Raw genomic sequence first — 108,300 nt, 5'->3', positions numbered from 1 at the left:
AGTTTTTCATTTACAAGCTCAACCGGTCCATTTTATACATACAGACTAATTTGATCTAATGGAGCTTGTTTCCAGCCGACAGCAACGATGGTGTGGTTTATAGAATACAGGAAAGGACAAATCACATTGTATGTATCCATCCCAAGTGACCCTTAAACAAATGACACATGATCACATGGTGTCCATTGACTTTAATTTAAAAGTATATTGATGCATATCCCTTTGCCAGCCCATATCATGAACTTCACAGTCCTCAATCCATTATAAAACAGCACCTCACAGCAACTCATACTTCACCCTGTTACCATGTCAACGTAATATGAATGCACTTTGTGATGAAATATGATTAGAAACTAAAAAATGAGATTCTGCAAATGGAAACCTGCTCTGATTTGCTGCATGCATCGGTACAAATGAGACGCAGTCAAGATTCCATGTTCTTTATTTGCTAAGGGCGCAATGCTTTTTTTTTTTGTTATATTTCTGTGCACAAAAAAACCTCACAAAGTGAAAGTTCACATCGCGACTGTAGCTCCAGAATTCAACGTCACACCATGGCCAAAACAAAAGTCGGCAAAAAACAGGGCGCAGAACTCTGTACAGTCAATATCTTCTTTAAAAATAACACAAGGACAAAAATGTTCCTCTTAAATCAAATTCTATTTTTTTTAGTGAAATACAACAAAATAAATTCTATAAAATAAGAGCAAAATATTTAAATATAATACGGTGGGCAGAATATTTTCATTTGCAGGAGTATTTGGTATGTTTTTTGACAAAAAATAATAAAATGAAATCCAAAAAATACACGCATTCAAGTTACCAATTAAATACAGTATTTACTGATGGTTACCTTTTTACTCCTACAGAATTACACGTCAGCTCAAGTTGCAACATGACTAACCAGCCGCTATTCTTATGGTACAACCCTGCTGTGTAACCAATTCTCCATTGAGGGAGAGGGAGTCTCGAGACACTGTAACCCTGGGTTAAAGTTGAGACGCCCTGACTGGCCAGCTCCATGGCAGAATGGAAGACGACGGGCAAGAAGTCTGTCTAAGACTAGGGCCTATGGGAGAGACAGAAAAGCAAACCACACAGTCTATTCATACACCAGGTAGTCTGGTGTAGCAATTCTGTTGCATAATGTGTTTTTCATTTTTCAGAATTCCTATCAATGAAAACGAAGCTGTCTAGCCCACCAAAAACTGACTGCCGAATGTGAAGTTGTAGGATCATAATAATGTGCAATTGAAAAGCCACTTAGTCATACATTGGTTCAAAGTATCGCCCTCAATGTTCAAGGGGTAGATGAATTTAAATAATAATAAAAAAAAAGATTAAGTCCCCTCTGGAGCTGTGGATTAGGAACGACAGCTGTAGGTTGTTATGAACACAAGTCTTCCCTTGGGCTACACTATTCTGGTGAGAAGCCATGCTAAATGTTACAGCATATTAACTAGAGCTTCAAAAGGATTGAATTACCAGAAAAAAAAAAAAAGGAAAAAAAGAGAAAGGCAATGAGTTTCAGAACAATGTTGCATCACCGCTTTTTCACATCAACCAAACACCATAAAAGTTCACCCAACCATTCCACGTCTCACACTAAAACCAACCACAGCGCTGTGAGTTGATTTGGCATGGGTCATAAGGTTGCCAAGGAGTTTAATAATATTATAATTATGATAATAACAATGCGTCCTCCTACAGTTGAATGACCAGTAACCGTCCAATGGCAGACCAAACCTCACTGCTGAGCATGGGTGATAAACAAAAGGGAGTTTTTTGTCTTCTTACATTTTTTTTCTTTTTTGTTTGTTTGTTTATAGTATCCATTTTGTTTTTCCATCAGATCTGCTAGATCTCCCAACAGCAAACCAGACACAGTTATGCTACTGGGGATTTGAATAGTCAAAGACATTAACATACTATGTACACCTTTTCATCATTGTAGACAAGCGCATCAGCATCGTCAGGTCTGGGTAAAATTGTTCTCGTTCGCTCTTATCCACTCCCCCGCCTCTGCAGACACCAACAGGCCCCCAGTCAGAAGGGCTAGGCATCCCCAGGCCAGGGAAGAGCGCCTCCCCAGGTTGACTAGCAGGCTGATGGAGGAGAGACTCCCAGAGGTGGCCTAGAGAGGGGCTGGGAGGCATAGCTCTGCCCTGCCCTGGGGGCCAGCGAGAGAAAGCAAGTGTCCCGATGAGGAGCTCTGTCAACCAGGAGGATAAGGAGGGAGAGCAGGACGATGGAGGCTCGAGGCACAGCAGAGGAGTGGGGGTGGGACAGGGACGTTTACTCCTTAGGTGGGGCAGGCGCTGGGGTGGAGGTGGAGGTGGAGGCAGGGGCAGGGGCGACCTCCTCGGTGCTCTCCCAGTTCTCTTGTGCTCGTGGGCCTGGTCCAGGAGTAGGGCCAGGGCCTGGGGTCTGGGTCTGGGTCGGGCCTGGCGCTGGCGCAGTGGCAGGCCCAGGGCGCTGAGGGTTGTTCATGTGCTGGGCAGCAGGCCCCGTGTAAGGCTGCCCATGGGGGTGGTTGTTCTGCTGAGGAGAATAAAACAAAAACGAAATAAAAATCAGCCAAAGACTAATTTAATTTTTATTCTCATTTATTTATTTTTCGTAATTTTCTGCATCGAACTGGGAACCCAGATTTATCCCATGGCTGTACACTACAAAGAGGCCCATCACACCAATGCAAGCTCTTTAAACATTATTGCTATAGAAATCATCCCTAAAACGGTGAGAGGCGGCGACAGACTGAAACAGTTGCTCCAGAGAGAAACCTTCTGGATTGTAACCCTTAAAGCCACAAACTTCCCAGGTCTCAATGACAAAATAGATTCTTCCTCTTTTTCTCTAAGGGGTTTCCTCTTCCTCACACACTTTTCACTTCTGTGGCGTTACATCTCAGGGGATCTGTCTCTTAAAATTGATTTTCTTTATTTTTTTGTATTGGTATTTTGGTCATGTTTCATGATTTTTTTAATATTGTGTACATAATTATGTTATGATGCATGTATGACATTTGATTGTTCTGACATTGATTGTTCTCCAAGTGCTTTCAATCATGATTGTTAACCTGTGGTCACTATATAATGACGCCAAAACGCGTAGGTCTTTTTGTAATGCTCTTTGCCGAGATTATGCCGTTTAAATAAAGGGTTTTTACTTGACTATAACAGAGTGCCTTGGACTTCTTTGTATTACCATCTGCATCTTTTTTGTAAACTTTGTATAGCACCTTTCATGACATTGACAGCAATGAAGGAAAAATAAAATGTGTTGAGTCTACCTGCTGAAACGGAGTGGTTCCTCCAGGAGAGTGTGGGTAGAGAGAGGTGTCCTCTGGTGGGGAGGAGTCCTGGTCTTCAGGTGCTTCTTGGTCATCAGGCTCCTGGGAGTTGTACGAGATTGGTTATCCACTACATATTATGAAAATCGACTTTACAATCCTTTACACACACAAACAAAAACGACCACTGTGAATGACGTGGACATGTGTCTCTCTCTAGTCTGAAATGCATTGTGACTTTGTGAGTGCTTTCACGTTTTATTTTATTTACCTGTGCAAGTGTAGAGTGAAAAGTCATATCAAATTAACAAGGTATTTTTTTGTGTTTTAATGATGGGAGATGGATATCCACATTGGTTCTACATAGACAGGAACAGTAGAATGCAATACAATGTTCTCTGTTCAAATCAAACATCCTCTACCGACTATGTGGGCTCAGGTCTCAATGTCATATTGCTAAGTCTTTCTGGGTAATACGTATGCTGCTGTCACACATTTCAGTATCTAGTACATGAACACAGTACAACATGGCATAAAGACAAATGGAAAAAGGTTTACCACATTTGACTGGGACAAGCTGACATTACGTTCTGCAAGATGTAATGGTCAACCATTGATTCTAATGACTAAGCACCATCCTTTTTCTGCCTTCTCTGCTGCTTTCTGTTCTAGCTCATTGCAATCAATTGGATATAGTTTGAAGTTCATTGGCAAGGAATTTTCAATTAATATTTAACATTACAAACAAGAAGAACTTAAGCATTAACCAACCAACCTAGTAAAAAGTGGTTCAAATCTTGTCATCTATCTTGAGATCGCTCAAAACTCATACGTGAACATTATTCTTAGGTAGTCAATTTCAAGGTGATCACATCAGCGGTTTACTTGTTGACAGATCGACAAAGAAGCATTTCAAGAGTGTGCAGTATTATAATAAGTGAATGTGAAGATATTAGCTAGCATAAAAGACTCCAGAACAAAACTCCTGCAGTATTTCTAGCTTAAATTTGAAATAAAGATGAATTGATCCTAGCTCATCTTTAGCTATAGCCAAGGCTTCGAGTTTTCGATCAGTTGTGCAGGTTGTTGGCTACACTGGTTTGAGTGTGTTGGGGAGGCAGAACAATCAACATGGATTCTTTGGACCACAATAGGACATGAAATAAACTACAAAGTCTCCTCACTTGTCCCGAGCTAAGAATACTATTATGGCGCTTATAATAAATTGTACATTAGCCATCATGTTTATCAGAGTTAGGGGAACAATGACTGGCTATCTTTCTTTCATGTTGCTATACTAGTGGACAAGGAGAGAGGACGTAGGATGGCAGAACAGTGGCAGAGGAAGCTTGCTGCTGGGGTATATGAGTCTTACAGTGTGATGCTGCTGTCCTGTCCTCTCCCCTGGCAAAAGCTGCTGTGGCAAGGATGATTTCTGCATCGCGGCACCTTCTTCAGACACCACCTCGTGCTTCGTTAAGTGACACTATTTTTGAAATGGCAGTTAATATTGCATATCCACAGGTGTCAATTAGACGCTACAAGACTGTCTGGTTTAGTTATCAAATTCTTACGTCGACCAATATTATGAATAGCGGCAATTATCATACTGTCAATTACGTCAATTACGAGCAGAATCAATCAGGTTACAAACGATATCAGAGCTTTGCAACAAAAAACAAGGTCAACCTAAAATTATAAGACTATGTAAAAATGATCAATTGTACACATCTAGGGGGGCCAATAAACTGTAAATAAAAGTGTCGAAAACTCAAAGCCCTATCTATAGCAAAAAGTACTTAATTTAGGAAATCAACGTTTCTAGACGTAACCTCAACTCATTCATTTTGTTACTTAGCTGTTCAACACTCCAATCACAAGACTCATATGATGATAAAAGACAACACATTAGAGAAAGCGGGGGGAAATAAATAAATCAAAATATGTCTACTCAAAATATGTCGGGACTATATTGGCGAGAAATAAATGCGGAACAAACGCAATTTATTGTTACGCATGCAATAGTGACATGCAAGAATAAAGTACCGTATTGCTTTGAATGCATCTTTATAATCATAATCGGGTTAAAGGTTAATCTTGGATGTCACTGTAAAATAGGTGGCGTGGGAGAGCACACGTGTGTCTGTGTCGATGGTGTGGCCTCAGACAAGACCATTACCTCCTCAGGACAGAGCTCGCAGGCCTTGGCCAGTGTCATGCGCGCGCTGTGGGAACGCTCCAGGAAGTAGCCGTTGGACGTCTCGTTGCTCTGGACGGGAGGGGACCAGTTGTTGTAGGTGTACTGGGGGTTCCCCGTGTATGGCCTCCTCTCCAACTCGTCCCCTAGCCACTCCACGGCCCATGTCCACTTGCGCTTCAGGTCGCCATTACTCTGCGGAACAACAATTACACACACAGACAAGACAGGTTATTGCAAATCCTATCACTTTGGAAAGGCTACACCAGAAAAGTAAGTAAACGTGGTGCTGCTAGCATTGACGGTGCATAAGAAATAAAAAAGGATTGCCAATATTTATTCGCCAAGTATTTATTATACCGAGTGGCGCGCTACAAGCTTGTAGGTCTGCTATTTTTGAAAAATCGTGAAAATATTTATTTCAGAAAACTGGAGGAGTTAGAAGATTTTCTTTTTTAATTTCGAGGTCAGGCCTAAATGGGTCAAGTCATAATCAGGAGTGGAAAACCCCACTCCAGCTCGATGCAAGAGCAATATGGCCGACACGTGAATAATTGCTGCCTCTGTGAGAGTCATGTGCACCTGTAGGATCTGGTAGGCTACAGAACAGTTGCTGAAGAGAGCCACCATGCACTTTATACACTGGTAGGCCCGCTTCTGGTAGTGGTTCTTGGAGCGCTGTATGGTGTCGAAAAGCCCATCTCGGTCATCAGGGATACCCTTGAGGACATTGTGTATTCTGCACAAGCAGAGAGAGAGAGAGAGAGAGAGAAATAATAAATCACAGTCAGGACTGTGGACATTGGACGACGGCACCTGATGAACCACTGATCCACCAAACAAGCACACACGCATATATACACACCTGTGTGTCTGCCAGGAGTCCTCTATGAGCAAAATCTGTAGCAGCAGGTCCAGGTAAGGCCTCAGCTCATAGGTGTAGGAGTATGCCACCTGAACCAAAAACATACCATGTCACAAGATGAAGATGGTATGCACTATGCACTGCACAGGGTCAAAGTTTTACTGTGTATTATATTATTTGTTTGCATACTGTGTCCAATATTTGATTATAATGTCTTCTATTATGTCTAGTATATTTGTATGTGCCTTTTATTTCATTGTTAATGGTACAAGATACCGGGGTTGTGGCTCTTTCAGATCGGGAACTCTGGGGGGAGGGAGGGGTAAAAAAAAAAAAAGTTCAAAAAATGTTGTATGCTATTTTCATATGTGACTTGAAAAATTAATAAATAAACTGATACAAAAAAAAGTTTTACTGTGTAGAATAGAGGCATTCAACATAATGTACTCATATATTTAACCTTTATTTTACATTCCATGTTAAGGTGGCAGAGTAGGACATGGCCAGTGTGGGACATTTACTGTTTTTCTGTGTAAAATACAAGGTCATTTATGAATTTTATATAATTGACAGTAATCTACAGTATTATATATGGTTTTGCTTACAGAACTACTCCGTTTATAATCTCAGTCAAGATGACATCCAGACAGTGTATTACTCGTTTTAAACCAATCGGAACGTCGCACCAGGGATGCGACGTTCCGATTGGTTAAAAAAAAAACACACACACACAGCTTTCCGTTTCAGAGTGAAACGTCAAAATAAAATGCTCCAAAAAAAACCCCCATTGCACCCCGTCTTTTAAAATGTAATAACTCAAGTTGTCACTATACCTGCCAGAGCAGTTCACTGAGAACGGTGGAAGAGAACTGTGGGTTCTCCCAGCAGCTGAAACGCAGCAGCTTGACCGTCTCCTCCGAGTTACTGCAGTCCTCAATGATCTTCTTCACATAGCTGGTCCTCACAAACAGGATCTCTGCTACCAGCTGCTGAACGGGCATCACCGGCGCCGCTAGGTTGGTGTCACCGTATGGATTGGGGAGTGGGGGGTTACCTGGAGAGAGATAGATAAGACAAGACAAGTGCAGAGGAAAGGGAGTAGAGATGAGTGGTTTTCGTGCAGTTTATTCTGACACATAAAAAAAAGTCTTGGTCGACAACTCTGGAAGCCCTCAGCTCCAAGCTCTGCCTACATGGCAGTACAAGCTCAGAGTGGCTGGTTTTGTCAGTCACTTGGATCCTGAGCAAGGATGGAAATCCTCATTGGGCGTTCCTTGATCTATGCACTCCTTTTCCAAAATGTCTAGGGCAGAGATGCCCACACTTTTTTTGTGACTTGAGAGCTACTTTCAAAATGACAAGCCACCCAAAAAATATTATCCAATTGCTGAAAATAGTTAAACAATGTCCCCGAGTGGCTTTGGAATAGTGGCAATGGCATTACATACAGTATAAGACTAATGCAGAAATGCAGAGGGAACATTTTGAATTGGTAGGGTTTTCTCGCATATAACTTTGTAATGCAACTGACGTTTGTGATACAATACTTGAAAACAAAGTATTCCGTTGTGGGTTTGAGCCAACAGGCCCTGTACTTAATACAAGTTGCAGATTACTTATTTATTTTTACATTTAAATAATATATTTTTAGGGCATGTCATGTTGATCTACCTGCACAGCCTTTGTGATCTACTGGTAGATCACGATCTACCTTTTGGGCACCACTGGCCTAGGGCAACTAACATTAGCTCCAGTTTGTGTCAAATTTCATATGGACCAAAAACGGAATTATACCATTGATGGAGGACTGCATGCGCGAGGAGACGTCACAGCAGCGCACTAGCTGGGAGACCACAGTGTAGAGTTTGCCCAGCTCCGCGTACTGGTACTTAATGGGAGGACCGGGGCCCTCGTCCAGAGCCACCAACATGAACGTGGCAGGAACACTCAACTTAAGAAGCTGCGTCTTCTCGGCCAGGCCTGTATGAGGGGAAGATAGTGAAACGCCAAAAACAAAGCAAATCATTGAGGTGGAAAATTATCAATTGTACACATCTAGGGGGGGCCAATAAACTGTAAATAAAAGTGTCGAAAACTCAAAGCCCTATCTATAGCAAAAAGTACTTAATTTAGGAAATCAATGTTTCTAGACGTAACCTCAACTCATGAATTTTGTTACTTAGCTGTTCAACACTCCAATCACAAGACTCATATGATGATAAAAGACAACACATTAGAGAAATCAAAATATGTCTACTCAAATCTGTTCTGGTTCTAACGATTTCTCATACACCGCAAAACAATGAGGGAGAATGAGGCCGACTAAGATGAAGAGCAGATGAGCGTGACAGGCAAGAGTGTGTGCACACGTTCGTGGAGCCCTTACCCAGATTGGCATACATGACAAAGAGGTTGAAGTACTGCTGCAGGTGACGTCCGTGCTCCGACACCTCTCTCCTGAGAAGGTTGAGTACGGCTCTCAACAGGTGGTCACTCAGACTCAGGTTATCGCAGCCCTGGTACACAAACACATGAGAACACATGTCACAACATAGCCCTGACCTCATCACAATTGTGATGACGGCTATGGCCGTTTTTAGCCCAAGGAATGTTTCTTTTGTGCAAAACTAATGCTTGGAATGGATTCAGAATCATGAAAACCCCCTAGTTTGACATGTAATGTGCTATTTAAAGCAGAATGAATTAGGTAATTTTGCCTTAACAGGTTGTTGATGGTGGCCATATGGATTTGGGACTCATGAATTTTGCCCACATTTTTGCGAGGTACATGGGGGCTCAATCTGTTTCTCAGTGGTGGCTCTCCGCGGTCACGGAAGTATCAGATACGACCCCACTAACATGGCATACGAGTAGACATTCAAATGCATATTCTAATTTTATTCCAAGCCATATGAGTCATAATTGCAAGATGCAGCACGGAAACGGCCATACAGCAACAGCTGTAACCAATAAGCTCAAGAGTTATTATTGGTAATGTGACGAATGCCATTCATAGATGATGAAATGTGTGCGTTATGTTAGGTGATGTGCTCTGATCTCAGTCCCATATCCACAAGCGTCATCCAACTGTCAACATTGTAATTAGACATCACCACAGATCAGAGCATGGGGATTTGAGTTTAACCAAACCCGCCATAATAATCTGGGAGCAATCGGAAGGAACCTGGAACAAACCTGAGCCGCAGGTCCGGGCGAGGCAGTGGGGGAGGGACAGGGGCCGTCTTGCAGGGAGAAGTGTGCGATGAAGACGATGAGCTTGGCAAACGCGCCCCGAACCTCAGCACTGGGGCACTCCAGCAGGTACTCTGAGAAGCGGTTGGCGTAGGCAAACAGGACGTTGTGTGCAAACCAGTAGCGTACATTCTTACTGTGTCTCAGCAGGACGCAGAGGGCATCATACCTAGAAGAAGACCACAGATGGGAGTGTCACAAAGACATTTACAACCACGTCTAAAGTATAGTGACAAAAACAACCTCACCGGTTAGATAGAACTCACCAGTCACTGGCGGGACCCCGCACTACTTTCTTGGTGTGAAAGCCGGTGCTGAAGAGGAACCTAGCAGCCAGCTGAACACTTATCATAGCTATCTCCTCTGCCTCTGGCAGAAGATGGTCTTGTCCTGATGAAAACAAGACACCGACAACACACGTTATTCAGCAACACATATAGTGGGATGCTCAAAAGATAAAAATAAAAAAAAGTTTGTTCCCCGGCTCCCCGCTTAATAAACAGTTAAAAATGAAACCATTAGCACCACGTTCAATGCCATACAGGATCTCTGGCCTGACGGCGCGTTGCATGCTCAAGTCCCGTTCATGACGACCTTTGCTGCATGTCTCCCCCCAACCCCCGTCTCTCTCGCTCTCCCCTGTCATTCGTCACCATCAGTATCAATGAAGGCAGAAGAGCCAAAAAACAAATCTTAAGAAAATAAATCTTGTGTTTTTACTTTACAGTTTATATCCAGCATAATTCTAGCACTGTAATTATCATTTCACACTATTTCTGTGGCCACATTCAAAAGCCCATTTCAGCCTTTTCCAAGACACAGTCCTCAACGCTTGTGATGTCCTACCAAAACATTTTTTTGTAGGGAATAAACTGGGCTAAATTAAAGCGGAAAACACAATGCACTTCACAGCAATATTTTAACTAGCACAAATCTAAAGTAAGGAAATTAAGGAATGTCTCCTTTCCGAAATGCAACCAAGCCAAACTCCTATAACAGCTCCATAGACATTTCTCTGTTTTCTACATTAACCAGTGAATCTCTACAAGGATGAAGCTCCCTTCTAATTTGACTCGGAGAAAGATGAATCGGTTGGCTCTGGAGGGAAACACATCCACATCTTCAAATGTAATATTTCAGACATGCAGTGGAACAGGGTTTTATAATCTCATCCTCTGGGAAAGGTGGAACATTTTTACTTAATTTCGCTGCTTCTAAATGAAGAGGCATTTGTATACGCTACATACTGGAGAGAGAGAGAGAATAAAAATAAATGCGGGCAGATTGTATATTTCTCACGATCCACAGATTGTTCAGAATTACTCACACTTCCAGGGGTAGATTTTAGAGTTCTGAAACGATGCCCGAACCTGACCAGACCTTTTCGGGCCGGGCCAGTCCTAAAATCCATGGTAATTAATTAGGGCCGGGCCTTCATTTTCAGGCCTGTTGAGAATTTTCCTTGTACATTTATACTATATTTACAATACCCATTAATGCCACCGTTGATATACGTTTAATGCACTTTGAATATATTTATAACTAACACCCGTTAATAGTTCACCTACCACACAAATCCTAGACAGTCTACCTCAATCTCCTTTCTGGTACGTTATTCCATGCATTGCTACCTGCCAACTCTTCATTGTTCTTTACATGCAGCTGTATTATTTGCGTTTCAGAACCGCGTTTCAGAACCGTGGCAAATTAATCTCTTGTGGGAACAATAAAGGTCTTTCTATCTAGGCGTTTACAGGAGCACCATGTTTGTCTATAAGGCCCTTGATAACAGGCTTTTTCCACACACTACATTTTTGATGAGCTTATACATTTAATCCCAACCCGAGAGCTTTTACACGATTACAGGGCCTCATCGTTTATTTCCCTGTGAAGCACCGTAGGTCCGTGGCTCCATTAATAATGTACGGGCACATATTAACGATAAACGCAGATGTAGGGGAAAAGTGCAGTGCACAGAAGCTTGTGTTTACCATGGCTCTCTTCCAGGTCCCTGCCTAAGCAGGTTACTTCGGCTAGCAACTCTATGAAACATTACTCCGTCACCCAGGCAAATAACAGCGGTCCCAGATTGACAACACAATGATGAATTGATGAATTGACGTTGGGGCTGCTGAAATATCTATCAAATAATCCCATAAATTCAAGAAGGGTCTGTTGGTTATCTGATAAGAGGTATAAATGAGTGTGAATGGGTCATATATGCACACACACACACACACACACACACACACACGCACACACACAGCTCTATGTACCTGGAGGGGGGTTTAAATAGACACTGTTACAGGTCAGGAGTTTCTTAATGAACTGGAAATATTCCAGGCTGTATTGCATTCGGTTGTGCATGAACTGGACGTTCTGCTTGCGCACGCTGCACTCGATGACACACGGCATCTTGACTTGGTGCGGCTTGCTGGACGAGATGGTCAGCTCCTTGATGTACTTGATCATTTCGATGTCCAGGGAGTCCATTCGCTCATAGAACAGGATGTAAGCGTTCCACCAGCGCTTCTGGCGGCGGTACGACATGCGCTTCATCATGTGGTCGAACACCTCGCCCATGTACTCGCCGCCGAAGCACTGGTTCTTCATCTCCTCCTCGTCGTCCATCTTGCACTCCGTCACGTCGCCGTCGTCGAACTTGTACCAGCGGTTGCGCTCGCCGTCGCCGCCGTTGCGCTGGATGATGTACGAGTAGTAGTGGCCGCCGCTGGCCTGGCCCGAGTGCACCAGCACACCCACCAGGCGGTACTTGGAGCTGCCGGGCGGCGTGGGCTCCGACGGCTCGTTCTGCTGGATCACCTGGTTCTCCGGGTGAACGTCGTCGCCCTCCAGCTTGGCCACGCCGGCCACCGTGTACGGCTCCATGTCCAGCTCGCGCGGGAACTCGAAATAGTCGTTGAACTTGATGGCGCACTCTCGCTCCCAGTCGTAGTCGAAGCGCTTGAGCTGGATGGCCAGCACGGGCGGAAGCTTCTTGATCAGCAGTCGCTTCACCGTGTCCACCTTGAGGAAAAGAAAAACAAAACAAAACAAAAAAAACATTATATTCCAGACAAGACATTGCAGTGTGTCCCCATGAATAAATCACCTAAAACAAGTTGACTGAAACATGGGATAGTGCTTAATGGCTTTTCTACCCTTTATTAGTTTTCCTTTGTGGCAGTTTGTTTGTCAATTTTCTCCCACTGCGCTTTATGGCTATACCTAATGTTTTATGCATTGTCAATTTTTTATTATAAACTCGAATGATATGTCACCTAGCCATAAAGTGTGACATATCTGTTCTTCCTTTAATCACCAGACTACAGGATAAAACAGCACGGACAAGAAATGCAGTCGAGGTTTCTATCCTGGTCTCAGGAGGACTGGCGCTGGGTGGGACCCAGAGAGGACGTGGTGCTTTGAGTTCTCACCTTCTTGTTGCACTTCTCACAGTGGTAAGCATTGGCTCCCTCCAGAAGGTCACCTTTGACGTACTGCTCCATAGAGTCCAGCAGATTCTGGTGGTTTCTGATGTCTACATTCAGAGTGGTGAATGACTCTTCACACTCGTACCTGGGCAAAACAAATATTTGAGTTATCCGTTTACCTTTTAAGCTGTCTGGGTCTGACATAATGGTTAAAGATGGAGTGCCACAATTTTTGTATTTTTCCAGTTTTTCATGTGTCTATGAGGTGACAGTACAGACTTTGTATTTAGGTTTTCTTCCTGGAGGCTGAACCCTTGACAGTCAAACGGGCCAATGAAGTAAACAGTAATATAGTGACACCACACTATCAGCCCCTCCCCTAACCCCTCCCCCTTTATCATATAACTAAAGCTGTGGGTTTGGCTTCAGTTCAGATAGATCACCACACATCACCACCCACCAGGCAAACCAGACATACTTAATGAACTGGTGGGCGTGTCCACATAAAAGCATGATTTTAACAAATACTGTACACTTTTTGGAAAAAGTTCTTCCACCTTATATTGTAATAATACCTGATGATCATGTTTTAGGGTGGAAAAAAATGGTGGCATTCCATCTTTAAAATATTAACTCTGAATGTGAGACGGTGACTGGCAGTGTGGTGTTCGGGGCTCTCTCACCTATGGGGGCAACCCTGACAGATCTTCTGGTCAGCGAAGGAGCCTCCCAGGACCTTGCTGAGCATGGCGGGGTGACCCAGGGCCTTCAGAGCCTCGTCCAGACTGTCCACCAGGGAGTTGAAGAACTCCAGGGCGTCGTGCTGCTCCCTCAGGTTCACCGGCTCACCCCATAACCTGGAGGGGCAAAGAGTGGGAAAATATAGCATTGCTGTGTGCAGTGTTGTTTTTGGCAGCAAATTTCTATTTTAGTCATAGTCTCTTGAATAGTTTTCACTTAGTTTTAGTCACATTTTAGTCACCTGGAATGTTCTAGTTTAGTCTAGTTTTAGTCGACTAAATGTCATACGATTTTAGTCGACTAAATCTACAGTTTAGTCGACTAAAATGTGTTTTGACAGGCCTTGATGTCGTTGTAATGACATATTTTACACTTTGGTTGCATGCTGAAAATAGTAGATATACAATCTCACAACGCGTCGCAGCAACCCAGCATAAAACTGGATCTCTTGTCCACTAGTCCCTTCCTAGCCTGAGCTAACCTGTTAAGTTTCTGGTCTATAGGGGTGGGTCGCGGCTGAGATTTGCGCACGCCCTGATTGGATCTCACCGATCTGTCCGTCAGCCCTGGCCACTCCTCTCCCACCTAGTGAAGCGCTACGTCACATAATTTGGAGCGACACCCACCCGGAAGCGTTGACTCCCACTTCTAGACCAAGGCAGCCAATGCGTTCCTACAGGCTTTCATTTTTCGCGCAGACGAAATGAAAGCCTGGGTATCGAGGCTAGTCCCTTCCTAACATTTTAGTCTAGTTTTTATTTGTTGACGAAATTGTATATTTAGTCTTAGTTTTAGTTAATAAAGATTCGTTTTTATTTAGTTTTAGTCAGTGAAAAAAGGTAGTCGACGAAAACAACACTGGCTGTGTGCCGTAATCTAATAAAGTATTTTAAAAAACAGTGACCCAATTCAGAACAGATCCCAGAGTAGTCCCCTCAAATACCTGAACTGTTTCCAGAATCCTCTCGGGACATAGTACTGCAGCCTGGAGGCAGCTAGGTGGCCAAAGATGACCTGTAGGTGTCGCAGGACGCCAATGTTGTACTCCTTTCTGTCCTCCGACTTGCCGGAGGGTTTGTCGTCAAACTGATGGTGGTAGCTGAACACCTCGTCGCGGGGGTCCACGTTGCTCTGTGGAGGTAAACGCGCATGGAGAGATGAAGTCGAGCTGCGGTTACCTAATAGACCATTATCTATTTCATAATCATGTAGCTCTAAGTGGGGAATTTAGCCAAAGAATGGTAATGGTTCTTGGCAAACACAGCTGGAGTCAGTCTGAAAATGGATGATTGTCTTAACCACATGTATGAATTCCTACACACACAAACTCTACCTCATTCTCCTGCTTCTCGTCACCAGACATCTCATCGTCCACATCGGTGCCCGTGCCCTCGATGGCCAGGATGCCATTGCGGATGGGAGGGATCATGTACAGCTGCTGGATGACAGAGTTCATGTAGCACGTGGCCCCGGCGTTCTTCAGACCTACAAAGCCTTTGTTGGGCCGCGGCCCCACCGGGGGCAAGTACTCCCACTCCGTTAGTGTCTCACAGCCTGCAAGCAGGGCAGAGGGAAAAGGAAGGAAACAAAGGTAAGATGCAGAGGCGTGAAAATCACTGCAGTGTGACCTTTTTTAAATCACAGCACTCACGTAGCAACACAGTTGACATGTAGCTTATAGCCAGGGAGATTAACGTCAGCTACCAGACAAATTCCTACTCACTAGTGGTCTACTCAACCAGCTGGCTTTGGCAGGTAACTAAACACCGTTCAAAAGCCATGCTTCCTTTTTTTAAGTCCCATTTGGACTTGTGAAAACCAGCCACTAGTGAATTAAGTGCCTGTTGTAATGGGAAATATGAAATTGTGCATTCACACCACTAATTGTAAATTACTTATCCTGATGTCTAGTCAAACTGGGTGTGGTTCACACTGAGTATACTACATAGGCCTCTCCTACTCTTAATCAACCGTTTTCCCATATCAATAGGCTTTTGTTATGACCAAAGTGTCAGTGAGACAGTTTCCTGGACTCCAGCTGTTTAGCAACAGCAGCCCAGCCTCTTTTGTGTGGTCATGCTCATTCATCACAGTTTATTCATACCCATTCAAGTTTACTAGATTTCGACCACTTCTAATTAGATTTGTCCCATTGTCTAATGTGGAGGCTACCTGTCTGGTCATGTGACCAACAGGTCCTCCTCCTCCTTTGAGTAAGACTGTATAAAATTGACATGCATGTATTGTTCTGGAGGTGAGTGATCCGACATGCTGGAAGATGGAGATGTACACACTGCCAATCCTTGTGCACATGATAAACTTATGAGCTGGAGGGAAATAGAGCTGGAAGAGTTTGTCTTGAAGTGAGTTTGTACTCACAGTATGCAAATGAGTGCATGTCTGTGACTGAGTGAGAGGAGACACAGCATGAGTGTGTCACAGTGTGACTGTGTGAAAGTTTAGTGTCTAGTGTCTAGATTATTTACTATTTAGTAGATATGATGGACGCAGGGATAATCCCAGTGGACATTGTCCAAGAGAAATATTCAGTTTCATGCAAGGATATTTTGAAGATTTCAAAGAAATTTAACGAGCGTTGGCCGGACATTGACAGACCATGGCCTCTGGAGGGTACTTTTGATGCAGAAGTCATCAATGCCATAAGGGTTCTTGTGCATGGATACAGAGCAGATCAGAAAACGAATGAGCGGAAACGCAAACGCAAGACTGAATTATCAGTATTAGATATGTTCTGTAAGGAAGGCCCCAATGTCAGTGATCCAGTAGCCGAATGGTTACAGTCGATGTTTCCTGAGGCTGAGGTGAAAGTTCATGACAGTGGAGACATGAGGACATCAGAGCAACGGCCAGACGACAGCGACACTCGACGCTCTGTTAAGAGGGAGCTGGAACAGGTACGTTGCCTGAAAAATGATTTGACCAGTCAATTAAGGACACAAAGACAATCTATGCGTGCTATAGAAACACAATTGAGTGAAATTCTGATGAAGGAGGCACATCTGATCCTCGACTTGGGTGACCTGCAGGACAAGGCAGAGGCTGCGCACAGCCACAGAGACAGTTTACATGGAGGTGACAGACGAACAGCAAGCCCCGATCGGGCAGTGAGCACCTTTTCTGTTGGTGGCAGTGACAATAGCGACAGCCAGTCACAGGAGGAAGAGGAGGAGGACAGTGGAGCCCGTACACAGCACGGCTACCATTCCGACACCTACAGGGGCCCTGCAGACTGCCAGGCGAGCTCTCCACGACACTCCAGGGGGGAGATCAAACGACAAGCAGACAGTGCCAGTCCGGTACTGCCAGCAGCCCAGCCAGCAGCCCAGCCACCGGCAGTGCGACTCGATCAAGTGACGGCACTGTATGAAGCAGCTTTGCAGTTAGCAACTTTGCAGTTAGCAACAGCAGCGGTCTTCCCCATCACAGATGGCAACGCAAAGCAGGGAACAGTCGACGTCGGTCACCTTATCCATGACAACCCTCAGGTGGAGCCTTCGCACCAAACCAACCACAAGATTGTGACACGCAGCCAAGCTGGGCCACATCAGACATTTCCATTATTGTCGTATCCTGCAAATCCTGCTGAAGCTGCAGAGGAAATCTGTGATGCTTACTCTGAAACAGTCCAGGTCCGACACAACTGGACCCCAGAAAAATTAAGTCGAATTGCGAAGGATCTTCCATGTCCGACCGAAAATGTGGAACGCTGGTGTACATCCGTGTTGGATTTAATATCGATGTATCAGCCATCCGCAACAGAGTTGGAAACAGTGTTTCGCGAAGTTTTCAAACTGAAATGGCTACACCTGAAAGGCGATTTTGATGTAAATAGGCCAAGGAAGGAAATTGTCACAGGACAGTTACAGAATGCACATGGCCTCTTCTCGAGAATAAGGGAGGCCTACCCAGTCCGTACAGATTGGAAAAAAATCCATTCCATTAAGCAGGAACATAATGAAAGCTGTGACATCTACAGAACGAGGATGGAGCAATGTTTCAACAGGCATGCTGGCCTGACCCACGATACTGCAGCATACAACCACCTATTAAAATTTGTTTTGGTACATGGATTGTCGCCATCAATTCATGACAGAGTCGTGACATCATGCATAGGCTGGGAGAGTATGGAGTTGGACCCTGTCTGGTCACATGCGGAACATGCAGAAAGGTGTGTGATCACACAGGAAAACACGCAGAAGAAGAAGCTGGAAACGGCACAACTGATGTACTATGAGGGGCATGCTATGACAACACCACAGACGCTAGTCTACAAGGAGCTGGTTCAACAAGAGCAGGTTCCAGCACGACAGATGCATTTCCAGCAACAACAACAGTGCAGGAATCACGGAAGGCAAGATGGATGGCGTTTTCATCAAAGGCAAAAGCAAGACCAAGAGAGAAGACGGTGGAAACTTTGCTACAACTGTGGTAGCGGGGATCATATCCGTCACAACTGCCCACACAAGCAGTCAGGAAATAAATCCAAGGGAGGTAAATGCCAACAGTTTTGTTGTTTTCCATTCTAATACAACAACAATACTAGACCAGTACATTTCAACCTGTCTAGCGCCCTCACTTCAAGCAAGTTTGATGACAAGTGACTTTATTCAAAATGTCCAGAAATGATAGTCCCTGTTGCATTTGTTTTGTCAGGGGACAACGAAATCTTGCTGATTCAACCTCCAGTTTTTCCAACCAGTAACGTACTACTGTCACTAAAGTTATTTAGCTGGACTCTGAGACGAATAACACAAATTGTTTGTATACATTTATTTTGTGACAATGTGCAAGAACACATTGACTCAATCACATTTTAAACATCCTGACTCCTGAGATGACATTTTGACAAAAGGATGTGTGTGCCACGGATTCAAGCCTTTATTAAGCATTGTCAAAATTTTTCTTGTGAAGCTAAAGCATTCAAAATATGTTTTGTAGGCATATAGTTTATCGAACGTTCCTTAAAATTATTATTATTTTTTTTTTTTTAATGTTAGTGTTAATAGTACAAAGGCAGTCAAATGGATTTTAATTGTTTTGTCTTTATGACTTATTGCAGGGATCTTCTGTGTTTTAAACGGTGCATGCAACTTGACAGGAGCCTTTCAAAACTAGCTCACCATAATTAAGCTGATTAATGTTATTGATCATTAAGACATCTGAGACTAGCGTGGAAATATTCCACAAGTGTTTTGTTTTAAGTAACTCGTTTCCAAGTGACGTCGCAGTATTGAATTTGATAGATTTGTTTCACAGTACTAGCATAATATGTTGGATTAATGTTAATCTGTATTTTCAGGCTATAATTAATTATGTCACATTACAATTAGGAGGAAATAGCTTACAAAGTAAACATGTAAAAATAAATGATGTCACAAATAGTTTTATGTTTAAATATAGGCAAGTCAAGTTTCCAAAAGAAACAAAAGTAGATAATGGAACCTTGAGGGGGGTCTCACCTGTGGCTATTGTGTCTAATCAAATTCAACCGGCAGCCGTGGTCTTTTGACCAGGCTGTATTTCAAAGGACTGGGCCTATAGTGTAGGTGTAGGGTAAGCTAAATTAAAATCTCAATATATGAACTGCTATTTTCGATATGTTGGAAATATACTCTCACTCACAGACACTTGTGTATGTAAGTGAGAGTGGGGGGAACAGAGAATAAAATTACATTGAAATTGTAAGGTAGATAATAAATAATTTGTGTGTCACATGAGTGAATTTTCTGGACCATGTTGAATGAACAAACTGCAGATGTTCATTTGTCATGTCCAGAACCCTTTCTTGTGCACATACTGTAGGCTTTTGACCTTTTGAGGGAATTGATTCTATTTAGCATTTTGAATATTTAATAGAGTAGCCTATTGGATGATTGTATTTAAGTTTTGAGTGAGCATTTGCATGTATTTGATCCTTTTTGGTTGACATATATTATATTAACTTATGGGTTGATTTATGTCAAAGGATCCATGTTTTGTGAATATACAGTATATGGCCATTGTCTATTTAGAAAGGAGAACATAAGAGTTAACTTGGAGTGACAGTCGCAGTAAAAGGACAGTGTCAATGCATAGACATGGGAAATGGCTGCTTTTAAAAATTATAACCTATAGAGGTGTATGGAATTGTGGACTTTCAAGCCGTTTATCAGTGTCTGTTATCTTTGTGATTAGGTATATATGGAATATACCAATTCAAAAATAAACCTGCGGGATGCCTGTCCATATATGTTACATGTTCTACTTGCATGGTCAGACGCTAATGTTGTATGTATTCACATAGGTGATCAAATGTAAACTTAAGGTACATTTAATAGAGTAATTATGTTTTTCAGGTGAATCGTTCCATAACTGTATTGTGAGAATAAGAATGAATTCATTAATGTTTTATCTTTGTGCTTCTTATCATAGTCCAAATTGTTGGACTGTTGTATTATTATTATGACCTACATTGATTTCAGGGTTTTCGACAGTCAAATATGTGGCCAATATTTGATATGTTCCCTTTAGAAAATGAATGTTAATTTTATGTTTTATTTTGTCCATATTCAATTATGTATTCTCGTGAACTTAATTTTGAATTATGATTTTAGGCATGTATTTGTTTGTATGTAATCTTAATGCCTGTATGTAACTCGTTTTATTTCATATTTCTGTAATGTCGACAAGATTGTCAAAATATATTTCTGTCGACAAAATTGTCGAAATGGGGGAATGTAATGGGAAATATGAAATTGTGCATTCACACCACTAATTGTAAATTACTTATCCTGATGTCTAGTCAAACTGGGTGTGGTTCACACTGAGTATACTACATAGGCCTCTCCTACTCTTAATCAACCGTTTTCCCATATCAATAGGCTTTTGTTATGACCAAAGTGTCAGTGAGACAGTTTCCTGGACTCCAGCTGTTTAGCAACAGCAGCCCAGCCTCTTTTGTGTGGTCATGCTCATTCATCACAGTTTATTCATACCCATTCAAGTTTACTAGATTTCGACCACTTCTAATTAGATTTGTCCCATTGTCTAATGTGGAGGCTACCTGTCTGGTCATGTGACCAACAGGTCCTCCTCCTCCTTTGAGTAAGACTGTATAAAATTGACATGCATGTATTGTTCTGGAGGTGAGTGATCCGACATGCTGGAAGATGGTTGTGCTCTAGAGACTGGTGGGAGCAAGACCACGAGAGAGAGATGGAACTGAGAGATGTTGTTTGCTTGTTGCTGTTCTTCTGAATAAACTTCTAAGATATACATTCACCCGGATGGACATTATATTGATTTCCATAACACTGTGCAAACGGTTATAAAAAAATAATAATAGTCAAAGCAATCTAGGGAAATAAATGGATAAGTGGCACAATGCCCAAATACCTAATTATTAAATTAAAAACCATACCTAAGTAGTACATGTCTGTGAGGGTGTCGACAATCTGCTTGAGGTTGCGGACGCAGCCTACAGCCAGGGCCACCAGCAGCTCGAAGCCAGCGTTGATGGAGGCGGGACTGCTGCACACGGGTATGGCCTGCTCAGTAGGGAACTCGCCACTCTTCATGTACTGAAGGTAGACGTTAGACGCTGGGAAGATGAAGTCATCAATCAGCTCCTGGAAAGAGGGAAAGACACAAGACCCACAGGATGAGTCTAAACGTAAAAGGAGTCATAGGTGCCGTCACAATATTTGACATTACATTTTTATCCATAGTCACGTTGGGCCCTTCTCTGCCCCACCTCTCTTCCTGTGTTTTAGGATCCAAGATGGCCGCAGCAACAGGGCGGGGTCGACATATGACCTTACTGGGCTGCATTCAAGACACTTGCCTTGTGTCTGACACCTGACTTGTGTCTGAACACAGTTTTGATGGATGTGTTCTGCCCCCCTCCACGCCATCAAACTAAATGTTTGGTCAAACCATATGGGGTTCCATTGGAAATGCATTGGAGCGGCCATTAAACACAGACACAAGACAAACGCAAGACAGGTGTCTTGAATTTGTGAACGCAGCCCAGTAAGGCCGCCCCCTCCTGGTGCTGCGGCCATCTTGGATCCCAAAACACAGGGAGAGAGGTGGGGCCGAGAAAGGGCCTCAATATACACCTAATGTTTTATGCATTGTCAATTTGTATTATAAACTTGAATGCTATATAACCTAGCCATAAAATTTTCTTCCTTTAATAACCAGACTACTGGATGAAACGGTACGGACAAGAAATGCAGTTTAGGTCTCAGGAGGATTTGTTACTACTTGTGCAGTACCTTGATGAGGTTAGCTCCTCCCTTCTCACACCCGATGTAGTACTTCTTCTCTGGGGTCTGGAAGGCCAGCAGCTCCTTGGTGACGCCGATGTGGCCCTCCAGAATGGTGTCCTCCACGCCCGTCTCCCCTGTCCTTTTCACCTCATCCTGTGTGACATTAATCAACGTCAATATCCGTCACCGCCGGTCACCACAGAGTGGCATTAGCCAAAATCATTGTCGGCGTGATCCGGAGAAACATCGTTAGAGATTAGGAGAGGTATTGACCGTGGCCCATCCAGGGTTCTTGCACCATTTTGAAAGTAAAATGTAAGACTTTTTAAGACCTCAGAAAATGTCATTTAAGACGCAAATAAATGACGCAACTCGCAACAATGTCTTCCTATATTGAAATTGGCTAATGGGTGGGTGGGCCGGCGAAAAGAAAGCAGGGGCTCGCAACTCACTTTATGATGCGTGTGGGCCGGCGAGCCAGTGGGGAGGCCAGAGACCACCGTGGCCCATGGCCATCACCGTTACTCAGAATTGGATGCACAATAGTTTTATTTTTTTAACCTATATTAATAACGTCCTGCTTCTCAACGATACCTGATAATAATACAAATATATACGTATACATAAATCTGTATGAGCACACCTGAAGGTAACAAATACTAGTAGTGGGAAAAGATGGATTTAACATAGCTTTGACCTCAGTACTGTATATCATGACATTAATTGAAGTCCTATGACACTGTTTTTCCATGAGCAGAACTAAAAGTCCTATGGGTGCTTTGTCACTTGTCAAGAAAAGAAAATACAAATATAATATAGCCTACGGATATAAAGTAATAGGAATGCCCTAATACTATACTAGGGACTTTCTGAGAAGGGCACTTCTCATTGAGTGAGGTTTTTAGTGTGTAAAAAGTTAAAAACCTCAGAGTTAAATTAACTACTGAGGTAGCCATGGTTCACATGACGCTCGTACTTTTGATTATTCATGAATCATGACAAAGCAAAGCAAAGTTCTTTGTTTACCCAGGGAAGTGGACTAAGCCAAGGACTTGTTCGCAGCCACACCCTGCTCATAGAACATTTCATGGTAGGGGTTCAATGCCTTGCTCAAGGGCACTTCAGCGGTGGTAATTTTAACGTGCCGGTCCTGGTATGCGAACTGGCGACCTTCCGGTATCAAGACCGCTCCGCAAACCGTTCGGCCACCGCTGCCCCAGAATCATGACAGTCATGTTTCAGGGCTACTACTGAGGTTGCCGAGTGTACGGGACGCGAGTATTGTTTTACTACGGAGAGGAGAGGGGTGGCAGTGTGCACCGTGCGCAGACGCTGTTGTAAATCACAAATGAAGAGACTCTACGCTTTGAAAATGTTTTTACGACATAATGACTTTATGACTCTCAGCCGTTCACAGTCACTCGATCAGTCCCAGACAGTCGCTACCAGTCAGGGGGCAGAAAAAGGCAAGGAAGGCAACAGTCTGTTATGATGCGTTAGCATGAAGCTAACGGCTACCGCATCATAACCAGAGCCTTATATATAGCATAACAGACTGTTGCAACATTTCTTCAGAGGAAAATCAAGTGTCTTCATCTAAAACTTTAAAATAAAAGTCCACGAGTAGGGCTACACCACACCCTGAACAGACACCACTGTGTCCATGTCTGTTTACCGGTACTTACTGTGCGCGCTGCTGCATGCAGGGCAGTGCAGCGCAGCGCAGACGCACATCACGGGCAGGAGCAGGGAGCGCTTGATTTGTTCATAAACTATTCTTTTGCCCACCCACCCACAGCATACCCAATACCCATAGTATGGGCTTTATAGCCTACTGACAAAACGGGCAGAGCCGAGAACAAAACAAACAAATGCCCATCCTTCTAATGCTGCTCGCTGCGGGAACTCTGCCATCTTACCCGGATTCGCTTGAGCCAGTCGATCTCGTTGTTGAGCAGCACCTCTGCATTAGGCAGGTTGATGTTGCTGTTGTAGGCGTAGTTCAGAAGGTGTCGGAGCAAGGTGAAGTAGTCACCTGCGTGCTTGGCACGCTCCTTTGCTGTGCTCTAGACAGACAGAGACACGCACACACACAGAGAAGACAAAAATACATTCAGTTGTGTAGTGCTGGAAGCAGTGGAAACTTTCAATGTTGAGAGGATGTTTAGAGGACATGTCTCCATGCCTAAGACGACTAAAAGAGTGTGGAAATGCAGTACCCTAAAAAAACACAGGCAAAAGCCCCAGCAGCTCTACAGCAACTCACCCCTAGCACAGTGAAGAGGAGTGTGATGAAGAAAAGGAGGGGTCGGTGTCCCATACAACACCTGGTGGCCATGAGGAAGAACTGTTCCTGGGCCATCTGACGCACAGACCTGGTGGTGAATGCACACACGGTACCAAAACGTCACTCAAAGCTCCGAGCTAAGTGGGTCTTACACGAGGACGAGGAATTCATTTTGCCTGTTGGGACTAGGAAAAATAAATAAACGCGCCGCTATTCTGTACATACTTGCTGTGGCAGTGCAGCAGCAGGTCGATGATGAAGGTCTGCCAGGCCTTCTCCTTGCTGAGCGTGTCCAGAGCCGTGGGCATGAGGGCGAAGCAGAGCGTCATCACCTCCAGGGCCTCGCAACACACCTGCTCGTCCTCGCCATCTGGCTCCTTAGCCGCGTTCGTCTGAAAAGGGACGACGCACAAGAGACTCTTAACCCATTCTGAACGGGAACCCATTTTGGTGTTTAGCATCATGTTATGCTTTAGCTATTGAAAAATAGCAGATCTACAAGCTCATAGCGCGCCACCGAGTGGCGCGCTACGAGCTTGTAGGTCTGCTATTTTTGAAAAATCGGAGAACGATTGACATTTTTAGAATCTGATCTCAGGTCAGAATGGGTTAATCGGACCAGTGTGTGTCCAGTGGAAACCTCGTATGAATCTGATCTCAGGTCAGAATGGGTTAATAACAAGTTGTTGCCAATCAATCTGCAGAACCCAGGGTGACGAGAGGAACAGGAGCAGCATGTTCCATTTTGTTGCCTTTCATCCAGTGAATGGCGGTAAATGAAAATCACAGGTCAACACATTAAAACCACGTGTGATTCCACTGGCTCAGGTGCTAATTAGTCATCTCGGCATGCTTAAAATCAAAGCCCTTTATTCTGCACACATAATTACCACTTCAGAATGAGCCGATGGCAGGCAACAAAACAGATATGGAAAGTGTATCATGCCACAATGTTCTTAAATGTAATTTGCACGTCTAATTCTATCACTTATAATAACAGTAATAATACACGTTTGTGTCATCTGTATATAGGTACCGAGTTGGTTTCATTGGCAGATGAAAAGCAATAATAGACGCGTTTGAATTCTTACCTTCTCATAGATTTTGCTGATTTCTTCATTGGAGCTGAATACAAGTTGTACTGTACCACAGCCCGACGCCCATACAATCTTCTGTACCGCCCGGATCACACAGATGTCTGGGATGTACTTCGACGCCTGGAAGAAGTTCTAGAGGACAGAACGGCCACATGAAAGCTATGCCATTGTACATCTATGTACAATCTTACATCTTAACCACTAAAGCCCAAGGGAATCCTGGGTAGCAACTCTGCTCTACACAAATACGTTTTCATGAACTCATATTGTACTTTCCTTACCAATACTCAAGCATTGCCATGTTCCTATTCTGATATGAAAGCATTTTACATGAATTTATGTTGACATACTGTTTCTATATATATGAAATTGATTCTGAACCCTAACCAGGCTTCGAGTCCTCATCCACTTATTTTCACTCTGGGCTCTTAGACTGATATTAAGTGCTGAGCATGTAAGTGGCTCTAAAGTGGCTTCTCCCACTTGTGCAGTTTCGCAACATTACAAAGTCGTTTTCCATTTCATCCATGTATGAAAGAAGCCATTTAGCTCACATATTTACTTACAGGATACACACATTATCCTACATAAGGTTTATCCTTCTAGAATAACTTGCCAATGCTATCAGCGCTTGATATGCTAGGTTAAGCTCTACAATAACCGTGGCTTCCAGATTGCTCTTTATAAAACACATCGGGTACTACCCTCTCTCTCGTCTCACCTCGTCAGAGATCTGTTGGGCTAGGCGGATGGCTACGTTGCGTAGCATGCATTCTGAGGCGGGATTGGGGATGTTCTGGAGGGCACTCTGGAGGACCAGGGCCTGGTCGTGAGTGGCCTGGTTAATCTAGACGTCACATAGGAGATAATAGGAGAGAGCATGCAAACTTGTCAACAAGAAGTCTGTCTAAAAGATCCATCTCAAACAACATATCTCAAGGAGGCTGGATTGTCATGGAACCACCGTGGAAGACCCATTAGGCCAACAGTTTCATTTTGCCCAAGACTTCTCAAAAGGTAATGGCCCGATTGCCACGAAAAGTACTGTGAGTGCACTTTGCACAGTCGATGACCCCATGATGTAGCATCCAGTGTCTGTGGCCAAAATATCAAATGAACAATTTGGAGTCATTTTCCATGTAGCCCCACAACAGAGAGCACAGCACAGTAGGTTTAAGATGGTTCAACCTGAGTTCGGGGTGAGGAGCCTCTAGAGCAGTGGTTCCCAAGCTGACACGTGCACCGGTTGTGGTGCGCGGACGCCTTCTAGGGGTGCGCGACATGAAAAGGCTAAATGGTGGTGTTATGGTTTTATTTTAAATATATTAACATATTATGCCAATATGTGGCAAGCATAATGCAGAATAGAGCCTATGCTGCGATATATGCCATATATGTGGATGAATAGGAAATGTATGTCTCTATATAGCTTATGCAATCTATGTTTCCATGTGTGGGGGTACGTACGTCAGCTAGGTCAGGAGGTAACAGGGGGTGCATGGCCAAACCATGTATTTGTACCACCCGCCCATACGCCTTTAGCCAAAATATGTAATATTTTGTATATGTATGTAATATATGGTTCCGGAATGTCTTGATCCAGCTCTCGATTGCATCTTTGGCCACCGACCGTGGTGTTTTTCTCCATCACGGTAGCCGTTGTTAACTGGTCTGGTTGTCCGTCCGTGACAATGATCTTCCCCGCTACGAGTGAGCTGCTCGGTAAGGTTACATCGCAATCTAAATTTAACTAAAATTTTACAGATGGAAGTCATGGAACCAAATGGACCTGTGGTCCATGTATTTGTACCACCCGCTCGTAGTGTACCATTAAAGTAAACCGTTTATGAACAGGCAGAACAGCTCAAATCAGTTTGTGTGCCTCAGCCTCTGCATGCAAGGGCTTGTGTGAATATATGTGTTGTCTTGTACTGCTGCTTGTTGGAGGCGGACCTGTCAGCTTTGTGTGTGTGCGTGTGTGTGTGTGAGAGAGAGTGTAATGGCGGTCCTCTTCACGTTGGTCGCGACAACCTCACTTTTTATTTTTCTTGGTTGCCAATGTGTGACTCCAATGGCACCTTCCCACATTGGGTCGCGACCCATAGTTTGAGAACCGCTGCTCTAGAGGCTGCCACCTCCTTTTTGTTTTACATTTCAGATAACAACAACATGATTTATGAGGGACTCAAACCGGTTCTACAAGGTACGCGTCTGCTACGAATAGTGTATGTGGTCTAACCGGTGAGACGGGGACGTTGCCCTCAGCGTTGGGCTGGCAGGCCTCGGCCACGGCCTTCACGTGACCGAAGCCGACGGCGGTGAGCAGCAGCTTGGCGATCTTCAGCGCGTTGAGGTAGGCGCCGCGCCGCGTCTCCATGTCTGCAGACGGCAGGAAGTTGTTCCTGGTGAGCATGCTCAGCACCAGGGGCAGCCCGCCGCTCTTCAGGAAGTTGTACTGGAAGTCGCTGGCCTCCTCGCCCAGCGTGGAGCTGGCAGGCATCAGCAGGGCATACACAACCTACGGGACAAACAGTAGTTGGGGGGGGAGGGGTTATTGAGAAGTCCATTTTCAGGACATAAACGACACAGGAGGTTGATAGTTGAATTGCGTAACCTGCATTTTAATCAAATATCCTAAGCTGCCGAGATTGTTGTATCACCTTTATAGCATAAGCTGAATTATTTGGGCTTTTGATCCGTGAAAAACCCGGCGAAAAAAGGTTCCTTCGTTTGTTATGATCGCACCAGGATCGCAGCACAAGACCCTCCTCCATGAGGAGTTGTAGTCCATTAATTTGCATTGGCCTCAATTTCCCAGAAGCCCTAAGCAGCCCACAGCATGTGTTGATTTCCGGTTTCGTCATCAAAACGAAACCATCTAGTCTCTAGCTCCGCGGCAAAGACAGTTTCTTTATATTTATTACAATACGGCGGATTAAACACATAAAACAAAAATGTCGTAAAAATCACGCATCGTACCCTGGATTAAGCAATTTGCGGCAGTCAAACTGTTAAGGAAGTTTAGAAAGGCAGAACCAACCTGACAATCAATATTGATGTTTTTGGGCCACAAATGTTCTTTTTGGTTCTTTATTTTCTTTTTGACATATTGTTTAATGAACTACACTGAATGAGCATAAATACAGCAGAGTTGCAAGCAAGAACCCACGCCTATCGTTATAATTACAAAAATACTTTTACAAATAAAGCTATAAAAAGTTAAACATGCTCAGTTGTAGAAGTACCAGGAGAGCAGGCTAAACTGACGTGAAGACACCACTGAGACCCACCTCGATGAGGTAGAGCACTTGTGAGGGCGAGGGGCCAAAAAAGCGGGAGTCCAGTGTTGGGCTGAGGCTGTTCTCTCCCAGCTTGGCATGATCCAGACACACTGCACGCAGGTTCTCCACTGTAGTATTATCTGTACATGCATACATACACATAATAATAATGAATTGCATTTTTATAGCGCTTTTCCAAGTGCTCAAAGCGCTTTACAACGGTTAATTGATTCACACATTGGGAGGTGAAGCGGCGAACAGTCGACGCCAGCCAAGCGTCCTCACTTCCCCACATTCACACACCGACGGTGGCGAGCTCACACCGACCGACTCATTGGAGGCAATGTGGGGTTCAGAGTCTTGCCCAAGGACACTTCGACATGTGGACAGGAGGAGCCGGGATACGAACCGCCGACCCAGGGATCAATGGACGACCTGCTCTACCTCCTGAGCCACAGCCGCCGCCCGGCCAACATACATAGATAAGTGAGCTTCACACAAGTATTTGTGTGTGCGGTGGTGCTTAGTATAACCGTGAGTGCGTACCAGGGGGCATGAGCTTCATGAGGACCCGAGCTCCGTCTCGGAGCAGAGGCATGTTGAGGTTACAGCCCAGGTCAGCCACCTGCCACAGGAAGGAGATGTAGCGCAGGTGCAGCGACATGATCTGGAAGATATGGCAAGAGTTATGCCACTGCTGTTCACACCCCACCCCCCTCCCCGAACCCAGACAAAAGCGCTACTAACACACTGCTAACTCAGATACGCGTTTATCCGCATGTGTGTTTAACACATTCGGAAACCCCTTTGTGTTTTGAGGATTATGTTTTACCTCTTGAAAAATAGAAGATCTACAAGCTCAAAGCATGGCACCGAGTGCCGCACTACGAGCTTGTAGGTCTGCTATTTTTTTTTAATCGTGAAAATGTGGCGCAAATCTTTGAATATATATTCTTTCACAGCGAACGTTTTTTAACTCAAATCTTTGCTTCCGGGTGGGTCACTGGAACAACATATTTTCAGATGGGGGTCGGTGGGCAATTACATATACATTTCTGGGGTCCTTGACATGAAATATTGAGCACCACCGATATGTAGAAACATAGGTATTTCAGAAAACTGTCAGGATTTAGATTTCTATTAATTTCGACGCCAGGGCGAGGCCTGAATGTGTTTAAACTTACCACACCGGGCAGGCAGCTCTCGACCTCGGGGTTGGGTCCATCGCTGTAGTGGTTGCCGTGGTTGCCAGGAGAGCCAGTGGAGGAATCGGAGGAGCTGTCCGGGCTGGAGGGCATGTTGGCGCTCACCTGGGTCAGCTTGGCTGTGATCAACTACACACAAACAGGACTACTATCACTCTGTGTGTCAACTTGCATTAGAGCTGGATCAAGTATGTGCATTTTCTAAGAGTCTTCTGCATTATTTATGTGCAGCGACCAGGATAAGTCTGTAAACCCTCAAACATCACTGTGTTTGCGATCACTTTTCACCCGTTTCTAGCCATCATCATGTATTTACAAAATACGATACAAAACGTAACTCTTACAATCAAGTCACCTTCCTTTGTTCCTTCACACACACACACACACACACACACACACACACACACACACAGTTAAAATGTGTAGAGAACGGCGTGTCATTCCATCAAGTCTCACCGTTTTATCCTTCAAATTGAGCTGTCCAATCAACTTCCTGTCGTCGGCTGGATCAACCACCTCCCCGCCAATGAAGAGCTCTATCTTGGTGTGCGTGGCGTTGGCCTTGATCCGGGTGAGGATGCCGCGTCTCACAGAGCCAATGGTGTCGTTGGTGTGAGACCAGATGTCCAGGTCGTCCACCTGACGTCCCTGGTTGGGGAAACGCACGATCAATGTGATGTGCTTCCCCCGGAAAGCCCTGGAAGAAGAGAGAGGGGACAGAAAACAGTGGGATTAATGTTTGTTTGGAGAGGAATCGCATGAATTTACCAACTACAATATATGAACAACAGTTGTTGTCTTGGTGCTATTGGCAGAAAGTAGTGATGCACCGAATATTCGGCCGCAGAAAATATTTGTCCGAAAATGGCTAAAAAAAAAAGCATTTTCGGCCTATTCGGTTTCGGCCCAAATAGGCAGAAAATATATCACCGAATAGTGTACGCAATTAATATAGTCAAAAGAGCTGAATAAATGTTTTATGGACCCATAATAGTGATTATTATTTAAGTAAGTTTAAGTTTTACCATTACCATTTGTTTTTCCATAAATCAGGTAGCTTTAAGGTATGGCCATGACAGCAATGGTAGGAAAAAAGATATAGAATATTAATCATATTCGGTATTCGGTTTTAGGCCAACTGTTTCCTATATTCGGTATTCGGTTTCGGCCAAGAATTTCCCTTTCGGTACATCCCTAGCAGAAAGGCATACATATTTGCATGAAAAACAAATCAATAATTAGTATGTCACATAAAGTTGGGGTGGTAAAATATTGTTTTTGAGTAAAATGGCATCAGTCTTGCCCTCATACCTGGACATGGGCAGTATTGTCCTCTCCTCGTGGTAGTCGCTGTCACACTCGTTGATGTACTCCTTGAGCACGGTGAGCACTCGGACCATGCGGATGGCCTCCTGCCGTGCGCAGTTGATGCTGTCCTTGTCCCCGTCCAGAACACACAGGGTGTCATAGGACGCCTTCAGACGGTCAAAACACGACTGGATGAAATCCTCATGGATCTCCACCTGCAGCGGCAAATGCATCATTCGAGACAGGAATTATTTCATTATGTCAAATGAGTGGAGACATCTTTTTTTATCTGCCTAATTTTGAACTCAGTGAACGCGGTTTAATTAAAAAAAACAGAGAAAAACGTCCTGGTCAGACGACAGACAGAAACCCAAGTGGATAACAGAGCAAGAGGACAAAAAAGGGAAGAAGCTGATTATCTAAAAGAGACAAATTAGTCTCTCCCACCTGATTGACTTGTAGTTTTGGTCCCAGGTTGGTGTAGATCTCTTTCAGCAGGTCTATGGCTCGGCTGGCGATGTCGTCGCTTCCTTGAATTACCACCTGGGGGTGCAGATGGAATAACAGTAGACATTAATAATGGTCCTTTGGCCCTAGTCTGCATTATCGTCTGCCTGTGAGTGTGTATGCGTGTGGCTCTGGAGCAATGACTCATCATCCATATCCTTATTATAAGCCACTCAGGAACACAAGAGAGAGAACACCGAGGCAGAAGACAATGTGTTTCACAATATATAGGCCAGCAACAACACAGGCCTCGGCATAGTGAGAGAGCACCGAGGAACTGAACAGCTTAATAGATTATGGAATATATCACTGAAATTAATGATAGCTAAAGCTAAACTTGCACTTTAGGATGTTAAAAGGAGGAGTTCACAATATTTGCAGACCAAACCTTCAATGTAATGCTAACCAACTGTCATACGCATATTTCGACAACTGAGACTTTGGGTCCGGGGTAGCTCAGTAGATAAAGCACTTGCCTTTGGACCACAAGTCCCAAACACTGGCAACGCAGTGTACACATTATGTGCCCCTTTCATTTTTTTCAAAATAGCAACATGGGGTGCCCATCCGATTTCGCCAAAAAGAATCCCCAAGACGCGTACAGATGTCCTGGGCACTGCATGGGATCATTCCTAGGACGTCTGTGGACGTCTTGGGCATAAATTGTGTTAAGTACAACTGCGGCGGTGGTTCAGGGGTAGAGTGGCCGGATGGTAACCGCAAGGTTGCCAGTACGAACCCGGGCTCCCCCAGAGTTAGTGTCGAAGTGTCCTTGAGCGAGACACTGAACCCCTAATTACTCCTGATGTGCTGGTTGGTGCCTTGCATGGTTTCCGCCATGTATGAATGTGTGCGTGAATGGGTGAATGTAATGCACAATCTATGTAAAGCGCCTTGGATATAAAGGCGCTATATAAATGCACCATTTACAACTTGGGTAACTAAGACCTGCTGTAAGTAGTGTACTGGGAGCTTATGGTAGGTGAAGTTCTCCACCTCAGCAATCCATCTCCAAGGGGTCTAATGCATTTGCAAAGGGGATAGACACCCTCATTCTAGGCCAATACAGACAAGAAGCCACTCCGACCTACTTACTGATATGACGACTGAGAGCAATTAACATGTATTTACAGCAACGGCAAAAAAAATAAAGAAAACAGTTGCAGGAGATGGAACAGATTCAAAGATACATCTGGAGTAGGCCCTGTATAACCACAGTGTTACATGGTTGGCCACAGTACAGCTCATTTGATTCCGTTCTTTATTCAAGCACATGCACACAAGAGGCGGAGATAATCTCTCATTTTGCTTCCAGCGGAGATCATGATAATTCGGACATATTTGAAAACCCTCAGTCAGTCACTAATACTATGGCACACCAAAAGCCAGGCACCGAGGACAGAAGAGACAACGTTATCGGCCTTGTATTATTTTGTCTTAGGCGTAAAAGGACCACTTCACCACTTTTCAACCCATCTTCATATAATAGGTCCTCACTAATAATCATGAAAAAAAGGCGCAATTTTTTCCTACTCGGTCTGTCTCTCATAGAAACTGCAGGCTTTCTAGTCCTGAAAAGTTGCAATGCGAAAATGGAAGCCATCGTTCTCACAATAATGAAAATCTAAACATTTTTGTAAAAAAAATCTTGTTTAAAAAAGAATCTGCCTAATGATGATGTCACTGGAAGACGGTTTCTAAACTGCCCACAGCCCTCCTATGAGACACAGACAAAAAATCGTGCCATTTTATCATGATTATTAGTGAGGACCTATTATATGAAGATGGGTTGAAAAGTGGTGAAGTGGTCCTTTAAGCGTTAATGTACAGTGACTAGGTAATCAAATCAAGTGTAAAGTACGTCCAAAACCGTTTTTCTGCAACCAGCAGGAGAGGAAATGGCAACATCGGCCATTAAGGAGAACTGCAGGGGAAATGGCTCTTCCTTACTGGCCTCATCATTTAAAAAAACAGATGCTTGCTGCCTGCTTTCTACACGTACGAGAACGGCGCATATGTAGGTCAGAGAGAAACATCAAACAGAAATTCTCAACAAGCATAGCAGCTCTCCTTCTCCGTTGCATAAAGTATATTACAGTACATGCCAAATAAAACCATTACTCCAAGCAGCTCCCGAGATGATGAGGCAGCATGTGATCAGTAGCAGGATGACTCTAAATGCCTCATCTGTGGTGTTAAAGCTTGATCTTTTGGTTGCATGAAAAACGTGAAACATTTCAGTCCCCCTTACCCTCCAGAGATAGTCCAGGCCTATTAGTTCCAGGTCATCCATCATGTAGGCCCTGCGCTTGGCCACCAGCTTGCCCTCCCTGCAGTTGACGGCTTTGAAGAACCTCTCGAAGCACTTCATGCCGTTCTCAGTGAGCAGAGACGGGTCGAGCTGCAGAACGTTGTTCTCAAAGAAGTCCTTGTTGATATCCGGATCCAGGTCTGGCTCGTCGCCCATCAGCTTGGAGTACCTGTCGGGAGAAAAATCGGAAAACCTTACGTCAGGACAGGGATTGACCAACTAGATCAATTGACTGATGTTTTAAAGGGCCTTGCAAACGTGAAGCGAGGAACGCAGGCGTTGCTGCCTGGATCAACACAGGTCTCCTCCAGGTCTGCTGAAGAGAGGCACAACAACGCAAGCATACAAAAAAGCTAAACCGAATCCAGGTCTGGTGAGTCGCGGGCACGTAACAACAAAGCACGCGCGCAAAGAATTCACGGGACCACGCTCACGAAAATACGCTTGCGTCGTCGCACACCACGACTACTCCGAGCAAAAACACAGGTCTCATTGAAAATTAACTATAGGCGCGTTTTATCGCTCCCCGTTTGCAAGGCCCTTTGTGATAGCAATTGAAGTGAGCGTTTGGGAGAAGATGGTAGAAGTCGACGGTACCATTTGAAGCAGGCCTCACGGTCACAGAGATACACAGCGTTTTCAGCCAAACATTTCCAGATCTGTTTGGCCTGCGGGGCACACAGCCACAACTGACCGTCCTTCAGTAGGAACCTGTCGGAAAACATACCAAGAACACACATCAACTCACATTCGCAAAAAGAACTGGATGGAACATTGTGTGTGAACTGTGAAGAGAGTAAAAAAAAATCTTTCTGTACCTCAGGAAGTTTAGGCGCTCCTGTACTTCCTGGACATGGCTGTAGCGGCTCCCAGTCCTCACCGTCTGAGGATCAAACTCCGCCTGTTCTGCTACATTAACATTACATAGACGGGAGACCGTTAGGGCTAATCGGTCCACTTTGGATGTACTGCAAAACCGTAGATATTAGCAATATCTGTGGTGTGTGCCTGGTGATCTTTTTTCAACCCAGTTTTTTCACCCAGTGCCAATTATCTAATGTAATCCTGGGCGCTACACTTCCTCTGCCAACCTGGGGGGGGGGGGGGGGGGGCAGCGGACTGACCTCATGCCTCCTTCTATGCATGAGGAGTCTAAGCTGCTTCTTTTCACCTGACGGGGGGGGAATTTCCCTGGCCGGATGTAGCGCGTGGAAGGAACACGTTATACCGACCAGTTCCTTTCCCCTCCATCAGGTTGCCCCGGCTGGCCAGGGGGAGGTAGTTTTAGAGACCAGGATTACTGCATGTTTTTGTGCGCCCCCCCAGCACCCACAGCGTCTCCAGCGGGAATCGAACCCAGGACCTTCTAGCTGTGAGGCGACAGCACTACCGACTGTGCCACCGTGCCCCCAGTGCCTGGTGATCTTTGTCGTGCCATGGCGCGGCCTTACCTTTGGAGAATTGCCTCATGGTCTCCATGTAGGCAGAGAGGTTCTCCGCCACCAGGGTGACCAGAGCGTGGTTATGCTGCAGTTGGTTGATCAGGTCGTGGCGGTAGAAGACGTGAGGACTCCTCTGGGTTTGGCTAGAGAGAGAGAGAGAGAAGAATGGTTGAAGGTGAAAGAAATATGTAGAGGGGAAGTGAGAATCTGTGATGGGGTCAAGGCATCTTGCCATTATGTCATATTTTTTTATACAGTTTATGTTTAAATTTAAACCAGAGTGGGATTTCTTGTTCTGAATCTGACAAAGCATGAAGAAAGCAGCTTTGGTATTCCGCGTGTGTGTGTGTGTGTGCGCGTGTGTGTGTGTGTGTGAATATATATGTTGTGTGGAGCATGATGTCTAACAAAGATTTTTTTGTTAATCATGAAAGGACATTTCCTGTTTTATTCCATGTGATATTCATAAAGTATGTTTGGCCTTAGAGTAGTCCAAGAAACAAGACACGTCTCATGACTCATCACTATCAATAAGTGAGAGTCATACCGGGAACAGCTGTTTCAAATGACCCGTGACGATTAGTTTGGTTACTAAATAATGTATTTGTCCTGTTCTTCGAGGGGCGCTAGCCCCTCCTATGATCAGCTTTTGGTGTGTGTGTGTGCGCACACAGACTTTGTACTACACAAACATTAAATGCCATTGACAATGAATTTTAAGTGTTTGTGTAAACACAAACATTTATGACAAAGGTGAGGACGCAAATTGTGATTGGCCGGAATGAGATGATGTATGTACGCGCCCCTCACTTCACACGGGTGTGATTTCTTTATTATTATCGACAATGGCTACATTGTGCTCCTCAGAAGAGTACTACAAAACACTGAATATCATATGGGAAAAAGTGAAATATCCTTTAAGCTGCCGAATTAGCAAAATGTCAGTAAGCGTGCTCGAGTAACATTCCCCCAGATTTTGCCCTCAGTGATTGGAGCTGAAAGGAGCTGGCATCAAGGAAAATCAGGCTCCATCTCAAAGAGACCATTATACCATGCAGCGTGGACTGGTAGATCAAATAATCTTGTATGTGCGCTGAACGAGGAGTCAGTGTCATCTGAGATTAAGCCCGAAAGAGGATTGCTAAAGCAGATTCATGATAAAAGGTGGCATGAACACGTTGTGTAAATAGAGTAGACCCCTGAATTAGCTTACAACTTACCCCACTAAGATCGTTTGTATGTTAATTGGCATTTTCTTTCTGAAAAAACAACAAGTATGTATGCTACATATTTTTGCTATATCGACTAGAAAATCACCAAATCAGTCAAACAAATTTGTAACAGCTGTAACACTGATCAGTCAAAGCCGTTAATTGCTGTTATTTTTGCATTGGCGTGAATATGGTAAACGTAGGTCACTAGACCAGACTATTGACAACAACGCTTATTTATCACGAGTTGACATGCCTCAGCGCCACTCAAAATGTGACTAAAATGGCAGTGATGTCAGTTGGTCAAATATGTGAAAAATGAAGGCCGAGCTGTATTTTTGTTTTCTTTAGGGACGTACAAGCTCCTATGTGCAAAAAACATGCCATGCTGAGCTAAATACAATGGTAGTATTATCCTGAACTGTATATACTGTAATGATTATCCCCCCCACCAACACAGTTTATACATCAGAACCCACCTTTCAATGTCTGCTTAAGCAGTCCCCCCTCTCTGCTTTATTCAACCAACTCGCTTCTACATACTGAATGAAGTAGGTTTCCACTCTAGGACATTTACCTAAGGTTCTGCGGAGCTTCTCCAAACAGGCTGCAGATCTCCCTGATCTGCTTGAGAGCAGGGATCACCCACTTGTCGTTGGTGCGCAACTCCTCTATGAAGCGGTCGATCCATTGGATCTTCTGGGTGTCTCTGTCCTGTTAAGTGAAATTAATAATATTAACACCTGGAATTGTCCATATTACCTCCCTGCTGCCTCTGTGATCCAGTCGTTTTGAAGAAATAATCCAGCATTTAAGGTGAGAACATTCTCTGTTACCAATGAAGACATTTCAACACAAATGTTTGGCTGAAAATCCAATACGCGTAACGCGTACTACATGTCATGTATGTTATGGTTGAAGGGGGAGCTGGTCAGTTGTGTGTTTTTGACCGGCTCCGACTTGTGCTGGAGTGGCATCATAATTATTTATTCAGTATTACTCCTTTGGCACACTGACATGTAATTAATAATTGGGAGCAGGTGAGTAGATTTCAATATAATACACATTTTAAATTGATTTATTTAGTCTTAATATACTCTTCATGTGGGATTTGGCCATTTATTATTGTCAATACATTTTAATGAATGCATTTTTTTGTGCATTTTTGTCTATTCGAATAAACGTTTTAATTAAATAAATAAAACAGAAACCATACACTGTACACAGATGTACCTGTGAGCAGCTGTAGTCCAGAATCTTAATGTGGGCACTGAGAGCCTGGTCCATGATGTCCACAGGCACGTCATCGCTGTGTGCCAGGTTCCAGAGCAGGTTGAGAACCTTGTGGGCCATCACGCCGTCCTTATCGTCCTCAGCAAGGCGCCGGATCAGCTCCAGTAGCTTCTCGCGCTGCTTTTTGCTGGCGTTGGTCCAGCTTGCCTGCAACCAGAACGAAGGTCAGGGCAACATAATATGGGAATTGTGTTCTATGAAAGATAGTCTGAGATTATGTTGTAATCTAGAATAATCACTGTTCATTACAGTGTCTCCTCACCTTGAAGCAGTCAAAGAGGTGGTCGAGTTGCTCAGGAGCGAAATCCCAAGCGAGCTTGGCCAAGAGGTCATGGACATTTTTCACAATGGCCTCATGCTTGCCAGCCTGGTGAACAGGATATCTTGGTCAATAACATCTTCATCACTTTTCAACCTACCTTCATATAATTGGTCCTCACTAATGTTCATGATAAAATGCCACAATCTTTTCCTACTCGGTCTGTGTCTCATAGGAGGGATGTGGGCAGTTCAGAAACTCGTCCACCAGTGACATCATTGCTTTGCTTTTTACTCAACGTACTGCATTTCCCCTCCAAATTATACTTTTATGTCGCACAGAGTAAATGTTAGGCGCATTAGCGATCAAAGCGGTAGCAATTTTGAGATGCCAGAAGGGGGGGGGAGCAGTTAGGGGTTAAGTGTTGCACCTTGACACATTACGGGACCAGGAATCGGTTTTCTTAAAGTTTTTGAGACCACCGCTCCTGTAGTCAAGTTTGGGGAAAAAGGACGAAGAAAGGCGCAACAGTGTTCTCAGTGCTTCCTTCTACTTCCCAGGCAGGCTCTCTACCCATTCAGCTATGTCCTACCCTTTGTAGGCCATAGCCGTGGGTGAAAAATACAACAATTACCATTTAAAGAGAGATAACTGCGATATATGCATCATGATGCTTAGGCATATTGACCAACTGTGTGGGACGGTGTGCCTAAACACGACGTACCTGTGCAGCCCAGATGTTATCAAGGTCCTGCATGGTAAGAGCTTTCTCTTTGATGACGAAGCGAAGGATCTTCTCCAGTTTCTCCACATACTGTGGCTGGTGCAGACTGTCCCTCAGAACAATGGACAAGATGTGGTTCTGTTGGATCCACTCCTGAGACAGTTGAGATGGATAATTAAATGAGGGAATACAAGATACATTTTAGTGACATAATAGTGACTCCAATATTTTCAGTTGATAACATCAGAAAATACTTCGGCGTGGCCCATTATGAATCAATTTACAATGTCAAGAATTTAAATATACATTTATGGTAATATCGACGGACGGAGTAAAAAGGCGGAGACAATTAAACTGAGGCCACGGTGGCATCAGATGAGAGGCAAAAAGTTGGTGAAACTCACCGCCATGCGCTCTGCTGTGAGCCACTCCTCCTCCTCAGGGTTATGTCGGTGAGTGTAGTAGGACACACTAGAGATCACCTTGTTTACTTCATTTAGTGCATTCATTTTGCCATTAAAAGAGGAAATTTGCAATAACCTGGGGGGATGAAAAGATGTGCACAACAAAGACAAGTAATCAGCTACTTATCATGGTCAAACATGACAACGTTCATCGCTGTGTTTTGGGATAAAGACCGTAACCTTATGCCGAGGTCAGAAATGGCTCACCTAAGAATCATTTTTAACCTAAAAATCTCTAAATTCTTCACAGTCTCTTCCTGGCCTGGGACTCGTGAAGCCAGGTTCTTCAGAGACTTGATTATCATGGACAGTGCGTCGTTTTTGGCTTCGTTCTTGGCCTCTTTTTTCAGCTCCTCGTCCGTGAGGCTCTCCAGAAACTGGGGGACCATCTCGATGACCGGGAGGAAGTACTTCTTCACTGTGTGCAATGTGAGGAACTCGTAACACTGGCCAAAAGGCCTGTAAAAGAGACAAAAACACACAGTCAGGACTTGGAAAGACGAAACCCAGTAGGTTACAGTTGGCCCAAAAACGTCTATCCGTAATGTAGCACATGAACATTGTGTACAATGTTGTCCACGTTGTAATTCACTGAGGCAAACTCACTTGATAAGTGCGGCGATGATCTGGACGTTCAGTGCTTGTCCACTCATGAAGCGATCGTGCAGCATTTGAAACCCGTTTAACGTGCCAAATTTGTTTATTAAGTCCACCAACCAGCCCTGATAAAAGAAAGAGCAGAAGATTTAGAAAAAAAGACACTGTTAACCCATTTAGAACTGAGGACGATTCTACAAATATCTTCTAAATCCTGACAGTTTTCTGAAAAACCTATGTTTCTATGTCAGTGGTGCTCAACCTTTTTCATGTCAAGGACCCCCAGAATTATCTGTATTTGGCCATGGACTCCCATCTGAAAATATGTAGTTCCAGGCACCCCACAGAAGCAAAGATTTGAGTTAGAAATGTTCGTTGTGAAAGAATATTATATATATATTTATATATTCAAAGATTTGTCCACATTTTCAAGATTTTTCAAAAATAGCAAACCTCCAAGCTCGTAGCATGGCACTCTGTACCGCACTATGAGCTTGTAGATCTGCTATTTTACAATAGATAAAGTATAACATAATGCTTAAAAACACCAAAAGGGGTTCCCGTTCAGAATGGGTTAAACGGCATCTGTTTTTCCAAAATGCCATCAGAGATTGCCAAAATGTGTTTCTGGTTTTGCCATTCAGTGTATTCTTGTCTAGGGATCCATGATTTCAGAGATGCGGAAAACACAAGAGATAACCGGGACATAAAAATGCCATATAATAAGATTTGGACACTTGCGGGTATGGCAGCACAAATGTTGAAAATCACAATCTCGGTTCAAACATCTGTGTGATCCAATTTCTAAATAACAATGATTCCATTGACGTCACGCCAATCTATTCTAGTTGCCATTGTCAATCATATTTCATCACTTATGGACGCAATATAGAAACTATCAAAAGATCTACAAGTCCACCTTGTTTTGCATCGCAACACATTGTGAGCTTGTAGATACAATACTTTCGGCGAGCAACACTGTCGTGCGACAAAATATAAGCTACAAGCTCACAGCGTGTCACAAGCGCAAATGAGCTTGTAGATATATTGTTTTTAAAGATTTATTTTTGAGCTTTTTCCACCTTTATTATTGACAGGACAGTAGGCCGACAGGAAAATGGTGAGAAAGAGATGGGGAGTGACACGCAGCAAAAGGCTGTCGGGATCAGGACTCGAACCCGCAACACGATGTCAGGCTATCGTGGATCGTTTACGTTAGGCGCACATCACTGCTGTACGAGGGAGCATAAACTCTACAGTATCTACAGTCTGCAGTACAGTAGTACCTTACTGAGATACGGTACATCTAGTGCAGTAGCAGACGACTGTATTTTAATAGTCCTAGGCGGCTTTTAATCATTCTTAATTTATATTCCCTCTCACAGAAGGATTCTCTGTTTGCCCAAAGCCCAACGCCAGGCTACAGTTCCTGTATACCAGGGGTGCCCAAAAGGTAGATTTCAATCTACCAGTAGGCAAAGGCTGTGCAATTACCAAGTAGACACAGAGATTAAAGCCACCAATGCGGCCTTCATCAGGCTATCTTTACCTTTAACGATAAAGATAGCCTGATGAATAGGCCGAAACGTTGCCGTTTCCCCATTCAAAGTTGGTTCACTGCATTTGAAGACAGTGTGTGGGTCGTTAGTTCCTTTTTCCATTGTCGGGCCCTGTACCCTCTCCTACGCACCTGTCGCCTGTAGGTGTGCAAAAGCTTTGCTTTTTTTGTATGTTTAATCGTAAAATCATTTAAAAAATGTTTTAAACAACTAGAATCGGCCGATACCGATGTGTTTACCGATTAATCTCCCATCACTAATTTACATGCCTACTCTGAACCGTGCTCTGTGAGTCTGTGTGCTTCTCTCTCAGAGGGAGGAGGAGGGGCGAGCGGGCCACAGCTGCTCTTAAAGAGACAGGCAGACTACCAAGCCTGCATGCGTTTTGACGGCTTCGGCCGTCGTTACACACCGCCTTAGTATTTTTTGTTTTTGCATATCTGCACTGGTCTCATACATGCCCTTTATGAAAGACGGAAAACTTTTGAATCCATGTAGACCACATGACGTATTTATGTTTAAATATATATATGTTGGCATCTGCCACTTGAATTTAGGTGACTTGATTGACATAAAAAAAGGGACCGTCAGCTCAAACTAGGAATGCAACACGTTTTCAATGATGTTGTGCACAAATGTCAATAGCAATACAACTAAGTTATATACAACAACAAAAAAACATCAATTCCATTTCACCCTCTATTTCCCATTAAAAATGAGTTTGTCTTGCATGCAACGCCAGCGCTGCTATTCCAAAGCCGCCTCATTAAACTACTTTCAGCAATGGGATCATCATTTTTTTGGTGAGTAGATCTGGTCATCTTGAAAGTAGCTCTCAAGTCAAAAAAGTGTGAGCACCCCTTGCTGTATACTCTATATGGATTCATTCCAAGAAGAAGAACTACAGATCAATTATTGATTTGTAAGATGCAGAAACTGCCCATTGTCCAGAAAGCGGTCCCTATGGCAATATCTCAGGAGAACGCTGGACAATCCAGAAATGCCACTTAATCTTACATAAGCCTAAAGAAAACCATGTTACATGTTGGATTGTGTCTTAATAAGATTCGCCTGAGATGGATGGCAGACATTTGCAAAGCAATTTCAGCTAATACCCAGAATTCTACGTTATTGAAGACCTATTTCAAGCCTTTCTCCCATTTGAAAAATAAAGCCATTAAAGAGTAAGACCAAAAGCAAACAAATCTATCAACCACGTTCCAAGCAAAAGGTTGTCTTTAATCAAAGCAAATATGACGCCGAATTTGGAATGCTTTAAATATAACCATTTAGAATATGCTGACATTTCAGGGATAGTGAACAAACAAAATAATAATAATGATCTTAAAAGTTTGGGGGAGAGGCGTGTACTTTAATGCTTGATTATTATTTTATTATTATCATCATCACCATTAGTAGTATTAAGTGCAGATGCTACTGGTATTTGATGTAGTGTTTTGAGTGGATTGGAGAGCCTCTGTTTTTGTAAGTGTATTGTTGTGTGTTGACATGTACCGTTTTGTCTATATACTGTATTCATTGTGTTGTGCCCGAGGACCCCCTCTAAAACCAGATGATGCATCACAAGGGGCTTTCCTGTAACCCATTTTGACCTGGGAACGGTTCTACAAATGCCTTCTAAATCCTAACAGTTTTCTGAAAACGTTTCTATGTCAGTCGTTCTTCGATTTTTCTAAAATAGCAGACCTACAAGCTTGAGCTATGAGCTCGTAGATCTGCTATTTTTCAATAGCTAAAGCATAACATAATGCTAAAGGGGTTCCTGCCCCAAAATGGGTTAAATACATTTTAAATAATAAATGTGTCAAAGCTCTGTTGTCTAAGTGTCTGCCTGTAGTTCCCGTATAACAAGAACCATCTGGCTGACACGAATGGTTGTCCAGAACCGCCGATTCAACCGATAAGGCCATATATATATATATATATATATATATATATATATATATATTCATATATATAGTGGACATCCGGTTGTCCTGAGACGCAGATCCAACCACTATTATGGTCATGCGCACGACATGTACACTATGGGACCGACCCGACTCCATGCTCAGTGTGCTTATCGGCAAGGACCCCGAGGACGTGATGTGCCAAGTGGAAAGTCGGTCGAAATCAGCGGATCTCAAAAATATAGATAAATCTGCAAATCCCCATATGTACGTATATCCCCATATATGGAGTACACGGACGTCATCGTCACAGGTGGCCTAGACTCCATATATGGAGCATGCCTGACACGGAACTCCATATATGGGCAATTGGGCATAAAAGGGACACAGACGGATACACAGACAAACAGACAGGTACAACAGGTAGTCCGACAACGTGTACAACGGAGTATAAATAGGTGAGCGAAAGCATTTTCTACTTGAATCTTTCCCCAAGTATAAGAACGCAATAATTGGGGGATTGTGCTGAGACCCCCGAAAACCCAAATGACATTTCTGAACAAAGCAAAGTTCTTTGTTTACCCAGGGAAGTGGACTAAGCCAAGGACTTGTTTACAGCCACACCCTTCTCATAGAACATTTCATGGTAGGGGTTTGCTCAAGGGCACTTCAGCGGTGGTAATTTGAACGTGCCGGTCCGGGGATGCGAACTGGCGACCTTCCGGTATCAAGAACGCTCCGCAAACCGTTCGGCCACAGCTGCCCAACAACAGTTATTGCAGGATATCTTTGGTTTGAATGTGGGTAAAAATCAAGTGCCTATAGCGTTACGTCTGTGTGGCAGCATCTCACCTTGGGTGAGCGAGGGTCTGGGGGACGGGCAAAGAGCTCATCGTCAGCCAGCTGGGCCCCGGCGGGGACAGTCTCCGAGGGCCGCGTGCCGTTATAGATGTGGAACTTGCAGTGGGGGTTGGTGGCCATGGCCAACAGCTCCAATAGAGGGAACCAGTCCTGAGAGAGCTTGGCCACACACAGCTCCACCAGCCGGTGTGTGTTGTTGATGATACACCTCTATGGGGAGAAAAAGGGGGGCATTAGCCATGACACCAAATGACCACCTGATAACATCACTTCAAACACACGAAACATCAGTCGAGACTAAAAGAAGACTCTCTTTACACGAAGAGAGCACATAAGTTGCCATCCTTTGTCCTAGTCGCCAAGCAACCTAGTACTAGTCTTCAACAATCATATTCAACTGAAGAACTAAAATACTCTTTACAGCCCATGTGTATCCAGTGTTTCCTTTCGCTATGTGTAGGACTAGAACACAGCTCTGGAGGAACCAGATAGGTGAAATCAATATGGCAATGACTCAACATAGCTGTCTGGGGGGCTGGGAAGGCTTCAAACATATAGCTTACTGCATTTTATTGTTTGGGCGTACTAATGAGAACAACTAGAGAAGATATGGTGCACTAAATGAGAGTGTAGTCGTAGGTACAATGTCATGGTTCACATTTGATCAATTACAACCTATTCAAAACAATGGTTTTTGGAGTTTTGTGTGTCCACAGTCCGACAGTCTGCGTCACTGCTCAAGTTTTGGCAGGTCAATCTCATGAAGTTAACGGAATAACTCCAGCCATGCCTAAATTACTTTTAACAAAAAGATCATTGATCACCCATGGCTATGCCGGGCATCCTTCAGCTCTGAGAAAGGCCAAACAGAAAACCCAATTTGCAGACTCAAGCTGGAGAACCAAATACAATACAACCACTGAGATAACAAAGAAAGGGGGATGAATCATCCCAGAGAAAGCAATTAAGTCTGCCAGAAAGTTCTTATTTCCATAATGAACGTCTTTCTTCTTTTCTTTTTTGCCAAGTCATGTTTATGTATAAACAAACAAAAACAACAACTCCCAAGACCCTTTGCTCTTTTACGCAGAGGAAACATGGTTATCTATAGGCAGGATCAAAGTCTAACGACTCCAGTCAGTTGCTGTTTTGTATAACCCCACCTACATAACATTTGCAACAGTAATCATTGAAACAATCTTTTCTGCTAAATGTATTCAACAGCTGGCTTTAATTATGCCATGAAATTACAAATAAATATGATTGTAAAGCCGATATTCATGAAATTGAATCATTCTCCAATAAAAGGTAGATACGAGTATAGCTCAAAGTACCAGGGCATGGAGTTGAACCGAGAACACTCACATGAATCTCAAACTTCCAACCACTGACTGCCTCATCCGTCAGGATCTTAGTGAAGGAGATGGTCAGACCATCCCGGAAAAACCTCTGGCATGCCTCACACTTTACATCCAGTCCTGCAAGAGAAAAAGAAACCATTCAGAGATGCACTCATTAACTGAGGAGCGCTGTACAAAGTGATCTAATAAACATGGACAACATTTGGAAACTTGCTCTAAAGTAACATTAAATAAAACATGCCACATGGTATAAGATTTGTTACGGTTTCCTTTATTTAGCTCTTGGCCATATGAATTGATGATCTATTCTACATAAAAGGGGGATCTGTCCATCAATCTGTAACGTTATCCGACCCGTACCTTTTTTACAAAGATCTATAGCAGCTTCCAGGAGGACTTCCAGCTCTCCCTTTGGCAGAACTGGAACAACCCAGCGGGGCCTGCGATAAAAAGCAAAAATGTGAATGTCCATGTGAATTCATAGGACGACAGACTCACAACTTAACCCATTCGGGGCGGGAACCCCTTTTGGTCTTAGCATTACGTTATGCTTTAGCTTTTGAAAAAATCGAAGACACTTTTAGAATCTGATCTCAGGTCAGAATGGGTTAATAATGAAACTGTCAGGATGTAGAAGACATTTTTAGAATCTGATCTCAGGTCAGAATGGGTTAAGCAAAGGACACTTTCTAAAGTGCACGTGTGTGCGTTTACCTGTTAATCATGTCATCCAGCTTGGCCAGGTCCGTGTGAGGGAAGGCTGGCTCCTCCTCCTCCAGCTGAGGGGGAGCATCCCCCTGGCCCGCCTGGTCATCTGGAGGGCTCACTGGAGAGTTCTCATTGGACGAGTTTGGAGACGACGTCTGGAGCATTCAGATACAAGACAATAAAGGCAATATATAAATGTGGTGTAGACCTGGTTATTTTCCATTGCATTGTCCCAGCTTTACACACGAGCCTTTGCCTTTCCATTAGAACAAAGTACCTGGTACCAGTTTCTTCCCGGCTCTTTTTAGTACCCCGGACATCCAGGTTCCAAGCGAGCTGAGGCTATATTGACACATTAACACAAGTCCAAATGTTATTCTGACCCCTCCACGAAAAGACCTAGTTGTCCTGACCCCTTATCCATCATGGATAATTAGTGTGGACTAAAACAGTTTTTCGTCTGTAGTACTCAATTGAGCACTGAATCTATAATCTATGAAAGTTAAACTTTTTGAATGGAATTATGGAATAAATCAACTTTTCCATGATATTAATTCTTTTTGGAAAGGTGCTTTTGGAAAGGTGCTACAATAGTGCATGTTGGGTTACAGGTGCATGATGGGACACACATCTATTTCCGCCTTTTTGGGCGCATTTCCGCATTTGGGCACCAAATTTTGGTGCCCAAATGTGGAAGTGCAACCGAGCGCTCAATGTTAATGCCCAGCTGCACAGGGTTTCCTCGTCATGAATCCACGGGTCCGCCTGCAGTCCCTCCTCTTACCGCTAGGGACCAGTCCTTCAACGTTGGAAAGCCTCACTGGCCCCTTGGTGTAACACCAATGTCTTGTCTTTCCATCTTTTTTTTGCGTTTCACCCAGAGGTCGACAATTATAGTAAGTCAACAACTGTGCTTGACTCCCAAGCCACCGCTCACTTCACATTATTTCTTAGGTATAATGATGAGTCTTTATTTTTAATGTTAAATTATACCTGCGCTGTAATTTGTGATTATAAATCTTAATAATCTGCAAAATAATAAATCCGCCTGCATGGCGGCCAGGAGCGCAGCACACACAAGGTGTCAGGTTTCAAGTGAATGGGGGCAGGGGGGTGGAGCGTCATTACATGCTATTCCAGCATGCATCATAGCTATGGTCACAGCTATGGAAAAAAACATGAAAATGACTCAAGTGCGCCCTCAAGTGGTCAAAAACCTGGTTTTATGGTCACATCCTTACCCCCTAGCACCTCCTCCTTCACCTTCAGTAGATCCTGTGATCTTTTGTCACCAGATGTAATTTCCTGGGGTCTAGTAGAACTAAGTAAATAACAATTAAGGAATCGCCGTAAAAGTTTGTAAAAAAAAGAAATACATATTTTAGCCACTTGTTCGAATACCCCCAACCCCCTGTCAAAAATAGCTAAAAATCACTAAAACGAAAGAAAGCAGCGAATGAAAACAAATAACCTAAGGCCGTTTTCACACCCAAAGTTCGCTTAGAAGGTCCGGATCAGAGCACTGTTGGAAAAATATTATTAGATATTTTAAGACCCCATACCAGGAAAAATACAAAGGGGACGATAGGCTGTGCTGGAGGCAGTGTGGGGCAAAGAAAGCCAACCACTTCCACATTTTCTGGGGGTGCCCCAAATTGGGGGTGTTTTGGAACAATATTCACAAATCACTGTGCTCAGTATTTAATACTCCAATACCTTTCAACTTCACAACCATGTACCTGGGCCACATTGAATGTCTTAACCAGTCGAGATACACAAAGCTACTGCAGGTTCTATTGGCAGCCAGCAAAAAGTCAATAACAAGAAGATGGCTATCCCCAATCACACCCACAATGGACGATTGGCATGGAATAGTCCTAGATATCTTCAAAATGGAAAAATTAACATACATGTTAAGAACTAGATTAGACAATTTCTACCAAATTTGGAACAATTGGATTGTGCATATTGCCCCCCTGAGAGCGGACTTCGTGTAATCTCACTGGTTCATTGCCTGCTGTATGATTGTATAAATATAAAATGTATAAGACACCTCTCCTCCTCTCGTGGTCGAAGACCAAAGCTATATTGTTTTTGTCCCCCTCAGCATAAATGTATATACTTTAGTTATTGTTGTTTTTTGTTTCTTATGTCTTTTTCCGCCCACTCTTTCTTTTTTCTTTGTCCTCCTGAAATGTACCACCTGAAGTGTTACTGCCGTGCCTGTCTCTGTTTGAGTGTGGACTCGATGTCTTATATAGGAAAAAGGACTATACTATACAGAGACATTGGAGATGTTGCCACATGGAGGGGGGATGAGGGAGGGAAGAGGGGTGGGGAAAAAAAAGAAAAGAAGAAAATCTTGGGAACTGCTCTTATATCGTTTGTAGAATGTTATGTACAATTATACTGCACTTTCCGAATAAAACAAATATTATAAAAAAAAAAGAAGGTCCGGATCAAGGACCAAATATTTGCATTTAGATTTTGGTCCGTTTGGTTGTTCACACTGGACTTTGTAAAGCGTACCAAATATGTAAACAAATGACACGTGGACATGTTAAGCAAACCAAATAGTGAGAGGTCGCATCGCAGGCTTCGTCATAACTTTGCGTGGTGGCGGCGGCGCATGCTTAAAATAAAACAGATCTACAAGCGTGCATCGTGTACCATACCGTACATACCATTCCGTGTCGATAACTTGTACATCTGTTATTTTTTGCACATGTGAACTTTGTACGCTTCCATTAAATTTGCGCTGCGCCTCGACATATATGCGTCTACTATTAAAATCAGACAGCTATAGCTGTCATATCAATAGTGATCCCCGTAAAAAAAAAGACATGCTTTTAGAACTAATTATTAATGCAGCCTCACAACTGCCGACGCCCGACGGCTGTTGGTCCTCTATAAAATCCGAATGCATTCACACCAGTAACGAACCGCACCGTGGTTCGTTTGGAAGCGAACCGAGTCCGGCCTTTTTTTTAGCGGACCATGGTTCGTTTCTTTGATCCGCACCAGAGTTGGGATGCACGTTCATTATTCAGGCTGCCGCGTTAATATTCATTTAATCCCCAATCTCCCTATAGAGAAGCTCTGGACTGCACAAAGCCAAACATGTGTGTGGGCTACCATGCTTGTGTTAGTAATAAGTATACATGTGGTGGTCTGTGGGACCATGTTGAGGTGTTTAAGAGAAGACGGTGTGAGGTACTGTATGTGTGCGAGGATGTGCATTTAACCCATTCTGACCTGAGATCAGATTCATACGAGGTTTCCACTGGACACACACTGGTCTGATTAACCCATTCTGACCTGAGATCAGATTCTAAAAATGTCAGTCGTTCTTCGATTCTTCAAAAATAGCAGACCTGCAAGCTCGTAGCGCGCCACTCGGTGGCGCGCTATGAGCTTGTAGATCTGCTGTTTTTCACTAGCTAAAGAATAACATAATGCCAACAGCAAAATGGGTTCCCGTTCAGAATGGGTTAACCGTCAGTCCTCGATTCCTTTGGTGGTTGGGTTTACTCATCTTCCGTGAGCAACGATGGTGGCATCAGCAGCTGTGCAACGCACAAGCTAAAGAGACACCCGGAGAGTGAGCTGCATATTACTGGTAAATGTGGGGGTGTGGAGAAGGCTCCTTCTGCTTGCCTGACCTATATAGGCACGCCTGCCTCTCACGTCTCGACACTGCTCATCTCTAACCGACGGCGGCCGTGCACACGCGCAGAGGATGTGCACCGCATGAACACTAACACACGTCCTCTATCTATCACTCAGGAGCCTCTTGTTCATTGATGAACAGAGGTCATTGATTGGGCTTTGATTGTTCATTGATTGACTTCTCACCCTTTTCCGCTCCATCCCTCTTTATTCCTTTCCTTGCGGGCATCTGTGTGTTTTAGGTATGAGCACTAGCTGTTGGGAGGAAGAATTAAAAATCTGTGCTGCAGTGTCTGCAGTCATAGGGAGCCAGATGGGACAAAAACCATTCCTTCTCCTCCCTTTGCAGTTTAATTTAATGACATGTCTGTAGTGCTGCTGACATTGTTCTGCGGTGCAGTGACACACAGCCATGTGAAAATCTAGATGGTGAGAAAAGAGCCGGACAAGAGTAGCGACTGGCAGAGGGGGAAAAAAACGATAAAAAATAAATAAATATGAGAAACAAAAGTGGGGGGAAGATCTACACAAAGGAGATGAGATGGTAGACATTAAAAGAGAAATGACTTCTTGGAAAACAGAACATGAGTTCTTAAAGATAGTATAAGTGATGGACAGGTGACTAAAAGGCAAGTAAGGTAACGTTAATTAGCGTCGACTGTCGAGGATCACACTGACCTGGTTCTGTGGCAGTGGGGGCTGGCTCTGGGCGTCGGGCGCCTGGCCCTGACCCTGACTGTCATTGCCTCCCACTGGAGAGCCACGCGTGGTGGCCGTCATGCTCGCCACGGGGCAGATTTTGGCAATCTTGGCCTCTTACGGAGCACTGGCCAGGAGGGAAATCACAGCCGCCTCAGCCGCAGAGCGGAGGGATGGGAGCCCGAACACGAGAGAGAGGGACACAAGCACCTGGAGGTCTGGATCGGCCGCTGAGACCATTGCATAACCTGGAGAGCAGGGGAGGAAGGGCAAAGGTCAGTGCGCAGGCTGGTTTATGTGAAATTCACAAGGCAAGTAAACAAACAGATGGTCAGAAATGTCTCTCAGTCTTCAAAGCTGGATTCCAAATCAAATGTATTTCTAACAGCTGGCCTGGGATTAGGCTATTTGCCATCTTCCCTCCCCAACTACCTGCCAAGTGACCTGTGTGCAGTTGGGGGTGGAACCGATCAGTTATGAATTTCATACAGAAGTGGGAGTGATAAGATTTACAAAAGGTGACCAGATAGCCAGCCTAAAAAACCTGTTCCACTAACTCCAGATAGCAGACTATATGGGTCTATTCCCGTCAGATCAGCTGGGAACTTGGCACAGCTTGGCTAAATGTGAGTATAACGATCAGTGAAAGGGTACTGCCACTTTTCCATAATCGGACAAAAAAGAATCATGTGTCTTCCCCTCCCAGTCATATTGTGACAGGGGCCGCTTAGCTTTACCGCCAAAGCTAAGCGGCTAAACGTCTCGGATATATCGTGTAGGGGAGACGATTATTTATCCCTATTGGAAACGAAACCCGACTTAAGGGTACTTCCCAACATTCGGTACGGCGACGCACGCGCTTTAGCCTCTTGCTGCTCAAGTCCACTGCATTCGTCATGACTAAGGAAACACTCCTGGTAGGCCCCGGAGGCCGGGGAGACACAGATGAGTCCCATAGCAATAATCTTAACCTTTTTTTTCTTTTAATTCAGAATGACGTTTGAATCCATTTTCGGACCACTTTGAAGGGAGGCAACGTTCCTTCTAGCGTAGCTGCTAGGGCTAAATGTGTTTGTTGGCAGTCAGCTGTGAGCAGAGCATTCGCTTCCTACAAGCAGCACTGGGACATCAAAGACTCCCGCGCTTGCTCCGCCTCGGGACTTAAAGGAGCGCACCTCCGCTCTGACTGATTCTCCTCTCGGACTGTGACATATTCTAGCCTCACGTAGCCAGCCTTCATCTGCCTTTGCAATGCATATCGCCCCAGGCAGATTAAGTCTGGCCCCTCGCAATTGTGGGAGGGCTTCACGGCCGAAATGGTTTACGGTCAATCAGATTCGTCTGGAACCAGGCTATAACCAACCAGGGCGCAGTATTCAAATATGGGGCGAGACATTGCTAAAACACTAAACACTGAGGCGGACGAGAGTAATATCCACGTAGTGATATTATCGCTACGCAAGACATATACAGTAACATACATGCTGTATAGGAGTGAATATTTTAGTAAACGACAAAATTACTTTGATTCAGATTCATTATTCGATTCAAAATAGCTTATACCAGAACCGCCCCAAAAAAGCCTCTGCCTGGGCTCTGGACAGGGCCTCTGCCTATGGTCCATAATAGTCTCTGTACGTGTCTAATACACATTAACTCGAGAACCGTTCGCCCCACCGACTTCAAATTCGACACACGTGTTCCACACCACCACCGTGCAGTGCCCGGTGTCGAGTCGGTCGGACCCACGGTTGTCCAGAACCACCCCAAAAAGTCCTCCGCCCGGGCCTCTGGACATGGGCCCATATGGGTCTGCATAGACTCCATATTTGGGCGTGCCTGACAAACTCCATATTTGGGCATGCCTGCCAAATCTGACATTGCATGTTCTGATTCTCGCATTGTGATGTCATAACGACATAACGGGCCATATATGGAGCTTGCCTGTTCTGACATTCCATATTTGAAATAAAGGGACACAGAGCAAGTTGCGACACTAGTGTTGAGTCCCATTGTAACAATGGAATGCGGAAGTGCTCATTCTATCTCAATGGGATAGTTCCAATGTTTGGAACTATAGCTTATAGAGGCACCCACTCACTTTCCCGCGAGATCAAAGCGTTTCGACACTCTCTTACTATTCCATTCGGCACAGAACGACAGATACAGAAATCTCCATATATGGGCATAAAAGGGACAGATGGGTGGAACACGGGTACAACTTCATCCAACTTCCATCGTTACCGACTCGGTGCTCTACAGCTGGGCACCGGTCTAGTAGAGAGAGAAAATCGGAAACAAATCTGTATAATGGTAAGTCAGACTTAGAAAACTAAATTAAATCACCAGGAATATTCTAAATTAATCTGTACATTTTACAATCTCTGTACATACGCGTGTACGTCTGTAATCCATGTAACTTGAGAACCGTTTGCCCGACCGCCTTCAAATACAGTACGATACAAGGTTATACTGTAGGTGCTTTTCCATTAAGCCTAAGTAATGTCCTCACGTTCTATTTAAGAAACATTCAACTTAAGCTCATAGGTCTACTCGTGAAAGTTAGAACTACATGAAACAGGCTATTGGATTGCATAAACATCACTTAGTAAATCAAAATAAATAATGAATATATAGACCTATTACTATTATAGATAAATTATATAGGCCTAGTAGTAATAGTATACACAGAAAGTTAATCCAAAGAGGCCAATAGCAAGAGGTCCCATCTTTGCGTATCTGCGTGACGTGGGCACACGCCTTTTTAGGAGACGGTAAGCAGGTCGGAGTCTATTCATTTCCAATGGGAGAATGAACATGAACACAGCTTATGAACCATTCCTTAACTCCATGCGGTCACTGAACTAAATACTGGACGCAATCACCACAAGGCACACAATATTTCCAATATATTCATACTAAATTGGCTTTTTTTTTTTTTTTGAAAATCAGGAGAAAATCTTTGTTATCGACCTCTCTTTTTCCCAGCAACAAACTCTCGTGAGATTTGAGAGAATATAATAACGTGAAATGAAAGTGTGTGTTCCAATGCTTAATATTATAATTATCCATAAGCGTCTTAGACTGTTGGTTGATTTGAGAAATGGGAATCATGAAATTTGCCATAATGCTCTCAATGCTCATCCACATGGTGTTGTTGTCAGCCTGGGAGAGGCGAGGGGCAGCCGAACGGTTTGCGGAGCGGTCTTGATATTGGAAGGTCGCTAGTTCGTATCCCCGGACCGGCACGTTACAATTACCACCGTTGAAGTGCCCTTGAACAAGGCATTGAACCCCTACCATGAAATGTTCTATGAGCAGGGCCTGGCTGTAAACAAGTTCTTGAGCTTAGTCCAGTTACCCTGGGTAAACATAGTAACTTTCTTTGTTTCTTTCTTTGGTGGGGAGGTCGGGGAGGAGCAAACCATGGTCCATGCCATTGCCTACAGTACTTAGTAGACCATTTGTAGATTTGTAGTAGGAATTGCTCCTCTAGTGGCTCCAATGAAGTTTGTGCATCTTCATATATAGACAATCTTTGAGTTAATCAATCACGCATTGATAGACAGCCTAGAATCAAGGAAGCTCTGAGAAGGAAGAGAAGTGGTCACGTGACTGGGCTGCGCCATGACACTTTCATGGACACTTTAATGGGAGCCAAACTACCCGGAAGTTTGGCAGAATGCATTGGAGTCAATGAGAGCTCAGTGACCAGCTCATGAACAAACATTATTTATGAACAATTGAGACCTTTTGTAAAGTAATCACTTCTGGAAAATAACAGAAGGCATGTAACACATTATTGTCTGCTGTGTTGTTATTCGATGTGTACACAGTGTAATTTTTATAGATTTTTATCTCTATAAAAATAGAGATACCATAAAGTACAAAGTACACTTCTGAACGCAGTAACGCACCAAGTATCGCGAGACTTCCCACCGTTTCCTGTCTGGCAGCCAAATATCGATATAGATACTTCGGAGCCAGAAACGATACCTGCTGCTGTTTAGATCCTCAGATAAAATGATATACTGTGCACTCTGTGCACATCGAAAAGTAAGTGATTAGAAAACAACCTGTGATATGTCTTCTGTTATTTTCCAGAAGTGATTACTTTACAAATGGTCTCAATTGTTCATGAATAATGTTTGTTATGAGCTGGTCCAGCCGGCTCCATTCACTGCCATGTATTCATTGCACTTCCTGTGTGAGTTATCTACTATTGTGGGTAGGTGTGCCTACTATTGGTGTGCAAACCAGTGTTATTGAATTGTAGATTGGCTCAAACTACATCTTGTTAACTCGCTGTGTGCATTAGGCTAGGCTGTCTTGTCAATTATTTTTTGATGTGTTCTCCAAATATGCTTATTCACTGCACCAAAAGATTTGATCACCTCCCAGTCCAAAGAAGAGCCAACATGCTCCAACATGAGCAAATATTCCAAATAAACCAATATTCCAAATTCCAAGTAAACCATTGAATTCTTGCCTTGAATGCTAGCAGAAGTTAATTTCACAAAAATAATGATTGGGAAGTGAAGCAGCGAACAGTCGACGCCAGTCAATGGTGGCGAGCTCACACCAACCAACACATTGGAGGCAATGTAGGGTTCAGTGTCTTGATACTTCGACATGCGGACAAAAGGAGCCGGAATTCGAACCGCCGACCCAGGGATGATTGGACGACCTGCTCTACCTCCTGAGTCACAGCCGCCCGGACAATAACGGTTGTTGTATGAAAAAGTACATTTGTAAGATGGCTTTCCTCTTCCTTCACTGTTATGGCAGTGCTGTTTGTTGCTTGAGTGTCTGGTTTCAGTGTCATCACCACAGCTTGATGAATCGCACTGCTTGCTCCTCCCATGTGTTCCCAGAGATAATATTTGTAAATCCTTACAAATAAAGAGATTAAAACCAAAAACTAGTTTTATTGTAAGTGACTTGCGGTTAGTTTTTTCCTTTGAATGAAAGGCAAAGTAATATTCCGTTAATTTCTCCCCTTGAAAATAATGAAAGGCAGAGAATGTTGTCTTACTGGAATGAAAACTATTGCTAACACGGTAAGCAAAATAAGAGAATTATGGAAATATTTGCAAAATTGTCTGCACTACCTTGCACAGAGTCCATTCCAGGCAGCTAGCTACTGTGACTATTGTTAAAACAATGCTTTTAGAGAAAATGAAGTTGTCATACAAGGAAGTGAGCCATTTTGCCATACTGCACAACTAAGCAAAGCGTTCTCAAAACCAAACCATGTACACAAGCTCAGAATAGCTGCCCATTTTTACCCTCCATGTTTCAAACACTCACAAGGTGTTGTCATTGAGTTCAGACAAAGCATACCGACAGAACACTAAACTTGGGCATCACACAGACTACCAAGCGAAACAAAACAGGCATCTATAGATGTGCTGCCATGTGATTGATATGTAATTCACCATTAACTTCTGATAAAGGGTAGCTAGAGTAGCTAGCTACATTCTCGTGTTCAAACAGTAGCCAGGAATAAGAACGAATGATTTAATATTGAACGAATGATTTAGTATTGGCCCACCACACATTAGCAAGAAATTCTAATTCAATGTCACAAGAGGAGGGTAATCAATAAATTGATCAGCAGCGTATCATTATGTTCCACTGTCACCGGCAATTGGCGACACAATGATCCTTTTGGTCTTTTAATCACTTAAGTCAAAACACCCTGTTTAGGATGTATACAATACCTCTACTGTTTATCTGTAGTCAATATTACCTATTGCTTACGTATTGCTCTCATATCGTATTGCAAACTAATTTAACTTCCAATTAATTTGAACTTAATTCAAATTATTAATTTAACAAAAACCTATGTTTTATGTTGCTGCAATGTAATGCGTAAGAAATGAGCAATGGGATACATACAAAAATTGATATATTCAAAATAGAACTAAACTAGAAAATAACGATATGACTTTTAGTGTGGTCCTTATCCCAGTGGTGATGGGAAGTTGAGGGTGGGGGGCTGCGGTGTAATAATGAACTTACACCCAATAAAACTCCTAGACAGTCCAATGACCACAACCAGTGAAGTACAGGACACCACAAAGTGAAAACACCATGACTTTGTGAGTTTCAGGCAAGATGGGGGTTTTCCAGCAAGAACCATGGAAATGTTGGCAGAGAAGCCGGACAGTCATTTGTCATCCTTTTAATTTTATATTACATACGAGCCTGTGCACTTAAGAACAGGCTAGTCATGCAGATTGACTATAGTTGATGTCAATTTCAATCTTGTTTGTGAAGTAGCCTTTAACCCAAAAAAATAAATACAAAAGAAGCATTGCTTAAACATACCATGGTCTCGCCAAACGTAACAAGCTCAACAAACATCAAGGTTCAATGTAGTTGACAATCATAATATGCAAGCTGACCCCTTATAAAGTCAAGCCCCAGAGGACACATAAGGCCATGAGCAGCCATAATGATGAGCATTGTTTACTCTTCCTCTCACTGTGCACAGCTAAAAGCCTCACTGTTGTCAGTCCTCTGCTGCACAGAAATACCCGTTGCTTCCCTACCGTTACACCATATCAATAAATTACTGGAAATAGGCCTACACAACAGAAGCGAGCAACCATGTTTCATAGACTACTAGAGGAAATAAACGTCAGATTGTAAGGAATGAAAGGTTTCACATTTGAGAGTGAGACCTAACGAATTATGACTGTCAAAATAAGAAATAACATTAAAAACCACAGCAGCTGCAAGGCTGGTCTCCTACAGGGCAATAACTGGTTGGGGAAGGCCGAGCTGTGTCAAGTATGAAGTATGGATAATACTGGATAATTAGCTAGTTAGTGTTAGCCATAAAAAGTTAGATAGATCTTTGTTGATCTCATGGGGAAATGCAGGTGTCATAGCAGCACCACAGTAGCTAGGCATAAATCACAGGGCAGGCACAGAGAGTATGGTTGGGTGATCCGATGGTAAAACTGAATACAGTAGGGACAATTTCTTTAACAGCAACGATTTAATTAAAAAACCATCATAATATTGAATACAATACAAACAGCATGTGTTTCCCCCTTATTAGGTTATTTACAATAGGGTCCCACAAGTCAGGAGCTATGGCTTCAGTTTCAGTCTGTAACAGCTGCAAAGCATCAATTATCAACATCATCATTGCTGAGATACAGGTTGTCTCGTCGATGATGCATATTCATGTCAGTTGTATTTTAAATACAACTGACATATTCATGTCAGTTGTATTGTACATGGTTCAACCTGTTGTTCAACCATCAAGTTGTTAAATACAGCAAGTCTGAAGGAAGAAAACAGGCATATAACCCTGACATATTATGCATCCATATCTAATGTTTTCTTCTATGGAATCAACACTAGAGTAATTCACTCGTCAACAAGGTTGTTAACAGTCATCTGTTGCAACAGGTACTGTATTTTGTTTCATATAAATGCTGTTCAGTAATTTAGTACTGTGCACTGCACAATCTGAATCTACCGCTACACATGGGCATACAGGTACATCTATAATCCGAGAATGGAGTTGTCATTTATATCCTGTGGTGAGACCTTAGAGTGAGACCAACAGTTAAGAGTTTTTGTTATCGTTTGGTGTGTATTACTAAATATTACTTTACAATTTAGTGTTGGAGGTATCCAATGATAGCTGATATCAGCAATCTGAACCTAGTCAATACATGACATAAAACCATAACATCTTAGGCATACCATCTCAAGGAGGACAACTGGAACACGTGAGCTGAGATATTTAGCTAGCCAAAATTAAGCATCCCACCTAGCCACTTGTTTGTTATATGAAGGGGGCAGGTTAAACCCAAAGTAAACCGTATGTATTTAATTAATCACTAATGTGCAATTAACAGGACATGACCTATATCAGCACCAATGATAAGTATGGTTGCTGTTAGAACGAACAGGCATGTGAAGGGGGTAAAATGGAATAAAACCCCAGCCATCTACATTATGTTAGCTTACAATGCCTTCTGAACAGATAACTGACCTAAAGAGCATAACGTTAAAAAAAAATATATAACGTAATATTACATAATAAGCTTGCTAAACTAGCAGCTGGCAATTGAGTTAGTTAACGCCTGCTCTTGGATGCGGTAGCCGATGTTGTGCTTGGATTTATAGTTAGTTGCGCGCCGGTGCCGCGCGCCTAAAATAGCAGATCTACAAGCCCACATCGCGCCGCGATCCGACCCGCTGTGAGCTTGTAGGTCGGCTATTTTGGGCTTGCAAGGCGATCCGCCCAGACAGACAGCAGAGGAGAGAAGGCCTCGTCCAAAGCCTGTTCCATTGACACAGACACAGGCCACGGTCTGACAGGCCTGACATTACACTTCGTCCAAATGCTGCACAATGATGAATGGCTAACGAGTTGATGGACACACACTTATTGCTTAATGACCGTGAACACCTTATATATATGCGCCAACGTTTGAGCTTATGTCATTGTTAACCAACTGTGGCGTTGTTAACACCATTTTATAACGGGCAACGACCCTGCTGGGTTGGAACCGTCGGGCTTTTAATTTCTCCTCCTTCGCGCGAGCCTCGACAAAATCGACATGTTTTCCACTAAAACAAAGTGTCGACGCGACGTTTTTCATATGAAAATACGTCATTTTTATCGAGCGACACGGTCGCGCGACGAAGTACAAGTTATAAGCCTCAACGTTAGCTAAGATTAGCGTTAGCTTACTAGCGAAACAAAACGTCATAAACCGAACCAAGTAATTATTTCATCAGTATTGGCGTAACATTGGCCAGCTAATGCTGCACCTCTAATAGTGTGCCATCATATAAAACACTGCTAACTATCACCAATGCGGTTCAATTCAACGCAACTACTACTTGATGCCGTTTTGTCAAGTTATCAAACCAGTTAGCCACATAGCTAACGTCAAATAACCATTGCTATTGACAGACAGGGGGCTTCGTCTACTTCCCGAAATTGAATTGGAAAGTGTTATTCTGTGCGGCAGCAATATTTTTTTGTAATATAAAACAAATAAAGACACAACCATGAAATTAATCATAATTCAATGATCGGGACAAAAAGAGTACAACTTGTATTAAACCTTTCACGGACAAAATGCAAACCACACTGACTGCAAGATTGCGTGAGACAATTATAAATGTAGACAACTTGTAAACATGGAATTGTCAGTTTGTAGACAGTCCCAGGGTCCATTTACCAGCTAACACAGCTATAGCTAACATACTAGTCTGGCTAGTTCAGATTGTCATCGGGGGAAGCTATAGCCAGCTAACTGAGTCCGACTGGGTTGCGATGTTAAAACAGCACATTACAGTTTCATATCATCGATTCTGACATACTATTGTACATACAATTGCAACATATGTTACCTAATGGAGGAAATGCTGTCATCGACTGGCTGATAACAGTCGGGTCAGTTCTTGCCGTAACGTTTTGCCTTTGCATCCACTACTACCAGCTGACGCTAATATTAGAGCTGTGTGTGAGGGAGCTAGCAACACTAGCCTGCTACAGAGGTTAGGATAAAGATACTAACGGATGACACAGTGACATCACAAACAATCGGAAGTGTGTAGCCGGGGCCCTTGCGGAATTTGTTTTTCGGTAAGGACTTCCGCGTATCGTCGGTGACATATATAACAAATCCTTGGTATTCAACATTATAGCTACGCGAGGCTAGTTAGGGCTAATTTATATTTCGCCGCGCCGAGCCTATCACTCGGTAGAAAATGACGTAATATTTCAGAGAAAAAAGTGTCGACGCTTGTCGCGTCGACACTTTCTTCGGTGAATTGTTGTTATCGTGCATCTGCTGAGTGACATGCCCGTGCGATGAAAGGGCTATCGCAGCTAGTAAAGCTAACAACTCACCATGAATTCGATAGGACTTCCCCCTCTTTATTCACGGGCTATGTTCCAGCCTTGAGCGATGATGGTTTCGTCGTAATATTACATAAAACGTGGCCTATATCATCGGCTGTTTCCTTCTGAGACACAAACGGGTTGCTGGGACGATAATGATTCCTACTGTGTTCCTTTTTTCCTCCTATTTTTTCGGGTGTTTTTCCTGCGTCACCCGGCGCGCTAGCAAGCAAGGCAAGCCCCCCCGACTGTATCTAGTCCGATCTCTGATGGGGCTCCTTGTCACTTCTGTCCCAGGCAGCCAGCAGTCACTACTCAGTCGGTCACACAACTTGAATCACTTCAACATGGCGGAAGCGCAGTGTGATACAAATAGTTAACAAACCCAGACGACTCTCGGATCTCCAATCGTCAACACTGTCAGTGAGCCAGTTTGCACTGCAACCGAAAACAGTCCTGCAAATGGAACGGAACACGGGCTGGGTGGATTGGACAAAAAAAAATCATAGAATTACGACGACTGACTGACTCCGGGTCCAGCAAGGAGTATCGTCTCCACTGTTTAATTCAAACCTTGAAAGCTTCCCAGACTATTTTGACTTTGCCGCCTCCTATCGTAGGGAATAGGCATTGCAATTGATTTGACTCGACGGTTGATAAAAAAGTGCCCTCCTTTATGTACACTATTAGTCAGGTCAGTTTTCATTTCATTTTCAAGACCAAATCAATGGAAATTATGGAATCATCACATCGCCACAACCAAAACTTTATTGTTACTCTATTTCGTGAATAACAGCACAGGATGATGTTTTCGACCATCATAATTATATTACATATTATATTACCTTGTTCTAAATATCCACAGCCTGACATTGATTGATTGATTCATTCATTGATTCATTTATAGATTTGTTTTATTTCACAGTATGTAATATGGGTACATTTCAAACGAAACATTACAAAAACTGTTGTGGAAGAACCATGATAAAGCATTACACTTGGGTCCACCATTTTCAATTCATCAGAACATTTATATGATGATTTCCTGTTTTTTATAGATTTTTATTTACTTCTAATTTATAACACTTTAATTTATATAATTATATTGTGAAAATGTCCACATCCATTTGTTTACAAACATTCAAACAGTGGTGATAGTTACACTCACCCAGTCAGCATTAACTAAAATATAATACAATATTTCAATCACTCAGCGATTTGCTTGCACCATATTTGGCCGTTCATACATTTGTTGTAAATATGTTTTCAAATACATGCAAATTGGGAATGGGAAAAGCATGGGAATACATCACATAAAAACATTTATCATGAAACATGCGTAAGCTAAGAAAGTAACAGTGGAATATCTATAATGAAGATACATATAAGCTATACATCTATACTACTATGCTATACATATGTACTATGACGTGCTATGACTACATACAATGCACTTATGCTGTCTACATAACATGCTATAAGTCTGTATCAAATGCTATCTAATACTTCTGGGTTCATGGAAATTCCAATAGACTATAAAGCCTGTCATGCACAGCGACTTGTCTGTCTGTCTGTCTGTCTCTCTCTCTCTCGGGGGGCTGGGTACCCCAAAATTACACCAAAATACCCTCAATATTTTGCTGTAAAACTGGCAACTGCATTCGTGCACGATTAGTGGCTGTATACTTTCTTTATTGCTCATCTCTCTTACTGTGATTTTATAGACCACATTGTGAAATATGTTTTACTGTAAAACTGCATTAGTGCACTACATGGCTACAGTGGCTGCATTAATTCAGTACCCCAAAATGACAGCAAAATTAAAACAAAATACCCCCATTTTATTTTGCGCCGCACAGCCCAGGGAGGGTTAATCTGGCCCTGTGTTCAGCTGTACTGTAGGTAGCCCGGGCCTAGAATGTCTGTGATTGTACAGGTAGGCCTATACATTACATGTATTCCCAAATGCATCACTGAGAGTTTATCAGTTAGTGGCTGGATGAACTTGTTGAAACACAGGTGGAGCAGCCAGGAGTTCGCACCTGTACCCCTCCCCCCCCCCCCCCCCCCCCCTTAAATCTGTTTGTCCTTGGCTGCCCCCAACTCGTTCTTAAACTTCTCAGAGGAAAAACAAATGCATCTTAAATTAATAGATCTGACTCACATGAATGATATATGATCAGTATAAGAGGTAGCTTTTACCACACATTTCCTGCTATAAAATGTGGAGTTACAAATCATATCCATACATATTAATACAATACGAGATCTCAAAAACAATGAATAGGGGATATAAAAATGTCATAGTGAGGGTGGTAATAATAGCATTTGAGATTAACCGGACAGATTTTGTCTATCATGCGTTATTATGACCTATAATGACGTCTACCTCTACGACCATGCTAAAGTCAGTCAGACTCACTGACAACCCCAGAGAAGAGCAGAGGAGAGAGAGGCAGCGCGTCAGGGAAAGGGACAGGAAGGAGTTGACTTGCAATCGTTCCATGTCCGGGTTTTCCCTTCCACCAGAATTGTGATCATTCTCGGCAGCAAAGATGGCGGCTGGACAGCGTTTTTCGTAATGAGTTACTGAATAGGGTGAATTTAGGTCGTTTTCTATCGAACAAGAAAACAAAAACCAGCGAAACTTATTCAGAATAAGAAATGTGTTAGAATACGTGAAATCTGTTTTCACTGGAAGTTATTACGAGTCGCTAGTTTTCTTTTTTTTATGTGTGCATCGCTTTAGCTCCGTATTGTCATTGTAAAATGGCTCCAGTGCAGATTGGATCAGATGGGCAACTGGTCCCGCTTGGGGGACCAACCTCTGGTCCCCAACCTCCTCAACCCGGTGCCCCGGCCACACAGGGAGTCCGATTGAGCCTGTTGATTGAGTTTCTACTTCAGAGGACCTACCACGAAATTACCCTGCTGGCTGAACTGTAAGTAGCCTAGGCCTAAACGTAAAAGCTAAGATGGGTAACTAAGCTAACCAGCCAACTAACACTTTCTGCTAATCTGTAAAACGTTGTGTTTGCTCTTCCACTAGCACTCTTCTACTACTGCCAGTGTCTCCCCCATGCAGTCACTGTTTTTTTGTTGGGTTATTTTCCCATCCAAGAGTTTGGAATTGGAAGATACATTCTGTATGTATGTATACGTATATACAGTTAAGCACAGCAGACTTTCTTACACAGAGCAACTTCAGTAAATGGCATGAACCCTAGTCAACAAACGACAGGGTAAGTCACATAAGTAGAGAGAGAGAGAGAGAGAGAGAGAGGACAAGTAGAGCTTCAAATAAACTATGATCCCAGGTAAACCAAGCATCTTATCTGTCTACTCTCTAAAAACATCTAAATAACATTCTTAACATTTGTGGTTATTGTTAAGCAATACGAATAACATGTGTGAAGAAGTAGTAAAGTACCCTAACCAGTAACCAACTAGCCCCATCGCTGACTAGCTTGAGTCCTAGAGCTGCAACAAAAGGGGAGATCACAACCAATGAGCTAGCTAAAATAACGACTATTATAACTTGATGAGATCATGGAATGTGTTGTAATCAATGATCAGGGATTTACCGATCCAACATTTAAATTTGTGTTACTGTGGCTGGTAAATGAGTTCTTCTAGAGAAAATGTCGTGATATGAATGAAACGGTTGACATAACAGGAGCTCGCCATCTGCTACTTCTCAGGCCGTTTACTGGAAATCCCTTTAAATATAATTTGTGGTCAACAAGACCGTAGACACCTTTAGGCTGTTACTAAACTTGGCTGAGCATGATGTGATAGTAATGATGATTTGGTGTCCTTACAGACTTCCCAGAAAAACGGACATGGAGAGGTAAGCCTTCTCTACGAACCAAAACACACATTACATTATTGATGACATATTCTGATAAACTATATATTTTTTCGTCATCTAAACCTCCTTTTCCTTGCAGGAAAATTGAGATTGTCCAGTTTGCCAGCCGTACCAGGCAGCTTTTTGTGCGCCTCTTAGCCTTGGTGAAATGGGCAAGCAATGCTGGGAAAGTTGAGAAATGTGCGGTACGTAGCGTAACAATACTTGCCACAGAATATTGTTTCAAATGTGTTACAAATTACAATTACATTAAGTTAAAACGTTATTTGCCACACACAGCTCTTAAAAACTACTGGTAGTGTAATAACCATCCATCCATCTTCAACCGCTTATCCGTAGTTGGGTCGCGGGGACAGCGTTACAGCTCCACCAGAGTGTAATATATTTTGATCAACTCCATGGATAGTAAACAAATAAAACAAGACTAAGACTAAAGAGCATAAGGGCATGGTACATATACAGTATGTGTTAATAAAAGATCAGAACCACCTTTTTAGCATTAAAGACAAGTCGCCTGTTACAATGAGTACAGGGTTGTTGTTTTTTGTCCATTTAAGCTGTTCTAATAAAGTTACATTAATGTGGTCTATGTTCACCTGCGGTATGTAGGTGGCATTTTATTATGAAGCATTTTTATTACAATTTCTGTTTTTAGAACCATATTCCACTCAATCACTTAATTTATTAAATAAAAAAACCTCATTTACAATAACAATACCATACAGAAATAATAAATAAAACATGAACAAAAAATAATAATATATATATATATTACTCTGTCAAAGAAATAGCATTGTAACTGCATTCACTGTGACACAATAAAGTTATACAACATACAGCTATCACCTTTGACGTCTCACACCCCCAACAGTAGGGTGATTTCACATTATATCAGACACAATGCTAAATCTGTTAATGGTAGGGATGCTAATTATCGCTTAAATCGTTAAGCAATAGTTGATGCACCTTATCAATCTATTCATTGATAAGCAGTGATTTGATTTTTTTTACAAGCATGGCCACCGGCACCACCTCCCTTGTGAGAGTGGTTGCTTACAAAAAACAACATTAAGATGGATTTGATTGGTTCTGGCCACACTTAAAAAATGGTCTCCTCGGTCCTCGTTTACAAGCATTCAGATCTGTAGTTTAATGATTCAAAATGATCCCGTCCCATTTCCAATCTCCCAGATTTTTGTTGGAGCCTGCAATGTACAATTTCTAACTGGTATCCATGTGTTGGTAACAGATGATCTCCAGCTTCCTGGACCAGCAGGCCTTCCTCTTTGTGGACACAGCTGATAGGCTTGCATCGCTGGCCAGAGATGCTCTGGTACATGCCCGATTGCCCAGCTTTGCCATACCCTTCGCCATTGACGTTCTCACCACAGGATCCTATCCTAGGCTGCCCACGTGCATAAGGGTACGTTTCTACCTCTTTAGGATTCCCCATACAATTCACTACTAATAGTTAGAGAAAATGAGCGAGGTGGCTACTATAACATATACATTTGTTCCAACTTCCAACCCAACTCCCTTGTGAAACTTTGTGACAGCTGCTGAAAGTTGGGGTACCATTAATAACCAATATAAGGCAAAATGTCATTATGCTTTAAGTAGCAGGTGACATGTCAAACTAGGGGGTTTTCATGATGCTGAATCCATTCCAAGCATTAGTTTTGCACGAAAACACTCATTGGGCTAAATTCGGCCATAGCCACTTGCCCAAATGTACTGACCTCATCACATTTGTGATGACGGCTATGGCCAATTTTAGGTGAAGGAGTGTTTTTTGTGCAAAACTAATGCTTGCAATGGATTCAGAATCATGAAAACCCCTAGTTTGACATGTCACATGCAACTTAAAGTATAATGAAATTTGGAAAATGTTGCCTTATATTGGTTGTTCAATGGTACCCCAACTTTCAGCAGCTGTCACAAAGTTTCCCAAGGGAGTTGGGTTGGAACAAATCTTTGCAGATTTGCCACACATTTAGCTAATTATCTCTGGAAATGGAAAGAACGGGATGGAACACACAGTTCTCACCAGACCAGGAAGAAGGCAATATGCTAAAACTGCCAGAATTGGAACTATACCGCAAAGAATGACTGGAAAATGTGTTAATATCGGGTCTGTAGAAGATCAGAAGAACAGTCAGGAGTCAATAACCAGACTTCATGTACGTTGTTGTTATGGCAAACTATTATACGTACTGTAACTAGCTTATACTAGTGGTCTAATTGTCAGCTTATTGTGTTTTGTGTGCATTTCAATATAGGATAAGATCATTCCTCCAGACCCCATTACTAAGGTTGAGAAACAGACTACACTGAATCAGCTCAATCAGATTCTACGACACCGCCTTGTCACCACAGACCTGCCTCCTCAGCTAGCCAACCTCACAGTGGGTAAGTCGTTTTTGTACACACGACCATCCCCATGATGGTTAATATCGATATTGTGTGCTAGAATAGATCATTTGGGCGATCACATTTTTAGAACTAACTTCACTGTTCTAGTATTTACTTTTGCCCACTTAGTAATTGTGCCATGATAAAAGTGCTATGATTATTTAGAAATGAATCTCATTGTTTAAATATATTGTGAAAGCATCAATATTGTGCTTTTTAGAGACGGTTAGTTGGCAAGATGGCAAGTCTGGTTAGTCGGCACACATTTAGGTTAAAACTATGACGAGAACCTCTAATTGCCTCTGTGTTGCGTCTCCAGCTAACGGCCGTGTAAAGTTCCGTGTGGAGGGGGAGTTTGAGGCCACCCTGACAGTAATGGGAGATGACCCAGATATTCCCTGGCGGCTGCTGAAGCTTGAGATCCTGGTGGAGGACAAAGAGACTGGAGGTGAGATGGATACAACTGCTGCACACAACCCAGAGAGCCGAGGAGAGACTAGTGGGAACGCGGCGTGTGTTTGCGGTGTCTAGACACACCATGGCAAACAAACTTGAACTACCTTCTGTTTGCTAATTTCTTGACTCTCCCACACTTCTCTGATGTTTTCTTAACCAGATTAACCCTAGCGTCCCTATTTTGTGCATGTCATCATATGGACACGTATCCAGAAGAATTCCCACATTTAAAAAAAAATATTCAAACATTTCTAAAAATGCAGCTCCAGAAGCACGCATTGTGAGCTTAAATGTAGATCAGGTATGTTTTTCTATTCATCATACGACTAAATTCACAGGGCCTATGTGGTTAAAAATGTCTGTAATTTCTTCAACCCCTCCATTTCTTCCAAACCCTGTCCCTCTCTACCTCCCTCTTTGCTGACAGATGGCCGAGCCTTGGTGCACAGCATGCAGGTGAACTTCATCCACGAGTTGGTGCAAGCGCGACTATTTGCAGATGAGAAGCCCCTACAGGACATGTACAACTGCTTACGTATCCTCCTCACAGTGTATGGAGCAATGTTTCCGTTAGCCAGTATAGACGAATCCGTGGAGCGGTGCCTTGTAGGCCACATGTAGGCAATCAGTACTGCGTTGTCACCCTGCTCTTAATGTGACACCGCAACTATATAAACATCATGGGCCACCATGGCTCACCAGGAAAATGCTCTTATTAGATTATTTTACAATTGAAGCATACTATTATTATTTGGATAAAAGTAACACGACCATAACAACCTGTGGTTTAAGTACCAGCAGGCTGCTGTGCACGGCAGTTATCTGATCGATCAGCCAGTCGGTACGATGGTGTTGCACATCGAAACTATCAGACCTACAAACGTGTCGCATCGCACTGCATTGCGAGCTTGTTTATGTCTGCTATATTTCATTATATTACTGTTCACTATAAAAACAGGAACGGTGATAAGGAACGGGAACAGTGATGACGTGGAAAGAATCGCAGCACTAAAATAACAAGGTGTAATGATCAGTTGGTTGCATGTATCTGCAAACATTAATTATGTTAATTATATTATGGCAGACTAATTTATTCGTTGTCTGGAAAAATGTAATCCTGTAGGTCAAGGTGGCCCGATCCAAAAATTGCCTAGCGGAAACCCTGGTATGGTGTATGTGCGCGTGTGTGTGCATGTGCTTTTGTGCCTGTGGTGTTCGTGTGTATCTTATGCGCTCGGTCACACCCACATGCACAGCTACACACAGTTTCTTTGTACCCCGCAGCCTCTTGGATTTGGGCCTAATGTGAACTGCTGCAGTAAGGCCACCCTGTGTATGTCGGAGCTTATAGAGTATCGACTGGTCAAGCACTAACACACGCAGCATCCTAATGAGCCACACAGCTGCAGAGTTCCTTCTGAATTCTCATTTCCATCATTTATAGCCCATCAACACGAGTGATTTCTGTTTGATGGCAACTTCAGGAAAATCACAGATGGGAATGTACTTGTGCTGCAAAGTACTGCTACCGCCATGGCAACACAGCGCTCATATTATCACAACAATAGTGACGTTTGTCATACTGACATGGCCAGTCATTTTACAGTGTGTAGTGTAGTTTCTGCGTGAGACAGTCTCAGTGGCTGGCCTCGCAAGTCGGTCTTGTTTTTCACTATTGCTTCATTCAACAGAGCTGGCTGAATGCCACGGCGTTCTTGGCATATCGGGAATAAACGGAACAAAAGAATGGATGCTCTCTTCCAGCAGCAGGCATGGCTCCTCCCCCTTTACCCCGGAAAGTACATGCTTGCATTCAAACTGTGCAGGGCCTTACTAGACCCTCAGGTGCAGGGGCAAACAACAGCTTGTTAGCTTTCATGCTAACATCAAAGTCCTTAATCAAGCATGCAGCAGAGCATGGCCATGCTAATCCCAATACTAATCAGAGCATCTCTGCTCTGCCTCCCCTTCACCAAAGCTAGTCATGCAGCTTACCCTCTCAAAGAGTTTCCTGTGTTCAGCACAAATAGCCCTTTTAATGGGTAGTGTTTATTTATTTAGTAAACAGGGTATTTGTGTGTTTAGGAAATGTGTTTGTCCGTGTTCTGAATATAGAGGGTGCGATGTGTGTGTGGTACTATCTTCAGTCCTCTGCTATTGGTGTTTTCCCCTCTGCCGTATATCTTCCTTAACCATGTGTTAAGACTCATTCTGCCTATCTCTTCAACTGGAAGTTCTCCACTCCCAGACCCTAATGTTGGTCAGAGAGCGATGGGGAGACCTGGTGCAGGTGGAAAGATACCTGCCCGCCAAATACCTCACACTCGCCGTCTGGAAGTAAGATAACTACATTATATTGGGGGGAGGGGGGGTGAGACTATTCTGTTGGTTGTAGTCAATACCGTTTCCATCTCATCTTCCTGTCTTAACACCCTCTCTTACTCTCTTCTTCAACCTTCCAGCCAACAAGTCTTGGGTAGGAAAACAGGCACTGCTTCAGTGCACAAAGTCACCATCAAGATCGACGAATCGGATGTCTCCAAGCCGCTACAGATATCCCATGAGCCTCCTCTTCCTGCCTGTGACTCCAAGCTCATGGAGAGAGCCATGAAGGTGCATTGAACAGTGATAAAGATGCGTTTCTCATTGAACATTAAAGGGCCACTTCACCCCTTATGTGGGTAATATGCGTTTGTAGATATTTTATTATCTGTACGTGTCTGTGATGTCACAGACACTGGTCTCACTTCCTTCCTGGACTATGTATCCCACCACCGTTCTAGGAAAGCTGTGATTGACAGTTCTTGTTTTTTGCAACTATGCCTAAACCTAACCTCAGTAAAACTATACCTAAACCTAACCTTGACCCTCAGTAAAACTATGCCTGCCCGGGAGCCAGTCCGATACATGGTAAGGCGGGTCTATCCTAGAACGTTGGTGGGATTCATAATCACGAATCTCAGTAAGACAGCCCTCCCCCTCTCCACAAGGTGGGGTGAGTCCACCAAAGCATTATGGTCATTGTAGTAATCCAGTCAAACACACAGACTACAGTATTCTTCTGGCCACAGTGCAAATTTCAAATTGTGCTACTGTTGTCTACTACAAATAACATATATGTTTTGCTTGACTGTCATTTCTTGTCCTGCTCCTGTAGATTGATCACCTGTCCGTTGAGAAGCTATTGATCGACAGTGTACATGCCCGCTCTCATCAGAAGCTGCAGGAACTGAAGGCTATTCTAAAGACCAGCAATCCGAGTGATAACTGTAAGAGTCTACAGTAAACGCCTGTCATTTCTATAGTAAACTCTTGTCCCCCCTTGTCTGTGACAACACATTTACATATCTAATTGTAACAGATTTGTAATACATTGCTTGGCATAAACTCAACTTAAATTCCAAGATTTTCTATATGCAGGATTGTTCAGATATTTGCTACACTGCCCCTTCCTCCATAGGCCAGTCAGTATTATCTTGTCAACAGAATATTGCATTGCCAAGACATTTGGGACCTTAATTTCCCAGATATAATTTATGAATGCACATGGGACACAGAGAGTTGAATGCATGTATATGTTTTCTTTATTGTTTGTCTGTTTTTAAAATGTGTTATTCAGCTTTTATTGAGACCGCATTACCGACTCTGGTCATTCCTATTCTGGAGCCCTGCGGTCGCTCGGAGTGCCTGCATATCTTCGTAGACCTTCATTCAGGGATGTTCCAGCCCATGCTGTATGGAATAGGTAGGTAAAGGGCAAATGCAAAAAGAAGTTAAGGAACAACTTATAAGCTTTAGCATTGGCCTGTGTGTGTTTTACATCTCTAAACCTAGCAATCCCTACTCAACAGAACAGTCCATGCTGGATGACATCGAGAAGACCATCAACGATGACATGAAACGTGTTATAACTTGGCTACAGCAGCTTAAGTATGTATTGTCCACCCCCTGAAATTATACAAGGAATTTGAAATGTGAAATTATTTTAGAATCGTAATCTCTTTCTCTCTCTCTCTGTCCAGGTTGTGGTTGGGCGAGCAGCGCTGTCGACAGTCAGTGAAGCACCTCCCCACCGTGTGCACCGATGTCCTCCACCTCGCCAACAGCACGTCTCATCCTGTGGGCAACCTATCCAAACACAAGCTCTTCATCAAGCTCACGCGACTACCACAGTACTACATTGTGAGTTCCTCGTGCGCGATTCATGAAACCAACGGCGGTCCTTTTACAAGGATTATTCCTTTACCGTCTCTGTCTTCCTTGGTTAAATTATCACGTCTTATTTTCTTTGCCTCTCTTCTTCCCACTCGTCATCTCTCCTTATACCCATAGGTTGTGGAGATGTTGGATGTGCCTGGTTGTCCCACAGACCTACAGTACAAGTATTACTTCCTCTACGTGTCGCTGGTGGATGGCGACGATGGACAATTGCCATGTGCCCAGCTCCTACAGCTATTCAAACCCAACGTCGAGCAACTCGTCCAAGACACCATGTCGGGGAAAGGGGCCCGCCCCGGAACAAAGAGGAAGGTAGATATGTGTAGAAGTCGAGTCTAGGATAAAAGTCAGCTTACTGGTATTCTGATTTGTCGGTTGCTTTAGTACGAAGTAGATTCTTTTGATATGTCGTGTATGTTGAGATTGCATTTCTCTGTGGCGTGCATTAGATGTCTGGACTAGACCAGGGGGCTCTGGAGCCAAAGAAGCCCAAGCGGTCTGGAGAGATGTGTGCCTTCAACAAGGAGCTTGCTCACCTAGTGGCCATGTGTGACACCAACATGCCCTTCATTGGCCTCAGAGCAGAGGTACGGATAATGTCCCCATATGTTAGGGGTTAACCCATTCTGACCTGAGATCAGATTCATATGAGGTTTCCACTGGACACACACTGGTCTGATTACCTGACCTGAGATCAGATTCTAAAAACTCTAATGAGAAATAAGGTTATTCTCTAACCACCTAAAAGAGTGAGGACACTGTCGTCTTCCTATGAACAATTATTACTGTTATTTTCTGTTCTTGCGTCTAATTTTCCCTCCTCACGGATCACAGGACTAATGTGTGTGTGTGTGTGTGTGTGTGTGTCTCTAGCTGTCAAGCATGGAGATCCCCAACCAAGGAGTCCAGGTGGAGGGAGACGGATGCAGTCACGCTATACGCCTTCTCAAGTTAATACACACTCGAGCACAACCATCAAACTATTTAAAGAAATGTTGCTGAAAATATGCTGACCTGCAAAATGGTTTTCCATATCTCTCCCTCTCCCTAGAATCCCTCCCAGTAAAGAGGTCGGAGAGGAGACCCGGAGAGCTCTAGAGCGCTCCCTGCTGGACTGCACCTTCCGCCTGCAGGGCAGGAACAACCGCACCTGGGTGGCTGAACTGGTGCTGGCCAACTGCCCACTAAACAGCACACACAGCAAGGAGCAAGGTTTATACATACACACACACGCATACAAAGCTATCACCTCTGACTATCGGGACCGGCTGAGTTTCTCTAGTTACCGGTACTTTTCTTTTCTTGTCCACCACATTGTTTCAGCCTCTAAATGTGTCCTCCCTCTTTTCGTCCAATCAGCCTCGACGCGGCACGTATACCTGACCTATGAGAACCCTCTGTCGGAGCCAGTAGGCGGGAGAAAGGTGGTGGAGATGTTCCTCAACGATTGGAGCTCTATCAGCCAGCTCTACCAGTGTGTCCTTGACTTTTCACGAGCGCTACCAGGTGTGTGTCCTCTGTGGAATAGATCACTAACTTTTGCTCATTAAATTAAGTTCCTGTTGATTTCATTGGTCATCTGACCAGTTTCATTGGCTTTCATTGGATCAAATCGACAGGAACTGGAGCACATACAGCCCAGGAAAAGTGTGGATATATATAGATCAAAACATTATGCAACGTTTCCGATTATTCCCAGACATGCCGTCGTACCTGAGCCTGTTCTCTGAGATCCGGCTCTACAACTACAGGAAGCTGGTGCTGTCCTACGGCAGCACCAAAGGCAGCTCGGTCACCGTCCAGTGGAACTCCGGCACCCACCGCTTCCACCTGGCCCTGGGCACGGTGGGGCCCAACTCCGGCTGCTCCAACTGTCACAACATCATCCTGCACCAGCTGCAGGAGATGTTCAACAAGTGTCCCAATGTGGTGCAGCTGCTGCAGGTAAATACAGGGGTGTTGGTTCTGCTGCTGCTGCTGCTGCTTTCCCCATTTTCCCCCCATGTTTCCCCATCAGGCTAAATTCCCCACATTGTGTCATATCCCGGCCTACTATTATTCAGTAATTTACACACGTACAGTACACTTTGACAGGAAAAGACTCGCTCACCGTATAAACAAAGAAGTAAAACTCCTTAGACTTGAGACTTAATAATTAAATTAAAGACTTAAATAATTTTATTTTATTTTAAGATGCTGTGCTCATGGTGCTCTGTGCTCATGGTGAGATTAAAAAGCAAAACGTTTTCGGTCCTCAGACCTTCGTCAGTGCTATCCGTACAGTACATACATGCAGAGTTAGTTAGTTAGTCCGTTTGAGTTCTCTATTCAGAAATGCCAATGCCATGATCAAAGATTAACCCAATTCTGACCTGAGATCAGATTCTACAAACTGTCTTCTACATCCTGACAGTTTTCTGGAAAAAGCTATGTTTCTATGTCAGTGGTTCTTCGATTTTTTTTGCACAATGATAGTCAACGGACCAGCGCGTTCATGTATTTGGGGCCTTCATTCGGCCACTATGTCCATTTCGCCTCAGGGTTTCCTCTGGGTGCCTTCTCTATTCATATATATACTCTAAGGTCTAGCCCCCCCATACCTTTTGTCCGACGTTGCTAGTGGTCTTGACCTTAACCTTCCACTGCGTTCCCCCCAGGTTCTGTCCGACACACAGGCCCCTCTGAATGCCATCAACAAGCTGCCCACGGTGCCCATGCTGGGTCTGACCCAGCGCACCAACACGGCCTACCAGTGTTTCTCCATCCTGCCCCAGTCGCCCACGCACATCCGCCTGGCCTTCCGCAACATGTACTGCATCGACATCTACTGCCGGAGCCGAGGGGTGGTGGCCATTCGAGACGGCGCCTACAGCCTCTTCGACAACACCAAGATCGTGGAGGGCTTCTACCCGGCCCCGGGACTCAAGGTATTAATGGCATAGTGACGAGGCAGAGTTATGGGAGTTGCTGCATCTTCTTATCTAGGATAGACGATGACTCTGCCGAAGCTATACCTGGAGATAAATGCCTGTACATACTGGGCCACATGGAGCCTTTATGATGCTCAGCGTCTGTTCCTGTTAACCCATTCTGACCTGAGATCAGATTCATACCAGGTTTCCACTGGGACACACACTGGTCTGATGAACCCATTCTGACCTGAGATCAGATTCTAAAAATGTCAGTCGTTCTTCGAATTTAAAAAAAATAGCAGACCTACAAGCTCGTATCGCGCCACTCGGTGGCGCGATATGAGCTTGTAGATCTGCTATTTTTCAATAGGTAAAGCATAACATGATGCTAACACCAAAATGGGTGCCCGGTCAGAATGGGTTAAACTTTGTCCTTTGTCATCATGTTCTTCATTTTCCTCTATACTCTTGTTTGTCTTGCTTTCCATCGCAGACATTCCTCAACATGTTTGTGGACAGCAACCAGGACGCTCGCAGGCGCTCTGTCAATGAAGACGACAATCCGCCCTCGCCGGTGGGCGCCGACATGATGGACACCCTGGTGAACCAGCTGCAGGCCCAGCAGCAGCAAATGAGAAGTGGTGCCGCGGGGGTGTACCCGCCACTCACGTCGCCACCGACACCGTACCACACCAACGTAGCCCCATCACCCTCCATGATGCCCACCCAGTCGCCAGGTAAAGATACCATGTGGAGCCCAGCTTTTGCTATGTTTTTTATGGACTTGTGTGTGTGTGTGTGTGTGTGTGTGTGTGTGTGTAAATGCATTTCATGTATGTATTTATTGCTGCATGAGCTTGTCAGCACACCATAAATCAAACCATTGTTTTTCAGTCCTTCAGTTCACACTCATCGGCCACCCTGTCTTGCTTAAAGGATAAGGCAGGCATAGGTTTTTTTTCTTATTGTCAACACAACCGACAAAATAAAATGAAAAAGTAACAATGCAGTTCTATGATTTGCAGGATATATTTGTTTTAGCAAGATGGGCTGTACTTGAGGAAATACATTTTTCATTTTGATTATAAGAAAGAAATGTAGTCACTCTGTCCCAATTATGTGTATACATGTCAAAGCAAAACGTGTGCTTATATATATTAGATATTATACATATTAGAGATAATGCATGAGAGTGTGTGTGTGTGCCCTTTTTTGATTGTGACATGAGAATCCCTTTTTGTTTGTGTCATAAACATTGGAGACACGCCTCATTGCCTAGCAGGTAGAAAGCATGCAGCCAGTCCTGATCCTTCCATCCTGCACGGTCTCAGTCCCCCCCCCCCCCAGCAAAAGCCACCGCCCGCTGCCCAGCTTTAGTGCGTACATGATTTTGTGTACATGTTTGCGAGGAACTTGTCAACTTCTACCAGTAGTCTGACGAGCCCCTTTGGTGTGCTGTGCATGTTGTACAGGGACCATCCATACCTCTGGCTCCCCTAGTGGAGCACTGAGGGCACCCTCTCCCTTTGGTCCTACCCCGTCTCCTTCCTCTTTGGGGATAGCCATGGGCCAGACAAGCTTTGCCAGCCCCCACGGTAAGTGGCAGGGTTGCAAGAAAGAGCTGACATGGGGTTAATTACTTGCGCAAGGGTTAATTACTTGCAGCTGGGCTGGGCAAGGACTGGCTAAACTAGTGATATTTTTGTCTAGTCACTGCTTGGCCTTTTTATTGGCAGTGCCACACAGAAGTTAGCTAGCCCATTAGTAATGGGTCTTATCAAGTGGATCGACAGTGGGGCACACTGTAGTTGCATTGTATTTGGATTTTGGGTTGAGTGAAGTCCCATGTGGCCTGCTGATGACGGTGTGTCTTCCCCCCCCAGGTGCTCTAGATCCCAGTTCTCCATACGCCATGGTGTCTCCAAGCCAGAGGGGGCAGTGGCCAGGCTCTCCCCAGGTCCCAGGGCCTTCCCCACGTATGCATGGAATGTCCCCTGGAAACCCGTCTCTCCACTCGCCCATCCCTGACCCTCACTCTCCACGTACTGTGACCAGTAAGCATTGCTCTCTCCTTTGTAGACAAAATTCTGAGATTTACCAGCAGCATTTTTTACAGTATACTTTATTTTACTTTGAAGGGAATGGATCATAATGAAATCTAACGTTAATGTTTGTGTCGATTGCCCCAGATCCCCAGGTCATGCCCAGTAGCATGCCTCCACCCCGTAAGCTACCTCAGCGTCCATGGGCTGCTTCTATCCCCACCATCCTCACCCACAATGCCTTGCACGTGCTCTTGCTCCCCTCGCCCACGCCCTGCCTGGTGCCGGGCCTGGCAGGGAGCTACCTCTGCTCTCCACTGGAGCGCTTCCTGGGCTCTGTCATCATGAGACGCCACCTGCAGAGGATTATCCAGCAAGAGCCCAATGTGAGTGTTGCACAGATCAACAGTGCTTTCACGTACTGTCTTTCTCCTTCTATTCAGCCACTTTCTTCCCCTTCCATTTACAGTAATTCCTCCGAAAACGTTCCATTGTTTATTTTCTAATTCATACCTCGGTTCCCTCCCCTCCCCGCAGCTGTCCATCGTGAACTCCAACGAACCGGGTGTCATTATGTTCAAGACGGAGGTGCTCAAGTGTCGCGTGGCTCTGAACCCAAAGAACTACCAGACGCTGCAGCTCAAAGTCACCCCGGAGAACGCTGGCCCCTGGTCACAGGAGGAACTGCAGGTGCTGGAGAAGTTCTTTGAGACACGGGTAGGTGCTGCTGTTTTCTCCACACCACATGACCAAACACAAAGGAAACAAGTCCCCAGGACCTTCTTGTGTTATCCTTTTTAGCCTAAATGTTTTACTTCTTTTGTGCCGTTTGCATTTGTTTGACAAAGCATTCATTCTATCAATCAATGTACAGATACAGTAAACAAGTTGCTGCAATATAGTAAAAGGTTAAAACCGCACGGGCACATTGCTCGAACAGCAGTTTGATTCCTCATACTGCACATGCAAGTCGCACATGACCTCTGTGCTTAACCCTGTGCGCAAGCTCGTCAGTTGAGCCCCATGGTCAAAACCGTTTACGCTCATTCATGTATCTATCTATCTGGCCCCCGCTGTGGTACGTTTTAGTACTAGAATCGGCCACCATGACTTTCGCGCTTCACTTCTCCCTCTTGGTTTCAGAGGCTTTGGTATTATACTGGGAACAGAAACCATTAACAAAAAGGTACTGGGAACATAAAGCATGTCCAGTACCTTTCTGCAAAAATAAAAACACATATTGTAGCCTAGGTATAAGGGAAGCGGACGAAGAATAGCCTTGAAGGTCTATTGGTGGCCAGAGCAGATCCTCCTATCTGAGCATATAAGACACAGCAGTGAGTGAGTAGTTAGCAGTTTGTAATGAATGAACCTCAGAGAAGCATAATAAGCTTTGTCTGTCTAACATATGAAGACACTAAAGAAAAGTCTCTTGCTTCTATTAATGCATTCGTTCTCTTGTGTCTTCTGCTGCAGGTGGCTGGTCCTCCTTTCAAGTACAACACACTGAATGCCTTCACCAAGCTACTAGGGGCTCCCATTAACATTCTGAGGGACTGTGTGCGCATCATGAAGCTTGAGCTGGTCAGTGACGCTATGTGCGATTGTTGCCATGTATGGTCACAACATTTTTTTCTTTCTTTTTGTAGATATTTTGTGTGTATAATTCTCTGCTTACCCCCCCCCTTGCCATCCCTGTCCGTCCCTGCAGTTCCCAGACCAGGCAAGCCAACTGAAGTGGAACGTCCAGTTCTGTCTGACTATCCCACCCAGTGCACCTCCCATCGCCCCTCCTGGAACCATCGCTGTGGTGCTCAAATCCAAGATGCTCTTCTTCGTACGTTTCACAACCATTATATTATACATTATAATGATTAATTTAATTTTGTATTTTATGTTTTACCCGGAAAGATAAAAGCTGCATCTACCCAGATTTTGTTTAACCCATTTTGACCTGAGATCAGATTCTAAAAATGTCCTCTACATGTCCGTCGTTCTTGGGTTTTCAAAAACAGCAGACCTACAAGCTCATAGCGCGCCACCGAGTGGCGCGCTATGAGCTTGTAGATCTGTTATTTTTCAATAGCTAAAGCATAGCATAATGCTAACACCAAAAGGGGTTCTCGCCCAAAATCGGTTAAAGAAGATATTGTACACGTATCATCTTGCATATTGTAATGAGTGAAGAATACAGTGTGCCTTCATATCCAGCTGTGAAATTAAATCGGCAATGAGAATTACATTTAATTGTCTAAATGTAAAGGGTGTACGTTTTACACCATAAACCCCTCTGTGTTCATTTATCAATTTGTATATTTGTACACTCACAGTTAAATTAAAACCAGAACTGCTTTTCCACCTGTGTTCCAATCCCAGAAAGGACATAAATACCGGACTGCAGCCACTGTGTGGGCGGGAACCCCTTTTGGTGTTTTAAAGCATTATGTTATACTTTAGCTATTGAAAAATAGCAGATCATTATTGTGAAATGTGGCGCAAATCTTTGAATATATATTATTTCAGAGCCAACGTTTTTAATACCAATCTTTACTTCTGAGGGGTTCCTGCAACAACATATTGGCCAATTGCATGTAGTTTTTGTGGTCCTCGACATTAAATATTGAGCACCACTGATATAGAATCATAGGTATTTCAGAAAACTGTCATGATTTTAGAAGACATTTTTTAATGTAAATCTAAATGGGTTAAGAGCTATTTTCTAAATGTGTTCACCCTGTGTCCTCTGCTGTGTGTGTCCCCCTCAGCTCCAGCTGACCCAGCGGAGCCCCGTGCCCCAGGAGCCCGTCAGTATCATCGTACCCATCGTGTACGACATGGCCACCGGCCTGACTCAGCAGGCCGACATCCCCAGACAGCATAGCTCCTCTGGGGCCGCAGCACTTATGGTGTCCAACATCCTCCGGAGGTTCAACGAGCTGCACCCGGCCAGACAGGGTAAGGCCTCTCACACACACAGTGAAGAGAGGAGAGTCCGCACACAGGTTTGCTCCAAGGTGTTTGCTTTTTATTCAATACACCATAAATAAGACGCAACGTTTCGGCCGTGAACGGCCTTCATCAGGTGATAATCGGCAGTATGTGACAACTCCCTTTTTAAACCCAGTCGTCGCATCACGTGACTGATGACCACTGCATGGGCAGGTGATTCACTAACACCAATAAGTGACATGACAATAAATATAACAATAAATATGAACATGAATGACCACCACAGCAAGCAAGTTTACAATAAGGCAACACAGTTTCAAAAGAACAGTTTCAATCAAACTTGCTGGGTTTTTTTCTTGTTACAGACTGTTTTAGTATTTTTTAAATACATATTTTTTATATTTGAGATTTTGCTTTTTTTTTGTTAAGATTCTCACACACACACACACACACACACACACACACTGGCATGTGCACAATTTCCTCGCTACAATGCAATTTGCAAAGAGAGAAGAAAGAAGAGCCCCTTTAAAACACTAGCATGACTGAAGTAAAATCAGACGGTAGTAGCATGTGCTTAAATTCATATTTAGAAAATGTTTCAGATGTCAAAGATGAGATGAGATGATGGAATGGTGATGGAACCTTCTGAAAGCTTCATGGGCAAAGAAAATAAACTTCAAAATCTCAAAAAGAAAACTGTCAAAATGACCTCAGACATGCTAGTGTTAAAACCCCCCAACTGCTCCCCGGATGCTGTATTAATGGAACGTGCCCATGGCTCCTAGTAGGTAGGATAGCTTAAATACAGAGGACAAATTTCACATAATAAATGTAGTCCATAATGTACTAATTATTATTATAAACGAGAGGATAATCTGAGAAGAAGGATGCTGTTCTATATCATACCTCCTGGCCGTCAGAGGGCGGTGTTTTCAACACCTCGATATACATCACGTGCATAGGTCGAACGTTAATACCAAACCAACATTGTCACTCGTGACCTCGTGGGTGCGAGCTACCAATATAGGTTCCCCACACACACACAGAACACCCTCATGAAATATTTTCATCAGGATTCCGAGTGACAATAAACTCTGGCGGTCATCCAGTATTCATAGAACCTTAAGGTGCATATAACTAATTAGTTTTATGCATAACTCTCGTTTTGCACTGACACAACACAAACGTTACTGTTACTCTGATGTCTTGTAGAACAAATCTCTCTCTCTCTCTCTATATATATATATTTATATATAATTTGTTTGTTTTTTCTCAGGTGAATGTACAATATTCGCCTCTGTTCAAGAGCTGATGGCCAACCTCATACTTCCCCCTGGTGGTCGCCAGTAGCAAGAACACACGAGCCCAGTGGGACAGTCTGCTCCCTCAGACCTCATACAGGGAGATTTCCATTCCCAGGGTCAGATGGAGTAGACGAGGACACAAATAACTGGAGTTCCAAGATGTCATAATGCAACATATCCCCCCCCCCCCTCTCTGCTTCAACCAATGTACAGTTCTTCCTATAATAAAAGCCAGTGAATTATGCAGAATTGTAAAACACATTTATTCTTGATAAAAGCCAACATGTCATTCAAAGAAACAACTGTTGCTACAGAGGTGTATCTTAAAATGAAACTGATGCAAAAGAATATTCAAAAAAAGAAAGTGTTTTTGTTCCCAGAGAGGATTATATTATTGAAAATATGGTTGTTAACCAAAATATGTATATTGTTGTATATTTGAGTGTTGAACAGAATCCTACGCAGTTGAGTTAGATTTTTGATAGAAATTGTCTTCACATTCTTTTTTTTATAATGCCAGATCAATACCATTGTGGTATTGGATATATTCTTTGGTAGCACACTATTTAAATGTCATCTTCCCTTTACTATGTCAAGACCTCAACCTTTTCAGTTGAAGCTGTCACTTTGAATACTGTAAAACTGTGACAAACTTTATAAACCAGCTGTATTTTATTATGACTGCGTTTGAGTCCTGGATGAATAATCGGAGACTTCTTGTCTTGTCTTTGATTACTATTTAATAAACCATGCCTAAAACTGACTTTTGCCTTCAGTGCTTCTGAAATATTTGATGGATGTGAGTGAAAGGTTGTGAGTTGTGACAGCAACAATAACTTTCTTCGCAACAATATCTCTGCGAATCCACTCCACGGTAAAGAGTCTAATGACAAATCAGATTCAGGTGCCTTCCAGCATGCTGTGGTCCAAAACATGACATCATTCTGAATGCCGGGTGGTCTTCTATCAGGGAGGCGTTCAAGACAGCGAATCGGTTGCAATCAGGTTGCAATGGGTGTGGACATGTGGAGTCGCCAAGCGATTGAATACCTACATGAATATAGGCTACTTTTATTGGATTTTAAGCATTTTCTTCTGTGAGAGCTACGTTTGCCTGCACTTGATGCATTTTTGCATTGTGTGCGCTACAGTGCGCGAAAACCTTTTTTTATTGGCATTCGCTTCGCCCATTCTGAACGAGCTCCTTTGAATGCAGCCCTTGCGTTAGACAAATAGTTACAATCAGATTCGACAAAAGAAAATTGTGTCATATTTTTCAATACCGAACAATATAGGTAGTGTTACAGTCACAGACGCAACCGCTTATGCATATAGGATCTAATTTCTATGTTTTGTTTTAATAGTTTCATCAGAATAGGCTATAGGCTACTGCGATTATCAAACACTGCAGCCGGTCAGATGATGGCAGTAAGCATCTCTGAACCGCTCTGCCATCCCTGTGTTTATCACGAGAAATTTAAAGGTAAGTCTCATCTTCACCGTCTGAATTTAAGCATGTGTTGTTTCACTTTAAGACTAATGGTGCCATGCAATTTATTTATTATATTGAATGAGTAGGCTACATGACATCACATTATTCATTCTGGTCTGGTCTGGTCTCCGATCAGAGCCTATACTCTCCAAAGAAAAGGGCTGCACCTTATTTCAATTCGGTCCATATAGCAGGCTACTCCTCTCTGTCCTCATTCGTTCACTCTCCATTCATCTGATGCCAGAAATTAGTAACGCTGAATTCTACTGATCATGCGAAGAGTCAAGAGGACCGTGGGAATGTGTGAGGCAGGAAAGGGGATTGTCAGTGCCGTTCGGTTCATATGCGCTTGACGACATGTCCTTCTGTTTTGTATCACCCATGTGGTCAGTTGAACTGCAGGTGAAGAGACCACTGATGCCCATTCAGTTAAGTCCTGAACAGGTGGGTCTGGAGATGTTGTGTCTGTGTGGACAACTAGACCTCCTCATCAGGGCACAGGTAAACCAGGTATGACAGGTATTTAAAATACCAGAATACTGTGTGTGTGTGTGTGTGTGTGTGTGTGTGTGTGTGTGTGTGTGTGTGTGTGTGTGAGAGAGAGAGAGAGAGAGAGAGAGAGAGAGACTGTATGTGAGTATACTGTAGGTAGCCGCTGGCTACAGTATAGGTTACTCACCAACTTTAATGTTGAAGTTCCAGGAGCAGTTGAGCCAGGACTGCAGTCCAGAGGAGTCAGACACTTTCCAGGTTCAAGGTCAACATTTTATTTTATGTTTTTGTTATTTTGGGGGGCTTTCTTTGTGGCCCCCCTTGTTTTAATACCTGGGGTTGATCTGGTTCCTTTCTTTTCCAGTTTTCCACCCGCCTAATTCAGTTCAGTAGTGTTTCTGCTGAAAATTAATTGGTTCAGAACCCTAAATAAAAGATTTGTTTGGAACTGGAACCACTTTTCCACCGGTTTGGAACTGGTTCCGTTCTTTACTTCTCAGTCCATGAGCCTCCAAAATTGGAACGTTAATTATGAATTTAGTGGTCAAAACCATACCAATATTAAATTGTTTATAGGGTCAATATAACTAAATTAATGTATGATAACTCTTCCACAGGAGTAGCTTTTTCATATTTGTCACACATTTTGTAATTTTCACCTATACAGTAGGCCTATACGTGATGGGTGAATAGGTAAAAATATTAATTAATTATGTTAATTAAATAGTTATCACCATGAAACTTTCCCTGCAGTTGATTACTTACACGACGACAATGATTTATTGTATTACAAATCTTCTGAAATTGTACATTTAAATATGCAAATTATGCATTATATAGGAAAATATGCAAAAAATTGAAAATGTGAAAAATCTATTATCATATATATTAATTTACTTATATTGATCCTACAAACAATTTAACATAGGTATGGTTTTTCCCACTCAATTCATCAGTAATGTTCCAATTTTGGAGGTCTGGCTCATGGACTAAGAACCAAAAAGAACTGTACCGGTTCCCAACCGGTGGAAAAGGGGCCTTAGAGATATTGGACAAATTGCAAGCCAAGCCTGCATGGAATCGAACCTAGGGGGGCAACTGGGGACTCAGTGTTAGGGTGCATTTGCTATACCCATCCAAACCCTTCATTTGCAATGGTATTGTTGAGCAGAACTTGAAAGGGACCATATGAATAACAATATCTGTGCTTCGACCACACAGGAGCAGAAATCCTTGACCAAATGCTGCAGTGCCTTGAACATCTACCAAAGCCTATGCCACAACTAGAGGTATTACCTATATCTAAAAGTATTACAGTCCAACGGTTTTAATGCCATGTCATGTTATTACCGAAGCATTACAAATTTGTAAATGAAATAAGATAATTAATTACAGGTTAGGTTACTGTCTACGCAGCGTGATGAAATGATTAGCCTGTTTATAAATGTGTCTCATGCAGGACTACTTGGATATAGTTGGTCTGTCGGCCATGTTTCCCCGTGTGGAAGTGTTCCTCATCCAAGGTAGCCCAGTGGACATGTTGGAGCGACCACCCATGGATGGTGAGGGGTCCATATGCAGATCTCATTTTAACCTTTGTCTCCAGATTGTCAGGTATTCAGCAGCATAAAACAATGAACCTCGACAAAACCTTCATTACTGAACTATAGGAACACAACTCACCCAGAGGGTTGACATAATAATAATAAAGAATGGCATAAAGACTGAAACGGTATAGAGCGTCGCAGTCCCGCCCCCTACCATGGCCCAGGAAATTATTCTCCGTTCATTTTCCTCATAGACATTTCAGAAAGTATTTATTTAAAGACATTTACGCCGCGAACAAAGCCAACTCTTGTCGTGACAAATCATGACAACAAACACCATTTTTCGGGCCAAACAAAGAATTAGAAAGTAGGAAAAAAAACGGCAGGTTACAACACTTTTGTTGTTGTTTTTCTTCTATGTAATTATTTGTTTTGTCCAAAATAATGTGTGTTGTCATGATTTGTCACGACTCGAGTTGGCTTCGTACGACGCTTAAAAGGGCTTTAAATAAATACTTTTTGAAATGTCTATGGGAAAAATGCATTGTGATTAATTTCCTCGGCCAGGCGTCGTCATGTAAGGGGGCGGGACTGCGACGATCTATAGTGAATTCATAGCACTAAAAAAACCAAAAAAAACTGCTAAATTAACTGACAACCATTCACATTTAAAGAAAAAAGACAAATCAATAATGTAATAAAGACCAAGTTCACAAAGGAATAAAGGATGCAATAATGTGTTGAATTGGATATACCATCTGTGTTCTAGAATACTTCTCCCACATTGCCAAACTCAATCAGCTCCTAGTCCTATGCCAACAGCTAGAGGAGGACGTGAGGCACCTTGGAAGCCACAAATACATTGCCCACCAGCTCTCGGTCATCTATGTGAGAAAAGTAGTCACTCATGTCGCATTATATTGAGCTATAATCTTTTCTATATCTGTATTAAAGTTCCTTTCACTGTCGGTCACCATGTATTTCTAAATTAAACTGTCTCGCAGCACATCATCTGCTCGTTTAGAGGAATCCGGTGTTTGTCTGAAATGAAGAAAGACATTGAGGCCAACTTCAAAGAGATGAAACAATCTCTGGTGACAGAGGAAGGCTCCAGGCAGGAACCACAGTTGGCAGCACCCTACATAAGCTGGTAACAGAAAATCAAAATATTTTATGTAGAAAAAACATACAATAATAACTGTGCTGATATCTTGGATATGAATGATTGAGCTTATTAACTGTTTATTTGAAACGGGCGAAATAATAAAAAGAGGCCACGAGGTGGCATGATACTTAAATGAAATAATTCATTCATTCATTCATTCATACAATATTTTGGTAATGTCTTGGTAGCCTATAGTTCTGCCTAGTGTATTTCATGCTACTTTAAACTGATTTGTGTCTGTGTGTCCCTTAAAGGATATTGGAAATAACTCACACCATAACGTCACTTGTGTCCTCGCTACCAGAGGAGCTGACAGAAGACCTTAGCCTGCCCATGGCTTTTGTGTCCCAGTTCTTGTCCTGACTTATCCTATAGGACAACCCATCTAACCATGCAGCTTGGAAGCACCCTGGGTACAATATGCGCTGTAGAGTGCATAGCTGAAATTTGGCGGAAGTAGCGGGATTTTGGCGGAAGCACCGCTCAAGGAAATGACGTTGACACTTTACAAATCTGTTTACATTCTCCGTGAATGAAACAAGTGTTGTGATTGGTCAAAAGCATATTGTATCCGGGGGAAATACATCTGACGGATGTTCCGTCCCAACATTTCCGCCTATATGCACTCTCTGCCTTATATTGTGGCCAGGCTTTTCTCTTCGCAGATGAGTATAAGGCTGGGACCGAGGCTAGTTTGGAAGTGGTTTTGTTTGTCTCCTGGATATATGCATTCTAAATGAAGGAATGTGCTATTTAACTGACTGCAAACAAGACATGGGGTCTAATAACGATGTGTCTTCCATGTGGATCTTGGACGTCAAATGGCCAGTCTATGATGTCAGTCATCTACATAATTGAGAAAAGTTTCAGTCCAATCTGACCTCCGTTGACTGCCAGTAGGCTACAAAGTTAAAGTTCTAAAGAGAACTATGTCCTTGACCTGCTGGCAGCAACGTGTACAAGACATTTGGCACTGGTCGCCCCAGTGTCGCACACAAAAAAACACACAGTCACACACACACACACACACACACACACACACACACACACACACACACACACACACACACACACACACACACTCTCTCTCTCTCTCTCTCTTCTTGACAGCTTGCCCCATATAGGAGCCATGTCATAAAAAGGTGCTAAATAATGTAATTATTACTGATCAATTACGGTTTGTATACTGGCTTTAAATTACACAATCTGAATTCTGAACTGTGTGAATATTGATGTAGGTCAATATTAATAATATTAGTAATTCCCTGCAATGTTACTTATATGTCATATTTCTGCATTTTTACCAAAATGACAATAAAAGTTGTATGCAATAGAGATCTATATTTCATGCAATTGACATGATTGAACATGAACAATGCTTGACTGACTGAACGTTTGCATTTGAATTATTCAATAGGCCTACTCACTAAAATGCATGATCCTGCCTTTTGTTCGACTCTCACTTGGCTTTAGAATCACATATTTTTAGTTGCTTGCATGCATACAATGATGTTTTTGTTGGTGAGATATTATATGGCTACATTTACAAATTTAGTAGCCTGCAGTTCTGGATTGTCACACATTTCAGAAAAGTTGTTCATCATTGCTGTAGCAACAGTGCTCTCTTACATGATGGGTGATGATGGCATTCCCACACAGCAGAGGTGCACGTCTCGATCGTCTCAGACAGGTCCAGACTCCAGACCCTATATGCTCCAGACCAGACATGTTTCTGCCTGGACGTTGCGTCGCACTGTTGGAGGAGCTGAAGGCGTTACAGTCATGGGCACAGTTGCCTGGCTGAGACTGAGTGATAGTCAGACTTATCCAATCATATACTGGGCTTTCAGACCTTAAGAAAATGTCGACCAATAGGCTGCTTGTTCCAAACATACCATGATAGGCTGTCCCAAACTTTATGGACGCTGGAAAAAATGAGAAGAAATCACAAGCTGTCAACAAACACTCGCAGGAAAAACAAATCGCGTCGTATACAAACATTGTTTAATAAGGATAATAAATAATATGAACTGAAGTCAGAGGATACGGACTAAAGATGTCGCTGCATGGGCGTGACTTCATTCCAGACTGTCGACTATGATATGGTTTCCTTGAATCTGCGTGAGTTTGTTTTTATTCTCTTTATAATGTTATCTGTTTCAGTTTTGTGTTGTGTCTGCAGGGTAGTCGTCTACAGGTATGTTTAGCTCTGCTCCACAGCCTCCACTAGGCTATGATCGAGCGTGTGTCAATCAAATAACTAATGTCAAAAACGTTTCATTATAGAGTTGTATTAAATATTTATTCTCCATCCAGTCCAGTCATATACGTCAGTATACAAAATAATCACAATAAAATAAACATAAACGGCCAAAGCCATACAGATGTATGATACATCTGTATGGCTATGGTGGTGGTCCACCAGCCTAACATAACAAACATAGTCGAAACACTATAGTTTGCCTCCCATCAGCAACACCCGCGCTTCATATCAGGGACAACAGTCAGATACAACCTTGGCCTTGATTGACAAGCCCAGTAGTGACGTCATCAAATAGACACACGGCTCAAATGGCTCTTTTAATTACAGCATTGATCCTGCAGCCTGAATTTGTTTGATTGATTGAATACTTTATAGCAGTTTTCAAAATGGGATAATCATACCGGTATGGTAAAAAAAAGTCTGAAGGGCTTGTTTCCATTCTTGTCCTGTGTATTCAATTGTGATACATCATACAATAAATCAGCAACAATAATAGTAGCAATGAACTTATTTGTATAGAAACAGGCTTAGAAGACTTTTCTAGGACCATGTGCAAATTGCAGACAGGTGCTCTCTTATGGCGGTTTTAAAGGAGGGTAAGGAGGAGTCACAGTTTTTATGGCTGTATGCCATTCCACAGATCTTGAGATACCGCAACAAGTCCTGTAGGATGATCTGAGACAAGAGATGATACAAGAGGCTGCAGCTAAGGCATCCTCTGAGCAGAAGTAAGGATATACATCCCCCCTTTTTGTTGTTGTTGTTGTTGCCATGTTTAGGTCAGAATAATTGTTCTGTTCATCAATTTCTGTCTGCGTGTTTCATTGAAGTTCATATTAATTAGGGAAAATTAGCTAAATGTGTGGCAAATCTGCAAAAGAAATGCTTACCACTAGATTTCTTCACAAATGTGTTCATAAAGGTGTCTACCGTCACAGAAAAAAATGGTTCCAACCCAACTCCCCAAATTTCATTATACTTTAAGTTGCATGTGACGTGTCAAACTAGGGGGGTTTCATGATTCTGAATCCATTGCAAGCATTAGTTTTGCACAAAAAACACAAAATGTGATGAGGTCAGCACATTTGGGCACATTTGGGCAAGTGGCTATGGCCGAATTTAGCCCGAATTCTCATGCAAAACTAATGCTTGGAATGGATTCAGCATGATGAAAACCCCTATAGTTTGACATGTCACATGCTACTTAAAGCATAATGACATTTTGGGATGTTTATATTGGATGTTTATGGTAGGCCTACCCCAACTTTCAGCAGCTGTCACAAAGTTTCCCAAGGGAGTTGGGTTGGAACAAATGTATATGTCATTGTAGACACCTTTATGAACACATTTGTGAAGAAAGCTAGTGGTAAGCATTTTCTTTGCAGATTTGCCACACATTTAGCAATTTTTCTCTAACTATATGTTTGGTTTTCCAGTGAGAATCCTGGTGTGGAGAGGAACCCCTCTGGAACTGTCAACCATTCAGGAGATGAGTGTGGGAATGAGAACAGGCAGAAGAGTGTGGTGGGTGTCGTCTGATGACGATTGACTGACTAGAAACGGGTGTTTTATCACACTTCCATAGGGAGTAGATGGTCGATATGGTTACCGTTAATAATGTATTTTTGGAATGTGCATTGGTGAGGCAAAGGGGTCTCCTACAGGAAGCAATAAAGAACACATTTGTTTATGTTTTTTTTCTACCAAATTCTTATTTGGTTATGGGGATTCAGTAATGTGTTCTTAATTTTGCTCTTCGTAAGAGTGAGCAGTTGTGAGATAAGATAATAAATAATGGGGCCATGACAAAATGGAGGAGGATGCAGGCAGTGTAACACTTTTAACAATAATTTATCAGTGTGATCAGTGTTGTGTGGGGTGTTGTATGGTGTGTAAAAGTAAATCAAGGCATAAAGTCAAAGGAGCTGAAAGGTGCTGTCATCAGGAGAGGAACACAGAGAATGGCTGGCAAGCCCTCTTTTTATTAGCCTCGGTCCCAGGCTTACTTATCTGCAAATCTTTTTTATAGGGTTCCAGGAGCACTGGCCAGGTGCTCCCAATATACCCAATTGGGAAGATCTGTGGGGGGGGGAAGACACTAGAGATAAACACAGACAACACAGACCCTGCAGGTCAGGCTAAAGGGGATGTGACAATAAACAAACGTGTTTTCTCCCCCTGTCCAGCCGGGGCGCCTGATGGAGGGGAAAGGAACTGGTTGTAATAACGTGTTCCTTCCACGCGCTACGTCCAACCAGGGAAACTCCCCCCTGTCAGGTGTAAAGGAGCAACTTGGACACTCAGGCATGAAGGAAGCATGAGTTCAACTCTCCCCTAATTGTCCCCCATATATGGGGACTAGGTTGGTGGAGGGTGTGTAGAGCCCAGGATCACATTAGATGATTGACACAGGGGTGAAAAATGGGTTACAAAATCGTGGGATAAAAAATATAATATATAAAACAAACGTGTTTTCAGTCTACCAATTTTGTTTGTCTAATGCCAGGAAACATAAGTTCAGTATGAATTCATATTATTTAATTATTTCATTGATTTGTTTAAGGGTTGGATTAAATGCATGGGCTAAACTAAATCATTAGTATACTGGGGTCCATACATCCCAATGACGACTACCGGTATATAAACCAGATGATATTGCATGCATGCAATATCAACTTCCTTTTCATTTATTGTGTCCCCCACTACTATTAAACAGCATTTACAGCATCACAGAAATGTCTTCTGGGTTCTGGGTTTGTGATTTCCCTATATCCATAGGGATATACGTACCTATACCTATTCTTTACAGAAAAATCTACTATCTATTGTGAGGGGGCGTTACCTATGCTAATTACTATGCTAATTAATGTCCATGCTTCTTCCAATTTATGTTCAAGTGTGATTTATCATTCAGCACACCTGGGCAAACACAATTTGGATGTTAAGAACATTTGGTGCATCTGGAGTTCACTTCACAACTCTGTATAACATATAATCTCAATGTCCCTGTGTAACCCTCAGAGGGGAAAGAAAAGAGCACGGGAGGGCTCTGAAAATGTCAAACATGGTCGTGCCAAGACCGGCCGTGGTGGTGGTGGTGGTGTCAGCAGAGCCAGGAGCGGCCGGGGAAAACAGAGCAATGTTGAGGCGGTCACCCTGTTCGAGGTCGTCACCATGGGCAGAAGTGCCATGCAGGTAAAGGAAGATGTGTATTACTAAACAGTTGGGTATAGTGTACTCTCTTAGTGTACAAATTGATGCTTATGAATGATGGTTTTTGTACAGGATATATCTGTATGAGACGGATCGATGATCAGTGACGTGTGCTTCATCTTAACTTCACCTGTCATATTCATTGTACAGGACAGTCCCACTTATAGGCTATCGTGTCCAAATTGACAGCCCCTAAATCTAGAATCTATCCTTGGGCTGCCTGTTTGCCTAACACTGGCCAAGAACAGCAATAAGTTAATATGAGCCAGTATGTTTTGTATGTTCTATACTGTCAGCTTTGTTGGTGATCAATGTTTGACATCATACAGGCAGTGGTTGATGATTGGATCGAGGCTTATGAGTCCGACCGAGACTCTGCACTACTCGACCTCATCAGCTTCTTCTTTCAGTGCTCTGGCTGCAAAGGTAAGCACTAAGCAGTCACTGTCCGCATGCACTCACACAGGGTCGAACTCCACCTTAGCGCACAGCCGCGGACAGAAGAAGCTGCGTTTTACGTCATTTCTGAGTTTTTAGACAGCTGGTGGATGGAAAAGAAGCTCCACCCCCGCGGCTGACTGCCGCGGAGGAGAGCATTTCCGGGAATCTGTCTGTCGCGTCAGTCAAAAAAAGAATAAGGCAACTTCTGCTGTCCGCGGCTGTGCGCTAAGGTCTGCCCAGAGGGACAGTGTGCGTGTGCATGTGCATGAGAGGGAATACCCACATTCTTAATTATATTATTCTCATTTCCAGGTGTGGTGACTGCAGAGATGTGTCAAAACAGACAGGACAGTGAAGTCATAAGCAAGATGGTGGAGAGCCTGGATGAAGTAAGACCTCTTTCATTCATATATATCAATTATATAGGATACTGAAATGACTAACTGTGGTTATATAATGTATTGTGTATGTATATGTATGTGTTTTAGGATGCTGGTCTACAGTACAAGAAGTTCCTGGCCTTCCCATGGATCCTCACAGTCACATGGCCCATGGACATAGTCAGTACCACAGTCAGGTTTTCTGCACCACGTTTCTTTTTACACCATGGCTCTGTAAGAAGCTAGCCATCTACTTTATTAGACGTTCTCTCTCTGTCTGCCTGTCTGTCTTTATGTCCGGAGGTAATGCCACAAAGCCCTTCTTAATTAAACTGGAACAATTAATTTGAATGTGATAACCCATAATTTTCATTCTAGTTCATTTAACACACTCCCTGTGGGGCATTTATTTCTGTGTTGTAGGACAACGTGGAGTACCCTCTGGTCCAGCCAGGGCCATACGGTCGCTGGTTCCACATAGAGTTCTGTGACTTTGTGTCAGTGCTGGTGTCTCAATGTCAGCACAGCGTCATCTTTGAAAACTACCTGATGAGCATCCTCATCTCCCTGCTCACAGAGCTGTCCGACTCCTGCGTCCGAGCCTTCAGACACACATGTACCCTAGCAGGTATAATAGAATTTACACACACTATATTGGCTATATCGGTCTGATCACTATGGCCCCCTTTTCCACCAAAATAACTTTGGTTCTATTGAACTGGTTCAGTTTTAGATTCTTGGGACCTTGGTGCTTTCACGGAAACCCCAGTGGACAGAGCGGAAATTGTGAATTGTGATATTTATTGACTGAATATCCATGAATAAGTATGGTTGAGCAATACATTCCAATTCCACAATATCATTATTTGAATGAATAATAAATATATCGAGGCACTTGGGTGGCGCAGTGGTAAACTCCCTGCCCTGCACCACCACGGAGGTGGTGGGTTAAGGCTCATACATAGTCTGGATTTTCGGTGGTGAGGGGACCACCGAACTACAACATGACGTCACGAGCCGCGGTGAAGAGCCACCGCTCCAGCCCTTCTCTCTGTTTTTACTCACCACCGCTCAACGTTATTTCAGCTCCGGTGGTCAGCTCACCACCGGAGCGGTGGTCACCTTACCACCGAAAATCCAGACTATGAATAGGCCTTTAGAATCCACTGTGGTGGTGGTGCATCCGGCTTTGTCGGGGGTGTCTGCGTGAACACAATTGGTCCGTGTTCAAGTAAAGCAAGGGAGGCCTGGCGGGGAGGGTCATATTTGTCACTGCATGTGTTTCTACGGGCTGGGGTGGCACGCCAGCACCTGTCAGTCAGTAGGGAGTGTATGTTGGGTGGGAGGAGTAGGACGAAGGCTCCGAGTCCTCACTGGCAGGTTGAGTCAGTAGAACACAACACAGAAATTCAATGTATTGCTCAGCGTACACAAACTATGTGTCTTACCATCATCACTGTCGCGATACAATGACGTTTGGTGTGCTTTCATTATTAATCATCACCTGTAATACAATAAACCTGTAAGTTAATGGTTTGGGTTCCGCTTCATGTCAAAAATGCAGGTCAACTGAGGTGACATGGTAGCCTGGAAACCAGACAAATCTGCCACAGGGAAAATGAATTTCCCTGTGGAGATTGGTCACGACACTCCTCAGTTTGAATTACATTTCGCTCACCCCAGAGTTGTGGGTGACCAATCGGAGATCACTATTCAAAGTGAGACTTTGTAACCGCCCCTTGGAGATAAATCTTCCACACCGAAGTTCCAGACTAATATCTATGCAGTGATATTAGTCTGGCCATGCCAGGCTAGTGACATGGTGCATGACTTGACTTCCTTGGTGGTGGATAAATGTTCATAAAGTTTGGTATAGTAGTACCCTTTCGCAGCGATGTTGGTAGATCGAATGGCTGACTAGAACTGAGAACTGTAAAATGGATCATACAACTCTTTGAATCTCTGCTACCAAAGCGGTGAAGCTGGTGAGCTCTCTAGTGGGCGTGGCACTCAGTCTGAGCGTCGGTGTGGAGAACAGCCAGAAAATGTACGACGTGGAGAAGACCAAGACCACAGGACGCCAACGCACACTTCAGCTAGGCAGAATACAGAAGAAGATCAAAGAGGTAAGACCTTCACTTATAATATGTTCACTTACACCTACACGTCGCTTCGATCGAAAGGGGGATTTAGGGAGCGCTATGTCTCTCTTTATGTGAGTTATCATGGGCGAACCGTAAATTGTGATTGAGATGTGTTGGGTATTTGGTTCTGTGTTTTAGCTCCGGAACAAGAGGGTGGAGATAGAAAACGTGATGGACTCCATCTTCAAAGGTGTTTTCCTGAAGAGATACCGGTAAAGGCCTATTCCTCTGACATGTCAACGGTCAGCCTTTGTTTTCATGTGCTACATGCACACATTATTGTCTGCTTTCTAAGTTTAATGTGTGCTACGGAGAGCGATATATAATAAAACCAGAGGGCAGTGCAGGAGTGGACTGGGACCTTGTTTCTTCGGGTGGTCCAGCCTGGGACATGCCCGTGCCGACTGGTTGTTGGAGGTCTGTTTCAAACTTAGGATGCCTACGCTACTCACATGGAATGCTGGGGGACATGACATGCTTGTTGTATCATGACTGAGGAGGAGGACATGCATGCCTTGATTTTGTGGATGTAACTTTGCTGCACCTGAACTATTTACTGTATGTCCTTGTATGCAATTCCCTTTGTGTGGACCTAAATAAATTGTTAAAATGTGTGTGTGTGTGTGTGTGTGTGTGTGTGTGTGTGTGTGTGTGTGTGTGTGTGTGTGTGTGTGTGTGTGTGTGTGTGCACGCGCGCGCCTGCACAGTGATGTATTGCCAGATATCCGCTCCATATGTATGGAGGAGCTGGGCGTGTGGATGAAACTCTACAGCACAGCATTTCTCAATGACAGTTACCTCAAATACATGGGCTGGATGTTGAACGACAGGGTAAAGAGGAGTCACACAGTGAAATGTTGCGTCAGTGGCATTTTGAACATTGCAATCTAAGCCCCCCCCCAGACTCTACTATTATTGTACTGTAGTTTAAAGTGTATGTGATCCTTCACTGATAGAAGTATATTATGTTTTCTTTCAGCAACCAGAAGTACGTTTGAAATGTGTGCTAGGCCTACAGGGCTTATATGGAGATCCTGTGCTCTTGTCCAAACTAGACCTGTTCAGCAGCCGCTTCAAGGTAATCTTGATGAGGTGTGTGTGTGTGTGTGTGTGTGTGTGTGTGTGTGTGTGTGTGTGTGTGTGTGTGTGTGTGTGTGTGTGTGTGTGTGTGTGTGTGTGTGTGTGTGTGTGTGTGTGTGTGTGTGTGTGTGTGTGTGTGTGTGTGTGTGTGTGTGTGTGTGTGTGTGTGTGTGTGTGTGTGTGTGTGTGTGTGTGTGTGTGTGTGTGTGTGTGTGTGTGTGTGTGTGTGTGTGTGTGTGTGTGTGTGTGTGTGTGTGTGTGTGTGTGTGTGCACATCTAAAAATGATATATGTGTGTGGGGAGAACATATAGTGCAACATTGTGTGCACTAACAATGATCTCTACTGCAGGATCGGATGATGTCGATGACCTTGGATAAGGACAATGAGGTCGCAGTGCAGACCATAAAGCTTCTGGTACTTATCTCCAAGTAAGTAGCCAGCTGTTTCTTAAAGTTGCTATAAGAAATAATATGTCAACATTTTAATTTTTAATTTTAATTTTTCTTTTTTTGGTATTCAGACAGCCAGCAATGGAATAAACGCTGCCAAAATATTTAGTCTCTGACACCTCTTGGGGCTGCAGTCGGCCTTCAAAGATGAGGAATAATGCATTGAATTTGCCTGTCTACTTCCTGATTGGTTAGTCATTTGCCGTCGGGAAATCTTTGACCAATAACAAAGCTTCTAGGAAAATCTTTGAATGCAGACTGCAGCCCTAAGAGGTGTCACAGAGACTAATTTGTTTTGGAGCGTTTAACCCATTGCTGGATGAATACTAAAACTATACAAATAAAGTTTTGACATAGTATTGCTTATAGCAACTTTAAGTGTTTTATACATTTCCCGTCTATTTTCCTCACTTTGTCTATCCCCTCTTTCCTGCAGGACTTGTGGCGAGGTGTTGAGTCCAGAGGACTACAAGCAACTGTTCCAGTTTGTGTACTCTTCACATCGCCTTCTAGCGACCTCTGCTGGTGAGATTCTATATTCAAGGTAGGCTGACCTACACGTAAATGACAAATTAATGTAAACTAGAAAAAGCACATACCAGACATATATATGGGGCATGTTGGTGACTCATGGTCACACGTGGCTCTCTACACTAGAGCGTAGCAGTCGCCGACGTCTTTTTCATTGGCACAGTTTCCACAGATTGAAACTTCTCTATAGATGTTTCAGCAAATCCTTATATTTACTTTTAAGCCTGGAATCAAGCCAACCAGGCTCCTGGGTGAATCATGACATTAAAACATTTGATTGTATGTTCATTGAAAGTAATTGAAATGTGCAAAAGAAAAGTACATATGAGCCATTGCGCATATCTTTTCAATGATTGAAAGAACGATCATTTAGCTTGCTGCTTTCTAAACGACATATTTAGCATATTATTAATAGCATTAATATGTCTCTCCCCAGGCTTCTCAACATCTCATCTCCAACGCCTGAAGCCGAGGATGGAGGGAATGAGGACGACATTCATACTCTACAGACTACAACCAAACTGATGGCACTGTTGCGCTTCTACCAGGACAGTGAGGTGAGTGACGGGATACACATCACACACTGGGTTGCTAAGGTCTACGCAACAAAGTGTCTGAAAGGATATACTGCAGTGCTGACAGGAAACCTTTTTGAGGTTCTGAGACTATGACGAGAGCTGTGCTATCTCCTATATCTGGCAGAATTGGATGAGATGTTAACCACATCAACAACCCTAGTGTTCTTATTCTGGGCATGGCCATAATGGGGCGAACGTTCAGTTGGAGATGGGATGGGCAAACATTTTAGAAAATAACAGATTTACAATCTCACGACGATGTGTTTTGAGTTTGCAGATGGATTTGTTTGGTGTAGAGAGAAGAAAGATGGCATTGACCTCTAGGGTACTCTGGTCAACAAAGTATATAGGACGTTCCGAGTAAGTGGTTAACCCATTTTGGGGCGGGAACCCCTTTTGGTGTTGGCATTGTGTTGTGCTTTAGCTATTGAAAAATAGCAGATCTACAAGTTTGCTTGTAGGTCTTGTAGGTCTGCTATTTTTGAAAAGTCGAAGAACGACTGACATAGAAACATAGCTTTTTCAGAAAACTGTAGAAGACATTTTTAGAATCTGATCTCAAGTCAAAATGGGTTAAGTGTGCTGTGTGCGGTTGCGTGTGCTGTGTGCGGTTGCGTGTGCTGTGTGCGGTTGCGTGTGCTGTGTGCGGTTGCGTGTGCTGTGTGCGTGCATCCAGCTCCATCAACATGTGGTGTATCTAGTGGACAGCCTGTGGGACTGTGCTGGAGCTCTGCTGAAGGACTGGTCAACGATCACATCCATACTGCTGCAAGACCCCACTCCGGACAACACGGGTACACACACACACACACACACACACACACACAGGAGAATGTGTGTTTATCAAAGGTTTGTGAAAATGTAAAATGTTCTACCACATTGGCTGGTGTCCTTGTAGGCCCACTGGTCCTGACAGCGGCAGAACAAGCTGTGGTCGTGGAGATCTTGGTGGCGTCGGTGCGCCAGGCCTCCGAGGGCCCCGTGCTGGTCGGACGGAGTGGAGCCAAAAAGGTCAGCAGGAGGAGCTAATTGTTCCAGTAACGTCTCTTAGTGGGAGATACTGTAATTAGAGCCTGACCGATGTCAGAGTTTTGCATCTGATGCCAATCCTGATTTTAGAGAGTCCCAGACCACTATGCTTTGACCTATATTTAGTTTAACTTTAATGATTAAATTAACTAGCAAAGAGTAAATATAAAATGCTAATTTATACACATTATACACATTTTCATAGATAATGAAATAAAATAGCCAAGTTGAAAGTGGTTAAAAAGTGGTACGCATCGGCTGCAAACATGTAACGTACTACACACACAGGTTTGTTTGTGTGTGAGTGTGTGTGTGTGTGTGTGTGTGTGAGTGTGTGTGAGTGAGTGTGAGTGAGTGAGTAAGCATTTATCGGCACATACAGTACATACACTTGCATGAGGGTCTGTTTTTGTTCCAGGTAATGAGTGCCAAAGAGAAAAAAACCCAGATGGACGACTGTAGCAAAATCACTGAACATTTCTTGTCGGTGCTTCCCAAGATGCTGTCCAAGGTAAAAAACACACAAGGACAGGACTGTATGATGTATTTAGACCAGTGCATCTCAAAGAGTCTGGGGGACCACCAGGGGTCGCTGAGGAACAAAATGTGTTGATATAGTATCAAACTCAGTTTGATACTATATCAACACATTTTGAACCCCATTTTATAGTATACATACGTTTTTTTGGATAATTTCAATTCAAATGTAGGGGTCTAGACCTCTGCACTGGAGAGGCTTTTCCCACCCTTCCAGGACGAACTGATTAGAGTTGGTCATGGTGTGGTGGGTGGACATAGCTGATGGTGTTGGGTGGTTGTTGACAGTTTTCCCACAGTTCCGACATGGTGGCCTCCTTGATGAGGATACCGCACTATTTCCTTCCAGAGTGTCCTGCCACAGAAAACACACAGGTCTGTCTCTGAACAAACGTCCAATTATTACAAATGTTTAATGCAGCATACAGTAGCCTATCATAATTTCTAGATTCACAACAATTTGTATTATTAGTTTACTTGTTTTCTTAAGTATTGCCACCAGTATATTACAGAATGAACGTCTCTTTATCTCCCCCTGCTGGTGAGAGGTAGTAAATGCCCCAGTCCCATGTCTTCCTCCAGATGGTATTAGACCTTTTGGCCAAGATGGGAGCTGTTGCTGACCTCCACACAAACCCTGGTGTCCTGGAGGCCGCTGCCCGCTCGTACCAGAGTCTATGTGGGGAGGAGAAGGCCTGGCACCTCACTGCCAGCGCTGCCCGAGACTCCCTGGCGCAGTCGTGGGTTGACAGGCTGGCACCGCTTCTGGAGGTCTCACTGACGGTATAGGCGCCTATACTTACCCAATACGCGCCATGACATAACCCCCAACTTTAGTGATATAGAGACATATTCATTCAGTCGTCTATACGTCTCTGTCACAGGATGGCACATTCTCTGCAGATGAGGAGAAAACGGGGTGCATTTTGGCTACACTGAAGAAACTCTGTGCTTTTCACAAGTAAGGTTTGCTGCACGTGACTTGCAGGTGAACGTGTGAAAGTGTTCTTTCCGGTGATGAGTATTGAATTGTTTCATGTTGTGTCCCTGTATGTGACGGCAGTGCCCAGGACCTGAAGCTGAAGCTGTTTGAGCTGCTGACACCTCTCTTCTCCGCCGAGAGCACCTGGGGAGGAGTGCCACCTGAGGTACCAGCAGTCATTTTTTAGGCTGGAAAAAGTGACCTTAAGTTCAGTATTTCAAGGTTTTGCAGTTCCAGTCTGTAAACCTTCACCACTTTTCAACCTATCTTCATATAGTAGGTAGGTCCTCACAAATAATCATGAAAAAATGGTGCAATTTTCTTCTACTCAGTCTGTGTCTCATAGAAGGGCTGTGGGCAGTTCAGAAACCGTCTTCCAGTGACATCATCGATGGGGAATACAAGTTAATAGAAACTGCAGGCTTTCTAGTCCTGAAAAGTTGCAATGCGTAAATGGAAGCCATCGTTCAAATCTAAACATTTTTGTAAAAGAAATCTTGTTTAAAAAAAAGTCTAATGAAAAGCCTAATGATGATGTCACTGGAAGACTGTTTCTAAACTGCCCACAGCCCTCCTATGAGACAGAAAAGCCCTCCTAGAAAAGAATCGTGCCATTAACATGATTATTAGTGAGGACCTATTATATGAAGATAGGTTGAAAAGTGGTGAAGTGGTCCTTTAAGTACCAACAACAATAAATGTTATTTTAACCAGTCAGTATGGTAGAGTTTCGTAGAGTACAATATAACTACAGTAACTAACACAGCTGTGGTAGTTGGAGGTGGCCTCTCAGAATTAAACTCCCATGATGCGCTGTGCTGTTCACATGCACCACTGAGCTAGGACATACAAGTCTTATGTCTTTAAGTGTTACATTCAAACGCTCGATTTTTGCTTCTCTTCTGTGTGAAGATCCTGCTGGAGTCACTGAGATGTCTGTGTTTCTCCATGCTCTGGAATCTCAACACCAGCGGTGTAACTTTGACCTCCAGGGTAAATTGCCATTGGATTATATTTTACAGGTGATTTTCCAGTTTATTTTTGTTTGTTAGGGAGTTGTTACACTGTGTGTGTTTGTTTGTATGTTTGTTCGTTCGTTCGTTCTTAGGAAAAGGCTGTAGCCCAGAGGACTCAGCTGAGCGTGTTCTGTGAGAAGAGTTATCGCTGTCTCACCCACGTCAATATGGATGTGAGAGAGCAGGTATGAATATTTAAAAAACGAATAAAAAATAATGGAAAGTAACAAAGTAATACACACGAGTAATGTTGTGTTGGGATGGGAATATCCCTTTTTTTTCCTTCTCATATAATGAAGATTCAGAATACTTCATTGTCCATTATGATGATGGTAACATACAAATACAATTCATGTTAGATGATCAGAAAAATAAAACTGTACCATTTTAAAATCGGACGACTATATTAACCCATTTTGGGGCGGGAACCCCTTTTGCTGTTAGCACTATGTCATGCTTTAGCTATTGAAAAATAGCAGATCTACAAGCTCATAGCGAGCCACTGAGTGGCGCGCTACGAGCTTGTAGGTCTGCTATTTTTGAAAAACCCGAAGAACGACTGACATAGAAACATAGCTTTTATCAGAAAACTGTCATGATGTAGAAGACATTTTTAGAATCTGATCTCAGGTCAGAGTATCTTTCTCCAAGTCTCTCTTATCAATGCCATCTTGAACATGTTCTCTCGGGTCAGGCGTTCCTGGGCCTGTGTGACATCCTGACAGCCCACAACTATCAGCTGCATGTGTTTGAGCCCACCTCCTTTGGACCACTGTGCTACACTCCCAATCCCAAACTGCAGAGGGCGCTGTCCACCTTCACGTTGGACCAAGTCTTCATCAGCCCAGATGGCAATGGCCAAATCGGGGGTAAAGTGACTCATGGATGTTAAACTTTTAAGTTGAACGAAAAGTTAAAGTGCTTAGTGTCACTCATGTGTTGGGTTTCGTTAGAAAAGTAGATTATAATGAAACTTCTATGTTGGCAATATAACTGTATTATAAAACAAGAAAATCAAGGGTTTAAACTAGGTATAGGTGCAAAAATACTTATTGTGCGTGTTCATTTAGTCTTGAACTTTACCATTCAGATCAGGTCACAGAATTGAGTTTTTCTTATTTTTTTATTTTCCACTGAATTATAAAGCCTACTTCAGTAACTATCCAGGGAACTTGAGACAGTTTCAAGACTGTGCTCTCTAAATAGATCTACCAAACGTACTTGATTCAAAGTGTTGACAATTATTGTATTCAGTGCTAAGAACAGCTATTCCAGGGTGTAACGCCAGGTCACACACATTGTGTCGTTGCCCAGCAGATGGCAATCTCACTCTCTCTGAGCACAGTTCTTTTGCCCTTCTCAGCAATGAGGAAAGCATTTATTCTCTGTAACAGCTCGCCGCGGTAAATACATGCAGATATTAAATGCATGGCCACAGACGTGGCTAATGACTCAACAGAGCTTCCCACTGACTACGAACTAGGGGTCGGATTTTCAACCCGACCCCAGCAATTGACCCTCAATTACAAAGGAAAACCCTGTAATATCATTAGCAAACGCAGATGGAATTTGGCTGAAAGGATATATTAAGTTGTGTTATGTAAAGTGAAGCGGCCTCAATTGATAAGTGAATTCTTAACTCTTGTTAAATGGAAAAAAAATGAGCTGGGCAGGGAGTGATGTCATGACCTGATATGTTGGAATAAAATAAATACAAATGGGTATTCTTTTTGCGCAGTGCTTTCAGTGAACTTATGAATTCATCGATGGTTTGACTATAACTTAAACCATATTTTATTATATAGTACAGGCTCCCGCTTTCCGAGACATATTACATCCAAATACAGATAGTTCATAGAAGTCAATAACTGTCCTGATGGGAATCTCTTAAATGTTCAAACAAATTCAATATGGGATTATTGGTTTTTGAACATGTAATAAAAAGCTATTGTTTTATTAGATTCGCTTCATAACGGTTATGTTATATAGACACAGTCTTTTCTATTAGCCGGTGGATGGGGGGGATCACTGCGAGGGCAAGACATTAAGTTAAGTCATGAAATGAGGGCAATCTCTTTCCGTGAGAAAATGCCATTAGCTCTGGCTCACCTCTGAGCCTATTTTTATTAGCTCTGTGACAGATTGAACCCACATGGTGTCACACACAGCCATAACTCTACGCTCATGTTATCTTTGATTTCCACCTGTTAAAGCCATTGTCACAAACTAACTAAAGCTCTCTCTCTCTCTCTCGCATCTGTCCTTTTGTTCTTTTTCTGCTCTGTGCTATTTGTCGTGTTTGATCTCAAAAAAATAAATGACCCTATGTGCTCTCTCTCTCTCTCTCTCTCTGCCTTTCACTCTCTCGCATGCTCCCCTCTACAATTCATCTTTTTATTTGTCCTCATTTCCCGTGGCTTTGCTTCTCTCTCTGGGTTCTCTCTTCCGCACGACGGCGGTCCTTCGCTTTTGCCTCGTTCGGTCGGCGAAGGCTCTGAAGTGGAGGAGAAGAAGCTGGAGGAGCTTCACAGACGGAGAAACCTGCTCGCGGCCTACTCCAAGCTCATAGTGCACGGAGTGCTGGAGATGAGCATGGCGGCCGGGATCTACTCGTTTTACATGAAGGTATGACTGCTGCGGGCCGTAAGTGCATGCACATGGGGCCCTATTGTAAACAAGTGTAATGCTTTATGGTGTCGTCCACTCGCTGTTAACAGTTTTTGTATTGAGTTGTACTCGAAATGTACTGTAATTCTGCAAACTGTCAATCAATCAATCAATCAATCTCTCACCTAGGTGCCGGACAAACGACGATCAACTTATAATAAATAATAAAGTCTGCAACACTGGTTTTCAGGCTCCACTTGTTTGTTGCTGTTCAACGTTTTGATCCTACTGGATCTTCATCGGGAATAAAAAATAAAAATGTTAAATATTTCATATAATCAATTATATATTTTTTAGGGGCGCTATAGCCCGTCCTATATTCAGCTGTTGGTGTAGATTTCCGTCTTACACAAACATTGAATTCCCATTGACAATGAATGGAGAATTTACGTCATATGTGTCTGAGCAAATCTGTATTTTTGTCCACTGATAAAATTCCCATTGACAATAAATGGAGAATTTACGTTGCATGTATCTGAGCAAATCGACATAAGAGTGGCCCTCACTTCACACAGGCGTGAGTTTTGACTGATAAATCTATAAAATCTATACATATAAAAGAACCGTTATCACTTAAACACTACCTGTATATTCTTCATCGAGTCCCCCAGGGACATGGAGTTGATTAACCCATTTTGGGTGGGAACCCCTTTTGGTGTTTTAAACATTATGTTATAATTTAGCTATTGAAAAATAGCAGATCTACAAGCTCATAGCGCGCCACCGAGTGGCGCGTTACGAGCTTGTAGGTCTGCTATTTTTTGAAAAATCGTGAAAATATTTATTTCGGAAATCTGGAGGATTTAGAAGATTATTTTTTCAAATTTCGAGGTCAGGCCAAAATGGGTTAATCCATGTGACATACTTCTCCATCCTGCAGCATTACAATGACTTCGGGGACATCATAAAGGAGACTCTGTACCGCACCAGGCAGACGGACAAGATCCAGAGTGCTCACACACTGGTGCTTTGTCTGCAGCAGGTACTGACCCAGCACTCTCTCTCTCTTGCACCTCAGTGTGGCATCTGAGAGAGAGGCTGACAGTACACACATTGGTGTCTTTGTGTGTCCTCCTTCCAGTTGTTTGTGCGTCTGAAGCAGGAGCAGCAGAGTGGCGGCGGCGGGGCCAATAACCCAGCCGTCCAGACCTTCACCAGCATCAAGGAGCTGGCCAGGCGCTTTGCGCTCACCTTCGGAGACCTGGTCAAGTACCGCGAGTCCGTGGCCATGATACACACGTAAGTGTCATGAACTCTCCAATGCCTAATAATAAGATGTCATTATTATACTGCGGGGGGGGTGTCTTTATCATAAATTGTGTGTGTGTGTGTGTGTGTGTGTGTGTGTGTGTGTGTGTGTGTGTGTGTGTGTGTGCGTGTGTGTGTGTGTGTGTGTGTGCAGGAGCGGTATAGAGTTTGTGTTCCACGGGTTTGTCCAGACTCCAGACAGACTCTCTCCTCCTTACCTCTCCTACCTGGCCATTCTGAGCGAGTTCTCTAGCAAACTGCTCAAACCAGACAAGAAGACAGTGTAAGTGTTTCTTTCAGTAGTGATTTGATTGATTGATTCTGTTCACATAAACGATGACAATAAACCGACCGTAGTGTCTTTATGTATCCGTGTTTATGTGAAGCACTCGAACATTGTTTTGTTTGTGTTTTCTTTCTAATCAGGCTCACCTACCTGCAGAAGCTCACGGGGGAGCACATCCTGAGCCCCAAGGAGGACTTTTGGCAGCCACTGATCTATTACCGAGCGTCTCTGTTGGCCGTAGCCGACGGGGAAGACGCCAGCTCCTACGTCAGCTTTGACAAGAGGCCATATCTTCGACAAAACCTGCTCTTAGACGGTATAGCGAATCGCACGATGTTAGAGAATTAAGTCAGAAGTCTGTCTTTGTGATGATGACGACTTGGTGACTGAATCATTGTTTCTTCTCCCTGTGCCAGGGTCCAAGTCCCCCGGCCCGATCAGCACCGTCAGCAAGGGAAGCAAGGCCCCGAAGGCCCCGAAACATGCTGTTGGCTCAAGGTGAGGCCGAAGAGCAGTTTTGTCATATTGATATTTAGCACCATTTTGACCTGGGAACGATTCTATAAATGTCTTCTACATCCTGACAGTTTTCTGAAAAAGCTATGTTTTTCTATGTCAGTGGTTCTTCGATTTTTCAAAAATAGCAGACCTACAAGCTCATAGCGCGCCACTCGGTGGCGCGCTATGAGCTTGTAGATCTGCTATTTTCCAATAGCTAAAGCATAACATGATGCTAACACCAAAAGGGGTTCTCGCCCCAAAATGGGTCAGCACCACCTTGAACCTCACTTCACAGAACGGATCCAAACCGAACCGCCGGTACCATCTCTTGACCCTAACTGTTATTTTATATAACCCAAAGGAAGCTAAATGCACTTTAATGTGGAGCTATCTCTTCTAATCACACTTGGCACTCCCTGCAGGTCGTCTTCGCTGCGGTCCGTCTCCAACCCCCCTGAGAAGATCGACAGAATGGACCCGTCATGTCCCGTCACCACAGAGCCTCCAGCGACACAGGAGAGAGTAGACATTACTGCAACCAGCACTGATGAAGACGAAGTGGACGTCGACACTATTGAGGTTGACGTGTGATGACGGAAGAGGGGAAGGAACAACGTCCGTTCTACCTGCGGACAGCATCGCCAAAGGAATGGACAGTGTTTCGATTGATTGAAACAGTTTGCAATTCGTACAGAAGGTATGGTTTATGATGATTGTTAAAAAGATGAGCCCTAGGGGCTTGTTTTCATTGTGGTCCCGTGTATTAAATTCATTAAGGGATTTAAAGACAATATAATGTAATAATAAACACGACATAATCAACACTAGTAGCAATGAATGTATATGTACAGTTAAACATGGGGGGGGGTGTCATTTTTGGAGGTGTTAAGCTTACAGGGCTTTTTTTTTAGGACCATTTACAAATTGCAGACAGGTGCTCTTTTATGGCGGGTTTTAAGGAGGGTGGGGAGTTAGGGAGTTACAGTGTGTCTTGGAATGTCTCAAAGTTCTGGCATTCACGTCGACTAATTGTCAACTTCCCAATGCTTTGTAGACATTTCGTCACCAGTTCTTTATCATCCCTTTACACGGGTAATGTCGCCTGTGTTATTTTAACTTAATCTGGTCATGTCAGGGCAGCAGGTCTTGCAAAGTAAATCACTTTACAGATGTAAGCTTGCGATCGTGTAAAATAGTACAAAATATTCTTCAGTATATATTCTTCTGTTTTGATAAATTTGTATTTTACATGGAACATTATGGTAAATAATTGATGGTGCTGAATTGACACTTGACCCAAAGTGTGGACTTTTTTTTTATACACAATTGGGCCAGACTTGGAGTAAAACTGCACTCTGCTTTAAGTATTTATTTACATTCAAAATGTATTATGGGTTTTATATTCAAAGGATAATTCCTTTTTCATAATTTGGTTCTCTTGGTATTCCGAACCTGAACAGCATCTCCCAGGGTCTTGGAATATCTGAGAAGAAGTCTGGCCTTCCTGTCATCTGGTTGTCAGCCCTTTCTGTGCTGTGCAGACGTTACCGCACTAGTTTTCTCTTTTCTTTTTTTTTTTTTGTATCATCCTAGCTTTGGAAAATGCTGCATGTGTTATTTTGTAAGAGTATGCGGTCTGAATGTAATTTGGTCATGTCAGGGCAGTAGCTCCGCTTAATGCAGTTCATGTGCTCCCCCAGACCCATTACAGATGCAAGCTTATGATCATGTAAACAAATCTACAGTCATTTTGAAATGTATTGCACTGAACATTATGGTAAATAATTGAAGGTGCTGAATTTACAAAGTGTTTAAATAGTGTTTTCTTTAAGATGCATTTGAGATTGGACCCATAATTGGGTCAGGTATTTGCATTCAAATAAATAGTTATTTATTGGGTGTACATTTAAATGATAATTCCTTTTCACAATTTGTTCTCTGGCGTTGTCTTTAATATTAAAGAGGCATATGCCAAGAATAAAATGTATATTTGTTACTGACCATACATGGTATCCCACATTCCACTTAGACCATACGTCAAATTTAGTAATACAGATCAGGTAATCTGATCATCATACTTGACATCACCTTTATATCCATGACTATTGTGTTTTCTAATTCTAGCATCTCAAAGAAAAATGGTTTTACTTTTGTAAATAAATGATGGTTCAAGCAAGACTTGTCTGTTCCGAGTCTAATTCTATACTATACTTAACTATGAAACCGCGTTTAATGCACATTTAAATTAATAGTGCATTAAACCCGTCAGCCGGCGAAAACTAGGTGTCTCAACAGGCCTGAAAATTAAGGCCCGGCCCTACCTGGGCCCTCATCAAACCCTGTACAGAATGCATTGGGCGTTTAAGTTAAATAACTCAGAAACTATAAAACATTTCAAAGTAAAAAGTTCCAGCATGTGTCTCCACAGTAAGCTGAATAATAAAAAGTGTGAATGGAGTTTCTAGGTGAAAGTGATTTTTGACGTGCCAATGTCTGCCATTGAGCACCATTGTAAATTTGAAAGCACTATATTTCTAAAACTATGAAACATTTCAAAGATTCCTTTTCAGGCAAACATGTCCACCGTAAGATGAACCTAAGTAGGCTAGAATGGGGTTGCTAGGTGTAAGTATGTAGGACTAGTAGCATGCCAAAGTTTGTGCTATTGCTATAGAGAATGCATTGGGTGTTGCAGAGGATGAGAGGAATCTCTCATCCTCCGCAACACCCATTCTCATACACCGCTATACACCGCGAGGATATGGGCTATATATTTGAAAAAAATTATTTCCATTTCCGCAATTTCCGGAATTACCATTTCCGCAATTTCCGCAATTCCGCAATTTGACAAAAACGATAGGTTATAGCATGCTGCAATTTCCGCAATTTCCGGAATTACCATTTCCGCAATTTCCGCAATTCCGCAATTTGACAAAAACGATAGCTTATAGCATGCTGCAATTTCCGCAATTTCCGGAATTACCATTTCCGCAATTCCGCAATTTGACAAAAACGATAGGTTATAGCCCATGTTTTAAGAAATTTTGAAAAAAAAAGTTATCCTCGTTTCTCATCATTTTGGACCATGGGCTATAGCCCATATCGTACGGCATACTATAGCGCGCCGTTTTTCATCATTTTTGAGGATTTGAAAAAAATGACAAAATGACAAAAACGATGGGTTATAGCCCATGTTTTTTGAAATTTTGAAAAAAAAAGTTAGCCTCGTTTCTCATCATTTTGGACCGTGGGCTATAGCCCATATCGTACGGCATACTATAGCGCACCGTTTTTCATCATTTTTGAAGATTTGAAAAAAACGATGGGTTATAGCTAGAATGGGGTTGCTAGGTGTAAGTATGTAGGACTAGTAGCATGCCAAAGTGTGTGCTATTGC

General features: G+C 43.2%; 4 protein-coding genes across 18 annotated transcripts; 3 read left to right on the top strand and 1 right to left on the bottom strand.

The window, feature by feature from the left end:
- Positions 1-424: 424 nt before the first annotated feature.
- On the bottom strand, positions 425-61,218 carry usp9 (ubiquitin specific peptidase 9). 12 transcript variants are annotated; one of them, XM_080786567.1, is made up of 49 exons: positions 60,703-61,217; positions 50,787-51,055; positions 46,446-46,594; positions 46,092-46,171; positions 45,736-45,848; positions 44,362-44,580; positions 40,050-40,165; positions 39,651-39,902; positions 39,384-39,519; positions 38,980-39,132; positions 38,259-38,363; positions 37,937-38,143; positions 37,281-37,417; positions 36,713-36,751; positions 35,502-35,635; positions 34,869-34,959; positions 34,648-34,761; positions 33,991-34,243; positions 31,680-31,775; positions 31,236-31,447; positions 30,381-30,621; positions 29,904-30,053; positions 29,266-29,386; positions 28,729-28,859; positions 27,678-27,956; positions 26,160-26,285; positions 25,433-25,570; positions 24,567-24,733; positions 24,321-24,429; positions 23,974-24,120; positions 22,061-22,207; positions 21,202-21,409; positions 15,115-15,335; positions 14,725-14,912; positions 13,724-13,897; positions 13,044-13,185; positions 11,883-12,633; positions 9,873-9,996; positions 9,550-9,775; positions 8,741-8,870; positions 8,149-8,334; positions 7,188-7,408; positions 6,631-6,660; positions 6,355-6,443; positions 6,072-6,228; positions 5,472-5,684; positions 4,668-4,778; positions 3,293-3,394; positions 425-2,541 (listed from the first exon to the last, which is right to left on the bottom strand). In XM_080786567.1, the coding sequence occupies exons 2-49, from the start codon at positions 50,886-50,888 to the stop codon at positions 2,296-2,298; spliced, it is 7,983 nt and encodes a 2,660-aa protein (XP_080642693.1). In that variant the 5' UTR covers positions 50,889-51,055; positions 60,703-61,217; the 3' UTR covers positions 425-2,295. The 12 variants fall into 12 exon arrangements, with proteins under 12 accessions (XP_080642693.1, XP_080642698.1, XP_080642697.1 ...); XM_080786572.1 differs by having other exon boundaries at positions 33,991-34,219; positions 60,703-61,216; XM_080786571.1 differs by lacking the exon at positions 60,703-61,217 and adding an exon at positions 60,201-60,324.
- A 1,998-nt stretch (positions 61,219-63,216) lies between these two features.
- med14 (mediator complex subunit 14) lies at positions 63,217-81,623 on the top strand. Of its 4 annotated transcripts, none has more exons than XM_080785651.1 (29): positions 63,217-63,635; positions 64,517-64,543; positions 64,644-64,749; positions 65,814-65,987; positions 66,844-66,973; positions 67,296-67,424; positions 67,860-67,967; positions 69,637-69,769; positions 69,895-70,045; positions 70,590-70,701; positions 71,052-71,177; positions 71,284-71,362; positions 71,455-71,614; positions 71,774-71,962; positions 72,100-72,237; positions 72,524-72,600; positions 72,702-72,862; positions 73,010-73,156; positions 73,350-73,594; positions 74,308-74,577; positions 75,056-75,299; positions 76,035-76,157; positions 76,446-76,616; positions 76,752-76,990; positions 77,142-77,321; positions 78,081-78,188; positions 78,316-78,441; positions 79,370-79,559; positions 80,833-81,623. In XM_080785651.1, the coding sequence occupies exons 1-29, from the start codon at positions 63,463-63,465 to the stop codon at positions 80,904-80,906; spliced, it is 4,290 nt and encodes a 1,429-aa protein (XP_080641777.1). In that variant the 5' UTR covers positions 63,217-63,462; the 3' UTR covers positions 80,907-81,623. The 4 variants fall into 4 exon arrangements, with proteins under 4 accessions (XP_080641777.1, XP_080641775.1, XP_080641776.1 ...); XM_080785649.1 differs by having other exon boundaries at positions 71,765-71,962; XM_080785650.1 differs by having other exon boundaries at positions 71,765-71,972; positions 72,113-72,237.
- Positions 81,624-82,709: 1,086 nt separating this feature from the next.
- LOC308330407 (uncharacterized protein) lies at positions 82,710-85,919 on the top strand (the record flags this gene model as incomplete). Its single annotated transcript, XM_080785254.1, has 7 exons — positions 82,710-82,862; positions 83,049-83,109; positions 84,066-84,133; positions 84,304-84,406; positions 85,161-85,279; positions 85,396-85,541; positions 85,811-85,919. 7 exons carry the CDS (start codon positions 82,710-82,712, stop codon positions 85,917-85,919), a joined length of 759 nt encoding a protein of 252 aa, XP_080641380.1.
- Positions 85,920-87,483: 1,564 nt separating this feature from the next.
- LOC308330568 (cohesin subunit SA-2) lies at positions 87,484-107,065 on the top strand. Its single transcript, XM_080785492.1, has 32 exons — positions 87,484-87,677; positions 88,460-88,547; positions 89,256-89,343; positions 90,841-91,014; positions 91,362-91,458; positions 91,786-91,862; positions 91,962-92,033; positions 92,277-92,481; positions 93,828-93,979; positions 94,136-94,209; positions 94,705-94,828; positions 94,977-95,075; positions 95,428-95,507; positions 95,965-96,072; positions 96,496-96,616; positions 97,314-97,431; positions 97,536-97,648; positions 98,085-98,177; positions 98,492-98,578; positions 98,786-98,986; positions 99,088-99,164; positions 99,267-99,351; positions 100,098-100,178; positions 100,294-100,386; positions 100,896-101,070; positions 102,693-102,826; positions 103,749-103,850; positions 103,950-104,107; positions 104,271-104,399; positions 104,543-104,718; positions 104,819-104,900; positions 105,326-107,065. Exons 2-32 carry the CDS (start codon positions 88,507-88,509, stop codon positions 105,492-105,494), a joined length of 3,585 nt encoding a protein of 1,194 aa, XP_080641618.1. The 5' UTR covers positions 87,484-87,677; positions 88,460-88,506; the 3' UTR covers positions 105,495-107,065.
- The last annotated feature ends 1,235 nt before the right edge of the window (positions 107,066-108,300 follow it).

Source organism: Protomyctophum bolini, assembly GCF_963924005.1.
Source record: "Protomyctophum bolini genome assembly, chromosome: 16".
Classification (NCBI taxonomy): Eukaryota; Metazoa; Chordata; class Actinopteri; order Myctophiformes; family Myctophidae; genus Protomyctophum; species Protomyctophum bolini.
Note: the sequence above shows the minus strand (reverse complement) of the source record. Positions and strands in the feature narration are given on the sequence as shown.

What these genes read in the sequence shown, in the direction of transcription:
- usp9 (XM_080786567.1), bottom strand. Translation starts at nt 50,888, where the DNA reads ATGACGGCCACCACGCGTGGCTCTCCAGTGGGAGGCAATGACAGTCAG. An exon ending in ATAACATCTGGGCTGCACAG is followed by an intron (nt 38,364 to 38,979) that starts GTACGTCGTGTT and finishes CCTGTTCACCAG; the next exon opens with GCTGGCAAGCATGAGGCCAT. An exon ending in ACAATACTGCCCATGTCCAG is followed by an intron (nt 30,622 to 31,235) that starts GTATGAGGGCAA and finishes CTCTTCTTCCAG; the next exon opens with GGCTTTCCGGGGGAAGCACA.
- med14 (XM_080785649.1), top strand. Translation starts at nt 63,463, where the DNA reads ATGGCTCCAGTGCAGATTGGATCAGATGGGCAACTGGTCCCGCTTGGG. An exon ending in CTCACACTCGCCGTCTGGAA is followed by an intron (nt 69,770 to 69,894) that starts GTAAGATAACTA and finishes TCAACCTTCCAG; the next exon opens with CCAACAAGTCTTGGGTAGGA. An exon ending in TTATCCAGCAAGAGCCCAAT is followed by an intron (nt 76,991 to 77,141) that starts GTGAGTGTTGCA and finishes CCCTCCCCGCAG; the next exon opens with CTGTCCATCGTGAACTCCAA.
- LOC308330568 (XM_080785492.1), top strand. Translation starts at nt 88,507, where the DNA reads ATGATACAAGAGGCTGCAGCTAAGGCATCCTCTGAGCAGAA. An exon ending in TACAGAAGAAGATCAAAGAG is followed by an intron (nt 93,980 to 94,135) that starts GTAAGACCTTCA and finishes TCTGTGTTTTAG; the next exon opens with CTCCGGAACAAGAGGGTGGA. An exon ending in AAACATGCTGTTGGCTCAAG is followed by an intron (nt 104,901 to 105,325) that starts GTGAGGCCGAAG and finishes CACTCCCTGCAG; the next exon opens with GTCGTCTTCGCTGCGGTCCG.